General features: G+C 39.5%; 1 protein-coding gene across 18 annotated transcripts; it reads left to right on the top strand.

Annotated features, from left to right (window-relative positions):
- The first annotated feature begins 44,315 nt into the window (after positions 1-44,315).
- Positions 44,316-132,592, top strand: LMO7 (LIM domain 7). Of its 18 annotated transcripts, none has more exons than XM_034758330.1 (31): positions 44,316-44,440; positions 79,908-79,938; positions 80,366-80,479; positions 80,978-81,176; positions 83,488-83,740; positions 84,144-84,443; positions 84,774-85,067; positions 85,390-85,524; positions 85,929-86,648; positions 88,155-88,184; positions 91,530-91,647; positions 93,428-93,570; positions 95,016-95,466; positions 96,266-96,583; positions 101,137-101,251; positions 103,796-103,957; positions 105,858-106,045; positions 107,755-107,815; positions 108,973-109,029; positions 109,185-109,223; positions 111,343-111,368; positions 111,686-111,790; positions 115,088-115,180; positions 116,834-117,276; positions 119,049-119,114; positions 121,534-121,586; positions 123,764-123,983; positions 124,992-125,297; positions 126,834-126,942; positions 128,587-128,689; positions 131,719-132,592. In XM_034758330.1, the coding sequence occupies exons 5-31, from the start codon at positions 83,526-83,528 to the stop codon at positions 131,739-131,741; spliced, it is 4,893 nt and encodes a 1,630-aa protein (XP_034614221.1). In that variant the 5' UTR covers positions 44,316-44,440; positions 79,908-79,938; positions 80,366-80,479; positions 80,978-81,176; positions 83,488-83,525; the 3' UTR covers positions 131,742-132,592. The 18 variants fall into 18 exon arrangements, with proteins under 18 accessions (XP_034614221.1, XP_034614215.1, XP_034614218.1 ...); XM_034758324.1 differs by having other exon boundaries at positions 44,334-44,440; positions 105,939-106,045; XM_034758331.1 differs by lacking the exon at positions 44,316-44,440 and adding an exon at positions 73,037-73,108.
- Positions 132,593-144,179: the final 11,587 nt, after the last annotated feature.

Raw genomic sequence — 144,179 nt, 5'->3', positions numbered from 1 at the left:
TCCCTCCTGGAGCCTGCAAGCCCTCCTGCACCGCAACCCCAGCCGAGCCCCTCCTGTACCTCAAATCCCTCATCCCCAGCTCCATCCCAGAGCCTGCACCCCCTCCTGCACCCCAAACTTCTCATCCCCAGGGTCCACCCTGGAGCCTGCACCCCCAGCTGGAGCCCTCACCCACTCCCACACCCCTACTCCAGCCCTGTGAAAATGAATGAGGGTGGGGGAGAGAGTGAATGACTGAGTGCATGGGGGTGGGGCCTCGGGGGGCAGGGCAGATGTGTTCGGTTTTGTGTGATTAGGAAGTTGGCAGCCCTATCTCTTATGCATAGAAAGAACTCCCAATAGATATCCACAAATCAACTGTCACCCCTGAAGTCCCTCTTTAAAACTTTTCCGTGGGTGTGTCTACGTTTCATGCTTCTTTTGGCGGTGTGTAGAGTATATACCCACGTAGCCCCCTAACATGGATATAAATAGCAGCAGTGTAACTGGTGGGGCATGCCTTAGGCAGGTGGCATAAAGACATGCCTGAAGGGTGTGGGTATGTATGCGAGTACATACCCTACGTGCTCTCTACTCGCCCAAGCTGTGACTACCTGTTTACAGTACTATTTTTAGCAGGGTAATGTCCCACTGCCTCCCTGCTGTTGAAATCTTTTCCCTTCCACAGGAAAAGACTCCCCCAGAGGGGAAACGCTCTGACAGGGAGGAAGCAGAGGGGAAAGGCTCTGCCAGCTCCCTGTTGCTGGAGCCTTGCCTGCAGCAGAGAGCTGCTGAAGCCTTTTCCAGCTGCCTCCCCTCTGCCAGAGCCTTTCACTGACCTGTGTAGCTACACAGTGCAGTGCGGGTGCAGCTTGCTTTCATGTAGTTACTAGGGATGTCAAGCGATTAAAAATTTAATCGCACTGTAAACAATAATAGAATACCATTTATTTAAATATTTTGGATGTTTTCTACGTTTTCAAATCTATTGATTGCAATTACAACACAGAATACAAAGTGTACAGTGCTCACTTTACATTTTTATTAAATATTTGCACTATATAAAAACAAAAGCAATAGTATTTTTCAGTTCACCTCATATAAGTACTGTAGTGCAATCTCTTTATCATGAAAGTTGAACTTACAAATATAGACTTGTGTACCAAAAAACTCCTGCATTCAAAAACAAAACAATGTAAAACTTTAGAGCCTACAAGTCCACTCAGTCCTACTTCTTGTTCAGTCAATCGCTCAAACCAAACAAGGTTGGTTACAATTTGCAGAAGATAATGCTGCCTGCTTCTTGTTTACAATGTCACCTGAAAGTGAGAACAGGTATTTGCATGGCACTGTTGTAGCCAGCGTCACAAGGTATTTACATGCCAGATGTCCTAAAGATTCATATGTCCCTTGATGCTTCAACCACCATTCTAGAGGATATGCATCCATGCTTATGATGGGTTCTGCTCGATAATAATCCAAAGCAGTGTGGACCAACTGATGTTCATTTTCATCATCTGAGTCGGATGCCACCAGCAGAAGGTTGATTTTCATTTTTGGTGGTTTGGATTCTGTACTTTCCGCATCAGTGTGTTGCTCTTTTAAGACTTCTGAAAGCATGCTCCACACCTCATCCCTCTCATATTTTGGAAGGCACTTCAGATTCTTAAATCTTGGGTCGAGTTCTGTAGCTATCTTTAGAAATTTCACATTGGTATCTTCCTTGCATTTTGTCAAATTTGCAGTGAAAGTTTTCTTGAAATGAACAACATGTGCTGGGTCATCATCTGAGATTGCTGTAACATGAAATGTATGGGAGAATGCGGGTAAAATGCAGCAGAAGACATACAGTTCTCCCCCAAGAAGTTCAGTCACTAATTTAATTAATCCATTATTTTTTTAACAAGCATCATCAGCATGGAAGCATGTCCTCTGGAACGACTGGCGAAGCATGAAGAGGCATATGAATCGTTAGCACATCTGGCATGTAAATATCTTGCGACACCAGCTACAACAGTGTCAGACTAACTCTTGTTCTCACTGTCAAATGACATTGTAAATAAGAAGTGGGCAACATTATCTCCCATAAATGTAAACAAACTTGTTCATCTTAGCGATTGGCTGAACAAGAAGTAGGATTGTGTGGACTTGTAGGCTCTAAAATTTTACATTGTTTTTTGAGTGCAGTTATGTAACAAAAAACTTAAATGTAAGTTGCATTTTCATGAGAGAGATTGCACTGCAGTACTTGTATGAGGTGAATTGAAATTAATGGGCAGCAGGTTTAAAACAAATAGAAGGAAGTTGTTCTTCACACAGTGCATGGTCAACTTATGGAACTCCTTGCCTGAGGACGTTGTGAAGGCTAGGACTATAACAGGGTTTAAAAGAGAACTAGATAAATTCATGGAGGTTAAATCCATTAATGACTATTAGCCAGGATGGGTAAGGAATGGTGTCCGTAGCCTCTGTTTGTCAGAGGGTGGAGATGAGTGGCAGGAGAGAGATCACTTGATCATTACCTGTTAGGTTCATTCCCTCTGGGGCACCTGGCATTGGCCACTGTTGGTAGACAGGATACTGGGCTAGATGGACCCAGTACGGCCGTTCTTATGTTCAATAATTCTTTCCACTTTCAAAGAATTTATCCTTGTATGGTAATACCTACCTGTTATAAAACCTATAATTATTATGTGTTAGATAACTCCCAGTATACTTGCACTGCACACGGTCTCGTCTCAGAAAAGTTTGTAATCTAATATTAAAACTTAAGTAAAATGGGTTACTTCTGTTTTGAGTCCAGTAATAAATGGTGAACTGTGTAATGTTGAAGACATGGTGTTTCTCAATCTCAAGCCATCAGTTTTAAATTGCTCACTGATGGGGCCTTTAGGTTAGCTATACATCATGATCAAGTTTTTAAAGTCAGTATCAAGGATCTCTAATTTGGCCATGCTGAAGTTTTATTTGAATTCCAACATTACTCTTGTTTAGCTTGAAAGCTTGTCTCTTTCACCAGCAGAAGTTGGTCCAATAAAAGATATTACCTCACCCACCCTGTCTCCAACACTATTCTTTATTAGTTCAAAAATCTCATAGTAAACATCTTAATTTAAAAATTTCTTAAAATAGATCAGTTTGACAGTTCTCTGTCTTGCTCGCTCTCTAAAAAATCCATTAATGCAGATGCCTCAGGGGCTGTACAAAGAATAATTTAAAAGGCTAAAATGTGTCCAGTGCAAACAGTCTTTTAATTTTAGATGTGTAATTTTAACAAGTCCAGAAGTCTAATGCAAACATCTGCAAACTCCTCAGAGTGAAATCAGACTCATTTTTGTTGGAAAGTGCTGTTGTGTGTCAGTGAACTTGGTGGTTATAAAAGGTGCTCCACTGACAGCTCTGGAGAATGAAGTTTATTTCTTTATTTAGAGAACAGGTGCAGCATAGGCAATGACAAGTTAAGATTCCCCACATTGTGCCACTAGAGCCAATTCTATGTTCTGAAGGAACTATCTCAATGAGTTAGACAGTAGCTGTCTCAATGACCAATGTATTTCTTGACTACTGCAGATAGGGTTGCCAACTTTTTAGTCGCACAAAACCGAACACCCTAGCCCCGCTCCTTCCCCGAGGCCCCTTCCCGGCCCCTTCCCAAGGCACTGCTCCTGCTCACTACATTTCCCCCTTCCTCAGTGGCTCACTCTCAACCACCCTCACTCACTTTCACTGGGCTGGGGCAGGGGGTTGGGGTGCAGGAGGGGTGAGGGCTACAGCTGGGGGTGTGGGCTCTGGGGTGGGACTGGGGATGAGGGGTTTGGGGGGCAGGTGGGGGCTCTGGATTTTTGGGGGGGGCTCAGGACTCAGGCAGAGGGTTGGGGTGCAGGCTTACCTCAAGTGGCTCCTGGTCAGCAGTGCAACGGGGGGGCTAACGCAGGCTGCCTGCCTGTCCTGGCACCATGCTGCGTGTGCCCTGGAAGTAGCCAGCAGGTCCAGGTCCTAGGCAGGGGGGTCATGGGGCTCCACACACTGCTTTTGCCTGCAGGCATTCAAGTGTGGTGCCAATAGGAGTGCGGAGTCGGTGCTCGGGGCGGGGGCAGTACGCGGAGCCTCGTGGCCCCCCTGCCTAGGACCTGGACCTGCTGGCTGCTTCCGGTGCGTAGCGTGGTGCCAACCAGAACAGGTAAGGACTAGCCTGCCTTAAACCCTCAGGACCACCAATCAGACCTTTAACATCCTGGTCGGCAGTGCTGACCGGAGATGCCAGGGTCCCTTTTTGAAAACCGGACACCTGGTCATCCTAACTGCAGATGAGATTTTCAATTACGAAGTTTAAAATTTGCTTGGAATTTCAACATTCGCAGGTGCTTGGTTTGTGGGTTATAGGTAAATAAGCCATTGCAGCTTAGTGACACAACAAACGTAGCCACTTTGGTGTTGACTGGAAGAAATATCACATTTACAGTTCCAATTGTGGCTTTATGAATAAACTGTCCATATTTAAATACAAATTCTGCCTTGACTTTAAGGATGTACATCGAAGGAGTAGCTGACTAAGTGAGGATAAAATTTGGCCACTAGGTATTTTACTCAGTAATTAACTAGATCGTTGCCTCCTGTCATTTTTGAGTTTGAATCATAACTACAACTCTAGACCTCAATCCTGCAAACATGATTTCCACTCTTCTAGAATTCACTTTTACTAGCTAATGCAGGTGATTAAAATTTAGTGTTTGCAGGATCTGGGGCCTAGTTTAATTTATGGAATACAAACTCTTATATAAACGGTCTATATTTAAATCTTTAACTTAATGTAAGTAATGCAATCAATATAAGAAGAAAACATTATGCTCCTCATTGGATGTAAAACAGGTTGAAAGAGAACAAAGTACTAAAATAAGGGTTGTGAATCCCAAATACCTATGAATGTTTGGGGAGAGGGCAGGGCCGGTGCTACTACTTGACTTGCTTTCAGATGTGCTAATGGGTAAACTTTAATATCTCTTAAAATGATGTCACTAACTGATCAGCTATAAGTCGCTATGAGTCTCAAACACAAGCACACACTCAAACCATTTTTTTTAAACAGGAAAATGACACACATTATCTAGAAGAACCAGTTTTACTATTTTTGTTACAAGATTGTTTTCTGAATTTTGAAGTTTCTTATCTAGAAGTGAACACTGTCTTCCTGCCTGATTATTTGTTGTGAAATTCTGGAACACATGACACACTACCAAACAAACAGGAAGAACTTCATAATGTACTCATTATTATATTTGATAATCTGGTTTGTTTGTCTCAATAGCCACTTTGGAAATAAAAATTACATAACGGAGTTTAAAAATTTAAAAACTTAACTTTTTTTTCTGAAAGTTTTTTTTAATGTAAATTCATTTGGTTATTATTAGGAATAATGATTTTAAGATAGTGGAACTACTCACATGTTATGTACATTTATTGTTGCAGGATCAGGTCCTTAAAAGGTTGCTTATATATACAATTTCCATTTCCCCTTTAGTTTACTTACCTTCCCTTTCCCCACCTCTAATTTTTTTTTTTAAAAGTCAAATCAGTAAAGATCCATTACTCACCCTAGAAATAGGTATCAGTTTGGATATATTGAGTAAAGGCTGGATAGAATAAGTCAAAAGTTGTTTGCAAGCCTTAACTTCTCTTTACAAATATAGCTTAAAAAATCCTCTGTCTAGAAAATTCTGCACTGTACTATGTATCCTAGTTTTAGAAAAGTGTGTGTATGCAAACTGTGAAAATAGCTGGGAAACATGGAAATTGTTTCGTTCTTCTGTTTCAAATTTACCATGCTTTGCACACTTCACAGTAATGGTTTACATTAGAAAATAATGGTAGCTATTCCCAGTGTGTAGTTGATAATTGGTTCATGCTGAAGGAGCTGGATTTACTGATATAGTTAAATGTAAACTCTTCTTATGAGGCATAAAGAACAAATTTGCATTCCTTTGTTTGTTTTTATTGATGATATTACTTCCAAAGAACTCTATGGATATACATTTCTGACTTACGAAACTCAGGACTTCATATACTACTACTACTCAATCTGTTGCTAGACCAGTTGTAATTTATTTTTAAAAGACAAATTTATACTGTTGTTTTCTTTATAGGCAGTCACTGGGAAAAGTTTTGGAACCAAAGATTTTCGAGCTGCTTTAGAAAACGGAGTCCTGTTGTGCGAGTAAGTATGGAAAATGTACACTATAAATGTAAAAACTGCACAGCTTAAATATATCACCTATTCACCAATGAAGATGAAATTGGCCAATTTTCTCTTAAATATCTTGTTCAACTGATGTTTCCTTGGCTGCAAACAATATCTGTCAGAGCAAATTAGATTAAATATACTACTTGTCAGTCTCAGACCACGCTATTGAAGATGGAAGGTGATTGGAAAAAAGTCATATTCTCCAAGTGGTACTTGTTAAAGCAAGGTGAAATTTTTCATCCAAATTTTTTTTCAGCAAAAAATGCTGATTCAGAAATACCAGAGTAGTTTGTGAATCCTTGTTTCTGCCAAATTGTTCATATTTAAGAAAACTAACCAAAAACCCTACTACCAGAATTCCAAGAAAGTTTAAACATTTTGATTTTTTTGAGTTTTTGTTTCAAAATTCTCCATTTATTTTTTGAAAATTTTAAAAATGTTAAAGCACTCTAAATCAAAATGAATAGTTTTGGTTCAAATGAACTATTTACACAAGATGTGGTATAATTTTTTCCTCCTTTCTTCACTCACTCCATTGTTGACTTAAATAACTGCATCATCAGCTTGACTATTTCTATGATTGCTCACTGTCCCTAGTTTCCTCTAGAAACATTCCAACCACTCTCAAATTACTGCCATGGAGCTAACAGGACTCGCCCTGCCAGTGAGTCAGAGTAATAGAACTTTCACCCTGTCCCTGAATTATTTTTCCTTTAAACTCCATCTGTGCAGGATCCCAGGACTGCAAGCAGCATTAATCCGCTAGGATTTTAGGGCAGGGCAGGAGTAAGTCATCAGAATGCCAACACCACCAGGAAATATCTAGGTGGGAACAGAGGAATTCCTAGTAGAATATTTTTATAAAAAAATAAATAGCACTTTGTGTCTCCAAATTATTTTTAGATGAGTTAGCGTGGGGGAATACTAGTTTACATGAGCTGCCAAAATGTTTGTTTACAAGCCTTTACGTTTCTGTCTGTACGTAATAATGTACATAAACAATGATTATTTAAAGTGCAGAAACGGTGCAACTTGTTCTGTATTTCTCTCATTTGTCTTTATTTGTTGTCTTCTCACTACATTCTGTTTGTTCGTTCGTTCATTCATTTCTTCCACTCGCTTCTCCTTCCCATCCTATTTTTCTGGCTGCTTCCTCCATCTTCCCCTGTAGGACATGGGAGTTGAGCAGCAAAGTGAACAATGAATTATGATTTCTTAAAAGTTAAAACCACAGTAGAGATGGTTTTAATCTGGTCACAACTTTATTATTAGATGTCTGGGACTACCCGGCAGATAAAATTGTACAGTGCAGGTAACTCCCATGTTCATTCAATATCCACCTGGGGAGACTTCTGCCACCCCTCCCCCTTTTTCCATCCAGGTCCCCCAGCCAACCAATTGCTGGGACCTTATCATCCCCCACAAAACAAGGGTTAAGGTGGGTGAGCTATGAGAGAGGGGGGTTGGTTCCTTGCTGTACCAGTCATAGGAGCCATGATATGCAAGCCTCTTCTTCCCCGCTCCCCCCATTTCTGTTCCTTTAACCAACACCTCCATTTTACATCCTTTTCCAAGCCATTTATCTGGTCACTGTATACCTTTCCTATGGAGTACCTGCACTGGACATCTGCCCCACTCTTACACAATGAGTTGTGACATTATAGCCTAATAGCCTTCCCTACTCACAATAACAAAGCCCTCCCTGAACTTGCTGTGGGGAAGGTGAAAAAAATCTCCTCCACCTAAGCCAATCTAGTGGTGAGGGGAAAATTCCTTCCCAGTCCCCCTAGAAAGCAGTAGCTAGTGCAGGGATTGGCAACCTTTAGCACGCGGCCTGCCAGGGTAAGCACCCTGGCGGGCCAGGCAGGTTTGTTTACCTGCCACAGCTGCAGGTTTAGCCGATCGCGGCTCCCACTGGCCGCGGTTCGCCGTCCTAGGTCAATGGGGGCTGTGGGAAGCTGCGCGGGCCAAGGGATGTGCTGGCCACCTCTTCCCGCCGCCCCTATTGGACTAGAGCGGCGAACCGCAGCCAGTGGGAGCCACAATCGGCTGAACCTGTGGATGCGGCAGGTAAACAAGCTGGCCTGGCCCGCCAGGGTGCTTACCCTGGCGAGCTGCGTGCCAAAGGTTGACGAGCCCTGAGCTAGTGTAATGCCCACAGCAGGTCCTCACCAAACCTGGTAATTTTTGCCACCTTCAGGGCAGAGAGGGTGGGTGCTACTCCACCTGGTCTGGGGAAAAGGGGCTTCTCCCACTGGGCTTGACCCTTTTGAACTCCCCAGTCCTTCGTGGGGCACGGGTCACTTGCTGAAAGATTCTCTGCACCTTGAAGTCTTTAAACGATGATTTGAGGACTTCAATGGCTCAGACATAGGTTTGATACAGGAGTGAGTAGATCAGATTCTGTGGCCTGTGTTATGCAGGAGGTCAGACTAGATGATCATAATGGTCCCTTCTGACCTTAGTCTATGATTCTGGTCCCTAGGGATAAGTCAGCATCACTACTCTGACCCACTCCCCCTTTTGCAGCAGCTTCTGAGCCTCGCTCACCCAGGCCGTAAAGAGCTATTCCCTCTCCCCCTGCAAGCCAAACAATCTCCCATCACCCACATAAAGGTGCAGTGTGGTCATTGTTGTCATATGTTTGGCAAAAGAATGGAAGAATAACTTGCACTTGGCAGATGGGAGCTCTCTTCTGAAGCTAATCGGATTAATTTAACTCTCATTAATAACCGTATGCAGTAAAATACATCTCAAAATTAATTCTGCTGAGCAGGTTGACTTAGCATATAATGTTGTTTAAAAAAAATGCTTTCTGAAAATGTAGTTACGTTGCACTAACTTGTTCCAGTCTGCATTTAAGATTTATAGATAATTTAAAAGTTATCTCAATTTCATATATTCAGAGGTAAAAGGAAAGGTGGTTTTATGAATAAAATGGGCAAAATTTTCCAACTACAGTATTTCCACTGTGGTATAATAGAGGGAAAAAATTCTAATAGTAAACTAAATACTAGACTAGTAAGCAGTTTCAGAGTGTCTCTGCTGCAATTGTTGAGGTAAAGGAGACTGAATTCTCATTGTAATGCATTGAATTTGCTGTGGGTAGTCCAGAAAGGTAACACCATTTAAGTCATACTACTTGTAGACCATCCCATGTTCTAAACCACCTGCACCAAAAACATAGACAAATGAAAATGTTGTATTCAGAAGCTAAATAATTCTTTGAAAACCCACCCAACAGTTTTTTTACTGTAAATCTTCAAATACTCTTATTTTTAGTGACTAGTTATTGAAACGTTGAGATATTAATACCCATACTCATGGAGCCTTAAAATTCCACCTGATTTGCAGGAAGGGAATGTATCTTTCTTCCTACCCTTCCCATCTCATTACTGGAATTTAATAGTTTTCTATGAAATCTATACTGCAGGAATAAGTAATCTGTGCAGAGCAGGTAGTTTTAAGACCTTGATTCTGCAACTGCATCTTTATGTGCATGCCACAGAACTGTATGGACTAGGGCAGGGTCTCAAAAACGCAGCCTGTGGGCCACATGTGGCCGGCTGAGTTATTTCCTGCGGCCACCTAGCTTCCCTCACCCGACGCTGCCCCCCCCCCCCCGCAGTGCGCCACGTCCCTGCTCCTCTGCCTACCTCCAGGAGCTTCCCGCCGACAAACAGCTGTTTGGCGGCACTCAGTGCTTTCCAGGGGGGAGGAGCGGGGAGCCATGCACTCAGGCGAGGAGGTGAAGAAGAGGTGGGACGGGCGGGGATTTGGGGAAGGGTTTGGAATAGGGGCAGAGAGGGGGTGGGAAGAGGCAGGCCAGGGGCGGGGCCTCATGGAAGGGGTGGAGTGGGGGAAGGGGGGGGGCTTTTGCATCTTTATATGAAAAGGTATCATTGATGCGGCCCTTGGGCCAATGTACTAGTCGTCCTGTGGCCATTGTCATGATTTGAGTCTGAGATCCCTGGACTAGGGTGACCAGATGGCCTGATTTTATAGGGACAGGTCTGATTTTTGGGTCTTTGCTTATATAGGCTCCTATTCTATCTCTCCTCTCTCTCCCCTCCCCTCCCCCCCCCCCCGTCCCGATTTTTCACATTTACTGTCTGGTCACCCTAGTATGGACATCACTGGTGCTCTATGCAGATGCAGTCATCTGTCCACATGAATGCAGCAGCAGGATGAGACCCTTAGGGTCTGTAGGACTAATGAATTATATTGAATAAACCAGAGAACCATTTCTCCCCCCCCCCCCAGTTATTCCAACCCTTAAAAAAAGGGATATGTTTTGCTATCCTAATGATTTGTTGTACTTTATTTAGGATAAAAGTTAAATTGCATGACATTTTTTATGATAAAAATATTACTTAATTATTCTCCGAGGGAGTAACTGGCTCAGTTGCTTGACTATGTAAGCATGAATACCTGACTTGCACATACATGCTTGAAAGTATGCTAGTTACATGCTTTTGATTTTGAAAACCAGGTTCTTGAAGTCTATTTTGTATTGTGAATGACATAATATATTAAAACTGAGTCTTAAAGACTTCCATTGGGTGTGTCCTTTAGACAAACGTAAGCTTTGAAGTATTTAACATTGAGTTTTGACCACATCTTAAAGAAATGTTGATGCACTTCTTTTTAGTGTCAAGTATCAGAGGGGTAGCCATGTTAGTCTGAATCTGTAAAAAGCAACAGAGGGTCCTGTGGCACCTTTAAGACTAACAGAAGTATTGGGAGCATAAGCTTTCGTGGGTAAGAACCTCACTTCTTCAGATGCAGGTAATGGAAATTTCTAGAGGCAAGTATAAATCAGTATGGAGATAACGAGGTTAGTTCAGTCAGGGAGGGTGAGGTGCTCTGCTAGCAGTTGAGGTGTGAACATCAAGGGAGGAGAAACTGCTTCTGTAGTTGGATAGCCATTCACAGTCTTTGTTTAATCCTGATCTGATGGTGTCAAATTTGCAAATGAACTGGAGCTCAACAATTTCTCTTTGGAGTCTGGTCCTGACGTTTTTTTGCTGTAAGATGGCTACCTTTACATCTGCTATTGTGTGGCCAGGGAGGTTGAAGTGTTCTTCTACAGGTGTTTGTATATTGCCGTTTCTGATATCTGACTTGTGTCCATTTATCCTCTTGCGTAGTGACTGTCCAGTTTGGCCAATGTACATAGCAGAGGGGCATTGCTGGCACATGATGGCATATATAACATTGGTGGACATGCAGGTGTATGAGCCGGTGATGTTGTAGCTGATCTGGTTATGTCCTGTGATGGTGTTGCTGGTGTAGATATGTGGGCAGAGTTGGCATCGAGGTTTGTTGCATGGGTTGGTTCCTGAGTTAGAGTTGTTATGGTGCGGTGCGTGGTTGCTGGTGAGAATATGCTTAAGGTTGGCAGGTTGTCTGTGGGCGAGGACTGGCCTGCCTCCCAAGGTCTGTGAAAGTGAGGGATCATTGTCCAGGATGGGTTGTAGATCACTGATGATGCGTTGGAGAGGTTTAAGCTGAGGTGATGGCCAGTGGAGTTCTGTTGGTTTCTTTTTTGGGCCTGTCTTGTAGCAGGAGGCTTCTGGATATGCGTCTGGCTCTGTTGATTTGTTTCTTTATTTCCTTGTGTGGGTATCGTAGTTTTGAGAATGCTTGGTGAAGATCTTGTAGGTGTTGGTCTCTGTCTGAGGGGTTGGAGCAGATGCGGTTGTACCTCAACGCTTGGCTGTAGACAATGGATCGTGTGGTGTGTCTGGGGTGGAAGCTGGAGGCATGAAGGTAGGCATAGCAGTCGGTGGGTTTTCGGTATAGGGCGGTGGTAACGTGGCCATCGCTTATTTGTACTGTGGTGTCTAGGAAGTGGACCTCCTGTGTAGATTGGTCCAGGCTGAGGTTGATGGTGGGGTGGAAGCTGTTGAAATCATGGTGGAATTCTTCAAGGGTCTCCTTTCCATGGGTCCAGATGATGATGTCATCAGTGTAGCGTAGGTAGAGAAGGGGCGTGAGTGGACAAGAGCTGAGGAAGCGTTGTTCTAGGTCAGCCATAAAAATGTTGGCATATTGTGGGGCCATTCGGGTGCCCATAGCGGTGCCACTGGTCTGGAGGTATATATTGTCACCAAATTTGAAATAATTGTGCGTGAGGATAAAGTCACAGAGCTCAGCAACAATCTGTGCTGTGTCATCATCAGAGATACTGTTCCTGACAGCTTGTATTCCATCTGTGTGTGGGATGTTTGTGTAGAGAGCCTCTACATCCATGGTGGCTAGGATGGTGTTTTCTGGGAGGTCTCCAATGCATTGTAGTTTTCTCAGGAAATCAGTGGTGTCACGGAGATAGCTGGGAGTGCTGGTGGTGTAGGGTCGGAGTAGGGAGTCCACATATCCAGACAGTCCTTCAGTGAGAGTGCCAATGCCTGAGATGATGGGGCATCCAGGATTTCCAGGTTTGTGGATCTTGGGTAATAGATAGAATAACCCCGGTTGGGGCTCTAAGGGTATGTTGATTTGTTCCTGTGTTAGTGATAACCCTTTTTTCCTTTGTGCTGATTATAAAAGACTAACCATTTGTGGACAAATAGCCATTTTATAAACATTAATTTTTTTTGAGTTAATCTGTTGGTGGTGTTTATAGTGTTTGCAGAGCAAACTAAATATTTTTCAGCCTGAAAATTAAAATACTGGTATCTTCTCAACCAGAAGAATTTTTTTTAACAAAAGAGATTAGATTCTGATGAAAATCTCCACTTTTGTGGCAAGAACCTGAATCCATTTCTTTCCCTCATCTATGCTTTTCTTATTTCTTTTGTGCCTTCTCTCTGCCATTCTCTGCCACACTCATCTTGCCTCTTCATTGTTTGTGATTGATTGCTTTTTATATTTGGAAAGGCTGAGTATCAACTTATTTTATATCCTGTTTTTAGCAGGTTCAAATTTAAATCAGAAATATGTAGAAACAATTTTTCACAAACATTTTTTATTTTTTGTATGCCTAGGGTAAAATGTTAACGATATTACATAATAGCATCATGGTTAATGTTTTCATTTATTTTTAGTTTGATTAACAAGATCAAACCTGGCATCATTAAGAAGATCAATCGTCTATCTACTCCAATAGCTGGTTTGGTAAGTAATAAAATCATTTCCAATATTTTCAGTTTAAGATTTCTCTCTGATTTTAAAGTAACGTTGTCCTGTACTTTGTGTTTTATGTTTCAATATATAACCATTTTTCTCTTAGAACTGGTATACAATAGCTACTGTTGTGCTATGCAAATAGGTCTGTCTATTATTTGTATTGCATTTTGGCACCGTTCCCCATCATTGGTGCCGAAAAGAAGACTAAAAGACTAAAAAGCATGGCTCCCTGGCACTGAGCAAAAGTGCAATAGGCCTTCGGGCTGCCCAGCCACTCCGGAGCCACACGTTCACTCCTTGCCAGCTGGGGCTCTTAGCCCTGTGAAGGTCCACCACTGTCTCCCAGGAGCGGCTTGGGATCAAAAACCCTGGCAGCACCAACGCCTTCATAGGCTCCCCCAGGCCAACAGAGTACAGGCCTCCACTCGCACCATCGATGCAGCATATGCCCCAGGAATTGGCAAAGGCTCCCCAAGAGGGCAAACCAGCCACTAAGATCCCTCAGGGGGCAGTGGACGCCACCCATCCTCCTGCAGATTGTCCTCTAGTCATGGGTCCTAATTGCCTGCATATTGGGATTGCTCCCCGTTGCGTCTCCGGTCATCCCCCGCACCAGTCCCCTTGATACTGACACTGATCACCTTGCTCTTGGCACCGGTCCCCAGTGGCGACAGTCAGCAAGCAGACCCAGTCGTTGACAGCTCCACCGTTGTCACCGGAAGGGGATTCCTCCGGCACGGAAGCCCAGTTCAGTCCCTTGCCTAGTCTGCACCAGCATGAATAGGCACCCGAGGCCGCTTTGATGGTGCTGACTTGGCAGCATGGCCAGTGGCCTTATTGAGGCGCATGAGGAATGCTGGTTATGCCAATGCCCCCTTTTCACTGTTCATCGGCTGCCATCTAGGAGAAGCAGCTGACATCACTGATGGCACTGGGCTCAGTGCACAAGGCGCACCTGGTGGTCAAAGCAAAAGGAACAGCGCCTCCCCCTAAGCCTCCATCCTCCGCAGGGGAAGATGTCCTGGAACCTCCCCACAGTGGTGCAATTGTTGTCCTCATCCCCAGATGAGGTGGTTGCAGGACCCTCGAGGGCAAGCCCTCTGGACGATTTTAAGGAATATCAGGCTCTGCTGCGTCGAGTGACCGAGAACTTGGGCCCGGAGGTGGAAGAAATGACTGAACAGACATGCATCTTGTTTAATGTTCTGTCCGCCTCCCCTCCAACCCATGTCGCACTACTGGTGCACAACAGTGTCCTTAAGGTTGCCAAGTGTCTCTGACAAACTCCTTCCTCCATTATTCCCACCTCAAAGAGGGCCGAAAAGAAGTACTTTGTCCCAGCCAAGGGGTTTGAGAACCTCTATACCCACCCTCCCCGAGGCTCACTGGTGGTCTCTGCGACCAATGAAAGAGACAAACAGGGGCGTACCAGTTTGACACCCAAGAATAAAGAGGCCAAATGGTTGGATCTGTTTGGGAGAAAGATTTATTCGATGGCCAGTTTGCAGTTCTGGGTGGCGAACCATGAGGCCCTCTTTGGCTGTTACAACTTTAACTTATGGGACTCCCTCCATAAGTTCAAGGAGTCCCTTCCACATGGTTTGGCCCAAAAATTTGGCCCCCTGGTGGAGTAGGGCACTGTGGCTGCCAGGTGCTCCCTCCAGATGGCATGGGATGTGGTGGACTCTTCAGTCAGGGTGGTGATGAGGCGCAGCTCCTGGCTTCAGACTGCAGGTCTCTCCCATGAAATGCAGACCTCCATCCAAGACCTCCCATTTGATGGGAAAGGTCTTTTTTCAGACTACATGGATGCGAGGCTGCATGGGCTGAAGGACACCAGAGCCACCCTTCGCTCGCTGGGAATGCATACACTGGATCCTATGATGAAGCAGTTCTGGCCACTGCCTAGGCCTTGGCAGTCTCAATAGGGAATTGCAAGAAGGGACAGAGACGCTAGTTTCAGCTGCCATCATCGTCCTTCCTCCTGCTCACCCATGCAGCCCAATCCGCAAAACATTCCAGGAGCCGGAAGCTCTCGTTTTGAGGGTGTGGTCGAGAGCAACGCCTCTGTCACTTTCCAGGATCCATCCCACTCTTTCCTCAACCATCTTTATCCCTTCCATTTGGCCTGGTCCCAAGTCACCTCAGACTGTTGGGTGTTACACATAGTGTCTCATGGTTAGACCTTACAATTTTCAGCCCCCCCCCCCTCCTTCCCGTCTCTCTTCAGGGACCCGTCTCATGAGCAAGTCCTCATTCAGGAGGTCAAGAAGCTCCTGCATATGGAGGCGGTGGATTAGGTCCCTTGGGACACAAGGGGAAAAGGGGTTCTACTCCCACTATTTCCTAATCCCAAAAGCAAAAGAGGGCCTCGGACCTATTCTGGACTTGCAATGCCTCAAAACATCTCTCAGAAAGTTGACGTTTTGCATGGTTTCCCTGGATCCAGGAGACTGGTAAGCCACCTTCGACTTGAAGGACACCTATTTCCACACCTCTATATTGCAAAGTCACAGACGTTTCCTCTGTTATATAGTGGGCAAACCCCATTTCCAATTTACAGCACTCTCCTTTAGCCTTTCATTGGCTCTAAAGGGTTTTTATAAAATGTATGCCGCCGGTGGCCACTTACCTCAGACATTGATGACTGGCTCATCAAGGGCAGGTCTTGGAACCAACTACAGAGAAGCCTCGATCTGGTGTGTTCCACCTGCCATGACCTGGGCCCAGGGCCGGCTCCAGGCACCAGCTTGTCAAGCAGGTGCTTGGGGCAGCCACTCTGGAGAGGGGCGGCACATTCAGCTATTCGTCGGCAATTCGGCAGACGGTCCCTCACTCCCGCTTGGAGTGAAGGACTTTAAGGCCGGTTCAACATATAGAATTCATAGGGGTGGTTCTTGACTCCCTGTGGGCCAGAGCCTTCATCTTGGAGGCATGTTTTCAGGCCATGTCAGAACTGTCCCCTCACCACGGCTTACACCTGCTTGCGATTGTTGGCCCCTCCCCGCACATTGCTCCGTCCTGCAGCTGCTCCCAGGACCCTCCTGCTGGCTGTGTAGAGCAGGGATGCGGTGGGGGGTGATCAGGGTGTCCCCCTCCCACCGCCCCGTACCCCCATCTCCGCAGAGCAGGGGAGAGGGGGCACAGTGTGATTCAGGACTCAGTGCTCCTGCAATGAAGGATGAGTGAGGGCCTTTCTTAGGGAGACAGTGCAATGTTTCTGAGACTTCCTCTGCAGCCAGCTCACACGGGGGGGTGTGTGGGTGTGTGTGTGTGTGTGTCTGTCTCTCTCTCACTCAGTCTCTTTCATGCTCACCTTCCAACACATACTTGTATTATTGTTGTTGCTGCTACTTGGTACTTCCTGCAATGCACATATATTCTCTGTAATTCTGTTCTTTCAAAGTGTGTTATTTTAGTGTTTTGACTGATCTATGCATAATTATTTCTCTTACTACTCAATAATTAAATTTAAGTGTGAGTTCTAAAATGCCTAACCTGTCCTGGCTGGAGTAATTATCCCTGTGGTAACTTTAAAATATAAATTATATCTAAGTTTTTTGTTTCTACTTGTGGCACATATCTGCATGTAACAAAATTTATTTCGCACATGGATGGAAAAAATTAGAGGGAACATTGGATGCAACCCCATGATCTGGGTATCTTTTAGCCTCTGTGTGCCAGAAGCTTGGACATGCTGACGGGATGGATCACTCAATAAATTGCCCTATTCTGTTCATTTCCTCTGAAGCACCTGGCCCCGACCACTGTCTGAAGATAGGATACTGGGTAGATGGACCAATGGTCTGGCACAGTATGGTCGTTCTTATGTTCTTTTTTGCAAGTGGAATGCATAATGTCTGCAGTTACTTTCTATATTTTAAAAAACATAAACTTGTAAAAAATCTCAGCAGTTTTTTGGGCAAAGTATGTAGCTCTTAAGTCTCCAGAGGAGGAGAAGGAGCTACGTAATTAATTGGTTAAGATGCCATAAAGTTGGGATAGCTTAACATGTGTACTTATGAAAATTATGGAAAGCCAATATATCTGTTTCCATATGAGATAAGTGCATGGCGTGTTAGTGGCCTTCATCCTTGTCAAGGCTGGATCCCCACTTTGAACTTTAGGGTACAAATGTAGGGGCCTGCATGAAAACTTCTAAGCTTAACTACCAGCTTAGCTCTGGTTCTGCTGCCACCATTTCAATGGATTCCATTCCTGGGAAACCTTGAAAAACCTTCACCAAATCCCTGGTGAATACAGATCCAAACCCCTTGGATCTTAAAACAAGGAGAAATCAACCATTCCCCTCCTTCCTCCCACCAACTCCTGGTGAATACAGATCCAACCCCCTTGGATCTTGAACAAGGAGAAATTAACCATTCCCCTCCTTCCTCCCACCAACTCCTGGTGAATACAGATCCAACCCCCTTGGATCTTGAACAAGGAAAAATCAATCAGGTTCTTAAAAAGAAGGTTTTTAATTAAAGAAAAAGGTAAAAATCATCTCTGTAAAATCAGTATGGAAATTAACCTTACAGGGTAATCAACTTAAAGAGCTCAGAGGACTCCCCTCTAGTCTCAGGTTCAAAGTACAGCAAACAAAGATAAACACTCTAGTAAAAGGTACATTTACAAGTTGAGAAAACAAAGGAAAACTAACACGCCTTGCCTGGCTATTTACTCACAAGTTTGAAATAGGAGAGACTTGTTTAGAAAGATGTGGAGAACCTGGATTGATGTCTGGTCCCTCTCAGTCCCGAGAACGAACACACTCCCAAACAAAGAACACAAACAACAACCTTCCTCCCCCAAGATTTGAAAGTATCTTGTCCCCTTATTGGTCCTTTAGGTCAGATGCCAGCCAGGTTACCTGAGCTTCTTAACCCTTTACAGGGAAAAGGATTTTGGAGTCTCTGGCCAGGAGGGATTTTATAGTACTGTACACAGGACAGCTATTACCCTTCCCTTTATAGTTATGACAATCCTAGAAAGGCTTTGGGTTTTACTCACATAAACATTTTTGTGCTGAACTCTTTTCCCATCAAAAAATCTAAGAACTTTAGTCAAACAAAAATGATCCTTGTGGAAGACAGTACAGTTACTCTGTTAGTAGCTTGACTGACTAAATGGCATTGGAAGCAGCCAATAATCCAAACCAGAAAACCATGGAATAAATTTCATTTTTGTGGTGGCTTAACTTCTGGCTTGAATCATCACTGAAATATTTAATAGCTAACACATTTAAGCTGGTATATCTCTTATTATTATTATTTTAGATCCGTTCTAAGAACTCAAGGTTTGCAGGCATATTTTTTGTTTGCTAGCACAAAAAGTGGCGTGTCACATTGTTTTTAGGAATATAGCTCTCCCTGACCCTGCACACACACATTTCAAGTTGTTACCATTCCCAGTGAAGACATTAACAAAGAGTTTGAGGGAGCGGAAATAACATCATAAAGCAAGATTAGCCATAATATGGGGTGAATATAGGCACAATGCAGCTGGCTACAATTATATTTAATTAAGAATCTCTGATAAATCCTGCTTATTTTTTAACCTTGAAACACTTGATTGAGAAATTCTTTTTTAAATGATGGGATTAGATCATAATTACAAATGTACTGCCCTGTTAATCGATACAGGCCTGATTTTTTTAAAATTGGGCCTTTTGCTGGTCTCCACTGGTAAACAAACTTTTGTGTATGCACTTTATTGTACTAACACCTTAAATCCTAAACCTTATCTGTGTATGTGAAATTCCCACAGAGAACCAGTCACCTTTATTCAAAGGAAGGAGACCACACCTCTACCTCGATATAACGCTGTCCTTGGGAGCCAAAAAATCTTACCGCGTTATAGGTGAAACCGCGTTATATCGAACTTGCTTTGATCCGCTGGAGTGCACAGCCCCGCCCCCCCCGGAGCACTGCTTTACCACGTTGTATCCGAATTTGTGTTATATCGGGTTGCGTTATATCAAGGTAGAGGTGTATATTGAACATAGTCACTTGCCACTGTAGGGGTTCATGACAGGTCAGTGAAATCAAAAATGTAGAAATTAAAGATGGAAAAGAGCTTCTGGTAATCCACTCTCTATCCCTCCAGTTGTGTATTACTCCTTGCAATATTTACTTGTGCATTGTCCAATCTACTTTAAAACTTTCAGAATAATGGGACTTCCATTGGTTGGAAGCAGTCAAAGTATTAGAAAGTTACCAATCAGTCTTTCCTGTTGTGTTTTGAAAATGTCTTCATAGTGCCTATTACTCCTCCCAGGACTCTTCCTCCACTTTATATTGTCTATTGAAGTATGCCGTGTGTCTTTTTTTATATCAAATATGGCCCCCATTACTGTAGTATGAGTGCCTCACAATCTTTTAACATATTTATCTTCATCACACCCCTGTGAGGTAGGGAAGTACTATTATCCTCATTTTACAGATGGGTAACTCAGACACAGAGAGACTTGCCCAAGATCATGCGGGGAGTATGTAGTGGAGCTAGGACTTTAACCAAAATCTCAGGCCAACACCCTACTGCTGGAGATTTTCTAGTCTCATACTGCCACAGCTTCTTTATCAGTTGCACCCTGTCATACTCAAACTCTAGAACTATATTTCCAAAATACTTCATGCAATCTTCATCTTAGGCAGCTCGCATTGGTCTCACTCCTGGCTTTACTGATAGAAATGCAAAGTTATTTTTTGCAAGATTGTGGTCATCTGGGAATAATTTTCCTTTGGAGAAAAAAAACCTAGTGGCTTGAATGCTCATTTTCCCTTTGCCTTTCTCACAGAATTCCTGCACAGGTTTGTTTTTGCTCTGATAGAGCTTGCCTGATCTGAATTGCAAATATGGTATGAAGCTGAAATACTTAGCTGTGGTTAAAGAGAGAGCTGGTGTTAACTGTACTAAATAGTTGCACAGAAATTTTTCAATAGGATATTTTAATGATGGTCTGAAGGCATTGCATGTGCTTGACTGTGCAGCAGGATTTTATGTACCAAATTATTTTCTGAATGGACATCAGTCAGTTGCTATTGTAATGTTTTAACTATATTCTACTTAAAAAAAAAAAAAAAGGTGGGATTAGTTTTTTAGTGGGATCACTTTTATTTCCAAGGTTTTTTTTGGTTATTTGAAAACAAGCAATAGTTTTCATGTCTAGTTTCATTATATTGCTGCTTAGAGAATTTGGGTGTGCCCCACACAGTTCAGGGATAATCATGATGGAAAGATAAACGAGACAAATCAACAGAGGGTCCTGTGGCACCTTTAAAACTAACAGAAGTATTAGAGCATAAGCTTTTGTGGGTGAATGCCCACTTCATCAGACGCAAGTAATGGAAATTTCCAGAGGCAGGTATAAATCAGTATGGAGATAACGAGGTTAGTTCAATCAGGGAGGGTGAGGTGCTCTGCTAGCAGTGATCCCTCACTTTCACAGACCTTGGGAGGCAGGCCAGTCCTCGCTCACAGACAATTGTCTCTGATACGAGACAATGAATGATTAACCACTGAAATGAAAGTTGGGCATTCAGGGTACATCTACATTGCAAATAAAAGACCCATGGCTGAGTCTCTCAAAGCTGAGGGTCAACTGTCCCTATCTACAGGGCTAAAAATAGCAGTGTGGACATTCCAGCTCTGGCTGGAGGTCAGGATCTGAAACTGATGAGGGAGGGGTGGGGGTCTTAGAGCCCAAACTCCAGCCTGAGTGGGAGTGTCTACATTGTTATTTTTAGCCCCATAGCATGAGCCTGAGGCAGTGGGCCCAGGCTCTGAGACTTGCTGCTGCAGAGTGTTTGGCAGTGTAGATGTACCCTCACTGGCCACAAATGTCTGTGGTATTAAACATGCTTACAATAAATATTATCTTTGTTAGAGTAAGACAAAGGATAATTCAACACAATGTAACTTTAGTGCCCTCATGGCCAAGATGAGTCTGCTCTGCAGGCAGCTCTGGCCAAGAGAAACCATGCGCAGAAATGCGGCAGTGAAAGTCCCTTCCATCCCAGGGGCATCTGTTTCAAACCCCTCAGAGTGAACACATATACACACCAGAAAAATACAAGGAATATAGGAAGGGGAAATATTTATTCACAGAGGGATGAAAAGAGAAAAATGGGGAAATATCAGGGGAGCAGTAAAACAGGGTTGCATTCAACTCCAGGCCCCCATGCATCTGACGAAGTGGATATTCACCCACGAAAGCTTATGCTCCAATACATCTGTTAGTCTTAAAGGTGCCACGGGACTCTGTTGCTTTTTACAGATCCAGACTAACACGGCTACCCCTCTGATAATTAAGGCATGGGTTAAAATAGTGAGTTCAGTAAGGGGCTTCCAGTTGTTGAAGTGATTGGAAATGAGCCTTAGTTATTCCCTCGTGTAACTCCATTGCAGCTAAGGTAAGAAATACCCCAAAGTGCTTAAAAATCTGCACTGAATTAAAAGATAGCATCAGGCTGGGGTGTAACATTATTTTTGTGTAGCTTCACAATTTTGACTTGATGTAAACTTCCTACCTAACTTCTGTGTTCTTAACTCAAGAAACAAAAGGGCAAGCTCATTCTTTTCCAATATCTGCAGAATGAAAGTTATTCAGTCATTTTTGTGGGGAAAAAAAATCATTATTTTTTTCAACCAGCACTAGTCAGCAAGCTTCACTGTGTGGAAGCTGACAGCAGTGTATTCAGCACAGTTCAAGGGGAATGACTGTACTGTACTCCTCTTTCCCCCTGTGTGCTCTGAGGCAAAACAAAACGTATGTTTAAGTTTCAGTTTTTGAAGCTTTGCATTGAGGGAGTGCATTGAGCGAAGACTGAAGCAAACACAGGACAAGGGTGTGGATAACCCAGCGTGTGGGTGGAAAGGAAGGCCTCTGGAGCTGGATGGGGTATGGGAGAGACTATAATTCAGCCCTGCCTTTGGCATTTCTTGTCCAGTCCCCTTTCTGAGCCTGCCTGCCCTTCTCCACAAATCTTGTTGGTAATGTGAGAGTGCAGCACACTGCTGCTGATCAAGACGCCTCTCTGCATTTGGTGAATACATGGCCAAAGCAGAGGCTAGAGTGCCATGGTTAACATATCCTGCAGCTCTTTTGGCCATGTGTTTCAGCCAGAGCAGAAAGCTATTTGTAGTGATTAGAGTATACCAGTAGTAGCTCTTCCATTTTGTTGATGGGGGCTATTAATTGGGAGGCAGGGTAGAGATTGCTATGCCTCTCCAGTTCAGTCTCTGTGAGAGAAACACATCATCCAGAGGTTGAAAGGAGAAACTTGGCATAAAACATCTTCAGATAAGAGGCTTTGCGTTTTCATCTGATTTTTGTTTTTGCTTTTTTAACATCAGTCCATGTTTAGTGGGCTTTTGTCTGTCTCTCATACAAGAGGAACACTCACCAATAAAACTGCAGAATAATTTGGCACATGTAGATATTGTCCCTTCTCTCCTGACTTTCCCCAAGTTTGCTCTTCCTCACGCAGAAGAGTGCTCAGCTGGACACTTTGCCCTGTTTAGCTAGATTTTCCAGTTAGTGTAGTTATGTGCTCTGGCAAGGAGTTTCTGGGGTGCGGAAGAAGAGGGCAGAGAACAATACTCTAAATGCTCAACTTTTTGGGAAAGCCTACAATTTTGCTAGCGGTGGTGGTGAGAAGGGTCTTGGAGTTTCTTGCCCATAGTGCTCTGAACTTTGAGGTCCAAGTTCATATTGCTTGTCTGTGGAGGAAAACTTTGCAGTTTCATCTAGGTCAATCATCCTTTGACAAACTCTGTTTTCACAGATCACCCCTCCCAAATTCTGTCATGACAATCTGTCCTGTTTTCCCTGCTGGCCAAGGCATTTCTAGAGGTTGCAAGCACAACTAGAAATTCCCAATACCCACTCACCAACAATTAGGAAAAAAAAGATACAATCACAGCTGCAGGTAAGAGGAAAAGGCCTATCTTCTTTTAATCCTGTCTATCATGCTCAGGGCAGCTCTGGCTCACTCTGTGCCCACAGTTATGGGCTTATATGTTTTTGGTGAATCTCTTGAGGATTGAGTTCAAAGGGACCTCAAGACACTGATTTTTCAAAGGAGCCTAAGAGTTTGGTACTCAATTCAAATTGAATTGTTGGGCACCTAACTCCATTCAGCTCCTTTTAAGGTTGCAGCATGGAACAAAAACCCACTGGGCAGGCCTGGACAGGATAACCACCTTTCTCTCCGCTGTGAAATTGTTGACACACTTAACTTTTACCATAGTACTTAAAAGTAATGGGAAAAGGAGTGAGCTGGAGGCACATATGGTGGAGCAGTTTAACAAATGAGAATCAGAGGGGTAGAATAAAAATCCCAGAACCCTCAGAAGAAATGGGCATAGCCAGGGAAGCTTTGGTTCAGAGATGACTAGTACAGTGGCTCACAAGCTTTCCTGACTACTGTACCTCTTTCAGGAGTCAGATTTATCTTGACTACCCCTAAGTTTCACCTCGTTTAAAAACTACTTGCTTACAAAATCAGACATGAAAATTCAGAAGTGTCACAGGACATTATTAATGAGAATAAGCAATTTTTCAGTTTTACCATATAATAAAATCAATTGTAATATAAATATTGTACTTACATTTCAGTGTATAGTACATACAGCAGTATAGACATTATTGTATGAAATTTTAGTTAGTACTGACTTGCTAGTGCTTTTTACATAGCCTGTTATAAAACTAGGCAAATATCTAGATGAGTTGATGTACCCCTGGAAGACGCCTCGTACATCCAGGAGTATGCGTACCCCTGGTTGACAACCACTGGGCTAGTGAACTTAATACTGTATTGGTATTATGTTGTTTATTTAGGATAACCTTTCTGTGTGTTTGCTTATATTGGTTGCATATTCCTTTCCCCATGGCAGAAAAGACTTACAAGTTCTAGTTTCTTACACTGACTGGTTTGGAGCAACTTTTTCATTTTTTTTAAAGTGTTTAAGCAACCTTAACTACAAGCATCACTGACTATAATAAACTGATGCAGTCACTGGATCTCTGATACAAACTCTTCCTTAAAGCTCCCTTCTAAGAACCCTCACATTCTCCTCCTCACCAAAAAATCTTTCTTCATTTTCCCTTTCCTTGACTATTGAGCCATGTCTTGTTTAGTGGTTTTGACTTGTCTTTTGGGGAATATCTTCACTGCGGACTTACCTAGCTTTTAGACCAAACTCCCCTACTGCCCACACACACAAACCTTTTTAACCTGGGTTTGGAAGCGCTTTCATTCCAGGCTAGCTGACCCAACTGGGGATATAGGTTAGAGTGTGGCCTCCACTTTAACTTGGGAAGTGAGAATACAAAATAAAAAACTTGAGTGCTGATGGTCCTCCAGTGCTTTCCCACAATTCCCTCTGACAAATTCTCCTAGTATTGATACAAGTGACTGGGAAAGAATTGTCCAGCATCTCAGCACAAAGAGCCATGGGAGATGCCTCCAGACAAGCACAGGGCAGGGCAGAAATGGTGAGGTTTGGGGTAGGGCTTTGTAGTATAACTGCTCACACCTGGCCTAGGCTAATTCAGGTGCTCAATCCTGGCTGCTGATCACTTGGGCTAACTCTGCAGGGAAGGTACCCTTAAAATGTAAAATCTCTGGAGCAGGGTTTGTGGCTTGCACTGTTTGCAAAGTGCTGTGTGATCTGATTTACTAAAAAGTATTGTGTTTAAATTAGCAGTTGGTTTACTCAGCTTGTTGTTTTGTATTTGCCACAGGGCAAGACACAAAATGTTAGACCCTGCTCTGAAGAGTTTACAGTTTAAAAGAGGCTCTCAGACAGGTTGAACTGAGAGAAAGTGGTGGGAGTTGCTATTGTCTTTCCCTCATCCAACATGATTCTATTTGTGCACACTCTTGTGGAGTTCTTATAGCCTGATAATTTAGCAGATTCTTAATTGGTAGATTTAACATTTCTATTTAAATAAATTAACACATTTCAGTTACTACACCAGCTGTATGTTTCATGATCAACTTCAATCTGTCTACAGCAGTGTTGCTAACAGGGGCAGGCAGAAAGTGAATGCTGCACCACACTCTTCTCTCTCAGGCTGTGTTATTTATGCCTCTGGCCCAACCCATATCATATGAATGCGTCCTCTCCTCTCTTTATGGCCGTCCTGCTTGTGAGTTCCCCTTTTGGAAGTGGGAAGAGAAGATGTTTTTAAGCATCCATGATCACCTTTGATACCTTATTTTAATAAAGTTTCAGCCTTCATATATGAAGGCATGTATGAAGTAAGCATATTTTAAATGGCAGTAATGAGATTAATTCCCTTTACTTCATCTCTTTATCAGTGATATCCACAGCACAAAGATTCAGAATATAACAAGATTTGCTAGTCAATATAATGAGATTCTTTCTTCCCCCTCCCTCCCCATGAAAGCAAATTTTGTGTGTGTGTGTGTGTATGTATGTAAAAAAGCATTAAATACCAGGAAAGACAGTGACTGCAAATTTATATAGTTCTAAATATTGCTGGTGTTTTTACTACATTTCATAAAAACAAGTACAGTATATGCATCACACATCTCTTTAGATTTTGTTCCAGATATTCTTGTTTATCTTTTTGATTTGTGTTGACACAAGACTATAGATTGAAGCCTTTAAACTTACAGTAAAGTCACTTTGATGAAATAGTAAGAGCACTTAGCAACCATGTTTCAGAATGTGCAGTTTTAAATTAATTGCACGAATATCTGTGGACTCTGGCTCGCAGCCGTCAGGCTAAGGGGCTGTTTAATTGCAGTGTAGACTTTTGGGCACAGGCTGCAGCCTAAGCTCTGGGCCCTCCCACATTGTGGGGTCCTATAGCTTGGGCCCCAGCCTGAGCCTGAATGTCTACACTGCAATTCAACAGCCCCTTAGCGTGAGTCCGACTGAGCTGACTCGGGGCAGCTGTGCTTGTCTACTTGCAAGCTGCATACCCAAACGCTTAAGACATGGGTTTCCCAAACCTTGTCTATGTTTAGTCTAGACCTAAATGCATATGTACATGTTTAAAAATGTAATGTAGCTTGTCCTCATAATTAAAACATGGAAGATAAAACATATTTCTTTTTGATCAATGGTCCAGTACGAGGGCCTGAATGCGTTTCCTGGCCATGGAAGTGTTTACATCAGTCTTAGAAAATGTCCCTCATACTGGCAAAGTGTCAAGTGTAAATATCAACCAATTTATTATTAACTTATTACATGGTTTTTTTTTGTTTTGGTTAGTGAATCTTATTAATGTAAAATCTCAATATTCCTACAAAATGTAATTACAAGTTAACACTGTTATTTCTGGTGTGGCTTCTTCTCATAGCAGAATCTGAAAGGCTTTGAGTCCCATGATATTTCTGCTCTCACAAGCAGTTCTTGTTCCACATTTAAGAAGCTTTATGAAACAAACAGTCCCTTAAATCAAATGGCGAGAATATGGAGTTTTTTTATTCCTACCCAAGACAAATGCTTTATCTAAGAGAAATTATCACCTTTCAGAATGAAAACTAAAGAAATAAACTAAAACATGAATATAGAGTTTAGCTGGAAAATACATACTATCTACTTCTAACAAAAAGAACCTCAAACTGTAGATTTAAAAATAACACTTGAAAGATGGAAGATTGATAAGGCTATTTGTGGAATCATAACTCACTCCTTTTCCTGTATCCCACCCACAGTCTTACAGTGAATAGGTATATAGCAAGTATTAAAATAACCTTAGAAACTTTTCACATTACTGAGTAACAAGGAAAAAGTTCTAAATCCATACACATGCTGAGTCTCAATGCTCTTCCCTTGGGAAGAAGTAGGTCTTCTTAATATTTAGAGAAGAAGCATGCTATATATCCTTCAGTTACTGAACTGGGCATATTTAGTTCTTGATGTGGTTCACTGGTGTCTTGTGCTCTTGTTTGAGGATGTGTGGTATGTTTCAGCCTTGACTATGGACTTGTTTAATTGTTTGTTACTGCCTAAACACTTTGAAATGCAGGGTGTGTATGTAAAGGGCATGGTGATATAAAATCTGTGGGATATTTTTAGTAACTGCACTGAAATTCCAGCAGGGTAAAACCTAGCTTCACAGTAGGCTGGGATATAACCTGTAGTTTAATAATCCAATGTCTGTTAAACTGTGCTGATCTAGGTATCTAAAAGTAGTCATCTGCTTGACCATCTAGGGATGTATGGTTCAGTTCCAAGTCCTCTTTACGCTGAGCTAGCAAATGCTGTGCATGTTTATGAATTGTATACAAAACCACAAAGTGTAGGGTTTGGTGGGTTTCTCAGAGTGCTGGGGATGAAAGCTTGCATGCCAAACTGAAGCTTCAAGATAATTTATTGGTGCTCTGCTAATGGACCCCTAATTAAATGTACAAACATGACTTAAAATAACCTGTAAAGTAAATTTTAAACTAGGGTGCCATACCTAAATCCATAGTAAGACACCAAAGAAGTCTGATTTCCCCCTCTGCCCCCAAGAGGTGCTAACATTTGCACATCTTGCAAAGCATGTTGCTAGATAGGCTGCATGGTATGACTGTTTATCTAGCAACACAGTCAACTGTTGTCTAGTATGTACTGTTTTGTTTTGTTGTATGCTATTTTTATTTCCTTAAACATTTTATGACTAGCAATGTTTGTAAGGAAACATTCCTAACTAAATGATGATATGACAACTTAAACTTTTCTACGTGATTATGTTAGTGACATTGTATGCTTTGACTTAAATTCCAAAATATCTCCTGATTTTTTTTTTTATATTGCAGCAGTTCATAGTATCTGTGCTAAACTAAAAGGATATTTATAAGCAGGACACGTGTTATTCTCTCTCACGCTTGTCACAGGCCCTTTTGTTGAAAGATTCATATCTATCCACTTTTTGGTGCAAGGATAAATTTAAATGAGTTGCAAGAGGTGATAGTTTCATTAAAATTCAGTGCTTGAATTGGACAGAGATGCTACTCACCTTTTTATTCTGTTGAGATTCTCATACCATTTCTATCACTGTGATACAAATACCTAAACTTCTTGCCTTAGCTACATACCTGCCTGTGTCATACTACTTATTTCTGTGATGGCATGTGTGAAAAAGAACTAATGAAGCTGGCAGCATTAATGCTGCTTTGAGCAGTTTGAGTTGCTGCAGCCGTATGCCCTTGCTTTCTTCCTACATAGCACAAGAATTAGGCTGGCCCTGTGAGAGCGTGTTGCTAGCACAATAGCTTAGATATTGCTGAGATGTGCAGCCCTTTGAGTTCCTGCTCAGTGGTCCACAAAGCCTTGAGTATCCAACTTACAACATTCAGTAAGCTGCAATCCATGGAGTGCAGCTTGTACAAATCAAGCTATTTCAGAAGATGAACTAAGTGGTTTTTTGTTGTTTTGTTTTTGTTTTATTATTATTATTATTATTTATTATTATTATTAAAGGAAAGCAGGGGTGAGGAGTGGGAGATCTCAGAGAATTTTCTTAAATGAACAGGGAGCAATGACTGCCTTGCACCTTTAAGCAGGGAGTGGGGGGTGGTTGGCTGGCTGGCGGAGTGAAGGGACCAGTGCTTTATAGCTGGGGTGGAGGGGGAGATGAAAACTGCTGTGAAAAAGGGCAGCGTGGTCACTGACTCATCCCCTGGGAATGCAGGGTTTAAAAAGAGGCTGCTTGGTGCCTCGAGCCTTCCTTTTTACACTGACCAAGGCTGAAGCAGGACCCACCCTCTGTCCCTTTTAGGTGGCAAAATACTAGGTTTGGTCAACACCTGCTGTGGGCATTATGCTAGCTGCCCCTTTTTTTCAGGTGGGCTGGGAAGGAATTTTTCCCTTACCATCATATTGGCTTAGGTGCAGTTGGATTTTTTCACCTTCCCCACAGCGGGTTTCAGGAAGGGCTCTGTTCATGCATGGCATGATGGGCAGTAGACCATATGTTGCAACTCATTATTTAAGTGTAGGGCGGATGTCCAGTGCAGGTACTTCATAGGAAAGGTATACAGTTCCCAGATAAATGGTTTGGAAAAGGACTTAAAAAGAGCTGTTCATTAAAGAAAGGGGGGGGGGCGGGGCGTGGTTGGGGACTCCTATGATTGGTATGGCAGGGAGCCAACCCCCCATTCTTAATGCCCACCTTAACCCTCCTACGAAGGGGGGTGGATGGTTAGGTCCCAGCAATGGATTTGTTGGAGGGACCTGTAGGGAAAAAGAGGGGGAGCTGATGGAAGCCCCCCTGGGAAATTATGGAATAAACATGGGGTTACCTGCACTGTACACTGTTATCTGCCGGGTAGTTCCAGACATCTAATAATAAAGTTGTGGCCTGATTAAGCCTATGTCAAATGTCTCCTGTTCTTTCGGCATAGCCAGACAATCACAATCTGGAGATTAAATGAGCAGAGAATCTGTGACAGATACTGTGTTGGTATATGAGAAGAAGGAGCAAGCCAACATTTCTTTACTGCTACAAGTACTGTGGAAGAATATAGTATAGTGTCAGTTCTCTTGTGGTGAATTATAAACGATATCGACAAAACTGAAAAGCCTGTTTGTGTGATGGGGACCCCTGGGGTGCAATCTGGACTGTGGGACCACTGAGACATCCAAATCCACCAGCTTGGGTTGTCTCTTGCACTGTGATGCTGATGTCAAGCTACAAATCTCTGACAGACACTTAACTTACACAGCCAATCACAGGCAGGGACACACCCAACTGAGTTACATGAATCATCTCCCACCCACTCATGAACCATCAATAGAGACGCTTCAGCCAATTCCCCACCAAATCCCCAGCCTTGCACCCCAGAACTGTACCATCTTGCACTGCTCAAGGCTCCCTTGGGAAATGTAAAATCATTAATAAGTTCACCCCTTCTTCATAGGAAAGTGGACATGCATCAGCCTTTGTAATCTGAGCTGCGATTATCCAAGCACTTCAACCAAACACACAGTTTTTAGATAAAATATAAAACTGTTTTATTAGCTACAGAAAGATAGATTTTAAGTGATTATAAGTAGCTGGCATAACAATCAAAGTTGGTTACATAGGAAAAAAGTTAATTTACAGTCTAAATTCTAACTTAGACGAAGCAAGATTTGAATCAGTCTCACCCTAACTGATGGTACAAGCATCTTACAGTTCCTCAAGACAGACTGGACTCCCTTACAGCCTGGGACCAATCTCCCTAGTTCAAAGTCTTTGTCTTCCAGACATTGAGATGGAAAGGGGTGGGTGGGGAGAGGCCAAGTGATGACGTCACTGTCCCTCTTTTATACTTTCTTCCAACTGCTAGAGAGGTCCTTGCTATGACGTGGATTAGTCTGCCCTCATTGCATACATGCCTTCTCTGAGAAGTGTCTGGGATAGTTGATTTTTCTTGATGGGCCATTAACGCTATCCGTCCCTCCTTTGTTGTAACTGACAGGTTGGCTGTGGGTATTTCCAAACCTCAACATATTTCAGTAGCACATAAAGTAATACTTCATAACTTCATATACAATGATAGTATGTACAATCCAACAGGATATTAAGGTTCAACAGAACAACTTTTTGAATACCTCACCAGGCATACTTTGTACAAAACACATAATCATATGACAGTGGTGAATATGCAGGTTCCAGGGTGCTACTTTGAGGTATAGAGTATCACAGTATGCAAAAGTGGGGGGGAAAAAAAACTAATTGCTTTGCCAGCACCATCGATGTTTCAGTGGCAAACCGAAAGTTTTTTAATCTGTTACTCATAAAGTTTCAGGAAAGCTTAGTCTTCAGGTGGATTACTGTCATTCTGACTATATGTAGTAGGTTAACCTGGTGTCCTGGTAGCTTATGCACATTTAGCTTGTAAACTCATGTTTTTAGAAACTGTCAAGAGTGAAAAATACATGGCTTGATTTTCTTTACTCCCACATGCATGCCAGTAGCTGGCAGCAAAGTTTGTTTAAAATGTATTTAACAGAACAAGCAAGGCTCAGTAAGTTGTCCTTTATCCACTATATAGGTTGTATATTGGTTAAAGTAAAGTTTTTCAAGTGTGTATTTCTTATCCTATTTCTTACTTTATAGTATAATACCTTGTTATAGGAAAGACCTAGGATGGCTACACAGAATCAATGTGTCCTGTTCAGTGTAAAATCCTTGATTGAATTAAGTCACACCTGTAAATAGTGATTTTAAACTTTAATATTCCCCTGTGAAGTATTAAAGTTCACAAATCTCATTTTTTCCATAGTGTATCATGGTTGTTCATATTGCAGGTTAGATTAAAAAATATTGTTACCTAGAGCACTGAGCTAATGGAAAAGCTTATAGACGGCAAGAATGTTTGTTTATCCTTTAGAAGATCATTAACAATAAACTTGAACATACTTTCTAGAAGTTGAATGCTGAAAGTGAATTCGCCACATACTGTACAAACACTGGTTGGAATCAATCATGTGTCCTGAATTCAGGGGATTCCTCAACTGGCAAGAGCTAGCATAAGCTGCTCTACAGAATCACTTGTCCCTTTGCCCCGCTTACAAGGCTATGCAGGGGGCATGCAGAGGGAGGGGAAGAACACCTGGCACTTAATCTGATCCTTGACCAATGCACCACTCCCTGTTAGACCACTGCCGCTGGGATAAGTTAGGTCAATCCTTTGTTGATCTAAGCTATGTCAGGCGTCATTTTGGCTGCAGTGGTACAGAATTGGAGGGGAGGAGGAAAGTCAATCTGCTCAACCCCTTTGGTGTTTAGTTGCAGCTGAAGATTAAGTTCATTAATTGCATCTTACAACACCACTCCAAGGTAAGTAGGTGGTCGTATGCCATTTTTCATAGAGTCCAAAGTCAGAAGGGGCCATTGTGACAATGTAGTCTGATTTCTGGTATAACACAGGCCATAGGACTTCCCCAAAATAGTTCCTAGAGCATAGATTTTAGAAAAAATATACAATCTTTACTTAAAAATTGTCCGTGATTGAGAATCCGCTACCACCTTTGGTAAATTACTCTCATTGTTGAAAATGTTCACTTTGTTTCCAATCTGAATGTTTGCTTTATCTTTCAGCCATTAGATCATGTTGTGCCTTTCTCTGCTACATTGAAGAGTCCATGATTAATTATTTGCTTCCCATGTGGGTACTTATAGACTATAATCAAGTCACCCCTTAACCTTCTCTTTGTTAAGCTAAATAGACCCAGTAAACTCAATCTATCACTAAAAAGCACGTTTTCTAATCTTTTAATCATTCTTGTGGCCCTTCTGTGAACCATCTCCAACTTACCAACATCCTTCCTCAATTGTGAACACCAGAACTGGTGGTCACATCCGTGCCAAATACAAAGGTAAAACAACCTCTCTACTCCTAATTGAGATTCCCCTGTTTATGCATCCTAGAATTACATTAGCACCTTTTGGCCATAGCATCACACTGGGAGTTCATGTTCAGCTGGTTATCCACTATAATGCCCAAGTCCTTTTCAGAGTCCCTGCTTTCCAGGATAGTGTCCCCCATTGTATAAGTATGGGCTACGTTCTTTGTTCCTAGACGTATACGTTTACATTTAACCATATTGAAACCTATTGTTTGCTTGTGCCCAGTTCACCAAGCGATCCAGAATGTTCTTTATCAGTGACCTGTCCTCTTAATTATTTAGCCCTCCCCCAATTTTTGTCATCTGCACATGTGTTTTAGCTTTTATGGTTTCTTCCAAGTCATTGATGAAAATCTTAAATAGCATATTTCCAAGAACAAATCCCACTAGAAACGCATCCAATAGATGATGATTCCCAGTTTACAATTACATTTTGAGATGTAATTGTATATAGTCCTAGTTTTTAAATCAAAATGTCATGCTGTACCAAGTCAAATGCCTAAAAGAAGTGTAAGGCAATGACTACACTATAAATTACTTTGGTATAACTTACGTTGCTCAGGGCTGTGAATTATCCACACCCTGGAGTGATGTAAGTTATACTGACCTAACCGCTGGTGTAGACAGCACTACGTCAGTGGGAGAGCGTCTCCCACCAACATAGCTACCGCCTCGCATGGAGGCAAGAGTTAAGCCAACGGGAGAGCTCTCTCCCATTGTCTTAGAGCATCTTCACCAGAAGCATCGGTGAAGCTGCACCACTGTGAATGATGTAATGTAGACATAGCCTCAGTATACTATATCAACACTATTATCTTTATCAACCAAACTTGTAATATCAAAAAAAATCAAGCTAGTTTGACAGAATATATTTTCTATAAACACATGTTGATTGGTATTAATTATGTTACTCTTCTTTAATGCTTTATTAATTGAGTCTCATGCCAGTCGCTCCATTATTTTACCTGGGATTGATTTCAGATGGACAAGCCAGTAATTACTGGGTCATCCCTTTTTTAAAATGGCACAACAGTAGCTTTCTCCCTTTTTTGTGGAATTTCCCTGGTGTTCCAAGATGACTGAATATCAACATTAATGGTCCAGCGAGCTCCTTAGTCAGCTTTTTTTTCAAATTCTTGGATGCAAGTTACATGGATCTGCTGATTTTGAAAATGTCTACTTGAGTAGCTGCTGCTTAACATCCTCCTGAGATGTTAGAGTAGAAAATGTTATCATATAACTACATAATCTGTTTTTCCCCCAAATACAGAACAAAAACATTTATTGAACACTACTACCTTTTCTGCATTATTATTGACAATTCTACCATTTCCATCTACTAATGGATCAATACCATTGTTAAGATTTTTTTGTTCCTAATACTCTTTAAAAAGTCCATATTGTCCTTATCTGAGTTGGCCATAGATTTCTCCTTGTGTCCCTTTGCTTCCCTTGTCAATAAGGGTAAGGAATATGAATCAGATATTTAGTAACCTGTTGAAAGACACAACAGACTATCATTCGAATTTAGGAATTCCTGGCTCCTGGTAGGGTGACCAGATGTCCCAAAAATCGGGACTGTCCCTATAAAATCGGGTCTTTCTTATATAGGCTCCTATTAACCCCCACCCCCATCCTGATTTTTCACACTTGGTGTCTGGTCACCCTAGCTCTCGGTCCTGTGATAACACCTTGAGTCAACCCCCTCTTTACATATAATATGAAAACTAATAATAATCTGAACACACCTGTGATAAACAGCTAGTCATCCATCTTGTTTATCAAGATTCTTTTATAGATTTCTTCCTCCCACCCCGCTTATTAATTTAAATGTGTCGCTATCATATGGTACTATTGCAAAATGCGGCTCCAAGTTCTGTCCTAAATTAAATCCAGTAACATGGGCCTTATGATAGGTATAATTGACTTTGGGTGTATGCAAACAAATATTTATACTTTTTAAACACCTTATTTGTGGCTGAAATATGCCTTTTTTTGACTGTATATTCCCAAGTATCTGCAAGCAGGCTTCCTGGGGAATGTGTAGGTGGCATGGCTTACACCTCCAAAGCTGTGGATGTACTTAGAGTATCATAAATACTGTACTAAGAAATAGCATATTTAGTGGGTAACATGATGCCACTGGCATGTGCCTGCCTGAGTATATTACAAAAGTCCCATTGTGACTTCAATAGTTTTAAAGTAAAAATGTTTTCATTATAACTCTCTTTCCCCCACCCCTATGCCACACTTGTTACTTTCCAATACCTTTTAGAATGAAATTGTCCATGCTTGATTTCTTCCCACAGGTGAAATATATGGAAGATTTGAGATAATCCTGTTCATCTGTGTGCTGCTGTGTGATATGGTGAAAGGAGTGTGTTTGTTTTGTTCCTGCTTTTAAAATTTGTAACCACTGTGTTTTGGGGGAATAACTCAAATTTTTGCATCTTGAAACTACCCACTTTGAATGCACATCTGTGCTGTAACTAATGAATAATGCTTGATTAGTTAAGTTCTGGAGGCAGACAATACATTATATGTTTGTGTAATTGTGGGAGCTGGCCCTGATTGCAGTCTTTAAAGCCTGCTGGCGAGCTCTCCTAGTCCTGGACTGTAACAGTGGGGTCCTCGAGAAAGAGTGCCTGCTGAAAGCATTCCTGAAGAGCAAAGTGTCCCTTATGCTTCATTCATGTAGCTCTTCAAAGTATGGCAGATTTTTAATCCTGCAGTTGTTGTTACTTGACATACCAGAACTCTAAGCAACCCGGAACTGAATGCCTGCTCAGGAGAGCATTCCAAGTTCTACAAAGAGACCACTCTATCACTCCCACCCAATTGCACATTTCCTGAATTTCAGGTGCTTCATTGTGCAATCTTAGCATCACTTCACCTTTTTTCTTTGCAGTCGAGTAGAAATTAAAGAAATTCTGGCACTAACTCCCCATCCAGGTAAATATGTGGTACTTTAACACAAATTAACACTGGTTCATAGTTCTTAGGGTGGTGTGTTCCTTTATGAAAGTTGTAAATTGGCAAAAGAAACATACTTGAGTTCAGTAGGTCTAATTCTATGTTTGCTTGCACTTCAGTTAACTGGAATGGCAGAAGATCCCAATCTATGGGTTGGAGGATTTACATACTCTTTGTATTGTCCTGTGGAAACTGTTTGTTTTTTATTTGTTTGTTTTTTCAAACTCCAAGTACTTAAACTAGACTGCTTTTTCCCCACACCCCTATTTTTTTTTAAGAGTCCTTGAATTCTAAAGATGTGGCAACTTGTGTTTCTGCTAATGTTAAAAAGCTGTTTGCCCTGGCTAAATAACAGGATCTCCCTGCACTTCAATATATGTATAAAACATCAGAAACTGTTCCATAAGGTGAACATATGCTTCCCACCCAGCATGACTAAACTCCAAAGAAAGCAAATCAGTTTCAATGTAAATAAGCTCTGGATTCCCTTCCCCCCCATCACAGGGACAACTAATCAGGGAGCCAGAACTGTAAACTGGATGATTTTTCTAGTTTAAATTCAGTTCATAAATGTAAGTTGATGTTAATGTAATCAGCATATTTCCTGATGTCTAAAAGCCACAAGATAAGTCAAAATAAGACCGTTCCATCCTCTCTTATTTAGAGGCCTCTTAGTAACAGACTATCTAGCTTATTTTGTTTGCCTATATCTTTCTATTCTCTTGTATCCTTTAAAAAAATCCATAAAAAAGAAAAAGCAATTATTGTGCTTTCCCTTTCTCAGTCCTGTTTCTTTTCCCTCCCTCTTTACAGTACTTTCCTCCCCCTCTCTCAGTTCTTTTGTTCTAGTCTATGGTGCTCCTCTTATTTGCTCTTGTTCTACTGTACATCTCTGCTCCCTAGTGCTGCCACCTGTTTCCCTGTTCATCCATGCTGCTCGCTTCCATTTTAGGGGCTTTCTTCCCCTTCTCTATATTTTAGCTGAGGGCTCTGTTCTCCTAACCTCCTTACTGCTGTTTGTTTCACGCCTTCCCTATCACAGTGCTACATAGTGTTGTTTCCTAGCTCTTACCATTGAGATTGGAGAGAGCAGCACTAATACAGTACCAAGTATCAGAGGGGTAGCCGTGTTAGTCTGAATCTGTAAAAAGCAACAGAGGGTCCTGTGGCACCTTTAAGACTAACAGAAGTATTGGGAGCATAAGCTTTCGTGGGTAAGAACCTCACTTCTTCAGATGCAAGAAGTGAGTTCCTTACCCACAGGACCCTCTGTTGCTTAACACAGTACCGTAAAGCAAAGCCTCAGCAGCAGAAACGCAGCAGAAGCAGGAATAACTGTGTGGCCAGCAATCCCCTGTGGCAGAGCAGAGAGACAGGTGCACCCCTGGAAGGGTGTGGCATCTTCCCTCATTCCTGAGATATGTAGCATTTAAATTCCTGCTTGTGGGTGACGAAAGCATAGATTATATTTCTCACCACAGGTTGGGAATCTGCTATTAGTATCCCATCAAATTATCTTGGGATGTGGCTTACTTTGATGATTCAGGCAAAATGAAATTGAATTCTAATATTTCCATGCAAGTCAGCATTTGTGGTGTCATCTTTAGAGTTTTTGTGAAACTGGAGTCCTACGTGAAGCAGCCAAAATGGCTTTGTTTCCTTTTTTGCATACAACATCCCACCAAACTGCGTTTGAATTTCGTGTCTGACCTTCAGTCTTAAGTTCTCTCACAATTAAGCCTCATAGTTGTATAAAATGGTGTATAACACCAATGCTGACCTGAGGTAATTTGAGTACAATGGGATTAGTATAGTGCACTTTACTAGGATTGAAGAACATCTTTCAAATTTCAAGTAGTATCAAACCTTAATGTTGTTAAAGTGCAGTTATGTTATGAAAAGTGACTCCCTAAAAATAAGTTTATAGGTTCCATTTGTCTGTCTTTCACATCCATTTTTTTCAGTTGCACCAGTAAAAAGATGGCTTTCTAACTGCGTGCTCTGCAAACATTAACATGGGATCTGAAAGTTAAAACATTCTCTTGCTGTGCCATCTGTTCAAGATGTTGCGCTTAGAATTTAATTAATTCATTTTGCTATAAGAGTGGGGTTCTATTCTGCCTTAATCTCCCATATCTGAATTTACCCTGCAGTATAAACAGGAGTAAAAAGCAGCATAAACTTTTTTTAGCTAGAAAACTATGCAGATATGACATGAAATAGACATGCAGTACGTCTGTTCAGTAAACTGCTGTTTTTACTTTGTCCTCTTTCTAACCATAAAGAGTCAAAAAGCTTAAGACCATAAGGGGCCACACATAATCTAGTCTGACCTCCTTTACATCACAAGCTACCAGCACCGTCCAGGCACCCCCACACTAAACCCAGCAACCAAAATGAGACTCTCCAGCAGACTAAGCTATTGTGTGCCACAGGCACAGAATAGAAGATACTGAACTGCACCAATGGTAGGGAATTAAATGAGATACACACAGACTATCCTGCCCCATGCTGCAGATGAAGGTGAACCCACAAGGCCACTGCCAGTCTGTGGTGGAGTTAAAGTTCCTTCCTGGTGCCACATTGGGCAATCAGTTGAACCCTGCGAATGTGAGCAAGAACCAGCCAGAAACACCTGAGGCAGAGAATTCTTAGTACAACCTCTCAGCATTAGCCGACCCTGACCAATGTCCCTCTCCAGCTGTGGCCATCTCAGATGCTTCATGGGAAGAAAACCCACCCAATTTTTTTTTTGGGGGGGGAGGGGAAGGATGGGGAAAGGAAGGGATAGCTCGGTGGTTTAAGCATTGGCCTGGTAAACCCATGGTTGTGAGTTCAATCCTTGAGGGCCCCATTTAGGGATCTGGGGCAAAAATCTGTCTGGGGATTGGCCCTGCTTTGAGCAGGGGGTTGGACTAGATGACCTCCTGAGGTCCCTTTCAACCCTGATATTCTAGGAAGAGGGAATCCCTTCCCCTGACCCCTGAAGTTGACTAGCAGAAGTCCTGAAGCTTGAGGAATGGTCTAGACTCTAGATAATACTTAGTCCTGCCATGAGTGCAGGGGACTAGACTAGATGACCTCTCAAGTTCCCTTCCAGTCCTACAATTTTATGAGATTTTACAAACATAAGCCGTGAACCAAAAGGGACAAACGGGATTACTGACTTCTGCCCCCCACCGCAAGCAACCCATCATGCAATCACAAGCTTGTCAAGCTCTCTTAAAACTAGTTAAGTTGTTTGTCCCCACAACTCCTATTGGGCGGCTGGTTCAGAGCCATAGAGAGATAACTTACATAATAAACTACACTGCTATCTTTGAGTTCTGGTAATTATTTCTTACAACCTTGTTTATTGATTTTTATTTATTTTGTAAGGAGAGGTGTTGATCTAATTACATAATATCCTTAGTTGTTACACATTTTACCTGACCAGATGGATCCCATTCTATTATAGCATCACTGCTGTTCCTGCTCCTACATTATAAGGAGATGCTGTCAAGCTTGCAGTTGGTTTGGGTCACTTTCACTTATTTTTAATAACCCCATAGGAACTCGGATAAAAATCAATTAAAAACTGATCTTAATGTATTTTATTTGTGAGAATTTAAAATGGCTGCTAGCTATTTGGAAAGACATTTCTTGGCTTTGGTGCACTAGCATGATGACATTCTAATGCTCTGCAATCTTATAAGATTTGGGTCAGACCAAAGGTCCATCTGGCCCAGTATCCTATCTTTCGACAGTGCCCAATACCAGGTGCTTCAGAGGAAATGAACAGAACAGGTAATCATCAAGTGATCCTTCCCCTTTCACCCTTTCTCAGCTTCTGGCAAACTAGGGGCTAGGAGCTCTTCAGCATATGGTTTTGCATCACTGTCCATCCTGGCTAATAGCCGTTGATGGACCTATCCTCAATGAATTTATCTAGTTCTTGTGAATGTTGTTAGTCTTGGCCTTCACAACATCCTCTGGCAAAGAGTTCCAGGAGTTGACTGTGCACTGTGTGAAGAAATACTTCCTTTTGTTCATTTAAAATTTCTGCCTGTTCATGTCATTTCTGACCCCTAGTTCTTGTGTTATGAGAAGGCGTAAATAACACTTCCTTATTTACTTTCTCCACACCAGTCATGATTTTATAGCCTGTATCATATCCCCCCTTAATAATCTCTTTTCCAAGCTGAAAAGTCCCAATCTTATTAATCTCTCCTCATATGGCAGCTGTTCCATACCCCTAATCATTTTTGTTGCCCTAGTCTATACCTTGTCCAATTCCAATTTTTGAGATGGGGCAACCAGATCTATATGCAGTATTCAAGATATAGGCATACCATGGAGTTATATAGAGGCAATATATTTTCTGGTTTCAGAGTAGCAGCTGTGTTAGTCTGTATCCTCAAAAAGAACAGGAGTACTTGTGGCACCTTAGAGACTAACAAATTTATTCGCGCATAAGCTTTTGTGGGCTACAGATCTGCAGGTGGCTATCTTACAACAGAAAAACTTCAAAAACAGACTCCAACGAGAGACTGCTGAGCTGCAATTGATATGCAAACTAGATACAATCAATTTAGGATTGAATAAAGACTGGGAATGGCTGAGCCATTACAAACATTGAATCTATCTCCCCTTGTAAGTATTCTCACACTTCTTATCAAACTGTCTGTACTGGGCTAGCTTGATTATCACTTCAAAAGTTTTTTTTCACTTACTTAATTGGCCTCTCAGAGTTGGTAAGACAACTCCCACCTGTTCATGCTCTCTGTATGTGTGTGTATATAGATCTCCTCAATATATGTTCCATTCTATGCATCCGAAGAAGTGGGCTGTAGCCCACGAAAGCTTATGCTCTAATAAATTTGTTAGTCTCTAAGGTGCCACAAGTACTCCTGTTCTTTTTGATATTTTCTGTCATCTTATCTATCCCTTTTTTATTGATTCTCAACATTCTCTTCGCTTTTTTGACTGCCACTGTACGTTGAGTGTACGTTTTCAGAGAAAAATGCACAATGACTCCAAGATCTCTCTTGAGTGGTAACAGATAATTTAGACCCCATCATTTTATACGTATAGTTGATATTGTTCTCCAATGTGCATTACTTTGCTTTTATCAACATTGAATTTCATCGCCATTTTGTTGCCCAGTTACCCGGTTTTGTGAGATCCCTTTGTAAGCCTTCACAGTCTGCTTTGGACATAACGGTTTTGAGTAGTTTTTGTATCATCTGCAAATTTTGCCACCTCACTGTTTTACCCCTTTTTCCAGATCATTTATGAATATGTTGAACAGAACTGGTCCCAATACAGACCCTTCGGGGACACAACTATTTATCTTTCTCCATTCTGAAAACTATTTATTCTTACCCTTTGTTTCTTGTCTTTAATCAGTTACTGATCCATGAGGAGACCTTCCCTCACATCCCATGACAGCTTATTTTGCTTAAGAGACTTTGGTGAGGGACCTTGTCAAAGGCTTTCTGAAAATCTAAGTATGCTATATCCACTGGATTCCCTTGTCCACATGCTTGTTGACCCCCCTCAAAGAATTCTAGTAGATTGGTGAGGTATGGTTTCCCTTTACAAAAACCATGTTGACTCTTCCTCAACAAACTGTGTCCATCTGTGTATCTGATAATTCTGTTCTTTACTATATTTTCAACCAATTTGCCTGATAATGAAGTTTAGGTTTACCTACCTGTAATTGCTAGGATCACTTTTGGAGCCTTTTTTTTTTTTTTTTTAAAAGCGTCACATTAGTTATCCAGTCATCTGGTACAAAAGCTGATCTAAATGATAGATTATGTACCATGGTTAGTAGTTCTTCAATTTCACATTTGAGCTCCTTGAGAACTCTTGGGTGAATACCATCTGGTCCTGGTGACTACTTATTGTTTAATTTCTCAGTTCATTCCAAAACCTATTACTTATTACTGTTAAATTAATCAGTTTGTTCCCAAACCTCCTCTAATGACACCTCAATCTGGGACAGTTCCTCAGATTTATCACCTCAAAAGAATGTTTCAGGCTTGGGAATCTCCCTTACATTCTCAGTTTTGAAGACCAATGCAACGAATTCATTTAGTTTCTCCACAAAGGCCTTATCTTCCTTGAGTGCTCCTTTAGCATCTTGATCATCCAGTGGCCCCATTGGCTGTTTAGCAGGCTTCCTGCTTCTGATGTCCTAAAACATTTTTTTGCTGTTACTTTTTGAGTCGTTGTCATGAGTAAATATCATCCAGCATCTTCAAAATTAATTTTGTGTGTGTACACAGCTTTTCTCCTCTCCCAACCTAACCAGCAACTTTGGCTTTTCTGTTTGTCAGCAAGACCCAATTTTCTTTTCTCTGACCCCTTCCTTCCTTGCCTGCACATTCTGATCCCACTTCACATTTTATTTGGAAAGTCCAGTAATTTCGGATTCTTCTCTTCTGATTTTGGTATCTCCACCCAATGAAAAGATGCCACCTTTGTTCAACTCCTGAGTCCACCCTTATGACTCCAAACCCCCCAGGGTAACTGCTCATTCTTTCACAGCAGCTCAGTAACCGTTTTATCCCCAGGCTTTTCTTGGACTCCCTAGGCCTTTAAATTCCTAGTTTAATTGTCTAGCCTCTCAACTCCTATCTTTCAGTGTCATTCTGGAGAAACCCAGTGCCTCGTGGTTACTCTCCTTCCAGCTGTTGTACTTTTCAGGGTAATGGGGTCCTTTTTGGACACTTCTGTCCCTGAAGCATTCTGCAGACCAATGTACAGTGTGTGTTCTCCGTTTCACTGAAGCTTCTGAGGCCCCATTCAGTTTATAAAATCACTGAAGGCAAAGGTATGCTCTGAGTTTCGATAAGTTTGCCTTCCTGTCTGATTAGATAAATTTGTAGGCCTGAACAAACTGGCAGTGCACCTCAGGTGCCAGATTAAGGCTGCCTCTTATGTGGGTGCACTGGATGGAGGAAAGAGAGCATGAGAGCCTTTCCTCATAGTGCACCCACCCAAGAGGCAGCTATAATTTCACTGCTTGTACAGCAGCACACTCAGTTCAAGGCTGGAGGGGCGGGGGGAAGGGGCGGCAGGGTTGTGATTATGGCCCTGCCTCTTTCCCAGCGTGCAGCGCGATGAACACTTTTTCTAGTGGTGGTGCTGAAAGCCAGCTAAGGAAACTGTAAAGCAGTGGTCCCCAAACTTTTTACCTCGTGTTCCTCCCACCCCCAAGAGCTGTGGCTGTGGAAGGCGGGACACGGACAGGGGTAAGGGTGCCGAGGCTCAGGCCACAGCTGGGGGTGTGCTTGGGGCTGGCAGCTGGGGCCTAGAGTTCGGGGTGCTGCAGCACCTCCCTTATCCTTAGTTCCTGTGCCAGTGTGCCGCTCTTTCCCCTGATTCTACCCTCTCCCCTCTGATAAGGGGAACAGCCTACACTTGGAGGCATTATGCTTCTGGTTCCATGGGCCTCCATGTCCAGTGAGGATTGGGGTCTATGACATATGGTATAATACAACACTGTCTACGTGTTAAATGTTACACAAGCATTTTCCTGAAATGAAGCTTAATTTATCCATTAATAAATATGCTAAGACATACTAGAGTCTAAAGACCTACAAAAACTGTAGTTCTTACTGAACAGTGCTTTGTATTAGACGCTACTGTTTTTGTTTTTTGGTTGTTTTTTTTTGAAGTGGGGGAGGGGGGCTTTTATAATGTAAATTATTGAGCTCTTGCCTCCAGCAAAAAGGGGGAAAGGATGTTTTAACGTGGTATTGAGTTGATGAAATGGCTGTTTTACAGACTGTGCAAAGTCTGACCTAGTACTTTAAGTACAGAAACTTTGAATGACATGGCTATATTAGCTTATGAATTAAGTAACATTAGCCTCCCCTCTCCTGTAACCCTTTCTCCCATGTTGAGTTGTGAAGTGTGTGCAAAGGGAAATTCTTCTGTTGATATAATATTAATGAGAAGGAATTTCTTGTAAATTGCTTGTTGATTATGAAGTAGAAAGTGAAATAATGAATTGTGCAATCTTTACAGTTATATATTGGTTATCCTGTCTTTACTAGGCAGATGTCTGTAGCAGGTGCAGTGAATGAGTACTGTACCACTCCTATATTTTATAGTTCCATACTATAAAAAAAAATATTTTTGCTGCTTCCTTGATCATGCAGTTTGGTTTCTTTCTCTCTCAAGAGCCTGTTCAGCAACCAAACCCAGATTCCAGGTGCCGTATTCCACAATCATTCTGTAATCATAGAAACAGAATGTTCCTCCTCTTATTCCTCCATTGCCAACAGTTTCTGGGTGGGTGAATGTCAGTAGCTGGAGTTATTTTTAAAGGCGAGAGGTGAGGCTTGTCGTGCAAAGCTAGAAAGAGGGCGTTTGTTTGCAGAGCAGAACTGACATCAAAGTGCAGATTACTGCCTACTGGCTAGCCACTTGCCTTATACCAGGTAATCTTTAACGTGTGTGTCAGTCACAAAGATCACAACTAGCCCAGCCACGTATATGAAATATTGCTAGTATTTATGATCTGTAAGATTGCTTTTTTTTTTTTTTTTTTTCCATGAGCTGGACTTTGAAACTTAGGCGTTCACACTAATCAACTTACAATGCCTGCTCAGTGCTGCTTAACTAAGCAATCACTTTCCACTTTTCTTCACAGGATAATATAAATGTTTTTCTGAAAGCTTGTGAAAATATTGGATTGAAAGAAGCTCAGCTTTTTCATCCTGGTGATCTTCAGGATTTGTCCAGTCGAGTTACTGTCAAGTAAGTTTTTTCCACCTAATATTTTTAAAGTTATCTAATATGTTTTACAGTCAGAGTTTTTAAAAATGTTTGACTAGAAAATTCTTGCTTAAAACAGGTAGCAACAGAGCAGTTTTTGAAGCAGTGTAGCTCAGAACGGTCTTAGCTTTGTTAAAGTCATTAGGTTAGGTCTGATATAATTAGTGCAAATATTTCCTATAGAGAACCTTACTTTGTAATTTAAAATTAGTATTTTTTACCTACCAGTATACTGGGTTGCTAATTAATATTTAGTGTTTAAAGATGTGAAGCAGAAACTGTTCTGTTACAATTTAATGTTAGAATAAACAACTCTGTAGGTGAATTGTGTACTATAATAACCAGAAGGTACTAAAATAAATTAAAAAAAAATTGTTCATTTATTTGTTTAAATTTTGAAATCCATAGTTTAAAAAAAAATCTCAAGGATTAGACTAGTAATTTGTGGCATTCAGATGAGTTGCTGTAGAGTATGAGTATTGTATTTCTGAAGGACCACACTTCTCTCCACTCAGAATATAATTCAAAGATTTGTTACTGAATGTCACACTTCAGAGTGGGGTGAGAAACAGGAACGAAGTACAATGTTTTCAAACCACTAGATGTTGGATTACACTCAGAGTAATTGTTATGTTTATAGATGACAATATTTTCCCATGAAATAGACATGTTTGTTCTTGCAATATAACTCATTGCGTCCCATAATTTTAGGACTCATGCTTTTCTTATTTGAATGGGAGTTCTGTTATTAACTTCAGTGAGAACAGGATAGAGCCCTTAATAAGCTGCCAAGAACTTGGTAGTTAACAGGTGTTACTAAGGTAAATATGGCATGCAGCAAATTTTTCCTTGGGCTATTTAGCTTTGTAGTGCTTGGCACCTTTGTTCAATTGTTCAATTCCAGTAGGGGAAGGGGGACAGTGGGTGGGGACAGAAATTGACTATCTTAAATTCTAGGATACTTACTGAATACAAATGTCCTTCGATTTTGTCGAATTGTTTGAGTTTGTGGGAACCCTTTTTGTAACGGTGATGAGGAAAAAGTGTGAAACAACCCAGCTTTTTCAATTTGGAAGATTCTTGTATAGATTGCTAGTGTGGGAATATGCTCAAATGTTCATGTCTATTGCAAAATGAAACTTAATTCAGGATTAAACTCTTATGCTTATGATAGCAAAATGCTTCTAAAATATTTGAGGATTTATCTGGCCTGATGATTTTGCTGATGATGATTTAACTGCTGGGTTTCAAAATGTTAGTATTCTTCTTGACTGACTTTATGCAGTGCAAGGAGCTAAGATGTTTGTAAACTCTAATTTACTGTAATTTATTCACAAAAGTCTCCAAATCCATATTTTAGTCTAGATTGACTTTAAAATATAGCTAAGAGTAATTTAAAATGGTGTGTGATTAGTCAGTCTTCAGCAAAGTAAATTCTGACAATCTGAAACCTGAGAGAGGTCAGATAGTAAGTTAGTAAACTGTTGTGCAAGGTATGTTGTCCAACTTGTCTGAGTACTAAGCCCAAGTCACAAAAGTAGCAGGTGTGCCTGAGTGGTGGTGGTCAGCCATGAAATGAAAGAAGACTTGTCTATCTCATTTACGTACTTATATGGCACCCATTAGTATCTGTGATACCTGAGCATCTCAGTCTTTAATGTATTTATTCTCAAACTCCCCTGTGTGATAGGGCAGTAGTGTTATCACCATTTTACATATAGGGAACTAAGGCACAGAGTGGCTAAGTGCCTTGTCCAAAGTCTCTCAGGAAATCAGTTTTTACCAACAAGGTTAGTAATGACTGGGACCTCTAACATAGTGAACACCAGTGAAAATGAGGTAGGGTCTGAGGATAAAATTGGGAAAGAACAAGTTTAAAAGTACTTTGTCAATTTAGATGTCTTCAAGTCAACTGGGCCTGATGAAATACCTCCTTAGTCAGCTCCTTGAGAGTTCCAGGATGTATCTGAGCCATTAGCAATTATCTTCAAAAACTAATGGAAGACAGGAGAGATTCCAGTTGACTGGAAGAGAGCAAATATGGTGCCCATCTATAAAAAGGGAAATCTAGAGAACTCAGGGAATTACACACCAGTCAGCTTAACTTGGGTACCCCAAAATAGAGTTAAATAATCAAGCAATCAGTTTGCAAACATGCAAAAGATATGGAAATGGGCAACAGGGAATAGATCACTAAATGATTACCTGGTCTGTTCATTCCCTGTAGGGCACCTGGCATTGGCCGCTGTCGGAAGACAGGATATTGGGCTAGATGGACCTTAGGTCTGACCCAGTATGGCCATTCTTATGTTCTTAAAGCGATAAATAAGTCAGCATAGACTTGTCAAAAACAAATCATGTCAAACCAACTTAATAGCTTTCTTTGATAGAGTTACAAGCCTTATGGGTGTGGGGTGGAGGGGGGCAGCAATAGATGTGATGCATCTTGTCTTTAGTATGGTTTTTGATACTGTCTAGTACAGGGATTCTAAAGACACAATTTTTGGTGGCCTCAGAGTGCAGCCAACAACTTTTGCTGGTGGCCACTCTCACACTTTTTTCCTAAAATACTTAATTCACTTTAGGAAAAACAATTAAATATGCACATATACACGTCCAAATCATTGTCATTTATTCATTGCTAGCTAGTAAGTCTGCTGTGAAAAGTGATATTAACAAACATACAAGTATCACTTTTCACAGCAGATTGTCCTCAGGCTTGACAGGGCTGAGTAAAATTAAGCCCTGGATGGGGAGGCTGGGGGAGATGGGATGGGCGCTGGAGCCCGAAGCCCTGTGGCCAGAGCCTGCTGCACCACTGCCTTTCCATCCCAGGGCTGAAGCCCAAAGTCTGAACCTCACCGCCCCCGGGGAAGGTGGGGAACTCACTGGCTGCCTGGTCCTCCAGCATTGTGCCCCAGGTGTCTCCACAGAGGGAGTAGAGCCCAACCACTGCTGGCAGCAGCAGCAATCAACACCAAGGCAGTGCATCCAGGAGGGACCTCTACTTTGCGCCCCCCCCCCCGCCCCTCCTCCAATAACAGTCCAGGAGGCTGTGGCCGCAAAAAAGCCCCTGGCAGCATTTGAGAAATGCTGGTCTAGCATGACCCTCTTATAGACAAACTAGGGAAATACAACCTAGGTGGAGCTACTATAAGGTGGGTGCATAATACTCTCGGGAACAGTTTTCCAACCAGTTATCAGTGGTTCACAGTCGAGATGGAAAGGGCATATTGAGTGGGGTCCCAAAAGGATCGGTCCTGGGTCCAGTTCTGTTCAATATCTTCTTCAGTGATTTAGATAATGGCATAGAGAGTATACTTATAAAGTTTGTGGATGATACCATGTGCTTTGAGGATAGGATTAAAATTCAAAATGATCTGGACAAACTGGAGAAATGGTCTGAAGTAAATAGGATAAAATTCAATAAGGAGAAATGCAAACTACTCCACTTATGGAGAACAATTGCACACAAACAAAATGGGAAATGACTGCCTAGGAAGGACATTAGAAAAAACTTCCTAACTGTCAGATAGTTAAGCACTGGAACAAATTACTTAGGGAGGTTGTGGAATCTCCATCACTGGAGATTTTAAGAACAGATTAGACAAATACCTGTCAGGAATGGTCTAGTTTTTATTTAGCCCTGTCATGAGTGCAGGGGACTGGACTAGTTGACCTCTCAAGGTCCTTTCCAGTCCTATGATTCTATGACTTGAGCCCAGATCTCCCAAATTCCAAGTCCTAGGCTAGTTCTCTAACCACTTCTCTATCCTTCCTTTTAATTGGCTTTGAGAACTTTTCCTTTAACACCCCTAGTTCCTCTACTAGCTCCTGGAGAAAAAAGTGGGATCAAATATGGGTGTGTCATATAGTAATGTAAAATAGTATCTTAACCCCACCACGCAACAGGGCCCCATTTATTCAATTAGTAGGAAAAGTAGGTTTAACCATTGATCATTTTTATGATTCACATGTACGAATATACAGAAAGATTAGAGCAGAATGGAAATACTTGCATACCATACTGTCATGCTTCTTAAATTTGTTTCAGTACAAATTCAACTTTCTGTATAACCTGTATCATATGATACCTCCATAATATGTCTAAAATGCTCAGACATTTCAGTTTGACCACATCGTAGAGCAGTAAATTGAATATCCTGGCAAATTTTGGCACACTTAAAACTTGAGTTAGGAGAGAGTGAGTGAGTGGTCATTTCCTGCCAAACGTCTGGTAGAGCTTTACACTAGGATAACTCTTCATCAGAAAGTTGATCAAATGTCATGCAATCACCCTGGAGGCAAGGCAGTCTCTTGCAGAGAGTTCCCAGATAACATAAGATTGTCAGCGGATTAACAGTATGTGCTGAATAAGTAACTCTCTAAATGGTCTTAAAAAATATTAGAAACATTACATACAAGTGATAGGTTTCTGACATAGACAGGTGGAATTATATACAGTGTATATATATACTTGCCTCAAATTGGTACACTGTGTCGTCGTGTTAGGAACTTTGATGCTGTTTCTCATATACCATATGACGTGAGCTTGTTCCAAATTAGTATGCATTTTGTTTTTATGCTAATGTATTATTCCTTGTTTACATTGTTTTGTATAAAGTTAATAGTTTTGTTGTCCTAAAGAGACAGTTTTTTTTAATACAGTAGAACCTCAGAGTTATCGGTCAACCGGACACCATGTGGAACCGGAAGTAATCAATCAGGCAGCAGTGGAGACAAAAACAAAACAGCAAGTATTGTAAGGCTACAGGGCTTCAGCCCCGGAAGGTTTGGGCTACAGCTGCAGGGTGCGGGGGATCAGGGCTCCAGGCATGGGGAGGTTGGCTCAGGGCTTTAGAACTGGGGGAGTGCCGAGGCTCGGGGCTTCAGTCCCTCAGCTCCGTTCACAGCTTCTACCCTGTGGGGGTTGCCAGGGCTCAGTGCTTCAGCCCTGTGGCTCCATTCCCAGCTTCAGTCTCTTGGGGATCATTGGGTCTTTAGTTACGAGGGGAATACCAGTTTCAGCCCTAGCTCTCCCCCTGTAGCTAAAGTCCCGAGCCATGACATGTCCTCCCCTACAGCTGCAACCAGGAACAGAGCTGTGGGGAACCCCGAGTTCTGACGACCTCCCACAGGGCAGAATCCGGGAACGGAGCTGTGGGGCTGAAGCTCCGAGCCCCCAGCACTCCTCCCCCCCCCCCCCAGGTCTAAAGCCTGAGCCCTGGTGCTTCCATGGGGCAGAAGCCCTGAAACCTCTGCTTGGAGCCCTGGCACTCCGAAAGTCAGAAGCCCTGATGACATTACCCCCTGCTTAGAGCCTTGACCTCCCGCCCCCACAGCTCCAGCTCCCTATGGCTGAAGTCCATAACCTCTTGTTCAGAGTTGCAGAACATTTCAGAGATACAAACAACCTCCATTCCCAAGGTGTGTCTAACTCTGAGGTCCTACCGTATGCTGACTTCTCTACTTCCATTCAAGGCCTCCTAAAATCCCCAAGCAAACTTATTTTTCTCTGCTTTCACCAGAGCCTAATTGCCCGCATTTAAATCAGCTGCAATTGGGTGTGCAGCATGGTATTAGTGTATGCCGATAGCACAGTGCATTTAAACATTTGAGTAATGTACATATGTCCTATTAGTGCACTGTATTGTTTATAGATTTGGTTCCCAACACCAAGATTCTCGAGTGCTACAACATCATAGGCATTGAAGCTTTTATAGTGAGAGTGCAGCTGAGATGGCATGGTACTCCGGTCCATATGTCTGATAGTAGAACCCTGAAAGCCATCTTTTATGGAGAACTGCAGATTGGAACTTAGTTTAGGTGTAGATCAAGAAAATGTTACAAAGACCTCTCGAAGCCACTCTCCAATCTTGTAGTGTTGAACTCAACACCAGGGAGTTCTTGGCCCATGACAAGATCTGATGGAAGCAGTTCTGCCACCTCAGACTGAAAGATTTAGAGAGCTCACTGATTGCAGCAATCAAGGAGAGTTGTGCAAGATGTAAAGCTAAAAGCAACACAGTTCATCAGCAATTGTCTTCATCTGTGACATTTGCAGATGAGGCTGCAGGTCCAAAACTAGTCTTTGGTTTCATCTCAGGATCCACAGTAAGTGACTGTAGCTCATATGCTGAACTCAACTGGAGACTCAATTGTTGTTAGAGAATGTGTCTTATACTATTAAAAATAGATTAGATCAATTGTTTCTTAACTGTAAGCTCTTCAGGGCAGGAACTTTCTTCCTGTATGTGAGGGACAGTACTTAGCACATTGGTGGATTACAAATTATTATAATATAAATAATCATACACAGAACAATATTTAATTTTTCTGGCATAAATGTAAATTATCTTCTAAAGGAAGAGGAGTTCACTTCCAACACAACTGGTATTAGGAACACCTTCAGACAGACTGAGTTTTACTGGATTCAGGACAGCAAGGCTATGGAGGGTCCTATCTTGATAAAAGCCATACCAAAATATAGTAATTGATATAAACAAACTGATGATCTTCAGTAATGTGGTTGCAACTGTGCCATTGAGACCTCATGAATATGCCTGTTAAACACCAAAAAAGCCCACAATTCTAATCAGATTGTGTTCTTTGAGCCACATGTCAAAATCCAGGCTTGAATATGCAATAATCACTGCAGAGTTATTTTGGTATGTTTTCAACACAATGTACTTAAAAGTTAATTTACTCCAACTTCTGTAGAGGAAATGGGAGTCTTTCATGGTTTCACAGTTGAGATTATTGGTAGATGTAATGTGAAATTCCTGTTGTAAATACTTGCTGTATTTGCCATAATGCTAAATAGAACTCTTAATTTTCTAATGTTTTTTATTCTCTTTGATAACTAGTTTATGCTTTTAAAACAGTTGCTTAACATTTTGTTAAAGATGCACGATTGTGAAAAAGTGCAGGTTGCATTATCCAAATTCTGGTATTTATATGTATAGAAGATTGCAAATCTCTTCATACCATGGCAGTTAAGTGACTAGAAGAGCAGTAGTGTGACATGGGAAATATATCGGCATGAATGACTTTCTGCCAGTGAAGATGAGAACAGGGCTTAGTGTCTGATATTTATGGCTCAGTTTTTCTGTAAATCTCTAGAAATTATTGGCTATTGGTGTAGTATAGCAATGTGTCATGTCTAAAATAAATGATCGAGGTGGCACTGTCCATCATACAGCATCCCAAAGTTGTGTGCATTTCTTCTTATTTCATGGTTGGTTATTTAGTTAAATGTATATGTATCTCTGTTCATTCTCTTCAGTGTGTGTAATTTATTGCCACAATTTTTTAGCCTAAACATTTATTATACTTAGAACTAAATGAGATGGTATTATTCTTAAACCCACCAACTTCTCAATTGTTTTTAATTTGAAATAGCATTGGGTTGCCTTTTCAGATTCATTTGGTTCTTTTCAATTATATCAGCTTGAGTGTAACATGAGCTCAGTGACTTTCATTTAGCAACACAGTTACTATTTAAAAACCTTGAGTATTTCCTACCAAGGTCTTTTTAAAATGACACACCCAGTTGTAGCAGCGTTCTTATAGTTCAATAGCTTTAAAATTACTAGAGTTACCTCAGTGAGATGTCAAATTTCAAATGTTATTGATACTAGAAATTCTAATATTGGGCTTCCTAGTTATTCAACTGCTATGTATGGTAAAGAATAGGGATTGTCTGTCTCATGTTGACAAATGCCTCCGTCAGAGTAAAATGGAGATCCAGCAGTGTATAACTGCTTAAAAAAATGAAGACCTTTTATTTTGAATGGGTAATACAAAATAAATGCTGGTGAATAGGTAAAAAATTAGGAAAAAAGGTAGTAAGCCAAAAATTTATGAAAGAATTTCCTGTGTTGTAAAGCTTAGCATTAAAGTATTCCAAGTGTGGTCTTTGAGGCATGACCAATGTTACCAACTTCTCGTAGTTTTATTGCAAGACTTGTAGTATTTGGTGGTTTTAGTAAAGCCCTGGCTCCTAGAGTCATGTGATTGTGAGAATCTCAGCTTTCATTTAAAAACATCAGTTTCTAGTTTCTCATGGTTGCAGAGAAAAGCCTGAAAAACTTGACTCAAGTGTACTGTAAATGTTCTAAAACCAAATGGCAAGTAAAACAAGAGGACAAATCTAAACCTTACAATTTTTTTCAAAAATCTTATGATTTTTTTTAAGCTGATTTTGTGTGTGTGGTTTCTCTCCCCCCCCCCCCCGCCTTTCGGGGAGGAGGGGCTGATTCTTTTCAATAGTTGGTGTTCAGTCATAAACATCTGACAGATAGAGAAAAGAGGAAGGATACACTAATGTAGAGAATAGAGAGAAATCTCTGGTTAGTGGGGAGAACTGCACTTGTGGTCTGTTGGCCTGTATGTTAGTATGGGGACAGTACCATTTCTCGCTCCCTGGCTTAGCATTGTGAGAACATTGTGGAGGCAATACACTCAGACTGTCTCCAGCAAATGATTAAAGGGGCCATCTGGCCAGCTCAAGGTGCATTGATGACATGATCTTCTGGGAATTACATCTGGTTCTCTGCTATAGGATATAGGTCTGTCACATCTTACACGCATTTAACATGCGCAATTTCAGCTTTACGTGGCCGGGGGGGGGGAGTGCGGGGGATTCCACCAGTGTGAGACACGAATCTGCTGTTTCCACTAAAATATTTTTTGGAGGGGACTTGACAGCAACAGCATGTCTTTAGGCCTGTGATAAGGTTCTCCCCTATAATAACCCTGGAGGGTTGGCAAAAAAAACCCAACCAAACCAAAAAACCAGTTTAAATAGTGCATCTGCCCTGGAGTGAGTGTGGGATGGGAGAAGCGAATCTGCTGTTCCCACTACAGTACTCAGTCCCCCTGTGCCTCTCCTACTGTGTGTATCTCACCGCACTGAGTGAGATTCTACTGTGCCTATACTGTTTAAAAATACATACTGTATAACATGGCCCCTAAACGCAAGGTACCTACTTCATCTGGGGCTCAACCGAAGAAACAGCGATGTGTTCCAACGCTGGAGGAAAAACTGGCTGTGTTGGACTTACTGAGAGACGGGATGTCCATCACCAATGTGGCGCGTAAATACAGCCGCAACGAATCTAGCAGCCGTGGCATTAAGTGCTCCAGTAACTGCTAAGGTGACGAGCCAAGTGCGTGATAAGACTTTAGTGAAGACTGAATAGGCATTATAAACTTATGGCTGGAAGACATGAACCGTAAATGTGTGCCTATCAATGGCAACATGTTGCAAGAAAAGGCTCTTAGCATCTATGCGCTGTTCAAACCTCCTGCCGAAGAGGGACAGCCTTCTGATAAGAAGGAATTCAAAGCCAGCCAAGGTTGGCTTAATAGTTTTAGGAACCGCTTCAACTCAAAAAGATGCAGACTACTGGTTAAGCTGCATCTGCCAATGAGGAGGCAGCAAAAGCCTACCCCGAACAATTAAAGAAAATCATAGAGGAAAGGGGCTATCTTCCAGAACAAGTTTTTAATGCTGACGAGACTGGGCTCTTCTAGAAAAAAAAAAAAATGCCCACCCACACTTATATTTTGAAATCAGAAAGACAAACCCCTGGCTTCAAAGCAGCTAAAGACTGTGTGACTGTGTTGCTTTGTGGCAATGTGGCTGGGCATTTAATAAAGCTGGGCTTGCTCTACAGGGCTGCAAATCCCCGTGCCCTAAAAGGCAAGAACAAAAATCTCCTGCCTGTGTTCTGGCAATCAAATAAAAAGGCTTGGGTGACGGCAGCATTATTTCTGGTTTGGTTCCACAAGTGTTTCATTGTGGAGGTCAAGCAGTACCTTGAAGAGAAGGGACTTGACTTTAAAGTGTTCCTGGCCACCCTGCGGCACTCCTGTTTGCGCATAACGACGTTGAAGTCGTCTTTCTCCCCCCCCCCCCATACCACCTCCATCCTCCAACCTCTCGACCAAGGCGTCATTAGCTGTTTCAAGGCCACGTATACGAGGCTTACATTCCCACGGATCCTTACCGCTATGGATGCTGATCCCAATGTTAATGTGATGGTGTTGGAAGTCCTTCAACATTGCTGATTGCATCACTTATATTAAACAGGCAATGGATGCAATCAAGCCTGTAACAGTCAATGCATGTTGGCAAAACCTATGGGAAGGCTGTGAATGATTTTAAGGGTTTCCCGACCATTGACAAAGAACTGCAACTCATTGTTCAGGTGGCCAGGCAAGTGGGTGGTGGTGGCTTCGTCGATATCCTCGAGGAAGAAATTGAGGAATTAATTGAGGGCCATAGAGAAACATTGACTAATGAAGAGTTAGAGGAACTGATAAAATCGTCTACAGAAGATGAAGATGAATAGGAAGAGCCAGCAACTTGGAATCTTCATAAATTTTCTGAAGTGTTCCAAGCTGCGAAACACTTGAATGGTTTAATTTCTGAATATGATCCTTCTATGGAACGAAGCCTCAAAATCACACATAGTATTACGGATGATTTGAGACGGTACCAAGAAATGTTTGAAGAGCTCAAGAGACAACAGCGACAGTTGCCAATTGCCATGGTTTTTAAAGAAAAAACAACCAGCAGCAGCAGAGCCTACACAATCAACTTCTTGAGCTGAACCAGAGCCAACCACTTTGTCTACGACTCGCGCTCCGTCACCCAAGCCTGGCCCATCGTCTCCTGGATCGACATCAAGCCCTGATGACTCAATAATAGTTTTGTCAGGGGAAGAGGAAGACTAATCATTGGAGTGTGTACAGTACAAGACTAGCAAGAATATCCAGGATGATTGGTGACTGTTCAGGTTTACAATACTGTTCTTTCTTTCTTTCTTTCTTTCTTTCTTTCTTTCTTTCTTTCTTTCTTTCTTTCTCTTTATTATATTCTGTACTGTGCATTGCTGTATACAATACATAGTACTGTACAGGATTGTATACACAAAATTGTACTTTATGGGTGATTTAAGGGATTTTCAAGGGTCATTTTGACTATATGCAGTTTTTGTTTTACGCGCTGACTGCGGAACGTAACCCCAGCGTAAGATGAGACAGACCTGTACTACAATTGGATTGGAGAATTCAGAATTAAATGCCCATAAAATGGGGATCCTAGAATATCTGCCTTAAAAAGAAAAGACCTCAAGCAAATGTGTGACTAAGTGGCTCAGTTATTTAATGTGCTATTTTTTCATTACTAGCAACTTTGAATTTAAACTTTGGTCTTATTGGTAACCACTACACAATGGTGCATTGGTGGCCATTTACATGACAGGATTGAGATATGTTGGCTGAGTTTGGTGGGGAGGCTGGTTTTGCTGTAGCTCCTTACTTTCACAGGAGCAAACATTTTAAGTAAGTTGGGATATACAACCTTTAATTATTCAAAAAACCACAGAACTGCAATTTCATACTTTTTAAATTTGTAGAACAGCGAAAATTATGCAATTGATGCATGCCACGTACTTCAGGATTACAAGTGGCATAGTAGTTAACCTCAATAGTTATTTACACCAATGTAAATCAGAACAAAATCCCCCTTAGCTTTAAATTTAATGGGGAAGAATCAACCTGAGAAGCTACAGATTAATTCAGTTTAAAATGAAAAGTTTAAAGGGAAAGATTTCACTGACTTAATGGTATAGACAAGTCGATTACATCAGAATATTACTTAACCTGAGACTAAAGTGCAATTGTTGAAACTTCATTCCCTCTGGGGCACCTGGCATTGGACACTACCAGAAGACAGGCTACTGAGCTAGATGGACCTTTGGTCTGACCCAGTATGGCCATTCTTCTGTTCTTTAAGTTTGAATTCAGATGAGAAGGAAAAATGTTTCTTACACATGGTTAAAATATATGTTCACTGTAGTAATTAAGCTTCCCAGTCACACTTCAGTTGTAACGAAAAACTCAGAAACCCCACTTCAGAACAACTCCAGAAACATCCTTAGGGGTTTCATGAATTGAGTGTTTATCTTCATGTCATTTACCACTGGTATTTTCATAAAAACATAAAACTTTAATACTTTACAGTTGGTAATTCTACTATGTGTATCAATGTCCATGCCATTTGAATCCTTGTAATGTGTAATTTTCATTAATATCAATGAGAAGTATGTACATGTCAAGAGAATGGAACTCATTGCACTTTGTGTAGTCTAATAGTATCATAAATCATAGTAACATTGGGTATAAAATATTCAAAGTTCATATGGTTAACATTCTTAAGTTTTGAGTCATTTATGGTTATAGGTAATAAAATATGCTCTGGACTTTGGATGTACATGTCAGGAATTAAATCTAGCTTTTCAGAGTAAATGGTATAGATATTAATCTTTTAAACTATTTAATCTTATTTATTTTATCTGAAGTCTCTTATAATTAAGATTAAGAGAAATTCTTAAGATTGTTGGATGTAGGTAATTCTGTAGGGTAACTTACTAATTAGTGATCCTTAGTAGTATCATGCTTATCTTGTGTTTTTTGTAAGCGATCATAGTCTATATATTGTTTGGTTACCTTGACTGTTATGTAAGAGTGTTCTGCTGCAAAAGCTGAAAACCGCAGCAGTTTAGTTGACGTCCGGAAATACTGAAAGGCTGAAGAGGTCTGAAAAATTCTGACCTAAAGTATAGATTGGGAATGGATGAGAGAGTAATTCAACTACTTTTAGTGAGGTTTATGGTGTCACCAGTCAACCCTTATTGGTATTTAAGTAGTTGGAAGTTATTCAACCAAATCTAACTGACATATAAGAAAAAAGGAGTAACTTTCTGCAAGAAGGAATTTATATGTTCAGATCAGGATTTCACACATGTTACCTTTTAAAAAGTACACGCCTGAGAACTTTAATTTAGGTAACATCACTATTACTAATTGGCTTTTATAGTGAATTTCATACATGAAGTCAATTGGAGTTAGGTGCTTAACTTAGGCTGTTTTGTGAATCCCTCTAGATGTATACCTGCGTCTTTAGGCACCTGAATTCGTTTGCAAATTTGACCTTCGGTCTCTTGCCATCTGAAAACAAATGGTATTTATAAAAGATTATGGGAGAGATGTGGGGAGGGAAATCCAGTTTGAAGAATGGAAGCTAATACTGAAGGGTGCAAAGGTGCATTATGGAAGTTGTAATCTTTTGGTGCTGGTACCTTATTTTAAAAAAATACATTGTGTGCCTTTGGGACTTGGTATGTTGAGTCTACATTATCTTTACAGGAGTCTATCTACTTTCTTGGTATGCATGCCAGACTATATATAAACTCTAGATACAAATTCAGTATCAGATTATCTCTAATTTTAAATTACCACTAAAACCCTGAATGTTACGGTTGTCTCTTCAATAGACAAGCCCACATGCAACATGAAGAACTGATTTAAAAAAAAAAAAAATCCACCTGGAGCTATTTCTTGCTTTGGGGAGAGCAGGGAGTAGAGGAGGAGGAGGAAAGACACTTGCATTATTTTCTGTACCTTTCCTATCTGCCAAGTAACAATGAGCAAGGCCCTATACTAGAGGAAAGTAACATTGGCCAACTAAGCTAAATGGTATGTCTTCCATTTGCAACACGTTATTTTCTGCTTCTAGTAATCAGTTCATATTTATAGTTTTTTACTTAATACAATTTCAAAATGCTTTCAAAGACAAAATTCTACCAGATTTCTTGTAATTTTTAGGCATATAATAGTTACCAAGACATTTAGCATGATTTTTGCTTCTAGTACTACCTGAAATAATTGGTATTACAAGAATAGCATACTAATTATTTTATGTAGTACAAATTGAAGGGGATTGAAATTTCTGTTCCCACCTTATTGCTGCTATCTTATCACGAGAATGTTTCACAAATGACCAAAAAAACCAACCAGTGTTGTGTAAATGAAGGTTGCCAAATTGATAGAAACATATAAACAACCTGAAGGGGCCCATTCTTTCCTTGTCACTGTTTGAAGAAAGGGCAGAGACCTGTTGTAAGCATAAGACTAGAGAACTTGTAACAGGTGTTGGATACAGAGGCAACATGCAGTAGTAGTGACACTTGATTCCTGTAAAAATGGGTAAGGTCTGTGATATTGACTCAGAATTGTATTATAAGCAATGAAGCGGCTAAGGATGATTAGTTAACTAACTTTTCGTGAGTAATATGGGTGATATTTCTTCTCCCATTTCCCTACCCTCCCAGAAAAGCTCTCCTGTAAATATACACTCACACCTGTGAACCCGATGTTGTAGAACTGCGTATGTGCCATTATTAATCCCTGAGCTGTACATGACAGGATATATTTAACTGGAAATAAAATACTGAGTCTGAAATATTTACACTGTTACATGGAATATTAAATTACAGCCAAATTTACTGGAGCCCAGTGAATAACTCACAATCAAAAACTGCTGAAAGAAGCTGGGCAAATCCATGAGGTAATAGTGTGTCCATTTTAATTCAGTACCCATGTCTAAGACTGTGTTCAAATGTTGCAGCACATTGCAGAAGATACTTTCAAATTGACTGTCCTCAGGGGTGATCAATATATTCATGTAAAACAGTGGTCAAATATACCTAGACCAGTTGGAAGTCAGGGTTTAGTTGCACAGTATTAAGGCTAGTAGCATTTGACTTTAAGATGTGTTTTCATCATAAATCTGAATAGCAAAGGCATTATCGCATACTTCTGTAAACTAATACTAATCCACGCCTTTTTTTAGTGTTGACTATGTCAGTCAATAGCTCTGTTTAACATTCTTTCACATGGTAACTTTCTGAAATGGTAGATATTTTTCCTGTCTAAAGGGAAACAATCCTTGATGAAATACTCCATTAATGGCAGAAAAACACAGCAGAAGTGGAACACGTGTATTTCAGCCTCCAGTTTTTCACACGCTAATAACTGCAATAATAACTTTGTATAAAAATTTGTCTTCAGTAGTATTATCAGAATTAAAAAACAAAATCTTCTCTGTTAAGTAGTTGCTAATGTGACAACTTTTATACAGTGTCTGTATATGTATTAAATACAAAAATATCTGCAACAAACTGCAAATTTGAAACCAAATGTGTAGGTCTAAGGATGGATGTGTGCAAGAGATACACAGGAAGAGAGACCGAAGTAATTAAATTAGAAAAAAGCAATAGGGGATCAAAAGTAAGATTTTTGGAGGGAGAAGGAAGGAGAAAATACAATGGAGAATATTGAACAGAAATGAAGAAAATACAAGGGGGTGAAATGAGAAAATAGGAATGAGAGAACAGAGATGCTGAACATAATGCAAGAAAAGATGCCTTATGATCTATTATAGGAAAGAAAAGGTTGAAGTGAAGCCAGAAAGGGAAAGAGAGATAACAAAAAGCAAAGATTGACTGTCTTGAAAATGTTAAATAAAAATCCCATAAGCAAGATGCTACAACTGTTTTTCCTTCAAAATTGCAGGAGGGATTAAGTTGAATGAGCATTTTTCATGTCTATTTTTACCCTGGTGACTAGATTTAGTCTTCCAGCTATGGGGTATAATTAGTATGCTATTCTTGTAATACCAAACATTTTTCTTAAAAATGAGTGAGAAGGGACAGGGAAAGGTGAATGGAAGAACAAACTGCGGCACTATGAAAGTTGTATGACAGTGCTCAGCACCTTGCAGGAAGGATGGTATAGCAGCTGGAGACTCGTCAATGTTGCTACTACTAGTGGAACTGAACCGGTGTTAGCAACAGCGGGACATTTCTGAAAAACTTCCATTATGTGTAGGTAAGGCAATGTGTGTAACTCCACAGTGCAACAGATGTTAACAGAAACTTAAAAACCCAATAGACTTTTTGTCTGCACTTTCACAGAAGCAAACTTAATTGCTCTTCAAGATTTGCTAACTTTTTCACATGGACAAAATGGATAATCCTATTGGGTTTTTTGCTTGTGTATAATTTGTTTTTTAATGAAGAAAAGCTTAGCTTAGTTACTATGTGATATTTATGGAGTAAGAACCAGACAAGCTAAATATTTAAATTCACAAAACCTTAACTCACTGCTGAGCTAGTGTGTGTCTAAAAAATTTTATGCTTAAATTTATATATTTTCCTCTGCTCCTTTATGATTTGTTTTGTATCTTTTAAAATTATTGCTGCTGATCTCTGGCCTTGATGCTACTATGTGAGCTCTGAGAGTTCTGTCCTAACTTTGAGTGCTTATGAATGTCTGTTTCTTATCCTCTTCCTATTTTCTATTTCTCACCTCCTTCCCCTATTAGCTAGCCTGAGTCTGAGATACTTAATACTTCTTGCAGGATGCTAAGCATCCTCAACTCCCATTTGCTTTTAGTCCCTAATAATCCATTTTAAAGGGAATATTCCTAGTAGGAGACAGACATGCATGGGGTCTCTTGAGCTGCTTTTTTAAAAAATCATTTTGCTTCTGTATATTTAAAGCTTTTTTTGGCTAATTTTCTGGCTTTTAACTCTCACGTGAAACTCTAAGAGGGCCATTATTGGGCAATATTATCTTACTAGGCTGAAAACTATGTAGGTAAGAGTGTAGCTTGTGTTCCACCCTTACAAAGTTTTGCAATACTCATCGCTACAGTGACTAAGCCACCACACAGTTGCCATGTTGGTGGGCATGGCATCACAACCTAGATAGAATGGAATAGAAAGCATGAGGTAGTTGCAAAAGTGGTGATTTCAAAGGGTAATGGCTTTTTTAACTTCAATCACTGAGCTTTTCATATGCAATTTTAAATTGATAATAATAGATGCATAGTACATTTTCTGTATTTTCCAACTGTTTTACAGTGGCAATAGATTCCTTGTGTTTTCCTTCCATTTCTCTTTTTTAACTTCTCTCCTTTCAAACTGTTTTGGTGGTCTTCAAAGGAACTGATACCTTATTAAAATGGATCTAGGAACTAGAGAGAGTCAGATTATCCAATTAATGTAGCCCTTTATGCTGTTTGCAAATCAATTCTGATTTCTGTATACCGAACAAACATCAAGCAATGAGGTTTTCATGAATTGTTCTTTCAATATATGCTATTCAATAGTCCTGTTGCAAAACTGGCCAACTTAATTGCTTGGTAATTTTCTGGATCCCGATTGGATGTCTGAAACATTTTAAAGAAAATTGTGAGAGTGGCACATCCAGCCTAATGGAGCCAGTAGGAGATAGGTGGAAGAATAGACTAGGCAGAAAGAGAGGGACACTGAGGGACCTTCGTGGAACAGGAGGCACCTACTGCACAAGTAGGGGTCAGACTAGGTGAGGGGTGGGATTTTCAAAAGCACTTAAGTGATTTAGGAGCATGAGTCCCTTTGAAAGCTTATGGCTTGTGCTTTAAAGTCACTTACAAGATTTTGAAACTCTCATCCAAGATGTTTTTCAGCTCTAACTTCTGTGGGTATGTCTACACAGCAGTGGGGAGGTGGGATTCCCTGCTCAGGTAGACACGCTCCAGCTCTTTCTTCAAGCTAGTGTGCTAAAAATAGAAGCATGATCCAACCCCCAGGTACATATTCTGGCAACTAGCCCAAGCCATTACCTGTGCCACCATGGCTGCACTGCTATTTTTAGTGCACTAGCAGAGCTAGCCATGTGTATGTCTACCTGCAATTGTTAAATGTGCTACAGTACTAAGAATAATGCGATAGTTGTCTTTGACGATCTCAGTAAAATCAGTGTAGGGAAGGAATATAAATCTCTCAATCTAGACCAGTGTGAAACTTTTTTTTTTTTTAGTAGGTATGACTGGCTCAGAGTCACTCACAGGAAAGTGAATGTTTGTCATAAACTCATAGAAATGTAGTTTTTTAGAAAAACTTTCTTGTACAAAACCATTTTAACCTTCTATTTATTAACGCTAGAGAATACCAATAACAAATTAGCAGAAGTGGCTGAGATTACAGTCTACAAATAAGCAAAAAACTATTTTCACATACTTTGCATCCAACATCATAACTTGTAATAAAGTTTGCTCTTACAAAGTGCAGTGATTTCAAAAGTTTTTTTTTAAAACCAACTTAAGCACTGGGTAGACATTTTCAGATCACACATCAGATGGTTAAGCAGAAGGCACACCCACCCAGACTGAATAAATACAGAATGAGAGGCATTGCTAATGAAACATGTCTTCAGTGCTGTCATTCTGCAAACCACAGTCACTTTTGCTATCCAAAGTATTTTACTCTTTGAAATCTAGGCTGTGTGCGCTTCGGTTGGGTGTCTATTGCTGATGGAAAATCTTACAAAGGTCACTGAGCTCCAAGGATTTACAAAGAGTATTTGCCATTTCATTCTCTTCTCTCTGCCCCTTCATAGGTGAAAGCCTTGCAACTTTTTCACAGAAATAACTGGTTTAACTGTTCTTGTTCTTATGTGTTTGTCTTATTTGGCCCATTTTTGTTTATATACAAACTGACCATGAACCAATCTGATTTCCTCAGTTTATTCTCACAAAGATGAATGAATAATATATTCAACAACTTTGTTCCTGTTAATCATAGCAAATCTGTTCATGAATAATTTAATCAATTTAGCTCCTACAGAGAATAGAGTAATATTTGTCACAAATCGAGTCACAAATTTATTGGTAAATGTTTTCCATGATTCAAACAGTTCTTTGCAATTGTTCATATAGCTACGAGTTCTAAAACTGAGTTGTTCATGAACTGCTTACATCAAATAAATCTTGGAGTATTCGTAGTCAGAATTCAATACTCTGGCTGTGTGACTAGACCACCTATGTCATATAGGATGACTTTTGTTCCCTTTTGGAAGATATAAGCTTCACATATATGAGCAAAGCTTGAATAAGTCATTGAGCCTTTGGCTCTTTGAGAGTGTGTGTATGTACCTGGAAGAAAGCACTTCATTGTGGGAAGAGAGAGGCCAAGAGATAGGAGGCCTGGAAAATTTGGGGCATTTTGAAATTTCTTGTCCCCTGTTCCCCAAGAAAAGGATTATATTTGCTATATATTTGAACTCCATTATTTAAAATGGCTGTTTCTTCCTGACTGAACAAGGGAGAGAGGAGCTAGATTTATTGGTCACTGGGTGTAGGGGCATGCCAGCACTGCTGGTGGAAATATGATAATTTGTGTGAATAAAAGCTCCTCCCAGAATTTTCAGAGAAAAGCAAATATGTTTAAGGCCCCCACTTTTTGATCCGATTTAATTGCATGTAAGTTTGGCATGTAGCATTTAGTGATCACGTTCACTAATTTTCCTACTATTTGCCCAGCTCTGTTCAGAGGAGACTGGGCTTCTTGCAAACTAGAATGAAGTGTAGTGAAAATGGTAGAAGGAAACTTGTTAAATAAATATCTTCCGGCTTTATACATCATGGAATTTTTGTGCCAGTTATTTCAGGTTACTTCAAGACTGGTACCTGATTTATTGTTAATTCTGACATGCTAGGTGTTTGACAATGGGGACTTTTTGAGTACCTTGGGTGCCTAAATTAATTTGTTAAAATACTCTAGTCTCTTAGCATCACTCTTAGATTTTACAAGGGGCAAAGGTTTGTGTGAAATCATTTCAAAATCTTGTTCCAGTTCTGCCCTATATTCCCCTCCTTGTGTTCATCTCAGCCTCTTGAATCCTTACGTGCAATCTAGCTACAGTTTCCAATAGCCTTCTCTGCTCCTCCCGCTGTCTGAAATAGCCTTCCTGTATCTCTCCATATCTTTTCAGATCTCTGCTGAAGATGCATCTCTTCTGATGTTGTTGGTTATTTTTAAAGAGCCTGGACATATGCTAGCCAACTCACAAAACAAGTAAAAACATGAACCCAGCTTCAAAGAGCACACAATCCAAGTATAATATGAGACAACAAGTGAAGGATGCACGCAACGAGTGTTTGAAGGATATTACAGAAGAGAGAGAGTGTCAAAAGATCACATAGTTGCTTGTTAAGAATCACTTTTTAAAGAAAAAATTACCTGTCTTTCCCAAAACTCACTATAGAAGAGATGGTAAGAGTAAGCTTGTAGGCAGGATTTGAAAGTTGTGAGTAGTGACTTTGGAAGTAGTTTGAGGGAGTGTGTTCTAAGCGCGAGGGACAGCTTGGAAGGAGGAGGTATCCACATTACAGCTGGATCACAGGGAATGCAGGGCCAGGAAAGGAAACACCTTTGTTGATGTGAGCTGCAGATCCTCTGGTCTGTTAATCTCTCTTGCCATTATTTAACCATGTAAAGAGTTTTGTAATGCAATGAATTTGAAAGGTACTAAAAATAAATGTGTAAATACTGTAGTATATTCTGTTCACTGTCCACTAAAGAAATGAGTTCTAGTAGTCCATGGAAAATAACTTTTTTGGTGTGACTTTTACTAACTGCCATACTAAAAGCCTATGCTGTCACTGTAATATTATCTAAAATTCTTTTGATTCGATGAAAAGGGTATATCAGGAAACTTTGGGCTTAGATTTTCTGTTTGAAGAGAAGGAAGCTTAATTCGAGAGCAAAATGAAGAGCTTTTCAAAAAAGACATAATACATTTTCATTAGTTTTACCAGGAGGATCTCAAAATTAATTTTGTCTAATCTCAAATTTAAGCATTTTGAGTATGGTATGAATTCTAAGTAGATTTAAATGAGCACAGAGTTAAGTTAGATCTCTGATGTATTCAAATTTGCATATCTTAAATATTCTAAATCACATACAATCCTGTGATTCAGAATGAGGCTTTAAAATCCACAGTCCTGTCAGCTCTGTATGGATGCTGAAGATCGTATGGCACTACTTACAAGGGTAGGAGTTTTTGTCCAAAGTACTTGGCCACAATTTCTCCTTTTGTCCTCACCCAGGGTAACAACTGCATCCCCATTGGCTCTGCTTTCTTGATGGTGGTAGTTTCCTGCTTGGATTTCAGTGGTACTCTATGTATACAGAACAAATGTTCAAAATATGGGGTGCCTAAAGAAAGGCACCTAAATAAATGGTCTGATTTACAGAGATGGTGCAGTGCCTGCATCGCCTTTTGAAGTCCATAGGAATTCAAGTGCCTAAATACTTGAATTCATTGTCCATAGTTTGTGAAACAATTTGGGATTCTTTAGGGTGAAAGGCTTCATGCAAATACAAAACGGCTTAGTAATATGTCAGGTAGTTAGCTGCAGTATATGTTTTCTAAAATATACGCTGTACTATATTTTTCTCAAGCAAAGGGCTTTTATGTGGAGTGTTCAGAAATACAGATACATATGGAAGTTTTGTCTTACATTCATGCAATCAAATTATATATAACGCTTTTATGTTACTCCTTAAGTTTGCACTTCAATCTTGAAGTTTCATGTTCAAATTTATGTTGAAGGGGCTGTGATAAGATAAGCAACTTTCATCATATCATCTTGTGGAATAGTTTGCATACCAAATATTTTTGAGGCATATATCATTCCATTGGTCCAATATATTTGAAACCTTACTCAAAGAATAACTCCTCCTGAACTGTGATGAGGGATTTAACACTAATCCCCTCAGTTCTCAAAGGTACCATATATTCCTTGCAGACTCCAAAAAATATCACACGCAACAGATGGTTTGTTATATCATGAGATATTCTGCTATGAGAAAAAATTAAAATGATAAAGGATGATGCTTGCATGATATATTCTGCAATCTGGGCAATCCTTTGTTGAGAATATGGAAAATAACCATACTCTATAAAACTGGTAAATCATGCTAATTTCTCTCATTAATATAATCTATGTTGATAATGGTTATATCTTTCCTTTGATATATAAAACAATTGCTGAATAACTTCTAGAACTTTAAAACTTTTTCCCATAAGCCTGCATTTCAGTACATTATTTTTAAAATACACTACTGGACCCAGCGTGGTGACATTTTAGAGTTGACTAGCCAATGTACTAACAAGTGAGGAGCACACCTGCCCTGGCAGGAGCCATGGGCTAGATAAACAAATAGGTTGTGGGTGTCATGGATCAGCTCTCCACTCATTCATTGTCATGAAACAGGAAAAGGAGGATGTATTAGGCAAGTATTTAATACATTTTTAGCATTTAATTCAATTTAGCGGCTTGTAATAAGGAAGTCCAACACATTTGTGACCAGTCAATTCTTTTTACAACAACCGTGGTCCATGTACCACTGTCTGAGAACTTCTAGTAACTATTTTCCTTCTCTAACTGCTGTGATTGTATGTGGTGACTGTAAATCAACTGTATGAAGAATACAGTATTTGTTCCTAATGAACATGTAGAGAGAACCTGGTTAATGCTTGTATATGTATAATAAGATTAATCTATCAAGATGACAGTTTTATGTTTGCTTTTCTTCCCAAGTTCTTTGCATCCATGTCATGGCACCAAGAACTTCCCATACCATTCTTTCCTCGTGCGCTTTATGCTCTTCATCCTTTGGGCCAAGGAGCATATGGGTTCTAGCTGGAGCCAGACAACCTTATTCCTTAATCAGCTTTAGAGGTTAAAATTGAGTGACACCATACAATTTATTTTCCATTGGGCTGGTTGAATTTCTTCTCTGTAGCACTTCCAGCCCACTGGGTAAAAGAATAGGGCTAGAATTTAACCCAGGTCTACCACAATGCAGAGTACTCGCTGGGCAAGTAGGTCTCTGAGCTGGCCTCCCTGAGTTATTTCCAGAAATGTAATTTTGTTTTAGATATACTAAGAACCACAGTTGTAAGTCTAATAAGAGGAAAACAGTGGATTAGTTTTATCAGACTGGATGTATTTTCAGGTTTATGATCCGATCTCGGATTAGAAGTTTTAAATGACTTTGGATGATAAGAACTTGGCTGTTAGTGAGTCAGTGAGTATTGGCCCAGTAGCATATGGGTGATGAACCATTAATTACTGATGGGCTAAAAGTGGTAAATGATAGGATGCCAGAGAGCTTGTGCCCCGCAAACACTTAAATAGGAAACAAGGCTGAATTTAACTGCATGTGACACTAATCCTTGAATATCCTGAGTTCACCCTCACCTATTGTAATTCGTGAATGGCAGATTTTGTTGTTTGCTCTTCTTTTGATTTTATTTAATTTAGCAATTTCTCATAAATAATGACACAATTCACAGTTTTCTAAGGAAGCCCTGAATCTTTCTGGGCCCATAGTCCCAGATGAGAGCCTTGGGATGCCTCTGGCTCTTAGCTGCATCAAAACAAACTCCACCTTGCATGTAGAAATGTTATTTGTATGTTGTTGGAAGAAGGCTTTGTACCTCCTCTCCTCTCCCGCTTTTCTTGCCATGGACTAAGGGCTCGTGTATCTGGGAAAGTTGGTACGTGACAAGCTAGGGTGTGACTTGAAAGCAACTTGCTACTGCACATTAACTCCATGTGGACACTTTTTGCAGACTGAGTGACCTCATGGGGTTTTGCTTAAACATCCAAAATGCATTAAGTTAATGTGCATAAAGGTACGTAGTGTGGAGTAGTTAGTGTGCACCAGCACGTTTTCCCAGTGTAGGCAAGCCCGAAGTCTCACCCAGCCTCTGGCTGCGAAGGATAAAGCCACTAAGAAAGCTTGGCTCTTGGGAAGGTTAGCATACACTTTCCTCACATATGTGTTTTTGCTTCCGTGAGCTTGCAAGACCTATGCTTATTTTGGCTAGACTGTGGTAAAAGCTTGCAGATGACCAATTGTAGCTTCTGTGTAAAGTGTGAATGCCTACAGCACCTTTTTTCCATAGGATGAAAGCTTCCTAACTTAGGGCCTATTTTGTGCTCCCATTGAAGTCAATGGGAGTTTTGCTCTTGACTTCTGTTAAAACAGGAGCAGGACCTTGTGTTCCACTTCTTTCGCAGGGCAAGTAGAAATAGCCTGTTTTTAGTGGTATCTTAATTATGATGTTAGGTTTTTTTCTCAGTCAGCACTTTTTTGGCACAAATTACCAAATATGGATGATCTCACATCCATATTTATTTGGCTGGGTCTGTTTGCCCATGCTAATAATTTGGTTTAACAATTTTTGTTACACTTTCACTTTACAAAAGACTCTCATGTGACTGACAGCATATTTTGGTTTCAGTTGTTTGGGGTGCTGAGAATACATATAGTTTTGCTTCATACAACTCTAATTTTGAAGGTACATGGCCAGAGTAGTCCCCCCTGCCCCACACACACCACTTTCTGGCAATCTGACAAGGTAGATACTTGGACTTTTACTCATTCTCTCACTCTTTCAATAGAGGAGCATTCATTTTTCCAACATTGAGAATTTGGCCAGAAAACCTGCCCCTCAAATTTTAACATTTGGAGCATATGTTTAAAAATATCCTTTATCTGATTGGCTGGTTTAAGTCAAAGGTAAGTGCTTCCATGTACCCTAAAGCACTTTAGATTGACTGTTTCACTGGAGAGCTATTATGTTTCCAGCAGAAAAAGAGCAACTTTCTCAGTGACAATGACCAATTAAATTTAGCAATGGATCAAATGTTAGAACTGACTGAAAATTACAGAAAATTCAGCTCAGGTTGCTCACTTCTTTAACTTGCTCCATTACACACAGATGATGCAAGGGCTGAGATCAGCATGTGAGATTTGCAGCAAATGTGGAAATATTTGCTTATTTTAGCTTGTTCTTGTTTAAGCAAAATGGGGCACGATAATTGTTCTCTGCCTTTTTGCAGGGGGATTAGAATTCATAGTTTTTGTTTGTGCAATAGTTTTACTGTTTACATTATGATTTCAACATGAACCACTTCAGAGAAACAACTTCTGTCCAAAAAGGAAGTTGAACCCAGAAGGCAAGTCAATGAAAATCTGAATTGTGGAATGTCTGATTCTGACTCAAGTCTCTGCCCATAAATAAAGAGGCAAACAGGGAAAACCTAAGGCAATATGAAACTTGAATATTTTCCTTGTGGTCAGTTACTTTGTCTCGCTCTGTGCATATGTGATTGAAACCAAATTATTTGGTTCTTTTTTTAGCTTATGGAGCGAAGGTTCAATTTGAGCTTGCCTTTACTTTATGATTATTCTGACCTCTTTCCCGCTTGCTCTCTTCTCTTTGCATATATGATAATATTTAGTGGTTGCTCAAGTAACTCAAATAAACATGAGGAAAATAGGGGAAAGTTTGAAAAAGGAACTATAAAATTGTTAATATTTTGCCAAAATATTACCTGTCAAATTTGGAGACTAAATTCAACAACTGAAGTGTAGAACAGAAGGATTTAACCGTGACATAAAGATAAAGCTCAGCACAATCTTAACTATGGAGTTGTTTTTGATGCTTCCATATCCATGACACTTGTGGAATAAATTATTTACTTACCATCCTTGACTTGTCACCTGCACTCTGTCCTTTCTTTAAATAAACCAGATCGACTTCCAAGATTCTTGTTCTGTCAAGAATTTTCCCATAGCTGTCATCATTTTGGAAGAACCTATCACAAAAATGTATTTCTTTATATGGCAACAGCCTAGATTTCAGTAAGATCAGGATCTGAAAATTACTTTGTCCCATTTCTGGGACTCTTACATTGAGTCTTTGACCAATGATGCCTATTCAATTCAGTATTTCATGAACCATCAGGTGCTGTAAATAAATATATCTTTCCTGGAGAGTTGGGAATCTTGGTTTTCCAATAGTAGAAAACTTTCATAGTTAGCCAAGCAAACAATCTCCTCTGAGCGTTTAAACTACTGTGCTGTCTCTACATAAATCCGTAACTACCCAGCAGTGAAGCAAAGAAAGGTTCAGACTTAGCAACATTCAGAGTTGCTATAGTCCTGTGTGCTATAATAAATACAAGTTACCATCAACTGCCACTCTTTTACCCACAGATACCTACAGAAATAAAATATAGCAGAAATTATCAATCCAAATAAGCAACCAAATGCTTATAACTTACTTTAGAATAGTTTTTCAAATTGTAAGCAGTGACTTTTTTCTTCAGTGAGGGCTTAACATTAAAAGTTTAAATTATTAATATCTTTGTACACAACTAAAATAGCTGATTAAGTTTTTAATGTGTATATTCCTTCACCTGCTTTCCTACTACCAAAGTAACAATTAACAAATCTACATCTGGGTACAGACCAAGCAGGGAGCCTCAACAGATTTTTTTTTTTTTTAGTCTAATCTGTCTAGGTTCTGATATTGTGCTTGTCACAGTGGTATCTGAACAACTTTTAGTAGATATAATGAAAGAATATAGGTGGATGAAAGGAAAGCGAATTTGCAATTTTAACTGTAGTATCCACCCCATTCAAGCTAATTGTTTCACACTGCAAATATTTTAATCAAAATCTAAGAGCAGAAATTAAAGTAAAAGCACAGCACTTATATTTTCATGATTCAGAAGAAATATTAAACTTAATATAATGGCAGCAAAACAATGCCAGCAGGCAGAGAAATTGAATATTGGGATTGTTTTGACAAATTCTACCTGCAAGTTGCCATGATTACTCTGATTTAGACAAAGTAAATGCTGTTTTTTTCTTACTCATAGTGGTATTTTTATGATATATTGTGTTGAACTTCTGCCATACTTCTGTGCTAATCCACAACTATACCTTTATGGGTTATGCCTGTAGTCAATAATCGCAGTACCTGATTTAACACTTAATTTGATATTTATAGTTTTCGAAGAGGCCCCATAAATAAGTTGACAGTCTGGTTTGGGAGGACAACAAAGCACTGTAATTTAGATAGTTGCAGTGCCTTGTGTGGATATCAACAAAGTCTTTAGATGATCAACTTTTTTTTTTATGTCAATAGTGGATTATATGGTCGAGCTGGAAAACATACCTGAGAAAATAAATACAAGGAAAGTTATCATGGATGGAGATTAGTGGAAAACCATAAGGATCTTGTATTGACTTTGAGGAAGGAATATGGAATCTGGTTATATAATTTGAAAATCACTGACAAAGCAAAAGGCAGTCAAAAAAAGAGATAAAGGAAATAAAATTTATGGTAACTTAAGATGCTTGGGAAGACAGGGTTTATACAATTCAGTACAGAGAAATGTCAACAATCAGAGGAAGGCCAAAAGGGGGGAAAAAAAAAAGTCCTCAAATAATATTCTACAAATACTTTGGACCAATGTTTTAAAAGATCTGTGAAATAATAGGATGTACCAATAATGGCATGAAATGTAATTTTATTGGAGCTAGTTAATAAAACATTTAATGTGATTAAAATTACTTGTTTATAGAAATGTTGAGCAACTCTGTTTTATCACTGAGTAGACAACTAGTGAGTAGTATGCATTAACATGAAGTTCAGATATGTCCCATAAAGTTAAACCGTTTATCTGAAATTTGGAGAGCTCTTCATCATCCATGCAAGTCTGAGTCATCTTTCCATCTTTTAACTTGCTATCTTTAGAAGGAGGCATTTCTTGTGAAAGTAGGGTGCTGTACTGGTGCTGTTGGCCAAAATGACTGGCATGTGGCTGACTGCAACAAAGAACCTAGTAGTTAGAAATAGAAGAAAGTTCAATAAAGTATTTGATATAAATACTAGGTCTCAGGGGTTTCCAGAAGTTGATGTTAATAGGTATTGTGCTCACAGCGCAGAGAGAAAAAGAGCATGTGATTTGGAGTATTACTATTACAGTCACAAAGATCTTTAAGTGTGCCAGAAAAGAAGAATTAGACAAAAAGCAAAGCAGAGATGTAGATGGACACCAGTTAGGGTTGTATGAAATATGTGAACATTTTTTTCAGTATTATTTACCCATTTGTTGCATATGGTTTTAATGAACAGTGGTTTCCTTGTCACTGAATTTTGGGGGGGGCTGAAACTTTTCATATTGCTGTCAGGCACCAAGCACCAAGACATCATCAAAACTTGGTAGGCCTAAAATTAGGTGCTTTAGTTTTGTGGAGGTGACTGTTCTGTGTAAACCTGCAGATGCTGCCTCATGATGTCTCCACATATTTTCAGAACCCGAGTAAAGAGGCAGAGCAGAGGGAATGCACAGCGTAACTATGCAGGCAAATCTGTTCAGTTCACTCAGCTGAGAAGCTGTGTTTTTCTGTAGGGATCTCAAGGTCTGGATAATTAAGAAAAATATATAGCTTAGAGCCAGTCAGTGCTATTGCATTAACCACCAATATAACTTACATTTTAGCATGCTTTAAAATACCTTAAAATGTTTATGAAATTACAAACCTTATCAATCAGTTGTCCTACTAGTTGTGGTTTTAGGTTTGTGACCTATAGGGCCTTGTTTTACCAGGGATCCTGACCTCGCTCAATTTGTCAGCCAGAATGTCTAGTCTTTGGCCATTGTCCTGTTTTATTGGCACTGTTGTTGTACTATATAGTATCATAGATATGCTTGGCACTTTGCAATATAGATAAAGGTGGATTTCCTTCCCCATAGAGCTCATGATCTAAATTAAGATGTGAACAAAGTATAGGGGATGACTACACAGGGAGGGGTAGGAAAGGAGAAGCATGAGGAAGTGGATAAAATGACTGTGCTGTCCCTTGCCAGGTTTAATGCATGTATCTAGAAATAACTCTGTTCACTTCGATAAGGGATGTAAGAAAATGCAGCATGAAAGGTCATAGAGAGGTGGGGAATAGGAAGACTACACGAAGACTTTAAATCTGCATCAGTCTTTGCATTCTCCGGCTGCCCTTTGGAAATTCTCTGCTCCATCATCTAGCTTTTTCCAGCACTCTGGCTGCTCAGTCATCAGAGGCAATAGAGCTTTACAAGTAGGTTGACGAGGGATGGTTGTCACAGTTTGAGGAGGTTGTAAGGGCACAGAGGTGGGGGGAATGTAGTCATAAATGGAGTGGGTGTTTGAAGGGGAGACTCCTTAAACATTACTTTACAGATGGCCTGATATGCTGTTACATGATACATAGCATGGAGACCAGTGGGCACATTACTCTCTAAGTTGAAACATATTTGTGGTTTTTTTATATGTAAAGAATGACCAAATCTGTAGGTTGAGTTTGAGCTCAAATTCAAGTTGGGTATTGGCTGTAATCACAGGATAATGTTGTTTACGCTGGGCTGAGCTCTGAAATGAGGCTACTTAGAGTTGAATATCCAGAGTATGAAAAATTCAGCTGCTAGAAGTGTCCTTATATTTCTGTAACCATGCAATTGTGCCATCTTCCATTGAAGCTCTTCTATTCTTAGCAACATGTGGGAGTTCAGTGAAATCTGATAGTCAGAATATTATTAGCAATTGAGTAGGAGTGCAAGGAGGTTAACGTTTAGCATGAGCATACTGCCATTTGGGCAGAGAGACTGAACAACTCACTTGTGCAGCATACCCCTGAGTGGGTGGAGAAACCTTCAGATGCTTTAACATCCTCATCATAAGTGTAAGTTGAGTCTGTCCTCTGTTTAAGCCAGTTAATGAGTGTTTGGTTCTTTCCAGCACAGTTAGGGGGCCAATGCATTCTGCAATACGGCGGGCCTCTAGTCTGCAGCCTGCATCCGTGAAATGAAAAGCCCCTGATGATACAAGGTGAAAAGGAGAATATGATGATACCTTTTTAAAATAAATCTGTTTTCTGTTTTTATGGTAAGCTGCATAGTGACAATATTTTAGACTATGGGGGACTGAGTAGGAGGGAGATAGGCAGCTGTCAGGAGGGGTTCAGGGTATTTGTCGCTGGGGCACGGGCTTAGCAATGGCCCTGCAGCATTTGTCAGTGGTGAAAGGAGTAATAGTCTCTCTTCCACTAATGGGTGTTTTCCAAACCTCCTCCTGTTGGGGGATTCAAACAGGTCTCTTTCTCCTAAGCCATGTCCATTTGGCTCCCTCAACAGTATCTTCCTTATAGGAGATCTGATGTGGATCTTGTAGCACCATTCTACCAGTCTTGTTTCTGACAAAGACATGCACCTTAGGTTAGCATTGGAACTTGCTCAGCCTGAGAATGAGTAGAGTGCCCTTCCTAGAACTGTCATGGTTCATTAAGACAGATGGTTGTACTCCTGTACAGTGTCCCTAATAGAGTACAGGTCATTGCTTTCCCCACTGTGTCAGGTAATGCAAGATGCTCTCAATGCCAGACAGAACAAGGAAAGATTTTACATGTGGCCGCACACATTACACGTTCAGAGGCAAGTTCAGCAGCCTTGGATGACTGCAGAATGCACTGGCCTAGAGCAGAAGTTTATCCATGCATGAATTTATCTACATAGCAGGTCTGGAAAAGAAAAATAGCAATCTATATTCTGATAGATACAACTGAATTTTTTAAAAAAACCTTAATAAAGATGGATTTTTCCCCCTGCTTCAGATATAACAGATAAGGTATAGTTTAAGAACTATGGATAAGATTTCTACATTTGTAACTAAAAAATAGAGGAAATTAGAAAGCCTTAATGCAGGGGTAGGCAATCTATGGCACGCGTGCCGAAGGCGGCACGCAAGCTGATTTTCAGTGGCACTCACACTGCCCTGGTCCTGGCCACCAGTCTGGGGGGCTCTGCATTTTAATTTAATTGTAAATGAAGCTTCTTAAACATTTTAAAAACCTTATTTACTTTACATACAACTATAGTTATATATTATAGACTTATAGAAAGAGACCTTCTAAAAATGTTAAAATGTATTACTGGCACACGAAACCTTAAATTAGAGTGAATAAATGAAGACTCGGCACACCACTTCTGAAAGATTGCTGACCCCTGCCTTAGTGGGTGCCATGAAATCAGCAGGGGTAGTACTTCCCTGACCTGAGGGCTCTTTGTTTTGAGTTTCATGTCACTTGTTGCTGGGGAGTGCATGGCATTGTTTTTCAAGTGTCAAACTAGCCATAAACTCATGTATTGGTGGTACTTGGAGTTTAGTGTGTGTATTATCAGGGAGACTGGGAAGGAAAGTAAGTGTTGAAATCAAAACAGACCAGAGTTTTTCTTAAAACCTTAGTAAGTACTCAGATTAAATGTTCAAAACACATCAATTTTAAATATAGCTGATACAGTTCTTTCTTCATATGAGTAACTGTAAGGAGAACCTCATGAGATAGTGTACATATTGAAGATACAGTAATTTTTGTTTTAAATAACTATTTTTGTTTTCACAGAATCTTCACACATCTTAACCACTCTAATCAATAGCTACTGTTGCTTAGCTCCGAGAGCTTTAACAGTTAGTGCTATTTGCTATTAAAATGTTTGGGAACAGGAAGGAAGTAATGTTTGACAATGACATCAGGCAGTCCTATAAATTGAAACTTCAATAATTTACATTAGCAAAATGATATTACTAGTGATTTGGATGGCTTATAGCAAGTCATAGTAACATGTATTTGTCACAGCATGACTATTACAAATATCTCATAGCTGCAGCCTTGGGTTGTGTCATTGTGTTCTTAGTGAGCAAAGGAGCAGCCTAGTTACAAATTTAAATGTAATAGAGTTTGTTTGCATTGATTAAGATACTGTGAATTCTGTTTGCTGCAGCAATTAATTTACCACTTAAATTCCTTGGATTGCCTACAGGAGACAAGTGTTTGTTAAATCAGGGCTGCATATGTACTTGAGTACTCTATCTTCACATTCAAGAGGAGGTTATAATTATCCAAGAATGTTAAGTGATTGAAAAGCTACAGTGTCAAAATCATTGTACTGTCCTTTTTCTAATTCCATCAAACACAGTATAGGAGAATGGAAAGTTAAGGAAAACTTGTTCAGAGCTAAATTGTGGGTAACCCTTATGGGGCTGCATGGAAGAGTAGAGGTGAACCTTAATTGGCTGCATTAGAACTACGGAGAGCTAAGTTCAAAGAACAGAGGCTGCATGTCAGATAGGAACAAGTGGGTGGAGACTAGGCAGAGCTATTCTGTCCCATGCACTGGCCACAAAGCTGGCTAGCCATGTGGGGCAATGAGGCTGAGAAGTGTGGCACCCCAAAAAAGATGTCATAAAGTCCTTCTTCTGGCCCAAGTGTTAGTGAATTCTAGGAGATATTGTGCCTAAGACTTCATATGCTCCACCCTAACTCAGGTCTATACTAAAGGCAAAATCCAGCCTATGATGATTAACACTGTATTACACTAACATTTCAATAGGAGTGCTTTATTAAAGAAAACTAAATGTAATGTTAACTTGAAGAGTGCTGCTATTTATTCCACACTTTCATTAATAGCAGCTGAATTAAAATTTCACACTTGTATAATTTGATACAGACCTGGAAAAAACACCAGCACTCTTAGTAGTTTTTCCGCAATTCACAATAAGTCCATACCAAATGGATATAATCTTTTCCATCAGTATGTTTAAATGAAATGTATCAAGTATTAATTATAAAATTGTTTGTGGATTTTATACTTTGGCTACTATATTCGTGTAGGAGGGTTTTTTTAATACTTCAATTGATAATAACAAGTGCTTTTTGGAGTGGGTGAATCCGAGTTACATTCGTGTTGATTCCGTCAGGTAGAATAACCATTGAGCAGCAGCTCTGAAGTTCTTAAGTGATGATTGACTTGTTGCATTGTTAATTCCGTTCAGTAACATGGTGATATTGGCGCTTTTACCAAGATTTCATAGGCTGCTTTAATAGTTTACATTTTACTAAAATTCAAGGTTTTGGATACCTATTTCTATTACTATTGTTACTCCAGCATTGATACAGGCACTTTGAACAATGTCTCTTTGTAAACATGTACACCATATTGCTGGAGAATTCCTTCAGGACTTTGATACTTCCTTTGTCATGTTAGGATGTTGGCAGGTTGTGGCAAGCTAGGTTGCTAGCCATTTTAAAAAGAAGTAGTTTTTGCTAGTTGCCCATAATGTTGCTGCACGGTGCAAAATACAAATATGAAGTACCACCTGCACCAGAGAATTTACAATACAGAAGAGAGAACATAAAAATGTGAGACACCCTGGAAGAACCAGAAACAGTCTAGGGAGATAATTTAACAAATTCTTTAATAATTTCTCATAGGTTTTATTTCTGGACTTTGTGTCTTTGGGTGGTATTTAAATGAGGAGGCGGCTATCATACTGCGGTTGAGAGGTTATTTTTCCCTGCCTTCCTGCTGCATCCATTGTAGCAGGCTGCTCGAAAGTACCAGTTGCTAGTAATTCAAATTAGAGGAAGCAGAGAAGTGATGCAAGTGCCAGCACAGAGTGATAGAAAAACTACTGGATAGGTCTGAACAACTCCTTGACTTTCCTATTTCATTAGAGCAGCAAACCTAAGGCAATTTCACCTCATTAAACTAAGTTTTCCTGGGATTTTCATGCATTTTCTTCTGGGCTAAGCTAAACTCATTGACTTTTTAGGTGTAAAAGTAGATCTCCAGAATTTGTATTGCTTTAAGTGTTATAGAATATTTAGTTAACCTACACAGATGTTCTATAATGATTATTAAAACATCCCAAAGTAGCTGAATGTTTTCCTATTTCAAAATAATTGGCCTGAAGCAATCCACCAAAACAAATGAAAACCAGAAGTAAACACTATAATATTCTTTGAAAAGCATGACTGAAAAAAAACATCTGTGACTTGAGCCCCAGAAATATGCTGTGGCATCCTTAAAGGGTAGGGCCTTTAACTGTACACCTGGCTGCCAATCCCAGAAAACAAAACTTTAGTTTTTATCAGGCAGGACACCCGAATTGACTTCAATGGTTGCAATGGAAAATAGAGATCATGGCGTCTTAATAAATAGTTCTTAGATCTTATAAAGTTAACACTTTTTGGGTTGGACTCAGAACTGATGCAGTTGAGACCATAGGAATTATATGCTCATAGTGGCTCACCATACTCAGAAAGTGGGTTTTCATATTCTCTGCTTTATCAGAAGTTTCTGAAGGCTTATCAGGACACCTTCCTGTTTCCAAGTGGAGCACATTAGCCATCCACCCTGATGGTTTCCAGAGCAGAAATACTGAAGTGAAATCTACATCTTGGCAAAAAGATTGTAGAGCCCTTGTCTAGTATAAATGGAAAACATGCATTGTAAGGCCCCACTTCGAGTGAAGCAGCAAAGGATCCACTGGGACCCCAAGAGTATAAAACATACTGAAAATATACTGCATCTCTATCTGAAATTGAAAACAAAATTGAGATATCTTAGACAAAGCTTCTGTTGTCATGGTATATATTGGTACCAGTAATACAGGAAGGTGTGAGCGGTCCTGGATTACTCTCAAAAAGGCTTAAATTGGTGTTCCCAGGGTAGCTTTTGGTTTGAATTCTGCTTGTAGGGCCATCAAGACCGGGAACCTTGGGGAATGGATGTGTGAATGGATAGGTGTTTTAAATTTATTAGGCATGTGGAATGTTTTGGAGAAAGGAGCATATTTGTACAGAAGGGAAAAGTTCCACCTGAACCAAGGTGGAACCAAACTGGTTTGAACAAAATCAGTAAGATTTTGGGAGATCTTATAAACAAATCCTGACAAAAAGCAGACATGGCAAGGACTTAGGTCAAAATATCTATTAAGTGATTTGTCAGTGATACAAAGTTATGTATGTATGCGGTAAAGGACGGGAGAGATATTACAGTTGAAATTGATGAGGATAGAAGCCTCCCTGGGGCCAAGAAGAAAAGGGGAAAAATCCCAGTCTCCGGCCAACAATTACATTAGATAGGATAAAATGTTTTCATAAGGGATATAAGCCCTTGTAGTCCCTGACTGAAGGGATTTTGGAAGAAATTTCCCCTATAAGCAGATTACTTCATATTTGTCCACTATAGGATTTCTTCCTCACCTGAAGTATCTATTACTGAAACTATATAATCTTATATGGAGACTTGGAGAGCATCCCCAGAGGTAGAGGAGTTTCTCCTAATTTTCCTCCTAAAAAATTTATTGGAGGAGCAGAACCCCTGAAAGTACACCTTGATTTACACACCAAAGCACTACAAGCAAGCAGTTTTAAAACAGGTTCACTAGTATTACTGCGTGTACACTTCAAGTGCATTCTCTGAAGTATGGCCTTCTCCAGATGTTTCCAGTTTCAGTTGCTCAAGTTTCTGAAAAATTCTTTCTTGGCAGAAACTTGCTATGCATGGTTGCGGCTCAGAGGCAAATATTTTGGAAAATATACACCAAAAATACCTCAAAGTTGCATTCTGCAGATGGAACCAGAGAGACCTATAGATCTTCCAGATTAACAGGGAGTTTATCCCCAGGAGCATTAGGCTGTTTGCCACTTTAGCTAAAGATTTCAGTTTCCCAGCAAAAGTTATAATACAAAACCATTCAGATTTTTGCTTTGGTGTGGTTTTCCCCTAAAGTCAGAAATACTGTTTATAATGAAGGACACGTTCTCTTTTACAGAGAGAATGGTCTAAAACCTCAGACCACTGTTTATGCCTTCAGCTTTGTTCTTATACATAGCGGCTGAAGTAGTACATAATTGTAATTTTTTTTTAAAGAATCAAATTATCCATATTTCATGGCAACTTTTAACTGGGCTTAAGAAACCATAGCTCTGACTTTTAATGACTACGTTATTTCAGATTAAAATGGTATTGGGTGTTCTAGTCAGAAATACTGAGATTCTTTTTTTTTCTCCTTTGCAGGCAAGAGGAGACCAATAGAAGACTCAAAAACGTAAGACATGTTTACCTTAATGCTTTCTGAAATTATTTCACACTTACTCCAGTTGACTATTTTAAAAACTTCTCTAGTCATGCTGTTGTCATTCTTAGCTTAGTCTTCAGCTGTTCATGTGTCTGGTGTACATTAATACTACCTTAGTGTGTCTCTTCCTGGTTTACTTTACTAAAAGCATTAATTAGAAACAGTAATAATTAAATATGCGCTCACTGACACATCTGGATGGAGCACAGTGGTAACTGTTCAGCTGATTTGGATTGAGACAGCCTGGTGCATATGTGCAAAAAAAAAAAAAAAAAAAATTTTACACTTTATGGAAAACCTGAAAACAACCATAGCAGTTTGTGTTCAAACATTTTTGCACTGGCATGCTGTTTAATAGTTAACTAATGAACTTCTCAATTTGTCTTTTTGGTTTTAGGTTTTGATTACATTATACTGGCTGGGAAGGAAAGCACAAAACAAGTCTGGTTACAATGGTCCACACCTTAACCTTAAAGCATTTGAGAAATTACTAGGACAAGCTCTGACCAGGGTAAGAAATTCAGATGGAATAGTAGTTGCTATGTACTTTTGTAAGGCTGAGTATTAAATGTATGCTGCATAGTTTGCCATATGCCATGCATTAGAGATGTCAACTCCGAACATCTCTTTGGGGTTTAATTATATTTTTCTTGTAGAAAGATGGCAGATATTTCTCCTCACATTTTTTTTCTAATGTGCTTAAGATACGTCAAGCATATTTGGGTTCTTCTACTACCAGTTTAATAGTGAATTGTAGACTCCATCTTCACTCATTTATTTGAGATAACCTAATTTTCTTCTTTTTGAACCAGAGTAAAATTAAACTTAAAGCATTGAATTGGGTTTCCCTGTCCTAGCTTCTGTATATTTATTTGAGATTCTTAAAATATGTTTGTCTGAGCTTCAGGGTGCAGTTAAAATTGTGTATTGCATTATGTAAAATACTACCTGCTTCTTAAATTGTTGAAAAAAATAACTTCTCAAAACAAAAAATAACTTATTCCTTTAGGCCCTCGAAGAATCTAGCAGTCTGAAAAGCAGTGGCAGGGACAGTGGGTACGGTGATATTTGGTACATTGACCGTGGAGAAGCATTTTCACCTTCCACTAGCCATAAAAGAGACGATTCTTTCGATAGCCTGGACTCCTTTGGTTCAAGATCCTCCACAAGCTTTTCATCAGATATAACCTTGAAGGGTGGCAGTGAAGGTATTTTTGCTTATTAGGGTTCTCTGTTAATTTATGGCTTGTCAGAGACAGGTTGGGGGAAGAAAGTGTATGGACCTAATATTGCAGTTGCTCAACATGTTAAATTCCTACTGATTTCAAAGGCAGCTCCATGTCAGAGGCTGCTGCAGTAGGATTGGGTGCCATATCAGGATGTTTTTGCATGAAGAGTTATTGACTAGCAGCTGGCTGAAAACAAATAATCTGGTCGCACAAATGTGTCTCCAGTTGGACTCTTTGGGACTTTTGCCCCACTGTCCTCCCTTTTGATCGTTTTTAAATTGTGGGGAGGAAAGTGTAGGGTTTTGGCTGCTGACCACTTGCCTATCATCAGGTTTTTCTCCTATCCCACACTGCTTTGGTGGGAAGCGGGATTGACCTTTCTGTTGAACGGCATGACTAATAGTGATGCTTAAAAAAAAAAAAAAAACCGTATACGGTACAGCGTTTAGGCGTAGAAGTTTCTGGTGATCAGGGAATAACGTACAGGCCTTTTGGCTAAGATGATAATCTGTACGTTATTCCCTGATCACCAGAAACTTCTATGACTAATAGTGCTTGCCAAAAATTTTGATTTGAAACTTTTTGATCAATAAAAATCCTTCGTGGAAAATTTTCATTTTTTCCAAAAACTTTCAACATCATAACCCAAACTGAAAAATAAAGTGTCTTCTATTTATTTTAATTAATACATACCTAACATTTTTCAGCCAGCACTAATGATGGTTTTCAGATTTTAGAATCTCCATGGGTATGTCTAGTTTCAAAGGAGATGCTACATGAGATTGCTTTCTGTGAAGAACTGGAATGCCTATGTCTTATTGTAAAACCTCCGAACAACTAAAGGTGTAAAATATGTGCATTATTCTACATATTAAGTTAAGGCTATTCTACTGTGTATTCATTGTTCCAGTGGCTAGAGCACTGGACATTACCACTGATTTGTTGTTTACTCTTGGCAAGTCACTTTGCTTTTCTGGGCTTGTTGCTTCATTTAGAAAATGGGGATAGAAATGCTTTGTAAAGCACGTTGAGAATAGCAGATGAAAAGTCTAATTATGCAGTTTACAAATGATGTAACACATGCATAATATAATACTTATCTAAGGGCATTCTAGCACATTTACAGCTAGAGAGGTAATTTTCCAGCTCAGATAGATGTATATGTGCTAGCTTTGATTGAGCTAGCACACCAAAAATAGCAGTGTAGTCAAACCACTACCCTTGCCGCAGTAGCTACACTGCTGTTTTTCACAGCTTGGCCAAAGGTAGCACATGTACATCTTCACCAGAAGGAAATTATACCTCCAGCTCCAATGTAGATGTACCCTAAATGTGGGACTTAAATCACTAACAGCCAGGAAGATGAGAAATGAAGCTTAGTTTCATACTTAACACATCCTGTTCTCCTTTGCTTGTATATTTCAACACTTTATGTAAGATTATTTAAAGTTCTTTAGACAGACCTTTTAACTACAAGTCTCTTCTACCTTGTTCTTTTTGTAGGCATAAATCAGATCACTAATTTTTTTTTTCACATTCCCTCATAAACCAGCATTGAAGTGAAATACTTTAAAAGGTTTTCATCCCAGTTTGAAAATAGATGTAATTTCATTTTGGCTTTCTAGTTTTTATGAACAAAATTGCCAAGAGCAAAGATTGTTAAATCAAATTCCTTCAAATATTTTTGAATGTGGCATATCTCCTGTAGTTGAATGCTTTTAAATTTCAAAAGTAAAGTAAAATTGATTTTATAGTTGTCCAAGTTTGCAGATCTGCTTAAACAGTAACAATTTACAAAATCAAATGTGTAAATTGTATGAGCTACTTGGTCAAGGTTTCATAGATTTTTCTGGCCTCAACCAATCTCTTTGGAGTTGTGTGTTAATCTAATGACATCTCATTAATCAAAAGTATATTAAATTTCTCAGTAGTACATGAAATGTGCTAACAGTCTTTTTGACTAATTTGAATGGCAAATACACAACTTTAAAATAAAGTTTAGTTCTGGAGATTAGCACTTTGCTTTCAGCCTCAAATGGGGACAGTATAACATTCATTACATTCTAACACTAGTATGTAAACCAATTTCAACCTAATGCATCCTATCAAAGCTTCAGGATGCACTTCTAAAAATACCTCTGCTATTTTCATGTTAGTAACTTTGCATGTTTTCAGGTGAGACTTCTGAAAATACATAGCTCAATCAACTTTATTTTTGTTTATTTTATTTTAGGTTTTATTCAGAATAAAATCTGGAGGATAAACTGTGTGCTTTTGGCTTTTTTTTAAGGTTGTGAAAGTGACACGGACTCTGAACTCCCTTACAAAATGCATGATTCTGGCAAAGATAACATGTCATATCGCAGGATTGCAGTGGTTGAACCAAAACCCACTACAGAGTTCAATCGGTTCTTACCCAGCAAAACTAAACAGGCATCATATATGCCAGCACCGCTCAGGAGAAAAAGGATAGAGAAGAATGAGGACAACAGAAGAAGCTGGGCAAGTCCTGTCTTCACTGAGCCAGATGGAACGTTTTCAAGGTACTAGGGTGGTATCTAAATAGAGCAAACTTGATTTATGGCAAATGGAACAGACTTATTCATTAAAGCAAGAGAAGCTGCCCTTACTGTAATTAAAAGTAAAGTATTTGAGATTTACAAAATAAAAATCATTGTTTCTTTGCATAGCTGGTTGATAAATAACATTGTGACATGGATAAAACTTTAACAGTGGGAATTTATATGATCTTAAAATGCAGAATTAAAGCGACTGGAGCATATGTTTAACCTTGTTGGTTAAAGCTTATCCAAATTTTGTTGTTACTAATCTCTGCTGTCCAATTTGTAAATGTACACACTTGAGATTATTAGCCATTTTTGGGGCTTCATCATGACCTAGGTGATTTCACTGTCTTCACTTTGTTCCTGTTTTGGTCAATCTCAGTGGACGAGGAAAGAATCCTTTAGCTTCCTGTCAGAATAGCAGAGCAGAATGTGGGTTTACAAATCCAGCTTCCCTGCAGATGATCTATGAGTATGAAAGTGGCTCTGATTCAGAAGATGAAAGAAGATTGCCTGACGTGGTTATGGATGATTTAGCAAAACGTAGATTCTTAATAAAAAAGAGCTCTGTGAGTTCCGCTGCACCTGGACATCTTTACATCTTGCACAAGGACTCTTCTAAATCTTGTTTGCAACAAAATTACCCAGCTGGTCCATTAGCTGCTGTGCTTGAACCGATGAGGTCAGAGATACTAATCCTAGATCCAAATTATTGTACTACCAAAATTGCAATCCATAAATAACTGCATCAAAAAGCAAACCTTTCTAATCAGCATTTGTTTAACGCTGCTGATAAATTACTACGTTCTTTGTAGTCAAATTCCTTTCTTTTTATCAGATGAAATAAGATGCTGTTATAACCACTTAACTTTGTTCTAGTGCTGCAGTAATGGAATTGAAAACTAATTTGCTTCATTCACAAATTTGAACTTTTGAGCCAAAAAGCATGTCTCTTGCATATTTTGTAAAGTTGCTCCTATAGTATCCTTAATTGATTGGATATTTTGAACAGCAACCAGAAGAGGCAGAGGCATTTGGACCCTAAAGAGGAAAGCAAGCCAAAAGTTAACATTTCTTCAAAATTCTCCGGCTATTCTGATGATGAGGAAGAAAAGGCAGTAGGCATCCCAAACATTGAAAAAGATGATCTCTATGTTCGCAAACTGAACTCTGCAGTTTCAAACCCAATGGTTTCTTTTGACAAGTTTCTACCTAAGTTTTGGACTCCAGAAGAAGAATTGCATTGGAAAAACGTTAAAAAAGGATCCTCTTCCAAACCATGGTATAAGGAGCTTCAGGGATTCAGGTTTGTGTGTGCATGCTCCTCTTACATCTCATGTATGCACACATTTGAGTGCACTGTAGCTTTAAATGCATCAAGAAACCTTTTTTTGGCCTGTTTTTTTTTTTTTTTTTTTCCTCAACTCCACTGGCTGTTTCTTTAAAGTTTAACAGCTGGCTTTTTTGTGTGTGGTGTTTGTTGCTCAAACAGAGGTTTTTGCAGGGAAATAAACTGATGTATTATCTACAATAGACAATTGCACCTCTATCTTTTTGTGCTTTGGTCCATAATTACTCTAAATATTTCTTAACTTCCCCTCTTTTCCATTCCTCATGCTACTCTACAGTAGAAAGAAGTCTGATTCTGAGGATGAAGATTCAGCCAATAAACAAAGCAATGCCAAACTGACTGCTGATTATGTGGGGAAATCATTGTCCCAAATTGCAGAAGGGGAAATCACATATGCCTCTGATCAACCCAGGTTGATATAATTGCATGAACTATACACTCTTGCTGCATCAAGGGAAACTACTAGTAATGCAACAGTTGAGTGATTTAAAAGTGCAACGTGATGTTACTGTTATCTCCGTACTTAGTCACAAGTTGCTAGTTTACTGGCAGGCATAACAAACTGTAAAGGATCGTTGGCTTTGTGTATGAGCATGCGAACTTGCTGTTTCCACCAAAGTTAATATGCTGTACTATCATTTTAGAGGGGTGGATATATGCTGCATTATAGCAAATATTGAATTGTATGTGTGCTTCTCAGAATATTCCAATTCTAAAACAAATGCTCCTCTGAATACTTTTTGTCTGCAGTCTGAGTCTTCTGGCAATTAATGATATTCTACCTTCCCTTTTTTTTGTTTGTTTTATATGCTTCAGTCAGTTTTCATTACTTCAGACCCTCCAAAAATACTCTGATGACTACTTGTCTTCTGAAATGAAGACCAAAATTGATCCTACTTCTGGCCCTAGGGTCATAACATGCAGAAAGAATATTTTTTTTACACCAGGATGCAACCAGAGGGAAACTATGAATGGAGACCTATATCCAGACTTGGAAAATGACGATTTGTTTGTTCGGAAGACTGGGGCTTTCCACATTAATCCAATTGCTCTCCAAGCTTTTGAATACTTTAGAAAATCCTCTGAGCAAGAACCTCTTCTAGAGGGTGAAATAATTCTGCAACCCAGAGAAGGCCAACCTGTTATTCCAGACTTAGAAAAAGATGACATGACTGTTCGTAAAGTACAAACACAGAAAAAAGGGGTGCCTTTATCAGGTGCTCCTGACAAATACCATCCTGCACTCTTTCCTGATCCTTGGAGCCTCCCACCAGAAATCCAATCCAAATTTCTTTGTTTACTTGACAAGACTATCACAACAGAAGATGAAAAAAATGGTGGTAGAGTCTTATCACCCTCTTTGCAGCAGAAGAAGGATGATATGCTGACTCGCAAGATTGAGTCTTGGAAAGTAGGAAGTGTTCTGCAGCCAGTCAGTTTTACTCCAGGTCCATGCAGCGAAGAAGACTGGAAAAAATGGGAGGCTATCAGAGAGGCCAGCAAAGTTAGACACAAGAAACGCCAGATGGTTGAGAGGTCAGGTTATGTCCCTGTGTGGAGAGTGCTTGTGTCTGAGTATTTGAAATGTTCCCATTAAGGAAAGCATCATCTTGTACTGAATGGAATCATGCATGCAGTGTGAAACTGCAATGTATTTATTTTGTGTAGTCATGGAAAAGCTTATGACAGGGCAATACCGTATTTTCAACATGGTTTAGATTATTCGATCACTACTAGTAATGTACATTGTATAATTTGAGACTGAAGGTAACATGCATCTTTCCATGACTGAGCAGGAATATGAGCAATTACTCAAGAGACCTTGGAAGCCAATAAATCATTTCTTAACACCAATGTACAAACATTCCTAAATTATCTGTATACTTTATTGCAGGATCTTAGGGAATAGCAGCTCTGTTAATACTGCTTATGAGCTAGGTTTGAAAAAATTCCCAAGGCTCACTTGCCCACAGCTCTAAGGGTACTATACTAGGTGAAAAATGCCTGTGCCACCATGACCCTAAAAAGCATCCTTCCTCCCCCCAAAAGGGGGTGTGTATACATTTAACTTCCTCTAGCCCATCTTCCTTTCTCCAGTCAATTCTTCCCTTTTTTTTCAGATCAAATCGGTCACCATTTAATGCTCAACTCCTTGCCTGGCTCACTCAGAGCTGTCCTATCTGCTCTCGGTTTTAACTCCTGCTCAGCCCTCTTTCAAACCCTGTGCTCACTCAGGGAGAGTGGGTTTTTCAAGTCGTCTTTATCACTGAAAATACGGAATTGCAAGTTGCAATTTTTCTCATTCAGCATCCTTATTTCATGACTGATACAATTTTATGTTCCAGCTAATATTGTGTATGTCATTAATTTTGAAGCTTAACACAGCTAAACAAACCTTGCATTTCGTTAAAAGTATTTCCAAAACACCTGAATATAATTGACTTCTAAGGCTATTTCACTCAATAAAAATTCTATTTATGCTCAGTCTTCTCTACGTAATTTTTTAAAAATTTTAAAATAACTCAGTGCATCATATTGAATGCATCTGGTTCTGCATCTTAATGTGTTAAGCTGAATGCATTTTTGGCATTCTGTTCATTCATTCCATTTGTTACATTAGGAATGCGGAAATTAATTTGAACAAAAATATAACCTTTCGGAACCAAACTTTGTCTTAGGACTCAGTTCAAAATAGTCGTCATTTTTTGTCTGCACTTTCCTGGTGTTAGCACTGGAAGAGGCAATGAGTAATGACTATTAGACTGTTCATGCATGATTTCCAAAACTGAAAATACTAGGAATTGTGATAGGGACCTTTTTGTATTGTGAGATTTTTAAGCTTGACTTCCAGAATACATGGTTTCTGGTAAGTTTCTGACTTGCATCTGAACTTTGAGGTACTGATCCAAGCCTGTAACTCCTGATCTTTTGATGTTCTCCCATCACTTTAGTCAAAATGCTTCCACATCAAACTTCTTAATGTTCTCTTACATATAAAGTAAAACCCTGAAATGAATTTCTTTTGGTTTTCTGATTTCTCAGACTGTTTCAAAAGCTTTCTGATGAGGATGGGTAAGTTTATGAAAAAAATAGAAAATTTCACCATACCATTTGTTTTGTGCATCTTATTAAACTTTCCCAGTAATTTTTATGCATGTATAACAGCTAAAAACTCTTGCTCAAAGCACCATGTGCATGCTGCTCTGTAGTTCTGTACTTGAGTAATTTTCATAAGTTATCAAAAACACAATAGCTATGCTTCTGATAGAAGCTCATTGTGGCATAAAGTATTGCATATATAGTAAATAAATTGCAATGGCTGCTGTTGTCAGGCTTTTTGAAATTAGCTGTGAAATTTCACTCTTGCTGAAACTTATGTGTGGTTTCCCCATCCCCTCCCCCCCATATTCAAATTGGGTTTTTAGAGGTTTAACAAATCTAGAGTAAAACTAGTAAATATTTCTTCTTCTTTAATGGAGGATATGGGCAAGAATACTGAAGTTGATGTGAATTTAAATATCTGTTTATCCCGATAAGAAAGTATAGGAAGACATCTCAACTGGCCAAGGTCCAAATGTGTGGAATAAATCACTTAGAATGAGAGAGAGAAGAAAATCAAGAGCATCTTAAATTATTGTGAAATTAATTTAGCATAGCATTTCCTATTATTTTGGATATCATGTTTCTGCATCTGAGGTTAATAGCCTTTGTCAAAGATTGTACCAAAAATCCACCTTAAAATGAGGGCATCTTAAAATAAAAATAGATAGGCAAGTGAGGGTAGCTTTTCCTTTCAAGGTTATTTAAGGGTGTAGTTTCCACTAGAGAGGTTGGGCTTTCTGGATATTGTATAATTTATTGACTATTTATCCAATGCTAGGTGACTGAATACTAAGTGTAAACTTACTCCATGTTCTACTGCAGCAATACGTATTAAAGCACAATTTTGTCATTTAAGTTTTGCTTTTTACTTGGCTTACAATATGTGTGTGTTGGGAAGAGGAGTGGGAGAAGAGGAGTGCTTCACTGATTTTTGCCTGAATGTGCTTTGTAGATTTGCATATGCATGAATGTTTGCTTTTTGCATGCTTTACTAATTTTTTCTAGCTTTCCCTTTTGAAATCTCTGCACTTTTTGACCATGATCTTTAGAAATGAACCAAAAATCTGAAATAGTTGTATGAAAGTTTTATTTATAATTGGTTAAATATTGCCAAAATCAGCAAGGAGTGAAAACTGGTCCCAGAGGGAGCTCTGCTACATATTCAGAGGAGGAAGAATATGAGGTTATATCCATTGGATAGGTTTTTGATGTTTACATACAAATTAACACACTTTTTATAAGTAGGTTTTAATCAAGTACATACGTTTAAATTATTTACATTTTCTATCTTGTTCAAGGAGAATATAGAAAAACCAGAGAGGGAAAAGCAGTTCATCATAATTAGTGTACATTCCCTCAACCAGTCTTGAACACTTTTGGTGCTTTGATACAGGTTTATTGTAATACAAAAACAATTTCTGTGACTAACGTAAAAATGAATGATAAAAACAAGGACAGGACAGAAAACTAAGCAAACAAATAGTGCCTGAGGTAGTAACCATGGTATTGTTGCTAGAATTGGCATGCTTCCCATTTAAAAAAAAAAAGGGACAATAACTGAGTGATCTACCTTTTACATTCTGAAGAGCAGAGTCCAAAGTCTTAGGTTGCCACTGAAACTCAGTTTAGCCTCTTCCTAATCCCTAGTTGCATGCATCACAAAACCACCACATAATTTTGTACAGCTCATGTCTGCTTGAGATATGCCCAAGTTTGGAGGAACAGATCAAGACTGACTGACTGATTTTGGCAAAAAATAGGTGAAACTTGTACAATACCTTTTCATGTTATAACTGGTTTAAGTGAATACTGTTAATTCCTCCCTTTCAGGAGCATTTAATATGTTCTATTGGTCTGGTGGTCTAGTGGCCATTCACTGTCATTCAGGTCATCATATGATTGATTCCTTCTTCAGTCACTTTGCTCCCTGAGCTGGTTGGGTGGGAGCACACCTCAGGCAATCAGCTGAAGCACTGTGATGGGAAGGGAGGGTCCCATGTCACTCCAAAGGTACATCCATGGCCAATCCAGAAGAGGTTTTAAAATGTTCAGAAACGGCAGGGAGAAAATTATAATGCACTCTCTCCATGAGATGGCCAAACCTGAAGTCAGGCTACAAGGAAACTTGATGGATTTGGGGGTTTAGCAGAGGCCTTCGGAACCCAGGTAGTATTAAAGAGGATAAAGGATATGAAGACCTCACAGACCTATAGGATTTTGTTCTGAATGGGAGAAGTAATTTTTTTAAAGATGACTGTCCCTTTTAAATATGCAATATAGAATCTTGCTGTTGCATAGCATTTTAGAAAGATTAAACAAAGACACTGTCCATACCCCAAAGAGATTACAATTTAGGCAAATATAAAGCATGGGATAGACAATGAATGAGTGGGGGCAAGAAAAGAAAGGTGTAGGACTAACAAATTAATGTGAATCCTATTCTATAGTAAGTGAATCATAAGTTGTAATATTAAATGGGGGAATAAAGGTAGGGCAGGAGCAGATGAGACAGTAGTACGGACGTGGAAGTCAGACATGGAAAGCAGGGTGGAAGAAGCCAGTGTTGAGGAACTAGGAAAAAGGGGAGAGAGGGAGACAGTGAACGTACTGGGGGAGAAGGGTTGCATGGTGAGAACAGAGTGAGAATAAGGTTATTTTAGCTGTTCGATGTTAAATTCAAGAGAACAGTCGGGGAGACTGAGGTAGAATTTGATAGTGGCCTGGGCAAACGAGAACCATAGCAGAAACCAGCTTTTTCGGTAGTGAAAATGGAGCGGTCTTTTAGAAATCAGTTTTGCGGGAGAGGTGGCAACATTTTGTGAACACCTGGAGATGGATGGAGGGGAAGGGGAGAAGAGAAACTTGAAAATGATACTGAACTTATGAGCCTGAGGAACAGCAGATTAATGGAATTATGAATGCAGGAAGGGTGGGATTAGGTGAGAAGAAAAGTTTTAGTTGAAGGAGGCAGAGACGATCCATCATGAGATTTTGAACACATGCGGAGAGTTAAAAAATCTGAACAGAGGGAGAAAGTTCAAGAGCAGAAAAGTGCAGTTTGAATGATCAGTGTAAAGCTGCTAGGAGACCATACGAGCAGATTCTCACTTTTCCTATTCATGTTTGACCAATGATGCTGTCACTGATGTTTGTGTTGGCACCACTGCATACAGGATACTGAAAAATAGCTAGTGTATGTTTTTCCTATTCTGTTTAAAAATGTATGATAGGACAGCTCAAGTTATAGTAATATAAATCCCTTTGCATAAATATTGGCGAAGACTACATTAAGCAAAACAATGTTTTTGGTCCTAGGAGTAAGTCTTTGAATGATGTCAGTGTAGATGAGGCCCAAGTGCTGCGCCAGGTTCGTTACGAAGAGCTACAGAAAATAAAATCCAAGCTACAGGAACAAGATCAACAGTGGCAAGATGTGAGTGTTCCATTCTGTTCCCCCTAAATGCCCACTAAGGGCCCAGTTCTGTAATCCAGTGTCACTTTTCACTCAAGCCAAAGGGCATTGGGTGTCAGCAGGGCCGGCACCAGCTTAGCAAGCAGGTGCTTGGGGCGGCCACTCCGGAGAGGGGTGGCACGTCCAGCTATTAGGCGGCAATTTGGCGGAGGGTCCCTCGCTCCCACTCAGAGTGAAGGACCTCCTGCTGAATTGCCGCGGAAGTGCCGCAGATCGCGATCGTGGCTTTTTGGGGGGGAGGGGGACTGCTTGGGGTGGCAAAAACCCTGGAGCTGGTCCTGGGTGTCAGCATGTCACAGGATTGGGTTGTAAATGATCAATTTAAACATTTGTTGATTATCTGGATGTATAAATGTAAATCCTTAATACTTCTGCATTATCTGTTTGTTTGATCAACTCTGCAGAGGAAGATTTATCTGTATGATAGCTTTTAAAGAGTAGAAAAAAAAATAAAAAACAGCTTCAGGCCCAATTTATGTGCAGGACAATGAAAGATAAGGCACTATAATTAGCACAGTGTCATTTTACCACTTATTTGCTTCTCTTTTTTTGTTAATGTAATGGCAAGCATAAATGTCTTTAAATACTAATAAACAGACAATGTATTGCAGTACAGTAATCTTATAAATTAGTTTCATAGGAAGGGGTACAAAAAAAGTCTGCATATCAGATTAGCAGAACAAAACCAAACATCTATGTGTTGTGGGGGGAGCGCCAAACTACTGATATTGTGAAATCTAATGAGAGGCAGAATGTGTGTTTTTAAGTGCAGTAATTTAGCATATAAAGTCGCATTCAATGAAATTGTAAAGCTATTTGGATGATTTTATGTTTGAATGTTTAGTCATTCGGAAAAAATCCCATGTGTTTCCCCTTTCCCATTTTTTTTTTTTAAGTTTTTCTCCCGTGGAAAAAATGTCTTTTTTTAAATTTACCATGAAAACTAATATCCCAGCTTTGAGATAAGCATTTTTAATCATCTATCCATCCATTGGGGCATATCAAAACCTCAATTTTTTCCTTCAAATGTTGAAATGTAATGATTATAGAAGTGAGGGGTTGGTGTTAATAAGCACTGGACACTGAGCAAGCTTTCAACATTGCTTAGTTAATACATCTTGGTTCTAAACATTCAGTACTTCTGCTTAAACTAGTTCTGGAATTTTATGGGGCAGACACAGCTTACTGCTAAACTGCATTGTGATTTTAGAATATGAGCAAAATATAAAATAGGTTGATACTTCAGTTTCCATTTAGGATTTAAGGCGGGTATATACTCAAGTACCTACATGAATCCATTCAGATGTTGCTTTACTTTTCTGTATTTTACACTCACTCACTCACTTCAATTTAATATCCAGTTAAGCATTGCTGTTCCGTTTTAGATAAATATTAGAGGTGACTGGAAAGAAGTTAAAAGGAAAACTGCACCTTTTTCTTTATGGTGTAAAATTGCAATTGTTACCCTTACTTAACAATAGGCGGCAGGTCACCTTACCTGAAAAATACAAACACAGTCTGTCTCGGAAACATTTAGGTCAGAAACATTTGGGTCAGATTTTGCAGGAAGACACATGAGACTCTAGCCTTGGTGCAGACAAACAGGCTTTATAAAGCAAAATTAGGACACACTGGTATCCAGTTGGAATGAGCAGACTTAGCAGTGCAATAGGGTAGTCTCAGTAATTGTTAAAGATCTCTAGAAAATCAGATCTGCATACATTAATGTGATTTGTTTTAGGATCTAGCAAAATGGAAAAATCGTCGAAAAAGTTTCACTTCAGATTTGCAAAAGAAAAAGGAGGAGAGAGAAGAAATCGAAAGGAAAGCCTCTGAGAATTCTGAAATAAATACCAAGTCACTGAAAGAAATGCAGCAGGACAGGTAATGCACCTAATGGAGATGTTGTATGCACTACTTACATTTGAGCATGTGTGTTCACTGTAATCTTAGAGAAGCTTTAACTAGCATTAATTGTGCTAATATATGAAATAGAACTAACTCAGTACACATTTTTTTGAAGAATATATTTTGATAAAGCTACTCTTTACTGACCTTTGGGTCCATTTATATAATGCAGAAATCTAAACAACTGAAAGGCAGGTACTAGTAAACTACTAACTTGCTTTAACTTCCACTATAAAGAAAGTAAAATGTAACTTACAGAATGAAACACCGTAGGAATAAATTTTGCTTTGAAATCAAACTTAATTCACTTTAATAGTATATTTTAAACAGGTCTAAAAACAATGGTCTAGAATGAATAATCTTGTTTGTCTGATTTACTATGGTTGTGTATTTTTCTTTGCATTAATATTGCAACTGACATTCTTTTTTATCCATTTATGAGTAAACATAGCCAGGGCTTTTGTTTATATTGCAAAACCGCAGGATTAAAATTTCACTTGAACTTTCCCCAATGCTGTTGCTATATGAATCCTTCTGGTATTTACAGAATGAGAAGACTGTAAATATTTTTAAGACGTCTCTCAAAATAAGTAGAAAGTAAATTGATTACACCACCATTTGCCCTATAGGTGGTGGCTTTATAAATGCACTGTCATCCATTTTTAAATCAATGGGATCTGTGTTTAGGTATATGCTGCATACACTTACAAACCAAATTTAAAGGATCCTTTTAAAACATAAATATAATATTTTGAGTCAGTAACTTTTAATTTCCATTGTTGTTATTGAACAAGATGTCATTTCTATCCTAGAAATAAAAACAGATGCTCATATTTAATAGCAATTTTACCAAAACTTTTAAAAACTGTTTTCTAAATAATATTTTTGTCTCATTTCACAGTGTAACGAAATGTATGTGGCAAGGAACCAAGCCTCCACCTAAGCACTAGCAAATGTCTAAAATATGTTCTCTATAAATTGGTATACCATTCTAATACAGTAGCTAGACCAGTAGAACTATAGAGTTTGGCTTGCACTTTTCAAAGTCCTCCACCCTACCAGATCTAACTAGGCATCCACCCCTTGCCTAACATCCAAAACATAAATAAAATAATATGTAAAAAAAATCCCTAAAAATGAAAACCTAGCCTTCCAAGCATTTTTATGTGAACTAGTTGTATTGCTTTCTCAGGGAAAAGGTCATTCTTGGCGTAATAGTTTATAACATTAGTCATTTTAATATGTGGAAAGAGAGAATTTGAATTTTTGATTAGAGGTAGATTCATTTTCATTTAAACAGGAAGACTTTCATAGTTTGTTCAGTCTTTGCTTTGATCATTTCATAGCTGAAAGACTTCTTAAAGTCCATGTATCCTTCTGGTCACTCCTTTGGTATGTTAATAAGTTCTCTGTCTCCTTAGGGAGAACAGAGATCAAGGATCCTACCGGGACATCCAGCAAAAAAGTGAACGCAGGCGAATGCATTCATCAGATGATGTATTTAGTGAAGAAAAACATCCTTCCAGACCATCAGTAGCAAAAGATTACCTTGTTGAAAAAGATGCCTCTTACAGCTTTAAGAAGAATGAAAAATCATATGCTGCACAAATTGACAAAGAGAATTCTCAAAAGCCAGAGATCTATGCAACAGTTGAAACTCAAATTCCATCTAAAAGCCTATTAGAAGAACAGAGCTCAGTCCCTTTGTCTACTTACCCTTCAGTGAATGCACAAATGGGGTCAGCTCAGGTTTCAGCTTCTCTCCCCAGAAATTACCAGAAAACTGATACCTCTAGGTTAACATCTGTGGTTACACCAAGACCTTTTGGTGTCCACTCAAGAGGAATCTCATCACTTCCCAGATCATTTACGGTAAAACTCCTTCAATTTCTTCGTGTTTGTGAATGTTACTATCTTGAATCGTTAACCCAATAGCCGTTTTAACCTTTTCATGCATTTAGTTTTAAATTTCCTGCCCCTGTTTAACAAAGGAGGTATTAATAATGGAGCAAATAATTCTGTCAGTTTCCTAAACAATTGTTGTTGATTATGTACTTAAAACAATGATCTGCTTCCTATGAATAGATGTCTGATAAATATATTGGTAAAATATTTTTTGGTAAAAGTTCATGTTTTCTTGCTAGAAAATTTATTGACCTATCAGTACATATTCTGAAACGTACTTAGCATAATTATACTTTTAGCTGATGTAAATTGTCATTCCATCAAAGTCAATGGAACTAGAACAATTTTATACCAACCGAGCTTAATATATTATTAATGAACCCTAATATGGGCAATCAGCATATCTGCATAAATTGTATTGTCTTTTCCATAATTCCCTAGCTGCCCTAATTTTGAAACTGATGTGTCTAAAAGTATGCTATTTTAATGCATTTCTTTTAAATCCAAACTTGAATTAGTTATTCTGCTCACATGCATCTGAGAGGGGAAAAAACCCATCTTGCTCTTTTAGTAATAGTGGACAATAGGATAGTGGGTGTGGCAATGGGAAATTGCATTGAAAGAATGGATGGAGAAAAAGATAAGAGAACTTCTGTGGCTGAGCTCTCTAGACTATTTAGCTTAGTTTGCTGAGAATCAAACTTGAGGCTTTTATGCTTTTTAAAAAAAGCAGCATGTGCCAATATGAACAACATTTTCATTCCAGGTGGACGATGTCCAGAAGTATAATGGAGAAGTAGATGGAGCCAAGAGATCTCAAAGGTTGCTCACCAGCTATTCATTTTCAACACTGGAAGCAGGACCACTTGTCTCTGCAGATGAAATGACAAGTGGTGGCAAGGAGGAAAAGGAAAGCATTAAAAGAACAGAGTCTCCTACACTGAGAGCCTCTGCTACATCTCAATACCAGGATGCAGCGGCCCCTGGTCTTAAATCAGAGTATTATACTCATCCTGACCCTATTACAGTTGCATCTTCTGCAGAAATAAGAAGCCTGCCAGAGCCAGAGGTTTCAGTGTCACAGGTGAGTTTGGAAAGTATATAATTACCCACAGTAACCTGGTAGTACTAAGATAGTGTGAACAAATATTAAAGCTATAGGTTAACATGCTTCACCAGTAAGAGAGGTATTCAGAGAAACAAATAAACCATTTCACTTAAGAAGCGCTTCTCTTTCCCATGGAGTATGAAAAATTAAATATTTGGCCTGTGTAATTTGTTCTTTTGATTACTACAATCTTTCTAAACCTCTTTTCTCTGTTTTGAGTTTGTCCCTGTCTCTGTTTCTTGTAAAAATTGAGCTAAATTTTCAGTTTAGCATTAAGCAGGTTTCTATTTTTGTACTCACAATTATTTGCAGCAGCAATTAAGGTCACTAGGACATTGAAGAATCTGGTTTGTGGGCTTAATTAGGTTAGTTGCACTAGCGTTTATTTGCACCCTCAAACTTTAGGAATGAATGCCAGCTTCTGAAAATCTAACCTTTAAATGTGCTAAGCATTACTCCAGGTTTCACTTTTTACTGCAATGCCTTGAGGTAGGGTTTTTCCCCCCCAATAGTTCTTTTGATTGCTTTATTCTGATTGTATTCACTAATTACTTTAAAAAAATAAATCACTTCCTCAATATTTGCCTGTTTAATGGAAAGTTTCCAACTTTGGTTCAGAAGTTAGGTCCTGTGCTCTACTTTCAGAGCTCTGGGGCATATAAGGTACCATAATTCTTCCACTGCTGACTGCTGTTTCCTGCCCTTTTTTTCAAATGTAACCCGAATACCAATAGTGTCAGCTGTCAGTAGCTTCTTGCAACAGTTGACAACATCACTAACTCCCAAGATCATGCTGGGAGTCGCATTCTCTACATTGTTTATGCTGCTGTAGATAGCAGTTATGTCAGCTGTTGGAGGGAAAATACAGGACTCTGAATTCCAATTGGTGCAATCACTTCCTGCTCTACTTTTGTTTTAAAATAGATTTGCAAATATTTTGAACAGTTTTTTTTTTTTTTTTTTTTAAACCAACTTTGAAATGAAATATTTTTCATTTTACACCACAGGCTCCTAGCGTTGCTGCCTGGCCTGTCATCCTACTTTATTTAATCAAAGGTTCTGACAGCATGATTGCATGTAGGAGGAGATGGTTTCAATGCATTGCAGTAAAAGGAATTATATTAGGCTAGATATGGGTCCTTGTTTATGGCTCATGTGAGCTGAATGGAAACAAAATGTTCTGGGTCATATTTCATTCTATTCTCTGTATCAAAACTCAGACCAAGGCTAGCTGGGGCTTGGTTATCAGGTATGTGATGGTAAACTCTCCTGCCTGGCAAACGAGGAATTTTTTTTTTTATATACAGCATGCGTCAAGCTATAGTTAAGGTGGGAACTCCTTTCCCACAAATTGAGATGTCCACTTGTGTGCTGGTAAGGCATTTCACAGCCAAGTGAGAGACTGGTATCTCTGTGAACCACTGAACCAATCAGGTGGCATTTGTAGAGCACCGTAGGCATTGGGATGGACCTGTCCAAATGGTGCAGTTCAGTACATGGAGACGGAGTGCCCTTCTGTTCAGAGCTGGGCTTGAGGAGGGAGAACACATCTTCAGATTGAGGAGATGAAAATAATAGACATGAGACCTTCTTGCAGTGTGGATTGATATAAATTTAAATAATCAAGTTTAACTGGTTCTGTATTTGTATTTTTCAGTTATTTTCCTAAAGAAAGGTTGAGTCTCATTAGTTTATTTGCATATCGATGTGTTGATATGCAAATGAATCTAGTCTATACACTAAATTAGATACTACTTTTGCTAATTAGGAGAATACACTATCTATACACATTTATTTAAGCAATTATATAGCTTAACATACATTTATTCAGATTCTTAATTGTTACTTTTTATTATGATAGAAAATGGTGAATGATGCATTTCTTAGACTGATTTGCAAGGATATGCTGGATATGTAAACTTTTTTGCTTATCAAAACATACTTTGTATTAAAACGAATTGATTTATTGAACAAAGGAAGTAGTATCTATAGTTTAGTAAATTGAAGTGATTGTTTTTCTGATCACCATGTCAAGCTTTCTTATGTTTTCATTTGTCATTGAACTGAACTAGTTGAATAAATTGAAATGAAGAAAATAATCTCTGCACCTGCAGAAGAGACTACTGCTGTCAAATGCTAGTTTAGTACTTCAACAAACTCTCTGGTTCCAGTGCTTAGCCAGTGACTTCTCCTAGTTCAGCAGTTTGATTTTCTTTAAAACTTTAAATGTTTTTAATAAATTATAATTTTTGTGTTAGCATATGTTGTCATAATTTCAAATTTAACTTTAAATACATTTTTCTTTTTATAAATAAACCTATTTAATTTAAATAAAAATATCATTGATTTTTATCCATCCTACATTTATGGAATATTTAACAGCCAAATACTTTCTTAATATATGATACTGTATTGAATTTACTCAATATACTATATTAAATTTAGTATAATGCTCTCCTTATATTCAGTGAGATCAGTTGTATAGCAAGAAAAGTAAAAGCCTATTTAAATAATATAAGGGCATTTACTGGTTTATAAGCTAATAGCTGTATCTTAGACTAATAACTAACTCAGAAATATCTGTCCTGGACTTGTATACTGTGAGTGTCTGTGACTTTATTGGCCAAGATGATTACCTGGTAAACAGGAAGAAATGTCATATTGGTGTATTGCAGTATGTGCCTCTTCTGCAACCTGGGCTCTGACTATTGTAAACCCCTCTGCACAACTGGCTATTGTCCTCCGACTTGCCCAACCATACGGCTGCCTCTGCTTGTAACCTCCTCTTCGTGTCATCCCACCCAGTCTTATTATTTGCTATATTTTCCCTGCTCCTCCTTGCTCATTATAATTTAGCTCTTCCTCCATCACTAATTAGAATAATTCCTCTGATTGAATTGTTTTGATATTAATGTATATAGGGTTAGACAGTGACATGATGGGGGGTAGAGGCTAGAAATTAGGATGACAACATTTGTAAGTATATGGATGGAGATTTGAGGACAGTTGCTACTCAGAACTGTGTAGAATGTCCAGGAATTGTGCAGATCTTTGTATTCTTCTTCGAGTGCTTGCTCATGTCCATTCAGCTTAGGTGTGTGTGCTTGCCACATGCACCAGTGCTAGAAGTTTTTCCCTCAGCAGTATCTGTAGGGGACCCGCTCCAGCATCCCCTGGAGTGGCGCGCACATGCCATGGTATATAGGGCGCCGCCAGTTCTCGCCACCCTCAGTTCCTTCTTGCCACCAGTGATGGTGCTGGAACTGTTGCTGCTTCAGCCAGTGATGTTGCTGCTCGTTCGTACGAACTAATTATCTCCTGAATGGTACTGTATATAATACAGTAATAGTGGCCTACCCTGCCACAGTAAAGGGTTTAGTATTAACATATTCGTTTTGTGTAATGTCCATTTTAACATTTTCAACCCAAAAAAATCTAAATGAAGTGTTACGATTTTCTCATTTCGATAATGTTGAAAAACAATTCACTTTGACTTTTATAATGTCAATTAATTTTGTTTCAGCTTTTATATTATATCATATTACATTATATTATAGTGTTTCAATATTATCAAAATGAAATTATATTTTTCATAGTTCTGAGTTGACTTTTTTCAGAATTTTTGTTTCATGGTAAATTTCAAAACGTTAGAATTTCCCAGGAATGGAAATTTTGGTTTCTGAGCAACTCTAGTAATTTGCTTACAATTTAAGACCCCTGAGTTCATACAGAATGCATTCATTAGAACTCCACACAGAGGCAGTGGTCCACACGAATAGATCCCGTTACAGGATTGGGGCCTAAAGGAGCATGGCTTACCCCTGTCTTAGTATGCATAATTATACATGAAATGAGTCCTTTTATCCAGCTTTTTCAAATTCCAGGTTATGAGCCTCAGTCTCATGAGGCAGTTAATTCCACAGGTTAACTATATTATGTATGACTGGGGTGACCAGATGTCCCGATTTTATAGGCACAGTCCCGATATTTGGGACTTGTTTTTAATATAGGCACCTATTTACTTACACACACACACACACACACACACACACACACGTCCCAATTTTTCACATTTGCTATCTGGTCACCCTATGTATGACGACTCATTTAGGGTTTTCATTTCTTCAAATCTTTCATAATTAATTTAATAAATTGGTCTCTTGAGATACAATTTGTGTAAACTAGCTGTCCATTTCACCTTTCCTGGGTGTCACACTGTCAGCTAATTCCTTCCTATAAACTCTTATTAAAGCATTTTGCAGTAAACACCATGTTATGATGAATTTAATAATATCTACAGACAGTTAAATATGTATGTGTATACTAAATGTCTTCTATGTAACCTTTAAAACATAATTATCTAAGTAAAAAAGCTAGTTAGCATGTTCTACAAAGAAAACCGCTTTATAGTCAGTTAATAGATAATTAAAGCGTACATTGTGAGTAGCCTCACTTATTTAGTGGATAAACTTTCCTTCATGTAGATGCCTGTGACACCAGATAGTGCAGTGTCATGTTTTATTTTTCAGGACCTGTACAGTGAAATGAGAATCAGTATAAACCAGAGACCTGGTAACAGTCGCAACTTTGGGTTCATCACAAATTGGAAACCTTCTGGGGTTTTTATACAAACAATTGAAGAAGGTAAACTAATATTTAACTCTTTTATGAACTTTGCTCTTACTGTTAATGGATTGAGACTGCTAGACAAAGGCATTTAATTTTAATGATGAATGAAAATCTTCCAAAGAATTTAGATGGAAAGAAAACAGTTTTTGACTGTTAAAGGCTAAATACGCTATGCTTCCTCTGTATTTTCATCCACTAAAATTGGTTTAATTTAGAAATATTTGAAAGTGTATTTTGAAGTAAAGAAGTCTTAAATCCATAGCAATGGTGTAAATTCTGGTTTATTTACCAGACATCATTCTAAGGCTTCAGAATGTCTGCTAAATACAATTACTTACTTAGGGATATCACAGGGACATGCAGATAAAATAGACTGCTCCTTTCTTGGAGTATATTTTAAAAGGTTTCACTTCCTACAACCTTAGAGACAGATGCATAGGAAAGGTATTTGTGAGCAGACTATTTTTTAATTTCAGGTTTCCTTTCCTCCACTATGTTAAAGATTGTAAAATATTACATTCCATGAGTAACTGTAGCTTCTAAATGATCTGCATGACATTTTTTTTTTTTTTTGAAGTAACAAAAAGGAATTAGTCAGTTTCATTTGGTGTTGGAATAAATACTCACAAATTATAGTGCCATTTTCTTCAGATATTTACTAATATCCAGGATTAATCATTTTTTTTCCTGTGGAAATGAATCTTACGCTAATCAATATCTCTTAAGTTTCTTGTAGTTGGTTTTAAAGAACAAATTAAAATTATTTGTATTACATTGCTATTTATTTTTAAAAATTCAGCTATAAATTGTTCATTCAACCACCCCTTCCCACGAAACTATAAACTGTCAAGTCTTATGGAGTACACTGATATTTTTTCAGTAACATTCACTCCATATTCGATAATGTCCTTGGTTACAACTAAAATAGTACCTTGCAGTAAGACAGGCTTAAAACCCGAGCAGAGAAGACACCATTGGAAGCTTCATATTGGCCTGGCACTTCATTACATTTCTTTTCACAGAGAGAAAAATAATTGTGTAACAATCACCTTACACATTGACTTTAAAATGAAAGCGAAGGCCAGGTTTTAAATCACTGTTAATCATGGCTTGCTCCTTCCAGATTTAACAGGCTAAAACAATTGACAACTGCTTTATCCAAAAGGCAATTTAAATTTGTTTTCACTGCCACCAAGTCTGTTTTACATCAGTTACTTTGTGCAAAGGCCTGTCTCTATATGCTCTTTAGTGTAAATCAGAAATATATTTTACCATATGAAGCTAGCTGAGCATTAGTTTGCTACCATAATATTCAAATAGAACTAAAGAAATACTTGTATCGAAAATAAGAGTAGAAAAATGGCAATATTTACACTTCTTCTTAGAAAGGAAAATACCTTTTATCTGCAGGAAAAATTATGAAAAAAATACCTTAACTAAGTGTTTCAATCTTCATCTAAAAGCCTGTGTACTGGAATGAAAAAATGCTCAGTTCACGCAAGTGGTCATCTGATGTCTGTCTACAGATGTAATCTGGAGACCCCAGCAGGTGCCATTGGTTCACATTTGGTTGGTTGGTCTGGTCCTGAATATCTTACCTTCTGGGGTGGTATGGGAGGATTTGTGTGACCTTCAGTTCTTCAGCTTTTTTCCTGGAGGCTTACTTGAGAGTCCAGCTTTTTCCCCACATGCAATTCCATGCAATCTTTTGCTACTCCAGTTGAGTAGATGCACAGCACTCACTTTGAAGACTGACTTTAGCTCAGTCAAGTCTTTTGATGTCCAGTTCCCTGCCTGGCAAAACAAGGTTTACAAAACAAGGTTGGAGACAAAATTCAGGATCTTTGAAGCTAACAGCTGTCCCCCATTGTCTTTCTAGTGCATACCCAGGTATTCTTATATGGGAAGCCATTGTGTTGCCTTTCTGTATGCTTCCCATTAACTTAAAGCAATGAAGGGGTATAATAAACATAACATTAACCCTAATGCAAGTTAAATCAATGCATTCACTTGGGAAAATCGTCTAATACAATAGGATATAACTGTACTTCACTGACCTGGTCACTTGAACTGTTGATACCATGACATCAATATTCACTTATCATTACATAGCAATTCCCGCAGCATTCATAATCTTGTTACATGTTAGCTCCATCTATGTCACCGCATCAGTTAAAATTCAGCTTATCATTATTGACCGATATCAGGATGCCTGCACTGTCTTGCTTCTAAGTGAGAAAGAGGCAGCAAGAATTTTGCAATGAACAGGCTACCTGCAATATGAAATGCAAATCTGAAAGTTTCTTGTTCCCCTCCAACTTCCACAGATCTATTTTATAATAGAAAACTATATAGTACTTCTACATTAACCAAGATACCCAGCATTACATATCCCAGAGAGGCCAGTGTACGATAGCAAGTTTTACTAAATTTACTTAAATTTCTGGCTATAAGCATTGTTTTCAGGAAACAAACTGAATAGCCACTTTCCCCATCCTGACTTTGGTATAAGTGTTTAAGTACCCCCAGACATGAGGAATTTTTGGTCTGATCTGTTAGGTAGCACTGCAGACCTTGGCCAGCTGCAAGTAGATGATGAAATCATTGCTGTTGACGGCACAAGAGTTTCACAAATGGACCATAATCAGTGGGAGAAAGCCATGGCCAATGCACTAGAAACTGGAAACCTGGTCATGGATGTCAGACGATATGGAAAAAATGGTGAGTTGTTTCGCTGGGCAGCTATAGTCTGTTGTATAAGGTGAATAAGCTTTGTTTAGTGAAGTTGCTCTGATGGGTTGGGGCCTGTAGTCCTTGCTTCAGCAACACCTTTTCTGAAACTACATGCTTTGTTAGTTTTCAGAGTAGCAGCCGTGTTAGTCTGTATCCGCAAAAAGAAGAACAGGAGTACTTGTGGCACCTTAGAGACTAACAAATTTATTAGAGCATAAGCTTTCGTGGACTACAGCCCACTTCTTGCTTTGTTAGTGTGTGTATTTTATTATAACACAACTTGGGGTTTCTTTTTTATATGGTTTGTATCGCAAATAACTTAACTAGCAAGTCTGCTAACCCTAAACTGGTGACCACTCTCTTATGCGTTGGTCTAATTTTTGAGGGAGTGCATAGTTGCATGTACGTCCTAGATTATTTTGTTAGATACATAAGGGCACCACAGAAAGGAATTGAAAATACCCCCTTCTTGCCACCTCAGTTTAGGGGTGGAGGATAGTCCTGTCAGACCAGGAGGTGATGTCCATTCCTAGGATCCTTGCTGGCATCTGAGAGAGGCAGCAGTGTCCCCCTTTTCTGATGTAACATTGCACCCTGCGTCCCCCTCAGGATGGAGGATGTGTGCAAAATGAGCAGCTGGTGGGGAGGGAGAGTGTAGAGCTTGCCATTGCCCGACTGTGTTATGATTGGCCCATTCAGGGGAGGGCTATAAGAGCTGATTAGGTCATTCAGCCCATCCATTTGGCATTAAAAATTCCCTCCTACTCATACTAGCACCATGCTGGCCCTGTAGCATGGACATACACTTACATTCTTGCTGGGTTGTGTAGTTGCCTTGCCAGAAATCCAGATATGCTCTGGGGCTGGCCCTTTTTAGGATCAAGAAAGGATTTTCCCTCTGCCCACGTATTGCTGATGTGCAGTGAGTGTTTGGCATTCACCATTAGAAGTTCATGCATTGGGGTAAGCAGAAAAAGTTATTAGTTTAAAAACAAACAAACAAAGTGGTCTGTCACAACTTGTCTAGTGTCCAGTGTAGGTTAGGCTAGAAAGTAATGGGATCAGCTCTTGCAATAAACCTAGGAGGCTTCTCACAGAGACCTTAATTGATTTTGGGGTTTTGAGTGGTTTTAAGTCCTCTGTAAATTAAGGCACTTCTCATTTATACACTCATGTCCTGCAGGAGGGGAAGGTGATGTGGGAGTCCATCTCCTGGGATGAATTCCTGGTTGAGGTCAATGTAGAGGTTAGGCCAGGGTAGCCATCTCCTTATCCATTTTGCTGCTTTGGTTTAGTTACGGTGAGGACAATTTCTCTTCCTAGTTACTATACAGTTAAAGGTGCTGTCTGCCATTTAAAACTCTTTACCTGTGTGGTCTAATCAATTGCAGTGTGGGTTATAACATCCATCCATAAATTTTCAGGGACAAATTTGGTGGATTGTACTCCTGTAAAACTTGTAGATAATGTTCCAGGAGCAGTGTCTGTCAGTTAAAATACAACTTACTGCTCACTCCCCCTGTGGCTTGATTATAGGTGAGAGAACTTTTGTCCTTTCCAATGACATTGTTGTGAAAAAATAACTTTCAATTAATATGAATATCTATATTTGTAATGTTGAACTACAGAACTTCATGTTTATGTAATGAATCTTAGTAAACTTGCTAGTATTTCTCAAGCCCATCTTTTGACTAACTCTTGCTTGTTATGGGAAGCTGGTCTGTTTATAAAAGCCCTAACCATTTCCTGTCTTTACGAATTCTACCTACTTCATTTTTCTCTCTTCTTGTTTTTTTTTTTAAATGAGAATGTGTTTTCACTAACTTTTATTCTTTATACTTTGACTTTTCTGTCCACATTCATTTCTTGATCTCCATGTGCCAATCAGATTGGGGCAAAGACCAGCCTTCCCTGCCATATGTAAGGCATAAAATCCTCAATCTCACCAGTATGGCTACCAACATTGTAGGTACACCTGAAAATAAATGGATTGATGCAACTTCTGGAGATCAGAATTCTACGAACTCTTCAAACATATCAGCCAAAAGAGATTTCTCCTACAGCCTTCAAAATTCTGTAAGACTTTTTTTTTTTTTTTCAGGGGGTGAAGGGTGTTTGGGTGTTGGGAGCAGAAATTAAGGGAAAACTTTAAGGCCTCACAGAGGAATAAGAAAGTAATTGTAGTAATTCCAGGAAAGCAGTTTTCATTTTGCTTTCTAACTAGAATACTAGAATCTATTAATATATTTAAATATATTAATTCCTGTGTGTCTAACTTATTTCTGTACAAAACTAGTGTAATATGGAGATATCCCATCTCCTAGAACTGGAAGGGACCTTGAAAGGTCATTGAGTCCAGCCCCCTGCCTTCACTAGCAGGACCAAGAACTGATTTTGCCCCAGATCCCCAAGTGGCCCCCTCAAGGATTGAACTCACAACCCTGGGTTTAGCAGGCCAATGCTCAAACCACTGAGCTATCCCTCCTCCCCTAATATGTGGAGTCACAGCATCACACGGTAGCAATATTTTTGTTCTGGTAGCAATTACATTTTTAGGTAACTGATTTCTGCATAACTGCACAAAGACTGCATGGTATAGTAAAATTATTTGAGCACTGATGTAGTTTCAGACATAGGAGCACATTCTCCAGAATGAGCGGCACAAAGGAGCCATATTCTGGCCATAAATAGCCAGTGGACAATTCCCCTTGTGGGGAGGAACTCTCCATTCATCTAAACCTAGCGGTGGCAGCTCTTATGCTAGATGGCATTTTCACCCCAGGATAGGAGTGGGCTGAGGACTTGGCAGATTGGATCTCTGTTTTTTCAATCCGCCGCTGATATAATTTAGAGCAGCCACTAGGCTGCTCTTGATGTCTGCACCAGGCCGGTACAGAATCAGAGGGTTCCCTGATTCCCCTTTGCCCTCGTTGAGTCTAGGGGTGATTCTCCCCTGCATCTAGAGTTTAGATTTACTAATTTATTCAGAATGACGACGTACTGTTTGGTCTTCCTGGCTGCATAATAAAATAAGTGTGAACATCTTTACTGAATGAAGATTGATGGCTTTTTTCAGTAGACAAGGAGTGAGGAGCAGTTTGGTTTTGTCATTATATTGTTTGTGTACTTGAATTATTGTTAAGTTATGTATATGTAGTGGTCACCTTTAAAAATTTGCCAATTTTGCCTTAAATAAAGTTACGGCAGGGTTTGCTGTATTCCCTTTACTTCCATATGCTTATTATAGGAAACACATGGGATACTGCTAATACTGAGATGATGTTGTTTAAGGCCAATAACACATTTTGAATGACCTCTCTATGCCCAGATGAGTGTGTAAGCAATACAAAAAAAAAAATGTACCGGCTGTTTTAAGTTTAATCAGAACATATTTTTGATTATAATAACCCTTAGAGCATGAATTCTTTAGAAATGCGCAGTACAAGGGATTTCCAGTAACAGTTTAAATGAATGCTGCCATTCCAAGAAACAGAAATTGTGTACTTTTATTTATAAACAAAACACTGGGGTATCCATCTTGGCCCATGACATTAAGTCACCAGAAATTGGTTTCCTTTCGGCCATCATCTTGCAACTGGTCATTTATCCCAGCTAATGCCTACAGTCTTTTTATTATATAAAATATATGCAAGAAGATTTAAACAATTTCTTTAACTTGAGGAATTTATAACAACCTGACACACTTTGCTGTGTGGAATTCCTATGGGAGGAAATGTTAAACTTGATTCACATGAAATTATACTAAAATAGTTTCCTATTTGTAGGATACTGGAGGAAAAGTGATAAATGGAATGCAAGCAGATCCGAGCTCTAATGAACAAAAAGGTAAACTGTCAATATTTTCAGCTACTAATTGAGAGGAGAGAACATGGATTATATCTGTAAATATTACTAGTACAGTGAAATAAATATTAGGCCTCTGAGAAAATGAAAGCTACAAGTGTAGCACGTAGGTCCAATTACATCTGAGAGGCATGGAGTTCTATTCCAGGGAGCATTGAATGGTTTAAACACTGCAAACAGAGTACAGATAAGTTCCTAGATCTCAGCATGACTGGTTGTGGACTGACTGTATGGTAGGGATGAAAGAGGAGAAACAAGAAGATACAGAAACTTAACTCCACCTATCCATTCTGCAATGGTGGTTATAACATAAAGATGCCTTATGCTGATCAGTCTTTCCTCTGCCTTTAAGAATTTGAATATTTGGTTTCTCTCCCTTCCAACCTCCTTTCTGGAGACATGGGATGAAGAGCATCCAAATATCTGTTTTGCTAGAACTCAAGTGTGATACTTCCCTCCATCCTCCCCGCCAAACCCCTCCGTATGTGGACTGCTTATTGTTGGCTCTGTGCCATAACTGTTAGTGACTCTTGTTAACAAAGGTAGGCTTGGGGGGAGGGAAGAAGGGGAGGGAAAGTAGGCACTTAAACCTCCTAATAGAATTCTAATTCCCTAATGGGAACCACTTATGCAATTACATTGTATAGTATTGTAAATGTGCATGGTGGATTATAGGTGAGCCTTGTGAACAGGAGAATATATACATAGGCAAAGGCACCATTGCATTTGACTCACAGTTAAATTGAGGGTAGTAGAGGAGAAAAGATGCCAAGGAATCTGAGTTTGTAAAATCTATCAGAGACTTTTAAAATCTGGGTGGGATCTTAAGTAAGAAAAATGGTGCTGCCAGATCTCCAGGCCCACACAAAGTGGGTCAACCATGCTGTTATAGTAGATGGATAGCAGTTGTACTAAAATGAAGTACTAATCTTTGTGTGATGTAACCTACTAAAAAAAATCTGCATTTGTTATAATAAAAGGTTAGCTTTTCTCTATCCTTCAGTTTTTTCCAAGTGATGTTACTGTAGATTGGAAAGGTCTGATGAATGTCATTTGTTATCCAGTGGCGATAGTCATTAAAAAAAATATGTAGTTAGCACCGTATTGACTTTTTTGTATTCTTTCTATTTTTCAAATAGAATCTGAACCTATTTCTTTGAAAAACTTAAAAAGACGGTCACAATTTTTTGAACAAGGTAAAACAAAAAGCTAACATTTCATGTACTTTCATGAAATTGTTCCCACTGTACATTCTACCTATTAAGTCTCTGGTGCTGGGTACTAAACCTTTTCAGTGTTGTTTGTTGCAACCATGACAAAGCAACATAATCCATTTCCGTTCTTTCCCCAGGGTCATCAGGTTGTTACAATTCATGGGTCTACCTTTGTGGTAATGGGCTTTGTGTGATTTTTTTTTTTTTTTTTTTTTGTATATGTAAAACTTTTTAAACCTGTGAGATGCTGTTCAAAACACTTTTCCACTTGTAACAGATTTGTTTCAGGTTTGCAACTCCCTACAAAACAGCTTAAAACTGACCATTCCAGCACTGTTTTAGTGCAGAGGCTAAAGAGTTGTTAAAATATTTAATAGTAAATTCAGTTTATTCAAAGCTGCTGCTTTACACCTATGTCCAAATTGATAGACTACAATAACATGGATAACTTACTATTCTAAAGTAGGTAACAATGACCAAGTCCAAAAAAAATGCAATACAAATTTTGCAAAAAAACTAATTGTATTTTTTTTTTATTATTATTATGCTTTAAGGTGTGCAAAATAAAGTGCTCATTACAGTTTTGTAGGCTTGCTTTTCTGGTATGTTCTGCATGTCACATTTCATATTTTCACTAATGTTGAATATTTAACACTGTCTTCAAAATGGTTTTGTATGTTTCAATATTTTGCTGTAGATCTTGAGGATGAAATTCTGGACCCATGGAAGTCAATAGCATTTTGCCATTGACTCCGGGAGAGCTAGGAATTCACTGAGTGGTTGTCTTTTTAAAGTGACATTTGAAATGCCACTGCACACTTCATGCTGTTCATTTCTAAATTTGTGCTTTGTATTTTTAAACATAATGAAATTTTGAACAAACTGTTAAGATAATACTGTATTTTCCTTGGTTAAATATTTTGTTTCCTTATTATTTTTCATATAATTAATTTAATAGCAGTATTTTATTTGCAGTCCTTTTTCCCTCATTTGCAAAAAAAAAAAAAACCAAACCATACTATTAATATCCACATACATATTGCATTAATAGTTAAAATATATGGTATGTTAATAGTTTCACTTAAGGAGCTTTAATTTTGTCACTAATTATAAATTCCTGTTTTTGAAGATATATAATTAATATAAAAATGAACCTACATTAATTTGACATAAGGCCTCTGAGCCGTTATGCTTTTTTGTACACCAAATTTGCTCCACTTTCTCCATGTTTTGTTATGGTGTAGGAAAAATAATAGGTTCCAATAGGTTGCTTTCCTGTTATTTTTTTCCCACCAATTAAATTTTGCAGATGAGTAACATGATCTAAACTATTGGTTATTTTGGACAATAAAATTAAATGGACAGGAATTTGTTTTTTAAATAAACCAAACAAAACAAAAACCTGAATCGTAAGTGTGTGTTTCCCACAGTTTTTCCACAGTGTTTAGTTTATCAGTGCAATGCATGCAGTTTTTTTCACTGTGGTATAAGCTCAGAGCTAGAGTGACAACCTTCAAATATCAGGTTTGACACACACTATCAAGTGTGAAAAAGTCGAAGATGCCCTATCTATGGGAGTGGAGTAGGAGGTATTTATCTTGGTTAGTAATGGAAGATTAGTTGCTTTAGGAAGGCCTATTGGTATTAATACATGTAAAATGTGAGTCTCTAGCATCCTGAATATATAACCAGTATAACTGAATCCTAACAAAACTGTTTAAGTTAAGAGAGTAGCCTATTTGATTATGAAACAGCATTGAGTTATTTTTTCAGAGTATCAGGGGGTAGCCGTGTTAGTCTGTATCTACAAAAACAACAAGGAGTCTGGTGGCACCTTAAAGACTAACAGATTTATTTGGGCATAAGCTTTCGTGAGGTTTTTACTCACGAAAGCTTATGCCCAAATAAATCTGTTAGTCTTTAAGGTGCCACCAGACTCCTTGTTGTTTTTTCAGAGTAGCTATGGGAAAACTGTAATTAGTCCTTCATGTTACAAGGCTGGCAATGTACTGCTAATTCAAGACCAAGTAATTATAGATAGCGTCTGAAAGATTTGAACATGTTATAGGGTTATTCTCTTTTCAAAAACTTCCTGGATAGATGTGTATTAGTTTGATTCCTTGACCTAAATAAAAGGAATAGGGTCAAATGAAACAAGTATGGTTTAAAGTTTAACAAATTATATCCTGGAATTCATACAAGTGAAACTTTCCACATTTAAACAAACCTCATAACACATAATTGTAATGTTTTTTTCATTTTTTCTATTTCCCCTCCCTACCCTAAATCCTACAGGAGGCTCGGAGCCTGCAGTGTCTGATGTGAGTACTGCTTATAAACTGCTTATAAATAAATTTAATGGAAGAGGTTATTAGTTTATCTGGCTTTGTTCATTTCCGGGAACCCTGCTTTTATGTTTCCTATTGTTCTTATATTGCATGCTCTGATTTTGGTCAGAAACCTATCCAGATTGCTGAATAAACCTTTTTTAAAGCTCGTAATAATGGTTACAATTTAACTGTTGTTAGTGTGTAGGTTCTTATTGCACTAAGGTTCGTAAATGTTTTTGTATCTAGCTTTTAAAAATGTGTTTTTAAAATGACAGTGGATTAATCATCCTCTTTTTGTGATGTTTTAGCTCCCAGTTCCATCTATTAATGCTCCTAGTCGTTGGACTTGGGACCAAGAAGAAGAGAGGAAACGACAGGAAAAATGGCAGAAAGAACAGGAACGTTTACTTCAGGTACAGTTTAACTACGTACTCCTAGACAGGGATTCCCTTGACTGAGGGAAGGATATCGGACTGCCATTCAGTAGACTTAGGCTGTTTCCAGCTCTGCCTCTGAGATGCAGTATAACATTGGATGAGTGGTTTCACTTCTGTGCACCTCACTTCTCCCATTTGTACAATAATTCCACTCATTCAAGTTTCTAAAGTGCTGTGAGATCTATGAATAAAAGCAGCAGAAGTATTAACAATTATTATTAGACTTTGGATGGCCTACTTTTCTGAACCTATCCAATTCTGGAAAAGTTACACAATAGCAGAGTTAGTTTCATTTTTCCTTTTGTCACTCTGTAACTTTTCCAAATTTAGAGAGTTTGAAAAGTTAGAGTGGAAAAAGGGGGAGGGGGGAATAATAATGATCAGGGTTTTATTGCAGTCAGTGGCAAATAAAAAAAAAGGGGGGGAGGGAGAGGCTGAGGGGAAAATGCACCAAAAATCCCCAAACTGAAAATCAAAATGTACTGTTTCAAAAGGTGAATTGAAACAAAATGTTGATGTGATGTACATTGTTTTGTTTTGAATTTTCCCTGCAAAACAATTAAATAAACAACTTTGAATGAAATTTTTTTTTCATAATTTTCACTAGAAAGAAATGGCTTTTCAACCAGCTCTACTTACAGGTCTATAACCCAGCTAATTGATTTCAGAATGATTTGTTTACAATTAATCTTTTAATTTTTAATTAATATTTATAAGATGGCTCATTTTAAGAACAGTTCATACATATTTGTAGTTTGCCAAACTAAACATAATTTTAAATGCTGTGCATGGACCATACAGGATATCTTTTGGTCTTCATTAATTTGATTAAAATTTTCTTTTTCTATAATAGGTGACCTTCACTTCCAGTTTTCTTGGTTGTCAGTCACAATAGAAAATTAAGCAATGGAATATAATATTTTATCTGGACTAGGATACTAGTAATATGTATTAAAACAAAAAAGACAGCTACTATTGTATTAATTTTTCCAACAATGGTTTGTATTGGGAATTATGCATCTGTGATAACTTGGTGTTGTATAGCCTAATATTTCGGGATAGCAGTGGACCAGTCACTCACAAGAGAGGTGTAGAGGCTCAGAGAATAGAGTGACTTGGGCACTTCTAATCTCTCTTTAAAAAAAGGAGAAAATAGGCTTCATGTTCTTTATGGCCAGCTTTAGAGAGTGTTAAATATTTAGGGCTACAAAAAGCTGTTGTTAAAGTAGTCTTAACTTACAGTTTGTTTTCCTTCCCCATTGAAAGAGGCTTTCTAAAAACGGCTTTGTGAGAATGTCAGTGAATGAACAAAAGCAATACTTTTTCTAATTGCTAGTCCTGCATATCCAGCCTGGGCTTTGGCATTAAGCTGGGAGGTTTCCTACAGTTGCCAGGCGTCCAGTTTTTGACCAGAACGCCTAGTCGAAAAGGGACCCTGGTAGGTACAGTCTGCACCACTGATCGGGCTGCTAAAAGTCCAGTTGGCAGTGCAGTGGGGCTAAGGCAGGCTTCTCATGGCTCCCAGAAGTGGCTAGCATGCGGATCTGGCTCCTAGGCGCAGGGGCAGCGATGGGGGCTCTGTACACTGCCCCTGTCCCAAGTGCCAGCTCTGCAGCTCCCGTTGGCCAGGAACTGTGGCCAATGGAAACTGTGAGGGTGGCACCTGCAGGCCTGGGCAGCTCACAGAGCTCCCTTGCCCCTCTACCTACAAACCAGGCATGCCGGTTGCTTCCAGGAGCCATGCGGAGCCAGTGCTGGCAGGGAGCCCCACTTTCTTAGCTCCACTGTGCCACCGACTGGGAGCTGCCTGAGGCAAGCACCACCTGGCCGGAGCCTGAATCCCGAACCCCCTCCTACACCCCAACCCTCTGCCTCAAGTTGGAACTCCCTCCCGCACCCAAACTCCCTCCTAGAGCCTGCACCCCAACCCCCTGCCCATCCGTGAGACCCCTCCCACACCCAAACTCTCTCCCAGAGCTTGCACCCATCACCCTCTCCTCACACCCCAACCCACTGCCCCAGCCCTCATCCCCAGCCCCACCTCAGAGCCCACACCCCCTGCCACAGTCCAGGGCTCCCTCCCATACCCTGAACTCCTCACCCCGCTCCCTCACCCCAACCCCCTACCCCAGCCTGGTGAAAGTGAGTGAGGGTAGAGGAGAGCGAGTGATGGAAGGAGAGGGGATGGAGTGAGTTGGGGCGGGGCCTCAGGGAAGGGGTGGGATGGGGCAAGGGTGTTCGGTTGTGTAATTAGAAAGTTGGCAACCCTAATATTTCCGTCTCCACGCATCACAAGTAAGAGAGATTCTTCAGGGCAAATTATAGACTTCAGTTTAGTAATGTGTGTGAGTGGTCCAAGTGAAATTAACTGAATGGCACTACTTGTGCGTAAAGTTGTGGTGTGTTTAAGTGCTTTGCTGGATCGAGGCCTTTGCTCTCAATAAAGGTGTACAACCTCATTATCTTCAAATTACATCCTCAGTATCATGTGCAAATTCATTAACCATCCAAAGATTATTGGTTGAACTGAGTATAATTTAACCCGCAGAAGCTCTGTTAAGGGGGATGATGAACCCAACATGAAAACAAAACTGTGTGTGTGTGTATATGTATATGTATATGTGTGTATATGTATATGTATATGTGTGTATATGTATATGTATATGTGTGTATATGTATATGTATATGTGTGTATGTGTGTGTGTAGTTTTCCTACCCTTCATCTTTCCAAGGCAAGGCCTGTGCCTCTCTAGGTGTTTGTACCATGCCAATCGCATTTTGGGTACTTCTGGAGATAATAATAATAATTAATAAATAATCAGTCACAAGGTGGGTGTGGTAAGTTGGTCCAATAAATGATTAGTGATTTTTTTAGGAACCTAATTACTAACTTGTAACCAAGGCAAAAGTTTTTAGTCCTGTGATAAATAGTTAAGATTGATATTACTGTAGCTTAATAGAAGTAACTTCATAGCTAAACCAAAAACAAATCATAAGATAGGAAATGTAATAGGTTGGTGAGTCTTCTGAGGCTTAGGGTGAAATCCTGGCTCCCCTGAAGTCAATGGTAAAATTCCCTTTGACTTCATTAGGGACAGGATTTCACCACCTGAGATCTATTAGAATTCTGTGCTGCTTATGTTTTTATTATACTTGACATACTGCTTTGCACAAAATTATTTTTAAAACAAATATTTTAATACAAATGAGGACGGCCGTGTTTTCCTGTCACTTTTATTTACTTTTAATATAATCCGTGACTCTTTTCGCCAGGAGAAATACAAACGTGAACAGGAGAAATTGCGGGAAGAATGGCTACAGGCTCAGCAAGAAGCAGAAAGAGAGAGTTCCAAATATTTAGATGAGGTAGGCGATGCATGTTTGTTCACCTTTCAAGTTTCTCATGATTCCTTTTTTGAGCAATAGCAGAAGTAGGTATTTAAATATGCAAATGACTTTTTTGCTTTCTCATTTGCCCAATGCAGAGAATAAATGCTCCTAAAATAAAGAGAGAACTCTGTACAAAGTTGGTGGTTTACTTTTGTGATCAGTTGGGTTTAGACTCATTCAAGACAGCAGGACAACATGCAGCTAAGCTGTATGAACAGAAGAAATGTTTTGTTTTATAAGCCAGTTACCAACTTATACAATATCATTGTGACCAGAGTGAAAATGACCAACTTCAGCCCTGATTCAGCATAGTAATCAAGCATGTACCTAACTTCTAGGCTATGACTAGTCCCACTGAAGTCACTAGGACTATTCCATACTTAAATTAAGACGTGTGCTTAAGTACCTTGTTAAATTGTGGTCTTAAGGCTGAGCCATCCTACCTCTGAAGAATTTAGAGAAGAAATCAACTACAGCCTTGCTGATGAAAGTCTTCCATATATCTTAAAATGTCAAGAGTGTGTCTAGTTTCTTTAGCTGCTTCCTGCTGCAGCTGTAGTCTGTTCTACAGCTGGACAGGCTATATTCTGGGTGTCCCGATGCTTTAGAGGCATCATTGTTCTCTGTTCCTGTATCAGCTCAGGGAGCACTTCCTCCCTCCTCCTTCAGATGTACCAGCGAGCGTCTTTATACTTATACAGTGGTAAACAGGAAAGCAAAACAAATCTAAAGCTCATATAACTTAAACAGCAAGACTGGTGTCCCTCAATTAAGCTGTTAAGTCTTTCACTATGAGGTGCTCAAGGACCTTTTTGTTTTAAACCATAAGTGCTGGGAGTGTGATCTGGGCTAACACGTTAGTCCTTCATTTGAAAGGGTTATTTTGCTTCCTGCATGGAAACAAACCATTCAAAGACCTTTCTCAGAGGAGTGCATATAAAAATAGAATGTCAGAAATGACTGCTAGAAGCTGAGAATGGATGATGGGATGAATCACTTGATTGCCTGTTCTGTTCATTCCCTCTGAAGTGCCTGGAATTGGCCACTGTCTGAAGACAGGATACTGGGCTAGATGGACCTTGGTCTGACCCAGTATGGCCATTATGTTCTTAAATTTTAGATGTTGAGGGATGTTGAAGGATGAGGGTTACATCATTACAGTTAACGTGGATACTGAGTTTAGATATGTGCTCACTGTCATTCACTTAAGGTTGTTTCTAAAAACCTGTAAAATAAGGAAAAAAGTGAGTGAATATTTACTAACTTATTGTGAAAATTGTGTAGGAAACAAGTTTTCAGTAGGGACTGAAGAGGAGAAGGAATGGCCTGAAGCATCAGCATAGGTTGGGTGTTCCATGCATAAAGGTGGTTTAAAAAATAAAAGCTGCAGATGCTTTTGGAAAGACTAAGCAAAGGGGTAATCAAGGCTAGCAAATAAAATGGAACTTCTCACTTTAGAAGACTGTTTGTAGACATCCCTAAAGCGTAAACTAAGAAGCACACTCTTTGTTGCCACCGAGAGTCCCCTGAGATCCTTCCCCTCAAGTCCCTGGTCACAAAATAAAACGTTTCCTAAATAGGTAGCCTGCGCTATCGTGTTTCTAAAACCATTATTTCCCTCTCCTATAGGAGCCGACTGTCCTAACCTTAAACACAGTATCGGTAACTGCACATGCACCACCTATTTCTAGCTGGAGAACAAACATGGGAGAAGATACTGATGCTCCCGAAGGAGGCAGAAGACATGAATGGGAGGAACAGCAGCAGAATGAGGAAGAGAAGGAAATGGAAAGGCAGAGACTCCAGGAGGAAAGGAGACTTCAAGAGGAAAAAGCCCTGCATTTGGAGCAAAAAAGGAAAGCCCAAGAACTAGAGCTTGAAAGAGAGTGGAAAGAAAAGGAACAACAGTATGCCGAGGAGCAGAAGCGGCAGGCTGAGGCCGAGGAGCAGAAGCGGCGGGCGGAGGCTGAGGCCGAGGAGCAGAAGCGGCGGGCGGAGGCCAAGGCAGAGGAGCAGAAGCGGCGCATGGAAAAAGAAAGGGAGATACCAATGCAGATGCCCCAATACCGAAGGTTGGCGCAGTCAATGGGAGAGATGCATTTACTTTTCAAAAGTATATTTTCAAAGATAATGCAGATATCCTGAAGTATGTGCATATTAAACATACGTTTCTGTGAATATCAAGAGAAAAGAGACATGAAGTCACTAAGCAGAATGCATTCTGTGACATCCTAAACCTGTCTCATTACACTACCAATACGCATTTTGTATCTCAGTCAAACATAAGGGTCTATCATCCTTGCTTCTATTGAGTGATACCTTATTTCGCTCATCATCCCACTGAGTGTCAGAGTAAAGTGCTATTCACTGTTTGTAAGGGTGTGATAGAATCAGGCCCATAATTAAAGCTGGTGGTTTTGTCTTTTAACAAAATTAGTTTTATTTGCTTTCGTAGGTTTTTGTTCAAAAGGGTTTTCGCAAGTGAACGTGGTGACTGATCAGAGCTGGGCCAAAAACTTGAAAATTTACCATGAAAACTTCTGAGGTTATCACCTAGCTCTATTGAAAATATGTAGCATTAATGGGGAATTTGCATTGTCTGTGGTTCAACACATCTGTACAGATTTATAATGAAATATTGAGTTAATTATTTCCTACCAGCTGCATGTCTGCATTCCTAAATCAAACACTTACTACTGTTATCTTGTAGTGGTTTGACCAGCACAGCAATATGTTTCTATTAATTGTGGAATAAAGATTACTACAGCAGGGATCTGCATCCTTTGGCACGCAGCACATCAGGGAAATCCGCTGGCGGGCAGGATGGTTTGTTTACCTGCAGCGTCCGCAGGTTCGGCTGATCGCAGCTCCAACTGGCTGCAGTTCATGGTTCCAGGCCAATGGGGGCTGCAGGAAGCGGCGGCCAGTACATCCCTCAGCCCGCACTGTTTCATGCAGCCCCCATTGGCCTGGAACAGCAAACAGCGGCCAGTGGGAGCTGCAATCGGCTGAACCTGCAGACGCTGCAGGTAAACCCGTCCCAGCCCGCCAGCGGATTTCCCTGACTGGCCACATGCCAAAGGTGCTGATCCCTGTACTACAGTATCTGAGATAATTTATATTGGCTTAGATACCATAGCATTTTAGAAATACCTAGTCTAAATCTATTTATTTCAGACAATCTCTTTCCACTACCCTTTTCAGCAGTCTATTTTAAAGAGTAAAGACAGCAGGAGGAAGGGACACACATTAACTTATAAATAACATTCCTTTCTGAAAATGTTTTACCTTCTAGTGTTACAAGTAACACAGAAGTGCCACTCTCACTAAAATATCAGAGAAACAATTTTTTGTGTGTGCGCGCTCTTAAGGATTTGCCAAACAGGGTTGGGCTTAAGCATGTGCAAACTGCTTTGCTGAAGTAGGACTTTAAATGTATTAACAATATTAACAACACTTTCTGGTCCAATTGGAATGGTAGCTTCATTGTGCTAGGCACTATACAAACATGTATGAAGACGTGGCCCCTGCCCCCAAAAGCTGTATTCATATAGATATACATATTCCTCTAATGTTAACGCTTTGGTATCAGTGTTAATAATTATTGTCATTTACAGACAGTAGGTCTGACTGGCTTCATAAAGATCTTTGAAAGCTGTATCTGTCATGCAACTTCATTTCTAACTGAAACAGGAGCTGAGTCTCCTAGAATTTCAGTTTGCTGCCTACATGTTGGGGTCTGTTGTTTGTACCTTATTTCTTCATCTCTTCCCAATTTGGGTTTGATATTTACTTAGTTCACTTTATTTCATATATTTTATTGTATTTTATTTTTTGCTTATAGACATTATGACCATTATGAAATATCTAAAAACTTTGAAGATCCATCTGGCCACTTCCTTGCTGACAGGTTAGTATGATACTGAATCTCCAGGCAGGTTAGAATTTCATCTTTATATTACAGAGCCTTGGATTTGACATTAAATTTTAACCATTTTGGTGTGGTGCAGTTTAGAGTCCTTACCAGCAATATTGTTTTGCAGTCCTTGTGCTATGCTTTCACCTACAGGAGCTTTGGCCACCTAGTTTCTTTAAGCCATGCTCAGTTTGTAACATAGAACATCTTTATATAAAGAAAGCCAGGAAGTGTAAGGAGGTGAATGTGTGGGTGGGAATGGACTGATGACACTGGAAAACAATCTCAGCTATTACAGTGGTTGTGTCATAATGTGTTATACAAGCTAGGGCATGGTTCCCACACAGAAAATTGTGCAACATAAAAGATAAGCAGGGAAAGGAGGGATATAGTGAAAGTACAAAATTATCAGGAAGATGGTACACATCTTTTTAGTTTTCCCTTTTTTAAACTTTGCCTATTTTCTTTTTTTTCAACAGTGCATTGGTTCATTTTAATGCACAGTTGTATTTTCTTTCCCTTTTAATTATTGGAATAATCCTAAAAGTACTAAATTCCCCATTTCTGTAAAAATATCTTCTATCCATAACTATCCCATCCAACATTAATTCAAATAGTACCCCACAGTTGATTGTAAGAGTCATCTGTATACCTTTTTCAGCAATTAGTCCACTCTTTCAATAGAAATAAGTATGGCACTTGTGATGTCACAAGAAGAAACTCCAAGACCTGAGATGGTGCATCTAATGCATGGAACTGAGCACATAAATGATTTTTTTTAATTCGCTAGCAGTTCTGAAAACTGGAAAATGAAATTCAGGTTTTGTTGAATCAAAACTTAAAATTCTGAATTTTTTTGGTGAATCAAAAATCATTATGGCACTCTTCTGAGAGGTTGGAGGTTCAGTTCAAATCCCTTCTCCACTTTAAATAGAAAGGGGGATGGAGGGTGTCTCACCTCCTAGGTGAGTACCCTCGCCCAGGGCTAACGGTTATATGGGAGGACTACCACTAGCTCTTCTTCCTCCTTTTCTCCTCTTCTTCCCCACCTCCCCATTTTGTGAATGGTGTTTAAATCCTGGAAAAGAAATTGGCTGAAACTATTTAGTGAATTCCTGTCAAATTGACAAATAGTTTTGGATTGACCAAAACTGCATTTTTTGGCAAATAAACTATTTGTCCAAAATATTTCGCCAAGGTCTACTGATGGGTATTCTATCCTCTTAGTGCTCTGCCCTCAGAAAGTGGTGAGAGCTTTTGCACCACATGGTTATGCTGTGGAGGCATGGAGAGAGGCCAAAGGTGCTAGAGGCATAAGACCAGGTCTAGCTTCCTTGTTCCCTGTTGTAACTGATTCTATATGCAGTTGAGCATTTGTAACACCAGCTCTTGACCAGTGCAAGAACTGATCGGTCAGACTGTTAGGGCAAACAATTAATATGGAGAGCAGGAAACTGTATACAATTAAGAATATTGCATGCAAAGGCCGTATTGGTTTAATACGATAGACTCATTTTGCACTGGGTAGTGAATGCATACAGTGATGCTGCTGTAACAGCCATCAGTAGTTTAAATATTGAAGCTGCTGTCCAAGAAATGAGCTCTTTGTTCCTTTTCTAAATAAACAGCATATTTCTATGTACAGTCAGAGCCTCACTTTCATGAGCTCGAGCTAAGCATACAGCAGCCAGGTGCTATGTTAACTTCCACACCGGGTAGCCAGAACACTTTTGCCTACTATTCATTTTCTTGTGCATCTGATGACTTTTGTCAGCTAAAACTCATAAGCACTTTCCCCTGCATGATAGGATCAATGAACCACAAAGATTTCCCAAGAAACATCCTCAGGTAGCATGTAAGGCCATACTTTTCTTTCAGCTGCAATAGCACTTCCAAACTAGGAAGTGGTAAGTACATCACCATGTAACAAACTTAAAAATATAAGCATGCACCCAAAAAATTGAAATAGTCCTCCTTAGACTGGTATGCTGCCCTGTGTCTGATCTTCATTGATATTCCAGTCTAATGATCTAGGGGAATGAGGTAGGGACCATGTTTTCAAATATTTGTACAGCACCTAGGAGAATGATGCTCCACTCTGTAATTGAGGACTTTGGGAATTACTGCAAGATAAGTACTAAATAACAATAGTTTATACTGCTGGTGTGCTGAGACCACAGCCTGTCAATGCTGACTAGTGTTGCCTCATTATTTCCTTGTACTCTCCCATGTCTGTCTATCTGTCTATCCATCTGTTATATCTTGTCTTGTACTTAAATTGTAAGCTCTTTGGGGCAAGACCATCTTTTTGGTCTGTGTTTGTAGAGTGCCTCACACAACAGTGTCCTGCACCATGACTAGAGCTCTTGGGTGCTATGGTAATACAACTCATGCATGTTTTCTGTATTTATAGAAATAAATCCAGATCGACTTCAGAACTGGATGATTACCCCAGAAGCAGAAATGGTGAGCACTTTAGTTGCTATTAGATCTTTAATTGATTATTAACTGCATGAAAACGTGAATACAATCAAAGGGTCGTTACAGCAACTAGATATTTGAAGGTCAAAACAATTACATTTTTGATTGCCACTCATAATTCAAGTATACAACATACTATATCAGATTTTTAGTAGTGTGGAAAATTAACCACTGCAATAGATTATCTAAGGGATGTGGTAAATTATCCAAAAGTCAGTGTTTAAATTCAGAATGGATGTTTTACTAAGATATACTTTAGTTTAAATTTATTTTAAAGTGGTATGGATTAGTCATTATTATAATCACAATCTATATGGTGCATTAATACTTTTAAACAGTTATGTGTAAGGCTGTATTTTAATGGTAGATTGAATATAGAAACAATGGGGCTAATGGGGATAATAGATGTACTATGCTAGTGCGTTTGCACTGGGAATAGCAAAACTCAGTGCTACAAACACTGGGGCAATACTTTTAACACAATTGTTTTGAAACATTTACTCTGTGTATATGGGATGAAAACAACTGGAGATGATTTCATGATGGTATAACAATGGCTTCAATTTTCTTAAGGAGCTGCCAAAATATAAGATTACATAGCATTCTCTTTAGAAATTATATTCTAGATATTTTATAATCTGCTTTGAGTATAGGGAATGTGGATGATTTACTAAAGACAGTAGGATGGAAGATACAACAAGCTACTTTAAAAAAATACTTTGTACAAGTGATAAATGGGTTTGTGTATGCAAACGTGACTGTAGGTGAATATGGAAAACCACTAGGTGGTATTGCTCAATGGCTGTTGCAAGATGAGTTAAATCAAAAGTAAAGTAGGAAGACTCTGCAAAGGGCAAAAGAATCAGAGCTGGAGACTACAAGAAAACATGAAAAATGCTAACCCAGACCAAGGTGGGAATGCAGCTCAAATTGGCAAGATCACTTTCTCAAATCACATCTCAATCACCTAAACTAATGAGATGATTAGACTTCCAGAAATATCTGACATGTTAATCAATACCAATAAATCCAATAGTAAATCTGTAGTCAAAGCAGTATTAGAAGAGGGAATATTAAAACTGAAGTGACTTACTGTTTTGTTCACTTAAGTAGGCCTAGCACAAAGAATAGCTGAATAAAAACAGATTTCCTTTTATTTTTTTAAACATTAGTAATTCTGTTGATTTGAGGAGAGTGGCATTGTTTTTCTACCTTTTTAAGATGTCAAGTAAGGACCAAAGGATGCCTTACACCAGAAGTTTGACCTTTCCTTCTATGGCTAGTTATCCTAGTAACTAGGGAGTAGATAAAATGTTTCCAGCAAGGGGTGTGTTTGAAGCAGATACATTTAAAGCAAGACTGTCTCCTCTAAAACACAATAAATTTGACATTTTGAACAGGGAATAATTCCTATAATTAGAGGGGGTGTGGATTATATATTCTGAAAGTGGAGAAGGAACTTGTGATGCAGTTGTGTATTCTGGCAGGCTTCCATCTCATTATTGGAGAAAAGCCTCTTTCAAAGAGGGAGGGGAGTTCAGGCTTTTAGAGCAAAGGATCTTTTTGGCTTTCATCTGACCTTAAAAGTGCAGGGAATTACCCATTTGTTTAAAAGTAGTGTGGCGTTGTACCATGGTTGATAAGCAGTTTTTGCTTGTCTCTATTTGATTTTTTTTTTTAATTGTAAATTGCCACATTGTAAATTATGATTTGTTGCTTGATTTGACACACGTCACATGAAAAGCCTACATCTGTAAGAAGCAGCCTAGGGATATTTATGTTGCGGGGCAGGGGAGGAAGGGCAAAATAACTCGTATCCCGTTCTGGCACTATATCCTAAAACCTAGAAGTACAGAATACCTGATGCTTGCTTCTGTGCTTTAACTTGGATATTTGATAGTTCACTGCTGGCTTGACACTGGATATTTCCTTTTTTGTCTGGTGGTATCTTTAATGCTTCTAATGTGCATGTTGTCTGGTAATATTTGCTTTTGTAATGGCAGTCAATACTAAAATGGTGAAATTATACTTCATCAAATATTAATAACACAAAGATGCATGTGTTGCTTCAGATATGGCAACACTAGTTTAATTATTTGCTTTTTAATTTTAGCTTTTGTATCTCCCTCAAACTTGACAGATGTATGTATTTTTCAAATTAGGTACAAACAACAAATATTTGGAAAGGTCTTGGAATGCCAGTGATTCACAGAAGGGGTCTCAGAAAGAGCGTGCCCCGTCTTCAGCAGAAATAGAGAGACAACATATCCTTCAGGAAATGAGAAAGAAAACATCACTACATACAGACAACAGCTGGATTAGACAGCGTAGTTCTAGTGTGCATAAGGACCCTGTTAATCTACACCAGAATACAATGAAGAGGTAGGACTCTTTTTGAAAATTGTAAACTGAACTTTGCCTCTAGATAAATATTTAGTTTTGGGGCACTTGAACGTTGCTTTGCAGCACAGATTGTAAAGCCAGTAAAGATTTTGAGCTCATTTGAGTCCCAACATAGTGGGGTATAAATTGCTTGTGTTATAGCTGAGATCAAATATTTGCAAGTACGGAGTATAAAGGTGTTGTTGTGTGGACTGTGAATACTTCCTCAATTGCATATTTCTCCTTTGATGTACCAGTAATGTGAATTAATGATTAATGTGCCTTGTCATTTGCACATGTATTTGAGAACCTCAGTAATTTAATTTGTTGTGAAATAAAGCTTAAATATAGGTTCTGAATAATTTTCAGTAATTTCTAACACGCACAAATATCTTGTAGGAAACTTCAGAATTTCTGTGTATGTTGCTTGTGTAGGGTCTAAACGTTGGGTTTGTCACTTAGGAAACAGTAAGATATCAGTCATGAGGTCATAGTTGTTGTGCCAACAGCTGGTTTCTGAACAATGTGACTGACTAATGCGGGGAGGGATTGATCTATTTTAGAACTGGTATCCCATAGAGAAAAATACAAACACCACCACTATCTGGTGTCATTACTAAATAAAAACAATTTGATTTGGTTCACTCTGATAAAGCTGTACTGAAGTGTGTTCTGCTGTTACCTTTAGTGCTTTAGCCCTCACCTTCTTTGGTCATTTCCCCTTCCCCCGCCTCTGCCCCCAAGGCTAGTGAAGCCCAGTTATGATAAATAGTTTGCCACTTCAAATATTTTTAATACAGGAATATAATAATATATTCAGGTTATCAAAATTAATTATGCTTAGAAAATCAACCTTTAAAATAGATACTGTGAATATTTTTATACCCTGTGTAAAGTGAAAACTTAAATATTTCCTTTTTGTAAAATCAAAGCATGATAAAGGTTTAGTTCATAAGAAGATATGTTTCTGGGCAGTAATATTCTGCACATAACAATTATACATTTCAGAGGTGAATCTTTAGATAATCTTGATTCCGCAAGAACAAGTTCATGGAGACATCCACCTTGGACGAATCAATCTGCCTCTTCCACATCTTTGTCGTCTAGTCAAGATTTTGGTCGCTCTGCTGCTCCAGTAGTGTCTACTTCGAACCGAGCTTACATGCGTACCCCCTCCTCCAGTGTAGCACCTCCTTTAGCCAGTTCTGGAAGATCAGCCACTTCTTCCCACACTTTCCCCTCAGCACCTTCTTCTGTACCGCGTGCTCAGTCTCCTACCTCTGCTTCCCAATCAGGAGCTCAGCAGCGGAACAAGTAAGTAGTTGCCCATCTGTTGAAAATTTATAAATAGCTGGCTGAACTGTGGACACTCTCATAGTAGTTGCCGCAGAGGAGTTGGAACTAATGAGTCTTGTAAAAGCTTTGCCAATGGCTTGCTTTGATCTTAAACAAGCTACTTGATCTCTTAATACTGGAGTCTGATTGTGTGTAAAACCAGTATAATTATATTGTTTATATTATATTGTATAATATTCCACACTGGAGTGTTGTAAAACTTAGTATTTGAAAAGTGCCTTGAGTTATCTCGCTGAAAGGCACCATAGAAGAACAGTATTATCACTTTCATGTTTCTCATAGTTGTTCAGAAAGTTTCCCAGGGCTTTGTTGCTACCGCCTTACAGTAGTAAAGAGAAGGTGAAGCAATAAATCTTTAGTTACTCAACTCAAAATTATTTGTGGGTTACAAAAATGATAATAAAAGTCTCCTTGTACTTTCCAGACATCACTTCTGACATTTATTGGTTTTGCAAGAATCTTTTGTTTAAAAAATAAATACATAAAATTTTAAGACCCACATTTTATTGACCACATCTCTTTTGCTGACATGTGGTCAACATCGTCTCAGGGAACTCTCAGGAATGTTCATGGATAGTGATCCTGGGTAATTGTAGGGTAGGTCATTTAAAAAAAAAAAATTTAATCCATTAATTTTAATCCAGCATAGGAAGTAATAGTTTATTTTGGAGTGAAGATAACCGTGCTCTTTCAGGTTTTTAAAACTTTTTTTTAAACAAATGTGTATATAAGATTTTGGAAACTCATGCACACACAGTTATATGCAATAGGTGTAATGAGACCATTGCAAAAGTATTCCTTCACCCTTCCTAGCTCTAGAGTTCATGAACATTTTGATAAATTGATGATTTTTTTAAAAGCTAGACTACTTAATTTTTTAATAGTGTAAGAAAATTGCCCCCTTTAAAAATGGCTGCTTCTCTTGTTCTCTCTTCCATTTTTGGATTTCAGATAATCTGGTTGGCCCATGGAAATTGACCTCTATAAGGTACATGTTCAAAGGAGTTAATGTATGTCCAGAACCAGACTTCAGTTATCTAACAAGCTACAGAGGGTGGTTCTTGGAAAAGGTTTTAGTAAAGTGTAGCCCTAATAATAGTTTTTCAGATAAGAAATGAGACAGGAGCACAAAAACTATGTATCACTAGTTTCCAAGCATAGCAATATCTGTTTTAAATTCTTCTTCAACCAGCATTTAACATGATAAAATAGTGCGCAAGAATGCTACATAAAATCTTACGTTCACTTGTTTTGTCTGTTTCTGTACATTTTTTTCTAATTTAAATTTTAGATTTTTATAGCTTGCAGATTTAATTACATATTAATTTTGATGTTTTTTCCAGATAACCTAATTTTCTATTCATAACTGCAGCACACAGTCCTCTGTTTCAATGCTTTTTCTCATGACATCATGCTCTTGATCACTTTCGTCTATATTTTAAACCTTTTCAAGTGGTTTTGAGGACCTGAGCCACATTCTTGTTCTGTATCTAGGTCAGTCAGTGGGAAGAAAATATGTTCATACTGTAATAACGTTCTGGGCAAAGGAGCAGCCATGATCATCGAATCTCTTGGTCTTTGTTATCATTTACGTTGTTTTAAGGTGAGAGCTGGAGAAACACCGTGAAGAAACAGGAGCTAACTTGGAGCACGCATGGCTACTTCGCGTTCTGGTTGCAAAGTCTCTACTAATCACATGCTACATGCTGCACTCATGTTGTGTGCTACATGCATATATCCATGCAACAGTCCTATCCACAGGCATTAAGCATTCACCTTAATACTACTCCTCGGATTGTTATTAAAGTTTTAACATCTACACTTCAATTTTCACTTTTAAAAAAAAGGCATTTTCAGAAAATGCTGAGCCACCTGCCCTCTGAAAATCAGGCCACTTTATGGTGTGTCAAGTTGGGCATCCAAAAATTGAGTCTACTAAAATCACTGGTCACTTCTGAAAATCTTGCCACTTTGCCATAAATCCCTTAGTAAAGGACAACACATAGATGCACTGCTCCAGGAATAGATGAGAAACTAGATTAAGACTTAAGTGTGTCTGATCATTGGTTCCCTCCAGGCTGAAGGGAAGAAGTAATCTGTGCCAGCTGAGTTGGGTGGCATATTGTAGGGAAACGAGCCAAGGCTCCCACCTACTTCTGTACACCTGCATAGAAGGAAGAATAGTAATCCACACAAGCGGCTCTCCACTGCCTTTCCTCAATGTTATTTCCTGCTACATGAGTAGTCAGCACAGAGGAATTACCCTTTTGCACTGGCACAGAGGAGGAATTATGATCTCTCCAAAGGCAATTGTTTTAGGATTAGTGCACCATTGAACAAAGTACTGCAGAGTTGAATTTATTATTTTAGATGTTATATAAGGGCTTTTATGAATGTGTGTAAGGCCCTGTGGAACAGCTGAATGAATATATCTTAATTCTAGAACCTTTTTTTCTCCTGCTACCCTTGCTCGATGCCAACATACTGTAGCATTTTTAACAAAGGCTACCCCTCTTGAAGACTACAGAACATTTTATTTTCTAAATCCATCATGCACATATTATGAACAGCGATACAGAGACAGTCCAGCCACACACCATGCGGTTTATAGGTGCATGTGCATCCTCTGCTTAGTTGGAGATTCGAGAGCTATTGCCTAGTTCCCGCTATAGCAATGCATTGTTCGCCCACTATGCTTAAACATTTTAATATTAGCATAAGAAAGGGGCGCAAGAATTCTGTTTTGGCAAAACGAAGCAATGTGAAGCTCCCAAGAATTCTTTTAAATTATGCATATACACTTAGAATAATTGGGCATAAATGCTTCCTGTCTTGAAAAGCAAGGTAACAGAATGAAAAGCAGAGAGTGTTGCATGGAATCTGCAAGTGGCACACACAAATGTTCTGTGCCAAAATTGCTGTTGCCGTTTCAAGAACAAGTTATTTCATGTTGTGCTATTTTTAAAATTTTGTTTCAGAGAAATTGAAGCTTAAACAAGATTTCATGAGCTAATCTCTGAATCATTTCTTTTTTATATGTTTAGAATGTGCATCTCTTAGTTTGCTAGTCATCACCTTTAAATGATGTCTCCTCTGGTTGGCTGCATTTTAATCTGCAAATTGTATGTTTGCTTTTGCTAATTTGGGTTTATGGTTCAGGCTTTGCTGGTTTTTACTATAAGCTGCTTCTGAATATGTTGTCTCCCAGTGTTTGTAACAAGTTGCTAATTATTGGTGTTTAATACAGTGTGCAGCTTGTGCACGTGACCTTGGGGGCTCACACTCAGGAGCTGAAGTCAGGATCCGAAACAATGAACTCTTCTGCAACGACTGCTATGTCAGATTTAAAAGTAAGGAGACCAAACTATAATAAGTGTGTGGAAACTTTATTTTCTACTTTTGCTCTGGGGCTCCTAGAGTCTGCCTACTGCTGTACTTAGCGCTAAACACGAGAGTCTTTGTTAACTTGGTATATTAGTTAGGGTTACCATATTTAAGGTTTTAAAAAAGAGGACACTCCACGGGGCCCTGGCCCTGGCCCCGCCCCTTCCCCAAAGTCCCCGCCCCAACTCCGCCCCCTCCCCTGAGCACCCCGCATTCCCCCTCCACTGGGAGGGGAAGCGCCTGGCTGGGGGTGCAGGGTCTGGAGGTCTGGGGGCTGCCCGGCAAACCGTGAAGCCGGTAGCGCTTGGGCAGCTCCGCTCTTCAGCTGCACAGAGCTGAGGTGTCTGGGGGGAGCAGCAGCAGCCGCCGCTGCAGCGGGGAATCCGCCTGCAGCTCGCAACCTGCTGGAGCTGCTCAGGTAAGCAAGGGACTGGGACAGCGATGCCGGCATTTTCCGGACGTGTTTGGCTTTTTGGCAATTCCCCCCAGACGGGGATTTGAGGACCAAAAAGCTGGACATGTCCAGGAAAAACCGGACATATGGTAACCCTAATATTAGTGAATTGATTCATAAGGGTTTCATTTCTGTTTCTCTTTGTTGGCTGCACTCTCCACTCCCTTAACATACTGTGCAATGGTTTACCACCCTGTTGTTATGGATATGCTTCATTCTTCACAAATCTGGGGAAGTGGCACCTTAGGGTATGGCTACCCTGCAATCAGAAGTGTGACTGCAGCATGTGTAGGCATATCTGAGCTAGCTTTGATCTAGCTAGTTTGACTAACAGCAGCAGTGAAGCCACAGAATCACAGACTAGCCACTTGGGTGGTCCTGGATGGGGTGTACAGCCCATACTGCAGCCCTTGCTTCTGTGGCTTCACTGCTATTGTGACTGCAGTGTGCTCGAATAACACCTCTGGGTTGCAGTGTGGGCATAGCTTTAAAGGCATTGCTGTTCGCTAAACAACAAATCAGTCACGTTGCAAAATTGCATCTACTTATAAAACTGATCTATGCACATACTAGGAAAATGATTAGTTTATCCTAATTATAGGATGTTGGTTACTATCTCCAAAGCTACTCTCTCTTGAATTATAGCCTCATGATTGGTTATTCATTTGGGAGTATTAGATCAGCAGTGGATTGATTTTATTGCAGGTTTTAATTAAAGGATACAGTATAGAATTTTTTCTTTATTACTATTTACAAAAATTCTAACTTAGTGAGCTTCATGCTGGTGCTTTGAATAAAAAGCATTTTCTCTTTGCTAATGCAGAAAGTGCTAGACAACTTCTTAATTCTGAGAAGAGTTCTCTACCCAGAGTCTCCTATTTCGCTACTTTTATGTGGCAAACCCAAACTTCTTTAAATTAATAATTTTCAGAGGGGTGTCAGTTTCTAAGAATGAATGACAGAGAGACAAACACTCCAGCTTTTCCATTTAAATTTTGGTCTGTATGGCTCACTGAGGTTTGGAAGGCAATGGGGATATCCTGGGCTACAAGCTGTGAGCTGAACCCACAGGTCTTTTCTGGATGGGTGAGGTCCGAAGCAGGAGGAAGGAGAAAGTACTGGTTCCCTTGTTACAGTCACCCTTTCCAGATTGGGTTGTTTTTTTTAATGTGTTTGGAGAAGATAAAGGGATGCCACTTGTTTTTGAAAAACAATTGTGGTGCCTCTGCTAAAGAAACCATTTCTTGTCACATATGCTCTTGCTAACTTACCTTTGATCACTTGCCCTTTTTGGGGAAAATTGCTGTGTAACTGATATAACACTGGCATTTGGAATCCACAGATTTTCTTGACTATAGGTAGCCAGTATTTGAGTAGTGGCGGTGGTTGAAAATTTGCTGCTGTGGATGATGATGAAGTGCCCCTGCTAATTTTTAAATCTGCCTGTAATATTCTGGTCCACAAAGCTGTGGTGACATGTAGCCATCCCTGGACAGAATTACTCTGGAGTGGCTCTCTCTCCACTCTTCTTAAAGACCTAGAGGGTAGTTCGGGGCAAGGGAGCTCTCATGTAGGTTTACTGTAGGATTCTAACTTGTTACCCAGTTCAGTGTGTATGTTAAGCCATTGAGAGGGTAAGTTAGAGGAGAGGGCTCCTGGATCTGCAATGGAGACCAATTTGCTTCTACGTGGAATCTTGATTTTTAACCTAATAAGTCCAGTTCTCTGGACTTGGGATACCTGAGAAGCTGCCTTTCCCACAGTATGTTGTTACAGCAGTTGTGATCAGTGGAGGCACTTGAGCTAGATCTCATCCCATTGTAGACATGGGAGTGCTGTTTATAGTGCATTCTCTATAAAAGGACCTTGACTCTGGAATTGATTAGTCTCTTCTGTACCTCTTGGTCTGTCACAACCTATAATTTGTGAAACTTCCAGACATGCTGTAAAGTGGCCCGTTTTCTTCCTCATATATTTGGGTAGAAGGTTGGTTAAGAACCTTGGGATGGTAAATTATAGGATTATTATGATAGTGACATATAAAATAAACAACTTTGTACAATATATTTACTTGTAATATTTTTTGAATATTGCAAAAGCAGCAGAGTATTGGATGGATATTTTACATGTTAATTGAAAAGTTTTGTGATTGTTAAGGGCTTAGCTATCTAGCAAACATTTATTTGACAAAAAATAAAAACATGTCCCACTCCCACCCCTAAACCCCCTCAATATTTTTGACTGAGAACAAGTTTTAAAATATTTTTGGGTGAATTGTATACACCATTGAAAATCCGTTTGTTTTAAATGGCAAGTTAGATTTACTCTTGCAGTATAACCAATGTTGCTATTCATTATTGTTTGCATGTTGATTCTATCTTGTATTTAGATGCTGTGTTAATTACCTTTTGCAAAAGGGAACTGCAAATAGATATTGATTGATATTATTTTGACAGGCATTTTTTAACTCAGTATCTAAAATACTCCAGTAAACTCTTCCTTAATTAAAACTTTTTTTCTATTTCTCCCCAACCCCAATAGCTGGACAGCCAACCGCCATGTGAAGCAACCATAAATATGAAACCATTGTTGCAGATAGAAGAGGAGGTGGTTGCTGGTGATGTAGATTTATAAATATGTATTTTGTTTGTGTTTTTTAAGGGTAACATTTTTGCCTGTCTAGATTATGTAGAAGATGCATTGTATCTTTCATTCAACTTTAGTTATTTATGAGAATGTAATCACAAGAAGGAAATCTCTTGGGGGAAAACGCATTCACTTTTTGAGTTCAATGTACTTAAAAGCACAAGGGAGAACAAACATTTATCAGTAATAACTTCAAAACATTTTTGAAGCTGATAATCAACTAGCAGAGTTTCCAATGGTATATGAAGAGGGTATTTTGTTTTTTATGTTCTTAAATGAGCACTATTGAAATAGTTAATATAAATATGTATTTGTAATTGCTGTCTTTATTTTTGACATATGCTACGAACTGAATTCTCTAGAATAATATGAAGCTGCATTAAAATGTACACCAAAATGTTTGCTTTCTGTATTCTGGTTTCTAAAACTGTTTGCTTTTTGAAAATAAAATACAAATAGTAAAGTATAGTCTGTTTGCTCAGTGGTGATGGCAAATGTTCTGCATAAGAACAATGGAACCTGTTTGGAGGAAAGGGGTCTCTCTTTTCTTTATTATGGAAAAATATAACTATCACTTTCCCCTCAAACAAGTTAATCCAGAAAGTGGAGATTTTTTGTTGTTGTTGAATTCCAGTATATTTGTAAATAAATGTTCTGATGCTGCATTTATTAGGTATTTCCTTCTCTTTCCTGCCTTTCAAAATATCCAGGGCCATGAATGGTGCATAGGGTGAATTTGCTAAACAATAAATATGGTTGTTTGAATTTTTGTTTTGGTAAAACATTTCTTGTTTAATATTTACAATACCACCATGCATGCACAGGGACACTGGTGGCTCACTTCTTGCTATATCCTGTTTCACTCACTCCAGATTTAAATGTAGTAACTTTTTTCCCCGTCAAGCTCCATTTGTTTTTTCTTTTCAAAACTTAGTATAAGTGACCTGACTGAATGTGTGTGTTGGATAACATGTGCTAGTTAATTAAGGATAGTTGGAAGCTTTGCTGAAAAGCTTTGTTGGGGCCACCAGGCTGTTCAGAGATAGTTCCTGAACTTCATTAAATTGCTGCTGCTGCGTTAGAGAACTCTGCTGGAATGTGTACTATGCAATTGTGAACAGTGGTTCTCAACATTTTTTTTTTGTCAATGACCCCGAAGTGACAGAAAAATAATATTGTGACCAATCATACTGCACAGTCCATGGCAGGTGCAACAATATGTAGGATTTGGCTCACAATTTTTTTGACCATTTGGTGGGTTGCCTCAAAAAAAAGTGAGGGAGAGGGAGGCACAGACTCAAGTCTTGGGCAGTACCACATCAAAGGGCAGCAAATCCCATGTCCAAGCCCCCAAAATGTTTCATCATCTGACTGGGCTCTGAACTTAGGTAGGATAAGGAGAGGGTGAGGGTGGTGGAGAGAGAGGCCGCAGCAGAAGGAAGCAGGGGAGGGATCCTTCAATAAAGGAGATGTAACCTTTTATACTAAATATTCTGCCTTGGCCTATTTTCTTAAACTGAGCCTGGGAAACAGATTGGCACAAATCTAGGCAGTAACTTTCCTCCATTTTATCAAGTGCTATTTATCTTTCTTCACCAACATTCTAGCTTCACTGAACTTTTTCCTCAACTTGTGTTTGGTTCTTGACCCAGATAATTGCTTACAAATCTTACTATGTATTGTTTTAAATAAAAAGTTTCCATTTGAAACTCAGGCAATTGAATTTATCATCTGACTTTCTTTTATAGTATGGCATTTCAGATTCTGCAAAATTACATTTTTACCATTGCTAAAAACTTCTACCTCTGTGAATGGGTTGAGGGAGCCATCTCTACAATTAAATGCTCCTTTTCTAGGAAAGAAAGTGGAAGCTAATGCCTCCAGCCAAAACTTGTATTATCTACATGCATTTCTTACTTGAAGTCTCTCTAAATTTGACAAGAAACAGTTAATCTAACTGAGCAAATGAGACTGAGGGGGAGTACGATTGCTCTCTCTAAATATATCAGAGGGATAAATACCAGGGTGGGAGAGGAGTTATTTAAATTAAGTGCCAATGTTGACACAAGAACAAATGGATATAAACTGATCAAGTTTAGGCTTGAAATTAGATGATTTCTAACCATCAGAGGAGTGAAGTTCTGGAACAGCCGTCCAAGAGGAGTAGTGAGGGCAAAAAAACCTATTTGGCTTTAATACTGAGCTTGATAATTTTATGGAGGGAATAATACGCTGAGACTGCCCACAATGGTACGTAGCCAGTCTGTGACCGCTAGTAGCAAATACCCCGATGGCCGGTGATGGGACACAGGATGGGGAGGGCTCTGAGTTACTACAGAGAATTCTTTCCCAGATGTCTGGCTGATGGGTCTTGCCAAAATGCTCACTGTAGAACTGATTGCCGTATTTGGAGTAGAGAAGGAATTTTCCTGTCAGATTGGCAGAGACCCTGGGTCTTTTTTGCCTTCATCTGCAACATGGGGTCTGGGTCTTGTGCAGGTTTAAACTGGAGTAAATAGTGGATTCTCTATAACTTGAAGTCTTTAAACCATGATTTGAGGACTTCAGTAACTCAGCCAGAGCTTAGGGGTCTATTACAGGAGTGGTTGGGTGAGGTTCTGTTGCCTGCAATAAGCAGCAGGGGTAGGTTTGGCCACAAAGGTATAGGGCTGTGGGGATTTGGTTCAGGAGTGGAAGGCAAATTTTGAAGTTTAGCAAAATGGATATACGCTAAAACACAAGATGGCAGTGTTTAAATGAGATTGACTTGAAAGAAAAATGCCTGTTTTTAATCAGCTGAAGAATCCTAAAATCATCTTTTGAAATTAAAACTGATGTTACTTCCTTGTTAATATTCTACACAGGAACCAGTGCTTGGTCGCACTATAGATCAGCAAGAAGAATAGTAAATCCAAGTGATCACAGCCTGGAGAAGAGCAAATTGAAACTGTTGCTGTTTTGCAGTACAGTCCAATGTCATTTTCCGATGACTAAGTATCTATGGCTTTTTGTCTGGGAGATGGAACTGTGTACACATCTCAGTGCAAAAGAATTGCAAGTAGCGATTAAGTGGTGAATAAAAATTGGTTTTATATAGCAGCTTTCATAGTCTGTATCTTAATGTGCTTCCGCAATCAGTTATACTCCCAGTCCAGTGAGTATGCACAGGTAAACAGAGCAGCAATCTCTCATGCAGTCTTGAGTCTTACCACCTCTTGGTATTGTGGAGGTGGGATGTTAAGTTCAAAGGATGATGCTTGTGTCCAGGTTAACTGCCAACTGGATATTTAACTTCTACCTGGAAAACCAGCAGATAGAAGGGAGCTGAAGAAAAGGAGGGAACTTGACATGCAGTGGCAATTCTCAGTGGGACTTTTGGACCCCTATGTCTGTAGAAAATAAATCTGCCGCCACCATTGCAGCTGCTGAAGTGTCTGAGAAACCATGATTCACTTGAAGAGTCACCAGTTCTAGATCTGCACCAGCTTTATATTAGTATCTGTGCCAGGCACAAACTGTGATGTGCAGTTGATCTTGCCACTGAAACTGATCTACAGTCAGAGGAGCTTGATAATGGTCTCCATGGTCTCGGGGAGCATTTACGTAAAATATGACATCAAAAGATGAAAAATAATCCTAATAAGATTTTTATCAGCGTAAATTTATTAATGGCCAGTTCCAAAAATTTATTGTGACGTATTTCTAGCTATTAATAAAAAAAAAACTCCAAGTGGAGCAGTTTGAAATATTGTATATGTTTTTAGTTGAACTGGCAAGTGTGTGTGTGTATGTATGTATGTGTATTGTGGCAGAGCTCCGCCCTTGTCCCCATGAGTCCCGCGCTTCCAGGTGGTTTATGCTAGCCTCTGAGGCTCACTGCGACTCTCCACGTAGCCCTTCTCTCTCTAGGGCCAGGGTTACAGTCTACTGAGCCCTTTTCATCATAAGCCAGCAAGGAGGTTGGTAAGAGAACTCCCACAGTCCCTCTTGTCCCAACGGGCTTGTTCCAGAACAGTTGAGTCTCCTGTTCTGACAGGGGCCTGTTTTCCCCTCCCAGGAGGTGTTTCTGTAGTGGAAGGTTGGGGGGAACCCGGGCCCACCCTCTACTCCAGGTTCTGGCCCAGGGACCCTAATGGCAGCAGCTGTTGGTAGCCAACCTTTCACTGCCAGAGTTGCTACATTTCCCTGGGCCACTCCCTCACAGCTCCCCTGCTTCTCTCTCTCTCAATGCCTTCTTTACCCTTACCTTAGGGCTCCCTTTCCAGTGGCTTGAGGGTGGCTTCACTACCCACCCCTTCAGCTGCACTTCCTCTCCTCTGGATCCATTCGGCCTGACTGGAGTGAACTCTTTTATACTATCAGAGGGGGCCTTAATTAGAGTCAGGTGTTTAGATTAGCTTAACATCCTCACCTGACTCTTTGCATGTTAATTGGAGTCATGTGTCCACCCTAGTCTGGAGCAGCCCCTGCTCTGGTCAGTCAGGGAACAGAAAACTGCTTATACAGTGGCCAGTATATCTGCCTTCGACTACTCTGCTGTACCCAACTGACTGGGTCTATAACAGTATGTATATGTATGTATATATACACACCCCCAATAAAAGTACCTCCTTTACAATGTATGGATGTATACTGAGGTAGGTAGCCATACTGCTGGGTCTGCTAACAAATGGCCAGGCTTAGCAGACTCTATTACCTGGTGACTGGACTTAGTGCAAGTTACAAAAGCCAAAACAAGAAGGTGGAGCATAGTTCTTTGAAGGAAGTCACTTTGTCAGGTAAACCATGAGGAAATTTCTCTTTAGATTGAAAAAGGGTCTATGTTAAACTAGTTCCAGCTAAAAGTTGTTCTCTGAATATCTTTAAACTGACCAGGATCATTACTTAGAAAAGGTAAAAGGGCTAGATTCTGCTATTTCCAAGTGGAAAAGTTCAACAGCATTACTGGTTGACTGAAAGAATGAATATGTCTTAAGCCAGCTATTTGTGTTGGACTAGCTATGGTTGTTAGCGGTTTTTAATGGATAAGCTATTATGGCACCAACAGCAGCTCTGAGCTCAGACTGTTTTAACCTGGAAGGAAGTGGGAGTTTTTCCACAGTACTTTTATTTGGGGAAGAGCGAGAGCATTTTTAACAATATATGAAGAGATGTGGAGTCCAAGGAAGAATAATCTGGAGTGATCAGTAAAGTACTCAGTTTAGTAATACTGAAGAATCCTCTTAACTGGCACATCCTACTGGAAAGAAACTTGCCAATTAAGTAGCTGCTACAGGCAACCAATATATTGTGCCTCAACATATTCACTTTTATGTTATGAATTTGCTTTAACAATTAACATTGTACAAAGCATCAAAAATTTATAAAATATGTGTATATTGAGATGAGTAGACACTTTTATGAGCCACAACAGACTGGAAAACGAGTATATGAAGTAACAGGCTGCCAAGTAGGAGGTTTAAGCTAGGATCCACTAATACCCAAATATCAGCCACATTGAACAGACTTCCTAACCACATAGTTAGACATTTTAAATTGCATTTTCACAAGTAGTCATGTCATAGCAACTGTTTTTATTTTCATTGAATTGAAATTTTTCTCAGGCAGTTAACTAAATGTGCCATTTATCAGTTTTCCAATTTATCTGGTGGTTCTAGGGTGGAAATTTGTACATTTTTTTTTTTTAAAGGATAGATGGCATGATTATAATCATCCAGTCTGATCTCCTGCAAACCACAAGCCAAAAAAACCTCACCCAATAATTTCTGCATCAAACCCATAACTTCTGTTTGAGCTATAGCATAGTTTTTAGAAAGATATCCTGTCTTGATTTAAAGACAGCCAGTAATCGAGAATCCACTGAATCCTTTGGTATATTGTTCCAATAATTAATTACTCCCACTTTAAAAAATTGCGCCTTGTTTCTAGTCTGTGTTAATTTAGCATCAGCTTTCAACCACTGGCTCGATTCTGTCTTTTATCTGCTAGATTATAAACAGGGTTTTCACATTCATGACTTGCTTATCAATTTTAATTTTTGCATATGCTTATAGAATTTTTTACTATCTTTTTTTTTACACTGAAATTTTGAAAACTGGTCACTTCTATTCTGTGCATGTCACTCCATAAAATACAAAACAGTGTGTGGTACAATAAAGGTTTCAAGGGTATGAGTTTAGAATGGCCTCATGGCTCATGAGTTGCATCTCAACTTGCTGACTTTAAATGCTTGGTTCAGCAATGTTAAACTTACAGGTCTCCTTCAAATCTGACTTGAATTTTAAGTCTATTTGAAATCCGCAAAACAAAATAATTTGAAGACAATTGTATTCTGTAGTTGCAAAGTCATGATTGTTTAAAACAATCAGTCATAAACTGAAAGGTCTTTTCAAATATATATAATCAGTTTTAAAAACTGGCAAGAAATATTCAAAGCAGAGTCGGCTCTAGGTTTTTTGCCGCCCCAAGCAAAAAAATTTTTGGCTGCCCCCCCCCCCCCCCCCGGGCTGCCCCCCCCCCCGGCTCCTTGCTGCCCCAGCCGTGGGCTCTCCCCCCAACCTGCACCCTCCTGCTGTCCCAGCCCTGGGTCACTGGTAACTTGCTCCCAGGGCGGGTCATTCAGCAGGAATTTTGGATGTGCACAGAACACAGGATTGGTTCCCATATGGTTACAGAACTGCAGTAAAGTGGAACAATTTTCAGCTTGTGTGATTGGAGGATGTCTGGATGCATATTATAAGACTGTCCTACATAAATGAGGAAAACTTGAGGTGCCTTTATTATTCTTTTGTTCCACTCTTTGTTTCTATAGGGAATTTGCCAATGCAATCACTGTCTTCCTTTTAAACAAATAAAACTAAAAAAAAAAAAAAGCAATGGCTGTTGAAAATAGCAATTCCAGTCCTAAAAATCACTGGGAAGCATTTCTTGCTCAATTTTATCCTACTTTTTCTACAGCAAGTTACAGTGGATCAGTATATTTGATTTGGGAGAAATGAAGTAACAGCTGCCCAAACTGAGCTTGAGCACTCCTGAATTTTGAGGGTGTTCAAATCTGGAAGGCAGGTGCTAGATTCCCTTTCTGAATATTAGCTATATCTGGAAAGGAAAAGTCAATTTCTGCTTCCATAGCTCAGAAGTGGAATTCCTCCTATGTGCCTGGTACTGTATCTAAAGCTGCCCAGGTCCTCTAGCAGAGCCTCTCCTCCCTTACTTTTCATTTTAAAGTCTAGTGGGATCCACGTACCTCCCTTGCTAGGCTTCAGATAGAGAGGTGCACTGTCCCTTTAGTCCACCCAATTCCTTCTTTGGGGGCTGCAAGGTGAGGTCACACCAGTATCCCTAATCCAGTCTGGGGAAGTCTTCTGAAGGGGATATCTGGGGCAAAGCCTTCTACTCCTTGGGCTGGGCACACTTGTCCCCCACTCACAGTGCCACCCGGTTCTAGAAGCCAGCTCTCCATTCACAGCAAGCTGCAGCATGGCTCAGCTACCTCACTCCTTCCCCCACCCTTTCCTGTTGATAGCTGCCAAGGGATTGCTGGGAAATGTAGTTCTTTCCCTGCTCCAGGGCTGGCTCTATAGGCAGGGAGCTAGGCAAGGAACTACAGCTCTCAGGGCCCCATGGGTTCTCTGATTCTGCAGCATTGCGAGAGGGGAGGAAGTGAGTTTAAAAAAAAAAAAAAAAAAAATGGCCAGAACGCTGCCCCCTGCAAATGTGCTGCCCCAAGCACCTGCTTGTTTTGCTGGTGCCTAGAGCCGGCCCTGATTCAAAGGTACATATATGTAACTGGCAACTTTAAACATTCACAACAAACTACTGAAATGATTTTCTTCCACCATGGCTTGAAGTTTAAAGCTTAGTAAGATCTGTGAAACAAGCCACATTTAAAATATCCTCTGTTCAGAATTTGTAAGGATTCGAACATTTTAAAGCTGCCTAGTTGAAATTTTTTCATTAAGACGTATGTCTCAAAATGAAGGAGAATGGCTGATTTTCATTTTCCATATGTTCTCAAACAAGACTCCTTAGGAGGATAAAGGCAGGCTAATATTATTCTCCCCTTCCCACCCACTCTTTTAAATCTCCCCTCTATTCCCCAGTAATGGCCACCAGGCTCTGGCCGGTGTCCTCCACTTCCCTGCAGGACTGAGTCTTCTGAAGAACTTCAGGTTCATCAGGACGTAACTCTGAAGTGACAAACTATAGGAAGTTTGGTGGTCCACACAGTTTGCTGTGGGGAGCTGAGCAGACAACACAGAATCATAGAAATGTAGAACTAGAAGGGATCTCGATAAGGCACCCTGCACTGAGACAGGATTAAGCATTATCGAGACCATCCCTGGCAGATGTTTATCTAATCTGTTCATAAAAGCCTGCAATGATGGAAATTCCACAACCTCGGTAGGTAATTTGTTCTAGTGCTTAACTACCCTAACAGGAAGTTTTTTCTAATGTCTTTTCTAAGTCTCCCTTTCTGCAATATGAGCTCATTACTTCTTGTCTTGTCCTCAGTGGTTAAGGAGAACAATTTTATTACCCTACTCTTTATAACAATCTTTTAAATACTTGAAGACTATCATCATGTCCCCCCTCAATCTTCCTTCCTTCGGTCTAAACAAACCCATTTTTTTCAATCTTTTCCCCTAGGCCATGTTTTCTAGACCTTTAATCATTTTTGGAGAAAGTCCAGAGGAAAGCAGCAATTTGTCCACATTCCCAAAGTGTGGTGCCCAGAACTGGATACACAAGTCCAGCTGAGGCCTTATTAGTGCTCAGTAGAGTGGAAGAATTATTTCTCTTGTCTTGCTTACAACACTCATGCTAATGCATCCCAGAATTGTTTGCTTTTTTTTGCAATAGTATTACATTGTTGACTCTTATTTAGTTTGAGATCCTCTATAATCCCCAGATCCCTTTCTGCAGTACTCCTTCCTAGGCAGCCATTTCCCATTTTGTATTTGTGCAATTGATTATTCCTTCCTTAGTACTTTTCTTTTGTCCTTGTTTAATTTGGTCCTATTTATTTCAGATCATTTCTCCAGTTTGTCAAGATCATTTTTGAATTCTAATCCTGTCCACTAAAGCGTTTACAACCCCTCCCACGTTGGTATCATCTGCAAACTTTATAAGTGTACTCTCTATGCCATCAGCACCAGTTCCTTCTTGTATCCACCCCTTCTGCTATCATTGGAGGGAGAGAGGTTGGACAATTACTGTTTTTGTTTTGAAATAAACTGGTATATTTTGGGAGAAGGATGTAACAGGATGTTAAAAAAAAATCTATCACAATGGCTGGAAACAAAGGGGAGGGTGGGGGAATTATGGAAGACTTCCATAGTGTGTGTGTATATAGTTATTGGGTTTAAAAGCATCATCTAGCACATTACCCAGGAAACAAAGGAGAGAATATTTAGACTCTACATAAAGGACAATAAACCAGAGACTGACCCAATCACAAATTGGTGGATTATCACCAGACTCCCAGAGAGATACTAAGCCATGGAGTGCAGCTGTTAAAATAGACAAAGAATTTAAATCTTGGCCAATACATTGTAACTAATGGTGTCTACATAGTGAAATTTTACTGGCAGAATCTCTTCGTGTTTGTGCGTGACACCAAATAACCTGGCCCACTGCTGGTTCTGTTCAACATTGTCCTTCATGATATCAGGAGACCTGCAGAATTTTTGCTCCTTAAGGTGCATGACCTGCCACATCTACCCCCGTGTAAAGAGATGTTTAATCCACTATGTGAGCTCAAGGCATCCTGCTTGGATAATTCCCCTAAGGAACCTTCATATCACCTCCAAATGGCATATAAAGTGGCAAATGCTTATCTTATGAAAGATCCAACAGTCCACCCCCTGGTTTTGACCTTCCAATGCCATCTTTGGGTAGAGCTCAATTGCCTGCTTCATATGTGGAGGGATCAGATGTGCTCCTAATGACACTAAATGGAGCCTTTGTGATACCCACCCCCCTTGCCATTGTGGCCAGTAAGGAGATGTTAGCCACGTACTTTCAGGCTCTATCAACTGGCAAGGGCTGTCTGGTTCCTTCATGGACTTGCACAATGCTCTTCCCTCAGCTGTTAAATGGTTAAGTCTCTTAGACAGTCAAATCAAGCATTAGTCTATGTAGATACAATCACAATAAACACATATACTGGCAGAATTATGCTGGTATAGTTCTGCTCGTAAATTTCCCCATGTAGGCAGGTCCTAAGAGGTTGGGCTATGTTCAGCAGTGTTAATCTACTTCCATTGGATAGGCTCAAATTCTATTTTTAATAGTCAACCTGCTGCAAAATTAAAGTTCACTCACAATGTGTTTGGCAAGTACTGACAAAGGGTTTCCAAAGGGTGGCCTATCATTCCAGTGCAGGGCATGGAGTTCAACAACATTGCCAATTGCTGCCTTTGATTCTCACATGAATGTGTATTGTGAAGAGAGACACTACTGGCACTGGCATGTGATGCTCCATCTCAGGGCTGGCCCACAACATTTTGGCACCTGAGGCGGGGAGCTCAAATGACGCCCCCATGCTCCCTTGGGCCAAAACTTTGAAAGGTCTCAAGTCTGCCTTCTTCCTGTTCTTCTCCTCTCATGGTCCTGCTCTGCAACCTACCCCAATAAAGAAGAACTAACAACTTCAAATGCCTGGTTCAAAAATTTTAAGTAACACTTAACTTTCAAATGCCTGAACAGCAAATATAACTTTTCTTGTCTACATAGTAAACACTGGCATTTTTATCTGTTTGAATAACAGTGGTGCTTTTTCTGCTTCTTGGTTGCAAAGATTTGAACTGCTTCCTGAAGGTCCACAGTTTGGGCCAGCTCATGCTCTATTAAGATGGTTGCAAGGCCGACCAGCCTCTCCTGTGTCATTGTGGAGCGTAGATGTGTTTTTATTAACTTCAGCTTGGAGAAGCTGTGTTCTCCACTGGCAACTGTTACAGGAAGTGTTAGAAGTCTGCGCAGAGCAACAAAAGCATTTGGAAAGAGGGTGGTCATCTTATTTGTGCACATATATTCCAGAACAGCCTTTGGAGTTGATCCTGCTGAAATGTATCTTGAAAGGGCTTTCAGTTCATCACCTAAATCACTCTCATCAATATCACGCATGTCATCCTGTGTCAACACTGTCTCTAGTGCCCTACATTGCTGGTGTTGGTCTTCTTCAGGTATAGTGAGGAGTTTTGGAATATCATACATCATCCCAAATATACTGCTGTGTTCCTTGAGATGCATGAAACATTCTTCAACTGACTGTATTGCACAATCTAGCACCTGGTTAAAGAATTCAACTTCGAATTGTTGTTTGGGGTCTCTTATGGGATTATCCTGTGCCTTGTAATCAAAATGTCGTCTTCTTCGGTGACGCTTGTATTCTTGAACGGGTAGGAAAATAGCTTCAGTGTGAAGTTCCTCTGCCAACTTCTGTGCACTCTCCAGAACATTTTGAAATCCCTCATCTGTATGACTTAGCTTTGTCCAGTTGTTCCATTGATCCAGATATATCAAGGTCAACACCTTGGAGTCTTGCTTACAACATTTATTTCAAACAGTATGTCATGCCACAACACTAAGCCACACAGAAATTTTGAAGTTATGTATGTTTCTGGTGATTCCATTTCCCTCTGCCACTGTTCTCCTATGAACAGTTCCTGCCATAGCATTATCCTCCATAATGGCAACTATGGCATCATCTATCTTCCCAATTTGGTGTTTGATAGGCTTTATCACCTACACTCGACTTTCCCATTGTGTGGCACTCAGTGATTTCAGTGTCAGAGAGGATGTTCCCAAATGTTGCTTCAAAATTTGCCATCGATGAGTTGATGCAGAGAAAAATACATAGATGCTTTGAATTACATTAAAAAATTCAGCAGCCTCACTAGAAGCTGAAGCTGCATCACTGACCACCAAGTTCAATGAATGAGAACTGCATGGGACAAAAAAAGCTCGAGGGTTTAACTCTCGGATCTGTGTCTGCACTGCTCTGTTCTTTCCTCTCATCTTGGCACCATTATCGTAGCCCTGACCTCTCAGGTCAGCTATCGCAATTCCCGTATCTTTCAGCTTTTTAAGAAGCACGTTTGTCATACCAGCTCCTGTAGTATCATCAATGTCAACAAATTCTAGAAAATGCTCTGTGACAATCACCATTGCAGGGACATTTTCACTAGGTTCTGTTGCAAAATGCACCATTAAAGTCATTTGTTGCATATGGCTGATGTCAGGTGTGCAGTCCAGAATAAGAGTAATATCTTGCTGACTTCAGATCAGCCACAATCTTCTGTTTGACTTTTGTTGCCAGTAACTGTATGATTTCATTTTGAATTGTTTTTCCA

This window comes from Trachemys scripta, chromosome 1 (genome assembly GCF_013100865.1).
Source record: "Trachemys scripta elegans isolate TJP31775 chromosome 1, CAS_Tse_1.0, whole genome shotgun sequence".
Lineage (NCBI taxonomy): Eukaryota > Metazoa > Chordata > Testudines > Emydidae > Trachemys > Trachemys scripta.
Note: the sequence above shows the minus strand (reverse complement) of the source record. Positions and strands in the feature narration are given on the sequence as shown.

Excerpts from the sequence above, each read along its gene's own strand:
- LMO7 (XM_034758330.1), top strand. The coding sequence starts at position 83,526 with ATGCATGATTCTGGCAAAGATAACATGTCATATCGCAGGATTGCAGTG. Across the intron at positions 115,181-116,833 it reads GTTCCAAATATTTAGATGAG|GAGCCGACTGTCCTAACCTT; the intron begins GTAGGCGATGCA and ends CCTCTCCTATAG. Across the intron at positions 128,690-131,718 it reads CTGCTATGTCAGATTTAAAA|CTGGACAGCCAACCGCCATG; the intron begins GTAAGGAGACCA and ends CAACCCCAATAG.